This window comes from Panthera tigris, chromosome E3, assembly GCF_018350195.1.
Source record: "Panthera tigris isolate Pti1 chromosome E3, P.tigris_Pti1_mat1.1, whole genome shotgun sequence".
NCBI lineage: Eukaryota > Metazoa > Chordata > Mammalia > Carnivora > Felidae > Panthera > Panthera tigris.
In genome coordinates this window covers 907,146-1,044,037 of record NC_056675.1, presented here as the reverse complement: position 1 = coordinate 1,044,037, position 136,892 = coordinate 907,146, and the positions used below count along the sequence as shown (strand labels likewise).

The 136,892-nt window shown below is 60.5% G+C and overlaps 5 protein-coding genes and 1 long non-coding RNA gene across 14 annotated transcripts in view; 3 read left to right on the top strand and 3 right to left on the bottom strand.

Annotated features, from left to right (window-relative positions):
* The window catches only part of ZFAND2A (zinc finger AN1-type containing 2A), a 7,790-nt gene extending 463 nt beyond the window's left edge, over nt 1-7,327 (top strand). The window contains 3 exon segments of the mRNA XM_042971509.1: nt 1,642-1,735; nt 3,533-3,662; nt 6,832-7,327. Of these exon segments, the coding sequence (XP_042827443.1) occupies nt 1,642-1,735; nt 3,533-3,662; nt 6,832-6,984 (377 nt within the window). The 3' untranslated portion in view covers nt 6,985-7,327.
* Nucleotides 7,328-7,553: 226 nt separating this feature from the next.
* LOC107180317 lies at nt 7,554-9,777 on the top strand. Its single transcript, XR_001511090.2, has 3 exons — nt 7,554-7,939; nt 8,029-8,121; nt 8,475-9,777. It is a non-coding gene; the product is annotated as an uncharacterized LOC107180317 (long non-coding RNA).
* A 10,318-nt stretch (nt 9,778-20,095) lies between these two features.
* Nucleotides 20,096-129,349, top strand: CE3H7orf50 (chromosome E3 C7orf50 homolog). The gene is made up of 6 exons (XM_042972251.1): nt 20,096-20,203; nt 28,204-28,327; nt 117,866-118,062; nt 118,387-118,548; nt 123,510-123,591; nt 128,685-129,349. Exons 1-6 carry the CDS (start codon nt 20,121-20,123, stop codon nt 128,865-128,867), a joined length of 831 nt encoding a protein of 276 aa, XP_042828185.1. The 5' UTR covers nt 20,096-20,120; the 3' UTR covers nt 128,868-129,349.
* GPER1 (G protein-coupled estrogen receptor 1) lies at nt 57,165-59,148 on the bottom strand. Its single transcript, XM_007089794.2, has one exon. The coding sequence runs from the start codon at nt 58,653-58,655 to the stop codon at nt 57,576-57,578; it is 1,080 nt and encodes a 359-aa protein (XP_007089856.2). The 5' UTR covers nt 58,656-59,148; the 3' UTR covers nt 57,165-57,575.
* GPR146 (G protein-coupled receptor 146) lies at nt 83,282-102,348 on the bottom strand. Of its 9 annotated transcripts, XM_042972246.1 has the most exons (4): nt 100,386-100,455; nt 99,709-99,899; nt 99,046-99,161; nt 84,835-88,971 (listed from the first exon to the last, which is right to left on the bottom strand). In XM_042972246.1, exons 3-4 carry the CDS (start codon nt 99,055-99,057, stop codon nt 87,961-87,963), a joined length of 1,023 nt encoding a protein of 340 aa, XP_042828180.1. In that variant the 5' UTR covers nt 99,058-99,161; nt 99,709-99,899; nt 100,386-100,455; the 3' UTR covers nt 84,835-87,960. The 9 variants fall into 9 exon arrangements, 5 of the variants coding, with proteins under 5 accessions (XP_042828180.1, XP_042828183.1, XP_042828181.1 ...); XR_006212648.1 differs by lacking the exons at nt 99,709-99,899; nt 100,386-100,455 and adding an exon at nt 83,282-84,413 and having other exon boundaries at nt 86,453-88,971; XR_006212649.1 differs by lacking the exons at nt 99,709-99,899; nt 100,386-100,455 and adding an exon at nt 83,282-83,851 and having other exon boundaries at nt 86,453-88,971.
* A 6,243-nt stretch (nt 129,350-135,592) lies between the features above and the next one.
* LOC122234751 (cytochrome P450 2W1) overlaps nt 135,593-136,892 on the bottom strand; it is a 5,102-nt gene continuing 3,802 nt past the window's right edge. The window contains exons 6-9 of the mRNA XM_042972401.1: nt 136,647-136,785; nt 136,354-136,538; nt 136,063-136,204; nt 135,593-135,813 (exon numbers count right to left, since the gene is read on the bottom strand). Of these exons, the coding sequence (XP_042828335.1) occupies nt 135,593-135,813; nt 136,063-136,204; nt 136,354-136,538; nt 136,647-136,785 (687 nt within the window). The remainder of the gene's footprint in view (nt 135,814-136,062; nt 136,205-136,353; nt 136,539-136,646; nt 136,786-136,892) is intronic.

Here is a 136,892-nt window from a genome sequence, read left to right as displayed (position 1 = left end):
CTGCGCGCAGCCGGCTCTCGGCGACCGAGCGGGCGGGGGAAGCGGCCGGACTGTTCCAGAAGGGGGAGGAGGAGCGAGGAGTGGGCGGGCCGACGGGGCCCGGGCGGCGGGGGCGGGAGGGGCCGGCCGCTGACGTCATCGGGGCGCGCCGGGCGCTCCCCGGAGCCGCGGCGGCGGATGAATGGCGGGGCCGGGGGCGCTGGCGCCGCGAGACGCCTCGCTCTCCCGCGGGCCGGTCGGCTCCCTGCCGCGCCCCGGAGCCCCTTTTCCTCAGCCTCCCCTTTGGTCTCGTCCCCCGCGGCTGACTGTCGGAAGGGGGGAGCCGGCTTCCCGTCTGCGCCGCCTTCCGGTCGCCTCCGCGGCCGCCCGGGTCCCGATCGAGAGCCAGGTGCGGCGCCGGGCCGGGGGCATCCCCCGGGGAAGGGCTTCCCGGGCCGCCGTGCTGCCGGGAGTGGGCCCGCGCCGGCGCAGGGGCTGCAGCGTTCCCGCCCCGGGGGCGTGGGAAAGGGGACGGGCCCGCGCGGGCCAGGCACCGCGCGGCGGCCCCGCCCCGGCAGGGAGGGGGCCGACGGGGAGGTGCGGAAAAGCCCCTGGGGGACCCGGCTTCTGCGGCGGCCGGGCGGTGCAAGGGGCCTCGGGAGGCGCGGTGCGGACCGAAGTTTCCCCTCCGGGGCGGTAGCTTCGCTTGTCGGCCCGTTTTCCACCGGGGGTGAACGGCTTGTCCTCTTCCCTCATCACCCCCGGGTTGCTGTCGTCGGGGAGCCAGTCCTGAGTCAGCTCTCCGCGGGAGGGAGTTGAGGGGCTCAGCAGGGGCAGAGCTGAGTCTCTCCGGGGTAGCGGCGCGAGCTAATGGGGCTTAGCAACAAGTATACTCAGCGGGTGAAACTGTGCCCCAACTCGTTGCGGGCAGTTGTGGGAATTGAATATGGGAAACGCCTGTCGCTGCGAGTCCAAGTGGTTTAATGCACACCTGAATTCGGGGGGAGCTTTCTCGAGTAGGGATTTGAAGGACCAAGAAGCCATCGCTCTCACGACAGGGGTGATTCTGAATGAGCCAGTGCTTGTACCGAAACGCCTCGTGTCTCCGCAAGAATTTGTGACGCTTTAGTCCCCTGCAGGGGCCGGGGGGGTCACTTGCACACCGAAGGCTTCCTACAGAGCAAGTCTGTTCGTTTTCATCAGCTGGAAGTTAGGAACGCTGGTGACTGAAAATCTGGCCACACTCAACCGACTGAGCCACCCAGGCGCCCCTGGCCGTTTTTCTAATTAGCTCTTCAGTGTTGGGAGGTCGGCCTGAGGTCCAGGTTCTGGTCACCATCGCTAGGTAGCCTCTTCTGAAGGCCAGGAACCAGGGCCAAGGCCAGGTGGATACAGGTGTGCTGCTTAAATATTTGTGGGACTACATGGGATGGGGTTCTTTTGAAAAGACAGCTTCACAGGTTAGGTTCTTCAGAACCGCTGTCATTGTGAAAGTCATGGTCCCCAATTTTTTTCTCACCTGTGGTACTTCAAAGATGTATTCGATAGGTATAAAGAACTGACCGTACGTAAATACCTGTTTAACGTGATCTATAATTTTTTCATCCTAATCTTTAGAACACTTCATTGTTTTTTTGGTGTTTGTTTTTTGTTTGTTTTTAGATTTTCTTCCGTTACAATGCGATGCGTGTAAACAAGATTTCCATAAAGACCATTTTACTTGTGCTGCACATAAATGTCCATATACATTCGAGAAGGTAATTGATCGTATTTTATTTCAAAGATTCTAGCTTTTGTTGTCTAAAGCTATGCTGTCCGAATAGTAGACGTTTGCCACGTAGAACTAATAATCTCATTCGGATGAAGTAAGACTTAAAATCTGGTTTCGCCATCAGACTAGCCATATTCCAGGTGCTCGGCCACCACGTGTGGCCATGGGTGGTGCGGATACGGCATGTTTCCACCATCACAAGAATGTCTGGATGGCACAGCTCTAAAGCAAGAGATTTTATTTTCAGGGGCTCTTGAAGTCAAATTGTTGTATCCAAACCTTGAAAGTTTATTTCGCGTGTGAAAATATTCAGTTCCTTTGATTCATCATGCTAACGAAGAACTTAGTGGTGTCTTTGTGAAGTGCCAGAAATGGTTAATATTTGACAAAGAACCTAATCTGGAAGCCATTAAAAACGCTAGTTTATTTGGGTGACTTCACAGCCGCTGTTCAGTGGCAAATAGTACATTGTAGAAACAGGAAGACGGGGACTCTAAGAAGACCCACGTGCATGAGTCCGAAGGAGTGACACCTTGTTATTGGCTTTGCAGGTGGCTCTTGACCTGTATTCGTTTTGTTTCTGGTGGTTCTGAGGTTTTGTGTTTTTTTTTTAAGTTTATTTATTTTGAGAGAGCATGAGCAGGGGAAGGGCAGAGAGAGAGAGAGAGAAAGAGAGAATCCCAAGCATGCTCTACGTTGTTAGTGCAGAGCCCGGTGCGGAGCTCGAACCCATCAGGTGCCCCCGCTTGAGCCGCTCAGGTGCCCGATTCAGAGGTTATTTTAGTGAACTCTATAGCCCGAATGTTGCTTCCTTGAGGTGGCAGTTAGAAAGGTGAATGACTTATTAGCATTATTACATGCTTTCATTAGTGTTGGCTGGGGTCTGACCTTCCAGCGTTTTCTAGGTCATTGGGGGGCGGGGGAGGGTGACTCCTATTTACCAGGCCCCGATGACTAGGCCAAACTATCCAGTTGATTTGTTGGCTTGACCTCCCCACGTCCCTAGATAGGGAGAGGCTGGCTAGACATCAGTAGTAATGCCTTATTTGGCACAGAGTTGTCAACTGAGAGAGTGTTGCTGGCGACCCTGCGGCTTGACCCAGACGGCAGGCCTCCTCCCTCTGTGATGACACGTTTGGATGTCAGTTGTCACGTCCGTCCGTTTTCTTGCTGAGCTTAGTTTCCTTAGCTCCTGCCCTGGCTCTGAGGTTTTTAACTGCTGGGCGCTTGGTTCTTCCCTATAGAGCCCCTCCCCCGCCGTCTGCTTGGGTGGCTGTTAATGAACCTGAGAGCTCAGCCTAGCTGTGTGCTCTCCAGTCAGCCGCCTGCGTCTCCCTGCGGGTGAAAGCCACAAAAGGATCAGGCGGGCTGCTGGCAGTTGAAGGGAGCCGGAGGGTGTTCGCGGTAGTGTTCTCTCCCGTTCTCTCTGTTCCGGAGGTGTCCGGGCTGGCTCTCCACCTGCCGGGGCGGTGCTGGATGAACGGCCCTGCTGCCCTGAGACCAGATCCGTTTCACCAGCTTTTCTTTGGCTGCCTTTCACCGTCTCAGGGCCGTGTCCACAGCTGGTTAACAGTCTGTTAGGTTTAAATTCTACTGGATTCCGCTTCCTGTCCTGAATCTGTACGGAAGCCTTACTATTCATCCTCAGGGGTAACCACGCCGTCTTGTAATGAACAGTCGGAACATCCGTGCTTGTCCTCTATTTGATTTTCGATGCACTATACCTTTTCCTTTTGTGAGTTTTGTCTGAATCTGGAATATGATTTTATATCATTATTTTGGGGACGTTCGGGTCCCGGTGTGCCCACTTTGTAACAAACCAGTACCGGTAAAAAAGGGAGAGATCCCAGATGTGGTGGTTGGTGAGCACATTGATTGAGAGTGTAGCTGCCATCCTCGGAAGAAAGAGAAGGTGAGGACAATTCTGTCCACTCTGTGAATGGGGATTTTTTTCCGTAGGGGGGAAAGGTCCATTATCTAACTATGATCCGCAGTCCTAATCGTCTGCTTACAGATGAAACCTTAGTGACGTCAGTGCTTCCCCGAGTAGTGGACGGCATGGGCTTTTACAGATACGGGGACGTATTTTCTAAATATGAGAGTCTCTGCTAGGATCTGCTGCTTCTATAGGAATTTCATACTTTTTCTCCCAAAGTGAAGAGCTAATGTGGTTTCTAGAACCGTTTGGTTAAGGTGTGCTTTTATTAGCTGCTCCTAGTGAAACGTAAAAGGATATATACAATTTGACCTTGCAGCGTTCTTCGTGAGAGTTGTACGTTTGTTCACTTGGAGTAAATTATGCGAGCGAAAATAGCAGGCCCCATTCTCCTCACCGGTCTTGGTCGCTTGGGGTCCGTCCTTTCCTCCAGGTGTGTGCGCTGTTGTGTCTTGGGTTTGTCTTATTCCCTCGTAGTCGTGGGTATCGTTAGCTGGTTCGGCACGGTGTAGGCTGAGCATGGGCTACCGGCCCCGTTGCTACGCTGCCACCTGTCTGGCTGCCCGCCCCCGCCCCGCCCCGCCCTGGAGACGAGTGGGGTCCCTGCACAGGCCTTCCGGGGCTCGGCTCTCTGAGGACACAACTGAGCGATTCTGTCTGTATTTCTCTCAAGGCTAGATCCAAGTTTCCCTACTTTCTGTGTCTCGTGTTTTTTTTCTTAGTTTTTCCCTGATGTGTGGGGAGGCGCATGCCCCCGCTGCTCCCCCGGAAGGACTGTGGAAGATAGATAAATGGAGGCCGTGTACCTCGACGGATCTTCATTCTTGGTTTCCTCTGGCTTAGCTGCATGAGGTAGCAGCCAGGCTCCGAATTCTTCATTTGGGTACTTACCCTGTTCATTTCCTCACTTACGCTGTTGCTGTAGACAGTTCTGTGTAGTTGTTCTACTGCGGTCCTTTGTGGGGCCGGTTTTGCTTCTGGCAGTTGGAGGATGTCCCCCTCGTCCCAGAGTTTGGAAGCTTCGCGTCGAGTGTTCCTGGTGTAGATCCCTCTTCATCTGTCACACTAGGCAGGCAGTGGGCCCTTCCAAACCGGAAATGCCAGCGCTTCCGACTGGAGTTTGGATTCTTTGATATTCTCTAGCCTTCTGTTCCTTAGGCGCTGCACTTTCTGGATCGGTCTCCTTTTTTGCCCCCTGAGGTTTTCTTTCCCTGTGAAATCTGCGTCCAGGGTATTTCCTGTGCGTCACAGTAGATGTCCTCCTCCGTGCCCGATCTGCTGGCTGCTCACTCGCACGGTTGGTGCAGTGTGAACTCTGGCCTTGGCTCTGGGGCATCTGCCCGGCCCACTTTCTCGGGAAACCCTGGAGCCCTAGGACTTCGGGGTCTTTCTCTTAGGCTGATCAGGTTCCCTGGAGAAGGTGGGGTTCTGTTCTGTTCCCTGCCTGGGGAGAGCACACTCTGGCTTCCGGAATCATGGAGCCAGGTGGACAGAGCACTCGCCTCTCCCCTTCGTGGAGCACAAGCTCCTTGCTGCCTTCTGCGTGCCCCTCCCATGTTTGTGGGGGTCCTCCTGCCCGTCGCTCCCCAGGCCAGAGCCTCTGTGAGACCCTCTGCGGAGCATCCGTCTTGTGCCAGCGTTGGGTGGAGGTCTGATTCTCGCCTTCTCCCATTGTGGTCCCGCGTCACCCTCACCTGCCGGCACTGCTGACGTCTGAGCCTTTGAGGGTTTTGTTTCATGAAGAGGGGTGCTTCTTGACTTTCCCCACCAGCTCACAATTTGGCTTTCTCACTTTGCCAAGTTCATTGTTGTCGGGTGCTTTTTTCTCTAAAGTCTCGTAACTCTATTTTCTCTCAATCTTGTGGATTTATCCCTTTCCAAAAAATCTGTTTCCTGTCGTTTCAAGGAGACTCAAACTGACCTTGCCTTCAGTAGAAGACACGTGTCTACGTGCCCTTTCCTCTTGGACCGCACTTTCTCAGAGCCTCTCGGGCCTTCCGGGGGCCGGTCTGGGCCAGCTCCGCAGCTCGCCCTTCCCGAAGGCCCTCCCAGGTTACTCGGGTTGTGTTTCTGAGACGCCCTGCTTATGCTCCGTACGCAGTGATTGCAGGAAGTAAGCAGAAAGCCTATTAACCCCTTGCTGCTTTCAGCCTCCAACGCGAGAGAGTAGCCCAGCACACAGAACCCTTTCTTGACCAGCCGACCCCAGTCTCCCCACAACCCCGTTTTGTTCACGCTGCTCTGGCCATATAGTGGTGTGCTTTTCCCTTCAGGCCCTCTGGGAGCTCTACTAACACCTCCCTGCGTCTATACAAGACCACAGCTCCCCTCGCTCTGCTTTCCCCCCGCACTGACAAGGCCCTCCTCTTTCTTGGCTCACCGCAGATTCATGACCCAAGCCCACCCCAGGGCGGGCATGCCCTCCTTTGCTCCCCTGAAGCAGGCCCTCTGCTCCCTGCACTGGCTGCGCATGCTCAGGTAACTTGGGGCGGTCCACAGCTGCCCGTCCTTGCCGGAAGGCTGCCCTTGGGCCACTAAGTGAGCATCTCTTGACTGCCGTCCTTAGCTCACAGCGTCAGCAGTGCCTGGGAGTTTATACCACTCCCTCCCGTTAAAAGAAAACAAAAAAACCCATCAGTAACTGACGGGAATAGGGGCTATAGATCTTCAGCTCCCTGGAATGTCCCCAGAGCCTCCCGAGTCAGCTCCCCTCGGTGGGACTGTGCGCCATGCCACGGGCTTGGCCTCCTTCCCTCCGTCCCCACTCCGAACTCTCCTAGGTCTGAAGGGTTTTTGCTGAGGACACGTCCAGGTGCCTCATGTGAAGACCAACTTAACGCACTGCTTTCTATTACTTGCCAAAACCTTTTAGTTAGTATCTGCGTTTGCCCGACAGTAAGATGTTTGTGTAAAGTCTTGGCATTTTTATTTCTTGTAGCTGAGAACTGATTCTAGTTTAAATGCTGGCAGTCTTATTGGGTGTTTGTTAAATAACTGCTTATGGGAAGCAATTGAAATGCCCAGTTGGTTCCATCGGTGGGACATGTGACTCTTGACAGCAGGGTTATGAGTTCAAGCCCATGTTGGGTGGAAAGATTACTTAAAACAATAAAAAGAAACGTTAAAGCAACCCTTGCTTTCTCAGATTTTTATATGCCGGCGCTCAAAAGAGGGGTGCAAGAAGGAGATGCTGCAGGTGATTTGTGACCAGTGCCACGGCAGTTTCCGTATTCAGCGTAGACACCCTCTGGATCACAGCTGCCCACGCGGGAACCTTGCCGTCAGTGTAGCCGGGTGAGCAGAGCGGCTGAGCTGGGACGTGCTGGCCCACGTACACGGACCCGGAACCCTCACGGTGGGGATAGGGTACCTTTGAGCGTTGCACTGAACTAAGTTGTTGACGTGAAATATTTGTTGTAGAGACTTGGATAAATATAATCTAAATTAAAGTTGGATTCTAGTTGTGTTGTTTTCTTGTGGCCGCCAGAGCAAAGTACCACGGCCTGGGCTGCTTATGCCACCGAAGTTCATCGTCTCCCTGCTCTGGAGGCTGGAGTCCAAGATGGGGGTGTGGCGGGTTCCTCCCCGAGGTTCTGGGGAGATGCCACTCCGGGCCGCTCCCCCCACTCTGGGTGGTTTGCAGGCTGCCTCTCCCCAACGTCTCTGTCTGTCACACGGGTTTTCCTTATGTGTCGCTGTCCAGGCATTGTCTTTTTTTTTTTTCTAAAAATTTTTTTTAATATTTGTTTATTTTTGACAGAGAGAGCGTGAGCGGGGGAGGGGCAGAGAGAGAGGGAGACACAGAATCCGAAGCAGGCTCCAGGATCCGAGCTGTCAGCACAGAGCCCGACGCGGGGCTCGAACTCACAGACCGTGAGATCATGACCTGAGCCAAAGTCGGCCGCTCAACCGACTGAGCCACCCAGGCGCCCCGGGGGGGTCTTCTTTTGATGAGGACACAGTCATATTGGATTAGGACCCCACCCTTTTCCACTCTGAGCGCATCTCCGCTGATTACATCTCCGATGGCCTTACTTCCAAACATCACGTTCTGAGGTCCCGTTTAAGACGCGTCGGCCTATCTTTCTGTGAGGACACGATTCGACCCACTCGCTGGTAGTGTAACCGAGAGCACCTTCCTCAAGTCAGTAGAAACATCTGCCTAAACCTGCTGTGGAAGGAAAGCGGAAGGGTAACCGTCTTTTAGTTTCTGCTTATTTCCCGCGTTGTCTGTGCCCGAGCCGGGTCGACGGGTGAGTGCCCTGGCTCCCTAACCGAGCACGTGGCTCTCCGGGTAAGCCGACGGAGGGGTCGTGACTGCTGGTCCATCCTTTCTGTGTAGGTGTGCAGCTGCCAGAGCCTCTGATTCCGAGCCAGCCAAGCCGTCGGGAGCCCTGAATACGTCGTCTTCCAGTTGGCTAGCTCAGCGACCCAGGTACTGGTCCGAACGGTGTGCACAGATACACTTGCCTTGTCCTGGGCGTGGCGGTTCTTGTCGGGTGAGCACAGAAAAGTCGGTGCAGTACAGGTACTAACTGAGCGGTTCAAATTCTGTCCTCCGAGTTACGTACTCCTGGCACACGGCTTAGACTAGGCAGGGTGATCGAGGGTCTGGATTGGAGCTTTCTTGAGCTCCGGATTATCAGTGCAATTTATTCCAGCACAGAGCGGATCACACGGTTGGCGTTTTGTAGCCGTTTCTGAAATACACATCTCTCATATGATCAACTGCTCCGGGTTAGTCAAGATGGACCTAAAAAAATAAGCTGTTGTTTTGTTCTCTTTCAGATGGAAACTGAAGAGATGATGTGACTCCGTCCACATGGAGACATTAGCTTGTGTTGCGTATTTTAACTTCACAGACCGTGTTTGTGCTGTAGTGCCTTTACGCTTCTCATGGCAAACAGTCTGGAATGTCATTAAAACTTTTCCAGTAGAATGTGCAAATTTTGGCAAAACAAACAGAAGGGTATCGATATTCTGAGCTTGGCTAAACCGCGCCAGCCCCTGCTTCCTCCACCCTGCCCCCAAATGAAGTGACGTGGAGAGCAAAGGGTCTGAGTATTACCCGGCCTGAGTCCCGCAAGAACCTGGCACTGTGGAGGCCTCCGTCCCTTACATACCCGCACAGCTGATGGCACTCTGTCTTTATCAGTGGCTTCCATGGTGACCGCCCCTGGAGCCCAGAAGAAGGGGGAGGCCTCGGGCCTACTTGGCTAAGGGCCCGTGTTCAAAGGCGGCCCCCACTCTGAGAGAGCAGCCTTGTGGCCATATGGCCTATAAATGCTGGGCTCCTACTGATGGCCTCATTCCAGGAGAGAGCCCTGTGCCCGGTGACCCTGGGCGCTGGGAACCAGTGAAGCAAAATGTCCTTGTAGCCGGGTCCCGATCTTAACCCACTGGTCGTCCACCTGCGCACCCCTTTTTCCTGGATTAACAAAATCCAAGCAATTACTCACAGCTTCAACACACGATGGGGGGAAGGGCTCCTGTTCGGTTTCCATTCCGCAAATAGGTGATCAAAACTTCTGCGAGTTGTCTTGGTGGCATTTGTTCCGGACCACTGGTTCTCACTTGGGCGTGCTCAGAGTCGCCTAGAGGGCTTGTTCGAACAGTGCCGGGCCCCACCCCTGCAGTTTCTGGTTCTAGGGGTCTGAGTGGGCCTTGGGATTTGCACTTCCAGCAAGTTCCCAGCTGATGGTGATGCTGTGGGTCTGAGGAGCCCACTCGGATCAATCACTTGTCCTGTACCCCTGCCGTCCGATATGCAGTCGCTGGCCACAGATGGCCTGGAGCACGTGACATGCAGCAAGCCCGGCTGGAGGTTGGATTCTTAGTTTTATTTAACTTAAAGGCTGTTAACTTGATTTACTTTTTAGAAAAATCCTTCAGTATGTTAGGAACTTTGGTATGTGAATCTGGTTTTTCAGTTCTGGATTTTATTTATTTTTCATTTATTTATTTTTTTTGGTTCTGGATTTTAAATACAGGTCAGGCCTTTCTCATGAAAACTTAATGTCCAAATTGAGAATCGAAAACACACTTGAGCTTTGAAGACAAACCATAAAATACATCATTGTTGAAAAAATTATTCACGTGTTGAAATATTTTGGATATGATGGATTAGATAAAGCGATAATGTTATCTATTTTTCTTTTAACTGTGGCTACTAGAAACTTTAGAAACAGGTACGTGGCTTGCCTTACGTTTCTGTTAGACGGTGCTGTTCTTATCCGAACTGAAGGATGAACACCCACATTTAAGCCGGAAGGACGGTCAGCCTAGGAGTCTGCTGGTGCCTCTGTCTTTGGGTTTGACTTGGGATGGGACGGTGGCCCCCCTCAGCACAGCATTTGCCCCTGTGGGTGCCCGAGACCGCGGTCTGTGCCGGACCGTGTGCGTTGACTGTTCTCTCTTGTACACACATACCTGTGATAGAGCTTGAGCCATGAGTTAGGCTCAGCGAGAGGCGATCGACAGCAAAGAAAGCAGTCGCGATTACACAGGAACGAGACTTCATGCCTGCCGCGCCCGCTTCGTCGTGCAGTGTGTCTGTAACAAAAGTTAGGAGTATTCTCTCTCTCAAAATTCTTTTTTTTTTTAAATCGTTTTTGAGAAACAGCGTGAGCAGGGGAGGGGCAGAGAGAGAGGGAGACACAGAATCCGAAGCAGGCTCCAGGCTCTGAGCTGTCAGCACAGAGCCTGATGTGGGGCTCGAACCCACGAACCGTGAGATCATGACCTGAGCCGAAAGCGGATGCTTAACCGACTGAGCCACCCAGGCACCCCTCTCTCTCAAAATTCTTACTGTCCTGCACTCCCCGTTCTTGTGATGGTGTGAGATGATAAAATGCCTTCCTCATTAGATGGAGGAGGGAATGACCTAGGCCTGTGAGGAGCCTAGGTCTATTTTTGGCCTGCGGCTATGTCAGAAGGCCGATCATCAGCTTCTGGACCACTGCTAGGGCGGGAGCTGGAACCAGGGTGGGGGTGGGGTTGGGATGGCTGGGATCTTCCCTCCGGTCCTGTTAGTAGATGTTCAGATAGCTCCAAGGGTGTGAAAGGTTGGGAGGGCAGAGGCGTCCTGGCTCCTTGTCACACTCCTGGGCGCTGACTCCCTGCTCAGTGTCCCTTGCATCAGGCAGCTGTGTTGTCCACAGATACCAAGGTCCCAACCTGCCTCCCGCACCACCTGCCTCCTCCTGGGAGCCCAGCACACGTTCTCCAGCAGCTGCGCAGTCTGGCCGGTACCTGCCAGCTCTGGGCGGACTGCGAGGGGTTTCCTGGTGTTTGTCGCTGCGCCAAAGAGGATGTCCTTTTGGTAGAAGGTGCTAAGTTGTCTAAAATGTCATCCCAGCATCAGGAGTTTTCCATGCCCTCAGTACCTGCCTTTGGTTTAGTTTTTTCCTAACCCGATGAAGACACGGTGTCCCTTTACTCTAAAAGAACGTCCTGAATTAGCAAGGTTGCTCATCTTCTGAGAACCGTCCATGTGAAGAATTTAAGCTAAGGGAGTTCATTCGTGCAGGTGCCACTGAGCCTCTCACGACGGGGGAAGAATTCGAATGTGACTGTGTGCCAAGGGTTGGAGAAGCCACAAGTGTACAGGTTTTTGTGGAAAACACTGAGGTTACTATTAGCGTAGTGAATTTTTTTAGCGCTCAAAGTTTGTGTGCAGTTTTGAGAAAAACGTAACGCTGAGTTTTGTGCTCTGTGTTCATCTGTCGGGGGTAGGACGGGGCTCACTTTCCTTATCTGGAAATGTTGGAGAGACCCCGGTGGGTGTTGATTTGCTGTGTTTTCCTGAGATGCTATAAAGACTCGTGATCACGGTGGATCACGTAGAAGGTGCAGGGAGGAGGAGAGTATCCGGCTGTGCCTTTCACTAAATGTGTGAAGAGGCGGTTTGCAGTTTGCTTTTAAATGCTTTGCCCGAGCAGGTCCTCCTTCCTCCCTCTCATTAGGACATTAGGGGGAGCTCTACCCACACCCACGTTTGTAGCATTATTACCTCCACCCCTGTTCTCAGAATGCATCCCTAGCTAAGATTTTCTTGCAATAAATGCTACAGAAACAGCCTTTTAAAGTGGTTTGTAAAAAACGAAAACAAAACCCTATGCCGACAGGCAGAGCAGTGGGTTCATTTTACATTCTGGAGATATTCCGAACCAGAGTAAAGTGACATGTGTGGATGGCTTTGCTTTGCCTCCGTCCTAGTGCGGTGAGAAGTGTCTCCCTTCCTGCTTTCAGGGAACGTTCCCTGGAGAACGAGAGCAGTCAGAAGGGCTGCTGTTTCCGTAGTGCCAGGTAGAAAGCTCCTGGGATGCCAGAGACAAAGTCAGGTTCTCTCTGTTGAGCCCCCAGGTGTTGGCGCAGACATGGTGCCGAGACGTGAAATCGTGGCTGTCCTCTGGCTGGGCGTTCGTGACGTCCCTCTCCCACCGCAGTCTGGTCCCCGCGCTGCCCACCACAGAGCCCCGGCGGCAGGCCGACTCTTGGGTCTGTGGGGCCACGTCCCCTCCCACCCACCCCCCGCCGTCATACACCCCCATCTAACAGAGGGCAGTGAGCCTTGCACGGTTTGGCCAAAGCAGGGGTCCTCAAACTTGTTCCAGAGCCTGGAACCAGCCGTGGTGTGTGTGTGCGGGGAGCCCGCGGTAAGCTTCGTACGTGGACGGGATGAGCTATCCCGTCCTGGAATCCACCTATGCATCCAAGGGTCAAGGTGGAGTTTGTAGGAGGAACAAGTGGAGAAAACGGGATCCCCGTAATTTTTGCTAAATTAGGAAAAATTGTGTCAATTAGGAAAGCAGTTTTGTTGCATCTGAGGCCAGAGGCTAGTGGGGGGGGGGGGGAGGCGCTCAGGAGTGTTTTGCGGGAGTTGGGCTTGATCCGCGTGGTTCACGTTCCTGCCGAAACGGCTGGTGACGTGGCAGAATCGCCAGGTCTCCTTATGGTTATTTATTTGAACTATAAGCCTGGGGAAGGATCATTTGTGATTTGACTTTTTAAAAAATTTTTTTCTTTAGTGTTTATTTATTTTTGAGACAGAGAGAGTGAGACAGAGCCTGAGTGGGGAGGGCCAGAGAGAGGGAGACACAGAATCAGAAGCAAGCCCCAGGCTCTGAACTGTCAGCATAGAGCCCGACGCGGGGGCTCGAACCACGGACTGTGAGAACGTGACCTGAGCCAAAGTCGGACGCCCAACCGACTGAGCCACCCAGGCGCCCCTGTGATTTGACTTTTTTTAATTGATGAACTTATTTTTTAGGGCAGATTCAAGTTCACCACCAAATTGAGCAGAAAGCACTTGGCATTTCCATGCCATCCCACACGGCCTCCCCCACCATTAACACCCCTCGCTGGTGTGATGTGCTACGGGTGTCCAAAGAGTAGTGAAGCACGTTTAAATACATGTTAGCTTCTAAAAGCATAAACTCCAGGGGCGCCTGGGTGGCTCAGTCGGTTAAGCGTCCGACTCCGGCTCAGGTCACGATCTCGCGGTCCGTGAGTTTGAGCCCCGCGTCAGGCTCTGGGCTGGTGGCTCAGAGCCTGGATCCTGTTTCCGATTCTGTGTCTCCCTCTCTCTGACCCTCCCCCGTTCATGCTCTGTCTCTCTCTGTCTCAAAAATAAATAAACGTTAAAAAAAAAAAATTAAAAGCATAAACTCCTTGGGGCGCCTGGGTGGCTCAGTCGGTTAAGTGGCTGACTTCAGCTCAGGTCATGATCTCACGGTCCGTGAGTTCGAGCCCCGCGTCGGGCTCTGGGCTGACGGCTCAGAGCCTGGAGCCTGCTTCCGATTCTGTGTCTCCCTCTCTCTCTGCCCCTCCCCCATTCATGCTCTGTCTCTCTCTGTCTCAAAAATAAATAAAAAATAAATAAATAAAAATAAAAGCATAAACTCCAGGAGCACCTGGGTGGCTCAGTGGGTTGAGTGTCTGACTGTTGATTTTGACTCAGGTCATCATCTCACAGTTTGTAGGATAGAGCCCAGTGTCGGGCTCTGTGCTGACAGCGTGGAACCTGCTTGGGATTCTCGCCTCCCCGCCCCACAAATAAATAAACTTAAAAAAATATATATATAAATTCCATCAGGGTAAAGAATACCAGAGCTGTTATGTACTAAAACCACCTCTTAGTCAAAGAATGATTTTGCAGTAATAGAAATATAGCACACAGCAAAATTGCTGTGCTCCCTCCCCGGTTTTGAAATTGTTACTTCTATAGCTGCGTTATTACATGGCTTAGTTATGAGACAGGTATCAGGCTCCCGCCTGGCAAATGTAAAAGGAATCTATGAGGCTGTGGGTTGCTGAGGAAACCTTAGGGGAATTTTAAAATTACAAACATCGGGGGTATCTGGCCGGCTCAGTCAGTAGGGTGTGGGACTCTTGATCTTAGAGTGATGAGTTTGAGCCCCAAGTTGGACATAGAGATTACTTTTAAAAATTATGAAGATCTTACCCTCAAAATGGAAAATATAATCATTCGATCCATGTTCTAAAGTGATCTTTCTGGAGGTACCCGGGTGGCTCAGCCGGTTAAGCATCTGAGTCCTGATTTTGGTTCAAGTCATGATCTTGCAGTTGGTGGGATTGAGCCCTGCGTTGGGCTCTGTGCTGACAGCATGGAGCCTGCTTGGGATTCTCTCTCTTCCTCTCTTTCTACCCCCTCCCCCCCTCCCCCACTCATGTGCACTTTCTCTGTCTCACAAAATAGTAAATTAAAAAATTTTTTTAACGTTTATTTATTTTTGAGACAGAGAGAGACAGAGCATGAACGGGGGAGGGTCAGAGAGAGGGAGACACAGAATCAGAAACAGGCTCCAGGCTCTGAGCCGTCAGCACAGAGCCCGACGCGGGGCTCGAACTCACGGACCGCGAGATCATGACCTGAGCCGAAGTCGGCCGCCTAACCGACTGAGCCACCCAGGCGCCCCCAAAATAGTAAATTTTAAATGCCAACTGCTTAATGAGTTTTTTAAAAAATAGTGATCTTTCTGGCCTTTGTGAGGTGGTGAATGCATTAGGAGGGCAGAGCGGGTGCCCAGGTGCCAGGTTGTGGAGCCCTGGGCTAGACGGGGGCGGGGGACGTGGGAAGTGTGTTAACAAGATGTGTAGGTGACGGGCAGAGAGGAGTGGGGACGCTTTTCTCGGTGGCACTTGGGTTGGGGCAGTGGATGCTAAGCACGATGAGGAAGGGGACAGGTTTGGAAGGAAGAATCCCAAGCCTGGCTGTGAGCGTATTCTGTCGAGATACTTACTGACCTGCTGTGTAGAGAAACCGTTTAGGCAGGTGGGTAAGCAAGTCCAGGGGGCGAGGTCGAGACCAGAAACAGGATTTAGAGTCACTGGCATATGTTTGATCGGAAAGCCATGCCAGGGTGACACCGCAGAGTGGGAGAGAGGGGGAGGGAAGGAAGACTGAACACTGAACCCAGACTGAGCTCTAAGGGATAGAGATGTCGATGAGAAAGGAACGTGAGTATCTCAGTTCTCCGCGACAGACTGTTCAGTAAAGTAGGACATGAGAGACAACTTCCTTAAGATCATAAAATGTACGTAGCTCCTCCGATGAAAGAATTTCAAAAGGTAACAGGATATAAAACTGACAAACAGGAATCAGTGACCTTCATTGCCGTCACGATAATCCAAAGATACGACGGAAGAGACAAATCGCGTTTGCAGTGGCAGTAAAGATAAAATACTTAAGAAGAAACTTAAGATCTATGCAAGATCCATAGCGGACCAAACTTGAAAACACTCACAAAAGATACAAAAGCGGACACAACCCAGTAAGACAGCTCTTGTTCTTGGAAAGGAAGGCCACATCCGAAAGAGCTCCATTTTTCCTAGATGAATTTTAAATCTAAGAGGATCCCAATATAAATACCAGCAAGCCGCTTTTCTGGAGCTAGACGAGCTGACGCTCCGGTTCATATGGCAAAGTGCACACGAAAGAAGGACAAAGGAGATGGCGGAAGCCCTTCCCCGACCTCCCGGGCATCGTAAAGCCCCGGTGTGTGGAACAGTGCGTGGAGTAGCGTGCTGCAGGCTCAGCGCCGGATGGATCTGTGCACTGAAGTAGGAAACCGAGTGTGTGTGGAAACGTGCGTGTGATGGAAGGGAAGGTGCGTCTCAAGTCACGAGCCAGGAGGGGCTTTTTGAACAACAGTGTTGATTTAAGAAGATAGCCGTTTAGAGAAAGGTAGCATCGGGTCTGTCCTTACGTCACGCCTACGAGGACTCCTGTCAGAAATGTGAGCGGAAGGAATAGGGGCGCCTGGGCGGCTCAGTCGGCCGAGCGTCCGACTTTGGCTCAGGTCATGATCTCGAGGTTCATGGGTTCGAGCCCTACCTCGGGCTCTGGTGCTGATAGCTCGGAGCCTGGAGCCTGCTGTGTCCCTCTTTCTCTGTGCCCCACTCCTGCTTGTGCTCTGTCTCTGTCTTTCAAAAATGGATAAACGTAGGGGCGCCTGGGTGGCGCAGTCGGTTAAGCGTCCGACTTCAGCCAGGTCACGATCTCGCGGTCCGTGAGTTCGAGCCCCGCGTCAGGCTCTGGGCTGATGGCTCGGAGCCTGGAGCCTGTTTCCGATTCTGTGTCTCCCTCTCTCTCTGCCCCTCCCCCGTTCATGCTCTGTCTCTCTCTGTCCCAAAAATAAATAAAAAACGTTGAAAAAAAATTTTTTAAAAAATGGATAAACGTAAAAAAAAAAAAATTAAAGAAATGTGAATGGAAGGAATGAAGCCAAACAGGTCATGGGACGAAACCTTGGCCAGGCTTCTCCCAAACTGGGAATGGGAAGGGCTTTCTTAAGATGATCCAAAAGTAAGATGGGTGAAGGAAAGGGTTCACAGTGGCGAAGCACGGTTGCGTGGCAGAGAACGCCATACTCAGGACCAAAGCACAGGTGACAATCTAGGACAAAGTATCTGCAACACATGTCCCAGTAAAGATCGATGTCTCTAGTACACAAAACGTACACATTGAGGGGGAAAAGATCGGAGACCGGGTAGGAAGATGGGTGAAGGATGAAGCGACGCCCCAAGAGTGTAGAAGGATGACCCCAGGGTATACGAAGGGATGTTCCGCCTCACTTGAGTTAGGAGAGACGCAAATTAAGATTAGATGAGCGGAAATCCAAGCTTGAAAGCCTACTCTGTTGGCAAGGCTGTAGGCGAGAGAGACGTCCACACGTGGCTGGTGGGAATGCCAGACGTCAACCGTTACTGAGGAAAATCTGGCTGTACCCAGCCAAATTCGTCTATATTTGGCAGTCCCACCCCAGGAGCCTATCCTGAAGGTGTGCCACCCACAATAGTGAAACCAGTGTGCGCGACGGTTGAGCGCAGCTCGGTTTACAGCTGGAGACGGTTCCTGTGGATGGGTACTGACCACGTGAGCCACGGTAAGTCCACCTGCAGGGCCCCGAGAAGCTGTAGGAAAGGAGAGGGTGCCTGTAACTGACGGAAAATTTCCAGGGTTCGTTGTCGGCTGAAAGGAGCATGGTGCGGGAGAACGTGTGCTCTGCTGCCTTCTGTGTAGGGAACAGGGAGTAAGTGTCATAATATCCACGCATCTGCTTGTTTTTGCTAAAAGAAACACAGAAGGATAAACAAGAAACTGATGAAGCTGGCTACCTGGATGGGGTGGGTGACAACGAGGTAGGAGTGTTGGGAGGGGTCCAGTACTTTCTTGTGCCGTCTTAACTTTTAGACTCCTGTTACTGTTCTATGTATTCCGCAAAGTTCAGCCAAGATGGCTGGGCGGGGGCGGCGGCTGGAAATACACAGATGCGAAGGAACACAGCCATCTTCGACGTGAATAATAGCCACGTTTATGGAGGAACATGATGGTGGTAAGAAACACGAAACTCACCATTTTAAAACCATCTCCAAGTGAATAATTGAGCACCATTTAATACACTCCTAGTGTGCAGTCATCACCACCATCTAGTTCCAGAACATTCTCGTCCCGAAAGGAAACCTCGTGCCCACGAAGCACTCCCCATTCTCTCCACACCACCAGCCCCTGGTGACCACTAACCTATGGTCCCTGGACTTGCCTGTTCTGGACGTTTCGTATGAATAGAATCATCCAGTGTGTGGTTACAAAGAGCCTGTGCCTCCCCTCCCGTGTGCCCTCTTGCTCACTCGCCCCAGGGAAGCCAGCTGCTTGGTGAGCTGCCCTGTGCAGGAACCCATGTGACAAGGAGGTCAGGGAGGCCTTTTGCCGATGGCCAGCGAGAACCGAGGTCCCTCAGCCCAATCACCTGTGAGGAGTGAGTCCTTCCAGTAGCCACGTGTGGCTTGGAAATGGACTGTCCCCCAGACAAACCTGACAAAACCACAGCGCTGGCGGACGCTTCGTGGCTTTGTGAGGGACCTTCTCTCAGACAGGGCTCAGCCGCTCCGGCATTTCTGACCCCTCAGAGACTGTGAGTGAATCTGCTAAATTTACGGGCTTAAACTAGTAAGTTCTGTGTTAATTTGTAATGCAGACGTCGAAAACAAACACAATTTTCTGCCACAGAGAAGCGGAAAGTAGCCTTTTTGGATGTGTGAGGCAGCACGGACCAGAGTTTAACATGAGCACCACTCATTTATTGGGAAACTTGGAATCTGTTGGTTTTGAGCGGGGCGCGGAGCACTGGAAAATTCTGCAGACATCCAGTCCGTAGCCTCCGCTGTCCTGCGCTGAGGCCAAATAACTCGGAAGGTCCGCTGCAGCTGGAGCTACGCATCGTGTTTCTGAGGCCGTGTGGTCTCTGGCACCAAGCTGTGCCCTCCGCTGCGGAGAATCACACGGCATGCTGAGAAGCTCCTGATGTGCTCCCCGGCCTTAGACGTCATGTCAGCCTGTGACTGGAGCTGTCGATCAGGAACTGGACATTTTCAGACCCTTGAAGTTATAATGCTGGCTGAGAGTGTCCGCGATTCATTGTACAGTGAAAATGGTACCTCCCTTTTCTTGGTTTTCTATCATGTGTTGTCTTCTGTAAACAGCTGTTTTCTACTGAGTGCTGGACATAATATATGGACAATTGTAGTTTGGGGCACAGGATACTAGACTTTTCTCCTAGAACAGTTTTACCCTTTCTTCTTTGAGCAGGCTAGCGGCAGCAACGATAAACCCTGGATCACTTGCAGTTTCAGAAACTGAGATAATCTAATATGGATTTTATGAAGTCCCTGCAAGGCTGGTCTATTCTGTTCATATTCACTCCCCTGGTGTAGCCTTTCAGGGTCTCAGCTCAAAGATGGGACATTACAAGAACCCTCTCCCTTAGCGGCCCTAGCCCACCAAGCTATCAAAATCTCTGTTCAGGTTCTCCGCCTCTTCCAGAATGGACTGAGCTCTGAGTGGAAAGTGTTGCTGAACATCAAGTTTAGTGCTCTGGGTTTCCTTTGTATCCCCTGTTAGGGTATTTCACTATCCAATTAGCACACTGATGGCATAGAAACCAGTTATTTTTAAATGATTATATTTTGGCCAGCTATTTATGCTGTTCTCAATGGGAGGCTGATCTGAACGACCTATTCCTACAATATAAGAGCTCTGAAAAAAAGGGCAAAACTAAATACATTACACATTTATTTATATATTTTTACATTACATTATATACTATTTAAGCTTGTACGTGGATAAAAACTTTTCTGTATGTTGTCGGAAGGCCGGTCGGGTCAGTTTGAGAGCAGGACGGTTTCTCCCAAAGTCAGCAAGGCTGGACGTCCCCGCACCTGCGTGCTCAAAGGCGGCGTGTGACCGGAGCAGCACCTGCGCGCGTCCCGAGGTCGGCGAGGCTGCACGTGCCCGCACCTGCGCACGCGGGAGAGCGGCGTGTGACTCGAGCCGCGCTTTCCAGGTGCTGGCAGCAGGGGAGGGGCCGCAGAGCTGCACCTGCTCCCTCTGCGGCCCCGCGCTGCCTGCCCGGCGTGGCGCTCTGGTTCCCGGACCCCCAGATGCTCTGAGGCAGCCACAGTCCCCTCACTCGGGCACCTATCACCCAGGTGGGGTCGTCCGGGCAGGGGGCGCACGCCTTCACCGCGGGCCGGCCGCGAACCCTAGGCCGACGACCACATTGCCGGGGCTCCTCCTGTGCGGCGTCTGAAACCGGTGCACGGTTCTAACGTTACAGTGTCTTCAGTTCATACAAATGTGTATGTTTAATACAACTCCCAAGCGCCCAGACACACAAGTCGGGGTCCCGGCCCGGGGTCGCCTCGCCCCCGCGGCCGGAAACCGGGTGAGGCTCCCCAGTCTTGGCAGCCGGCAAGCGGGGGGGGGGGGGGGGGTTGCTAGGCAACCTGCGGCTCCCAGCAAGCGGCGGCGCCTAGAGATGACGATGCCAGTCCGCGCCTGCGCCTGAACCCGCCTACTCGCGGCTCCCGCGTGCCGTTGGCCGGCGGGCAGATGGGGGCGGGCCTCGGCCAATGGGCGACGCCGCTCCGGGAGGCGGGACCGTGTTACCTTGGCGGCGCGCCTGCCGGAAGCCCGCGTCGGCGGCCACGCGCAGGTAGGCGAGGACTGCAGGGTCGGGGGTCGCGGGGCGGCTCCCACGTGGGTGTGCGGGCCCGGATGGCGTCGGAGGGCACCCGCAGAGGCCCGCAGGGTGCGCGCGGGGTCGGAGCCGCCGGCTGCCCCAGGCCGTGCCCCTCGAGCCGGGCATCCCGTTCGCCACAAAGCGCTCGTTGACTGAAGCGTTCGGTGGGCTCCCGCGTGTCCGCACTGTCCCGGGCCCCAGGCGGCCGCCGGGCTCAGGGCGGAAACGACGCCGACCCGGGGCGCTTGCGTTCTGAGGACACAGAATTAATAAGGTGTGGGAGCCTGCAGGAAAATAAGGCGGAGCAGGGCACCGCGAGCGAGTCGCGTCGGTGCCGGCAGACGCCCCAGGTCGAGGGATCCCGGGCGCAGCAGCAGCCGCTGCAGCAGGAGTACGAGCCGGAGAGCGGGGAAGGAGGCGCGCGGGGCAGCCACCTGCGCCCGCAAGGCCTGGACGAGGACGCGGACTCCTCTCCGAGCGAAATGGGAAGGTGTCCCGCAGAGCCTGACCTGGACGTTCTACGAGTCATTGTGCATGCTGTGTTGGAAAGGGGCTGGAGGGACAAGGGCGGGGACCGTGAGTCATGCAGACGGGAGGGTAGTGACGGCACAGAGAGTGAAAGGTAGTCACTGTCTTCGGGATGTGTTTTGGAGGCAAGGCTGACAGGGTTAATGGCTGTGTCAGATGCAGCAGATGTGGGGCATCACAGTCTTCAGCCCGAGCAGAAGTCAGGCTTTCCTGATGGCCGTTCATGGAGAGGGCAGATGCCCCAGGAAGATCGGAAGTGTGGCTTTTGACGCCTTGCGCCTGAGATGATGTGTGTGGGTGTTGGTGATAGCTGAGTGCAATTCAGGGAGAAATTCCAGGTGGCTGGTAGATGGGAGGTGTTTAAAGCCGCGCAACTAGATGAGATCACTGAGGGAAGGAGTGCAGGCAGAGAGGAAAGTGGGCAGGAGGCACGGAGCTCTTCAGTGCCCAGGCTCAGGAGGTGAAGAGGGAGGAAGAAAAGCAGGAGGGTGTGGTGTCTTTTTCAGAAGCCGAGAGAAGGAAGCATCACCTGCCAAATGCTGCTGTTGGGTGGAATGAGGAGGGTACTGAGACTCGCCGTGAGATTACACGTCTGTGGCGAGCAAAGCGGCAAGGGTGGATTTTGATCAGTAGTAACTGTTGCGCTGGGACAAGATCGCGTGAACCGAATTCTCCTTATGTCTGTCCAGGGGCGAGTGGGTGTTTTAAAGGGAGATTGAGGGAATGGGGAGGGGAAAGGGGAGGCACTCAGTCGCCTTAGGAAGTGAAACATTACAAAAACCAGGAAGGGGGGGTTGGTCCATGTGAAACCCCCCCGGGGTTGCTGGTTAGCGCTTATCAAAGGTAGGCTGCTACCCTTCCATAGGGCTGTCGGGTGGGGTCTCCCCGTGTTGACTGCATTCTTTTGGCAGCCTTGAGTTTTCTCAGGCAGGCTCTCTTTAGGGGCGCCAGGGTCATTTCAGGGATAGGGCCTTGAGCTGTTAGACACTGCATTAGTGGGCCAGGTGTGAGGCCCTTTGGGAGAGAGGAGCCTGGGTGGAGTTTGGTCACACAGCGCGTCTTTGTCCCTATGGAGTCGTTGTGATCTTGAGAAGAGCAGTTCTGGTGGAGGGGTTGGAGAGAGGATGGGAGGGAAGGAGTTCCAGGCCGTGCAGGCGGCTCTACAGGGTTTTACTGCAGAAGGAGGCAGAAATAGGGAGAAGAGCATGTGGGATCGAGAGAGTTTTTATTATTGCCTCGTGGGAAGTTTTAGTTGAGTGAGTAGATGGGAAGCCGGAACCGAGAAGGAGGGGCGTTGCTCAGAGTGATGTCCCTGCGCAGGTGGGGCTGGAACCCAGCTCACCAGTGGAGGGTTTGGCCTTGGTCAGAACTTGGCCCGTTTCCATCAGAACAGGAGAGGAGGGCAGGTGGGTAGATGTAGGGAGCTTGCAGTTCCCTTCCCCTTGTTTTGTGATCAGGAATTAAGGTTCTCAGCCAGAAGGGAGGAGACAGTGGAGGTCTGAGAGAGGAGAGGGTCGGCCAGGCAGGTGGCAGAGGTGGGGAATGTGGTGGATCCCCTGGTGAGGCTGAAGGGTGAGTGGGCCCCGGGGTGCTGAGGGGGTTGAGCTGGAAAGATGGGAGGTGGGCTCGGTTGAGTGAGTAGTGACAGCACTTCGAGATTGGCCATTGGAGGGACAGGGAGGGGTGGGTTAGGTACCAAGAGAGCAGAACGTGGAGGCCGTTCGTCTAAGTGGGCAAGTCGGAACTCGGACTAGGCTTGGATCCAAAAGGACAGGAATGAGGTCCCAGGCCGGCCCAGGTGCTAGGATCCCGCTCCTGGACTCCTCGGACTGATTTCCTCGAGGGCTGTGGATTGTGAGGGCGCAGACCCTCCTCAGGGGGGCTTGGCCCTGTGAGTTGGAAGGTGTCCTTCCCTGTGGCCCCCAGGACATATCAGAGGTAACACGCGCTGGGTGAGAGGGGCCATTGGCTGCGGGTGGGATTTTCAGATTTTAAAAGAATTTTTTCCTGTAGGGTCAGTTATTTTTTTTAAGATCCTGTGGGGTTTCTTTTCAGCCCTGGGGACCCGGCAGCCTCAGCCGGTTGGCGCTGAAGCGTCCTGACCTGTGAGTGTCACCCCACCCAGACGGTTAGCCGCCCTGTGTGTGTCTGACCTGGGCCGTCAGCTTTCTGCTGGCGGAAGCATTTGCTCCACTGAACTGGAGCTGGTTATCTTAAAGCTTTTGTAGTAGAAATGACAAGAGTAGAAGGGGGAAAGCCATGCTTGTAATTCTCACTTCCTAAAATGTTAATATACTGATGTGTTTCCTTCTAGTTTTTCTCTTTGTGTGTGTGTGTGTGTGTGTGTGTGTGTGTACGATTTTCCTCACAAAACGAGGGTCACGGGGTACACACGTAGCTTTGTGCCCCATCTTTGCCCTTGGCGTTGCGCCATGAGCTCTTACTCCTGTGGCCGGGTGTTCTGCGCCGTCCTGCATAGGCCTGCCCCTTTGCACACGGGCATCGGTCGCTTTCCCAGTCCGCAGTCCGCTGTTGTGGGACGGTCACGGTGTTTTCCGCTCCTCGATGTCAGAGGCGTTAGCGGGCTTTATACGGTGCCGTTGTCCCCCTTGTGTATGAATCTCAGCCCGTGATTATTTTATCAGGAGAGGTTCCTGGAACTGGAAAGCACTTGATGAATTTTATAAAATTACCTTAAAGAAAGACTGCACCAATTTCTTGTCCTGTCGGCAGCCATGATCCCGGACAGCCTTTTCACCATCCTGTGGCTAACGCTGAATAATAGAATTTTTAAAAATGGCGTTTTTAACCTATCAAATTAGCTGGGTGATGTGTGCGTGCAGCTAAAAACCTCCAGCCGTAGCGGCCGAGGGACAGAAAGGATGCCATCAGCCTTCCCCCCTCCCCCGCCAGGCCCCATCCCTGGAGGCCGGCGGTGTCCTCCCTCAGCTCTTTGTGCCGGGATCGCTTGCACCCTTCCCCGTAGCGCGAGCTCAGTGCATGACTCGGGTGTGCCGACCGTAGGAGCCATCGGTTGGTGTGCCCCTCTGACAGGGATGCCCCGGTTTCCTCACCCGCGTGCTGCCCTCAACGGCCACACGACGGAACCGAGTTCGTGCGTGTCCTGCACTTAGAACAGGACCTGGTGCCTGGTCAGCTCTCAGTAAAGGGCAGTTTTCGGAATTGACTTTCCTAACTCCCTCCCCCCCCCCCCCCCCCAACACACACACAACGTGGCCTCCCTCTAGCCACCAAGTACAGGGCCACCTACCGAAGCTGGCAGAGCCTGGGGAGCCTGCTGTTTTGCAGAAAGGCCTGGGAGGAAAAAGAAACCTAAAGGAGGGGTCTTGACCCCCCTGAGGCCCCACCTTCCCCCGGGGCTGCTTTCCTCAACACCGCGCTCTCCCTTTGCTGGCTCGTCCGCTGTTCTGGCTGCACACCAGGAAGCTGATGCACACTCGTGGGCCCTGGGTGTGCCAGATGCCGTAGACACGCGCACGCCGTCCTCACAACCCTGTGAAATAGGGTTACCGCTAAGGGAAAAAAAGGAAGGAAAACCAATACAGGGGCATTGTGTTGTTAAATTTATTACAAATAATTGAGAGAGGTGTGAGGTTTTTTGTTTTGTGTTTTTTTTTTTTTTTAATCTTCCCATGTTTTAATGAATTCACAGCGTTGTGTGACCATCACCGCAACCTCGTGTCAGAACATTTTCCTTCTCCCAGGAGAGACCCCGGACCTATGAGCCCCTCCTGCCCCTTCCTCCACCAGCCCTGAGCACCCACGGAGCTGTGTTCCCGCTCTGTGCGGACTTGTCCTGGACACCGCGTGTAGGCGAGCTTGTACCGTGTGCGGTAACCCGCGCCTGGCCCCTGTCCCGCGGCAGGACGGTGCTGAGTCGCCCGGTCAGTGCCGTCCATCACGAGGGCGCCCCCACGTCTTGTTCCCTGTTCAGCAGTTGCTGGATGTGTAGGTTTTTTCACCTTTTGGATACTATGACGAATGCTGCTGTGAACGTCAGTGTTGGAATTTTTACGTGGACGTGTTCATTTTCTTTGGTAGGTATCTGCATGTGGAGCTGTTGGGACCCGTGGTAACGTGTTGAACTTTTTTTTTTTAAAGTAATCTCTACACCCAACGTCGGGCTTGAATTTCTAACCCTGAGGTCAACAGTCACATGCTCTACTGACTGCCAGCCAGGTGCCCCGACATATTTAACTTTTTGGGGAACTGCCAGGCTGTTGTACAGAGTGGCTGCACCATTTTATATCCCACCAGCGGTGCATAAGGGTTCCAAGTTTTCAGGCATCACCGGCATTTGTTACCGGAGCCAACCTAGGAATGTGAAGTGGGGTCATTTGATTTACATTTCCCTAACAATGAATGGTGCTGAGCATCTTTTCCTGTCCTCATTGGCCACTTGTGTGTTGTTTGGGGGGTAATCCGAATTCAAATCCTTTGTCCGTTTTTTCACCGACTTTGTCTTTTTTATTGGGTTGTAAGAATTCTTCACACGTGGTGGATACAAGGCTCTTGTCAGTTACGTGACCCGCAAGTATTTTTCCATTTCTTGATGTTGTCTTTGTACTTCTCTGTTGGAATTATTTGCGGTACAAAAATTTTTAATTTTGAGAGGTCCACCGTTCATTTTTTTTCTTTCGCTGTGTGGTTTTTTTTTGTTTTTTGTTTTGGTGTCCTGTGTAAGAAACTTGCCTAATCCAGGGTCATAAAGATGTACCCCTGTGTTTTAGCTCTTACACTTAAGTTTGTCATCCATTTTGAGTTAATTTTTGTGTTTGGTGTGAGGTAGGGCTCTCAGTTCATTGTTTTGCATGTGGAAGTTCAGGTGTCCCGGCACCTTTTGTTGAAAAGACTGTTCTTTTCCGTTAAATGGTTTAGGCGCCCTTGTTGAAAATCACTGACCGTAAATGTAAGGAAATGTCTTCTATACCAAGCATCCGTTGTCTCAAAGTCATGAGACATACCATCTCTCAGAACTATTAAAAGAAACCTTTTTATAATACAGAAAAGTCTTTCTCCCTTTTTAGCAAATAGACTTAGTGATTACACTTCTTAATGATAACTTACAGAAGGAATAAAGATTTAACTTAACTTTTGTGGTGACTGGTATGTAAATATTTGCTAAACTTTTCTTATTTCCCCAACAAGGTAATTGGCTGATGGAGTCCTTTGTCTTTTCAAAGCCCCTGTGTCAACAGTCTCTTGTTCTTTCACGATTTCTTATTATACTGCTAATTGAAATTTGTAGCCTCTGGCTTTGAATACTTTTTTTTAGATAAGGCTTAATTAAAGACTGTGGAGCTTGGAATTTTTCTGATTCCACAACAGTGATACTCTTTCAATATGCTATCGTTGATCATAGCCCCAACTGGGGCAGAAGGAGCCCTCCATGCTGGCTCTGTGTCCTCCGGAACGTGGCCCTATGTTCCTTGACTATCTCCTGCGTTTCAGCACAGCTTGATATCCCAGGTTCTCCTTGCACTTTCCTTGCTCTGCAAAGGTTCCCAGACCAGGAGTCTAAGGAGCTCCACTCCCCGCTTCCTTTTTCATAGAGGATGGTGTTGAGAACCCAAATCTGGGCTCTCCGCGTACTCTGTTTCTAGGCCTTTTCCACTGTGATCACCCTTTATGGTCACCTTTCCCGTAATGCTTTCCCTCTCTTTTGGTTGCAGGTTACAGTTAGTGATGTCTCACGTGTCCTGCGTTTGTGTCCCCCATAAGTTTGTCACCTGTGTGTGAATAAGTCTCTTGGACTGCGAGGTCTAGCCTGGAGCAGCTCCTAGCACATGGTCGGCACTCTGCAGGTGGTGACAGAGTGACTGGCAAGTGCTGATGTACGTGGGTGGATTGCTTGGTGGCGGGGTGTGCGTGTTTCATTCCACCAGCTGCCCCCTTGACGGAATTTTCCCCTTTTGTCCCCGTGAGAGCGGTTTTGCTTTGGGGGAAATTTACATCTCACTAGCGTGTTCCTGGGAAGCCCACGTTCTCAGAACACATCCAGCCTTTGCTCGCCTTCAGGGGGCCATCGCCCTCCATCTGCCCTCCCTGCCCGCAGGCCCTTTAGGGGGTCCGGAGGCCCGGCCTTTGCACCTTTGCACCTGCCGGACCTTCTTCATCGCACGCACCACTCCCCTCCCCCGCCTCCCCCTCCCCAGCCCTGCCCTTCACCGGCTTTCTCCCAGAGGCCTCCTGCCCGTGCGTCACCTGCGCTCGCTTCTGTTCTGCCTTCTCGGTAGCGTTCATCCCCACGTAAAAGTATTTTCTCACCTGCACGATAGATCTCTCTTGCCCACCACAAGGGAAGCTTCACGAGGTCAAGGCTCTTGGCGTGCCATGCGGTTCGCTCTGTGTTTGGCACCCCGCACAGTGGCTGGCACAGAGTTGGCGCTCACAAAGTATGTGTTGAACTTCTGTTGCTAGAGCTGGTGCTCAGAGAACGACATTGGGTTTCTGTCCCTTTTCCCGTATACACAGCCTTGAACCGCAGGTCTGAAGGTAAATTTTTAAAAAGACGGAGACATAAGTATACAATATGTACGTGTATAATTTACATGTGCCTGTAAGATCTGGAACATGGAGAATGTTAACTGGGAGTTAGCTGAGCATGAAAACACGAAATACATTTTCATAGTTTGTTAGAACGAAAGCTGATATTAGTAGACCTTGTAAATACAGTTTGAAAGAACTGGCGTTAAAAAGCACTCCGAGGTCTCCCCTCCCACATACCCCCTCGCAGGAGCCCCTTCGGAGGTCCCAGCAGCCACCGGCGGTGCCCCTCAGGGGAGGGCTCTCCACTGTGACCTGTCGGCCTTCAACCACTTCTGTTCCCTGGGGCACGATCCCACGAAGGACGTGGGTTTTAGGGTTCCCGGGCTTTTCCTGGAGCTCTGCACACCACTGTGCTGGAGAAAGCACACCTGTCAGACGCCTCTCACACCGTGTCGTGCCTTATATGCGGCCCGGGTGGTGCTGCTTCCACAAGTCGAGGGGCCCGGCCCGGGCCCATCACCGTGACCGAATGCCCTAGCCACGGCGGCGACGGTCGCCTGCAACATCCCCAGATCACGGGCGGTTTGCCTAGGGGATTTGACCTTTCCCCTAACTCGTGTAGATTTTCCATATTTTCTTTCTTTCTTTTAAATTCTGCTTATTTTGAGAGAGAGCAGAGGAGAGGGGCAGGGTTAGAGGGAGACAGAGAATCCCCAGCAGCCTCCGCACTGTCAGCCCAGAGCCTGAGTGGGGCTTGAACTCCCGAACCGCCAGATCATGACCTGAGCCAGATGCTCAACCCACTGAGCCCCCCCGGGCGCCCCTGCCTTTGTTTGGACTTTTATAGCGGGAGAGCGCTCTTCCCCTCGGTCACAAATGTGATGTGGCCCAGGACCTCTCGTCACGCACTTAGCAGTTTACCTTCTCTGCTGCAGGATGGCAAAACGGAAGAGAAAAATTACCGAAATGACAGAGAAAAAGAACAAAAAACTGAAGAAGGCGTCAGCGAAGGAGATGCCACCCGCGGCCACACCGGGCACCGGGGAAGCGCACGCCGAGGTGGGCGCACGCGGGGTCCCAGTCCAGAGGGAGGGCGCAGCGAGGGCGGGATGGGTTACAAGCCTTCGCGCTGCGGGGCTTCTGGGAGCGGCTGTAAGACAAGTAAGAGGGTGGGTGAACTTCGGGTTCGACCGCCGCGACCGCCTTTCCTCGGGCACAGCGTCCACCGACCGCCGTTGGGGTGCCGTGCTGTCGGGGGCACTTGTGTCTGAGACGGGAGGCGGCGGGACAGCACGGGCTGCGCTCTCGGGAATGGGTGGCGTGCCGTGCACGCAGTGACGCGTGCAGCGTGGCCGGGAGTCTGTCCTGAGGAATTCAGATCTTGGGGCGTCTGGGGGGCTCAGTCACTTGAGTGTCTGACTTTGGCTCCGGTCACGATCTCACAGTTTGGGAGTTCAAGCTCCACGTCAGGCTCGGCTGACAGTGCAAAGCCTGCTTGGGATTTTCTCTGTCCCTCTGTCTCTGCTCCACCGCGCCCACAGCTCCCCCCCCCCCCCCACCTTGCACACGCATGCTCGCTCACCCTCTCTCTCAAAAATAAGTAAAAATAAACTTTAAAAGAGAGTTCAGATCACAACATACAAATGCTCGTATTGAATGGGACAGAAGTCTGTTATAAAAATACGTGCACTTAAATTTGGTTCCTGGTCTGAGCGTTAACGTTTTTCTTGATTGAGCTGTCTTTACAATTCCTAGGATGCGGTTGATGGAAACAGTGTAGGGTGTCACAAATTCTCCCAGATTGCACATGAAGTAGAACGTGATTAGGCGCGTATCCCGTGGTGACGCGTGCATCTGTGGGCGGGCGCTGCTGTCTTCGGAGGGGACGGGATTTCCTGTGGGTCCACGCCTGCCTGGAAGCACCGAGAAGCTCGTTCACACCGGTGAACGTGGGTGGAAGCGTCGTCTGGGCAGTGTCGCTTAATTCCTTAGAGTCGGAGACTGTTCCTGTGATTTGGGGGCACGTTTGGTCCCAATCTGTTGTTAGACATCGGCCATTAGATGACAACTTGACTAGGTCCTTCTTCAGTCCTTGTGGAGGAAGAACTGGAAACCGTCTGACTCGGTCGGGGATGCGTCTCTGGCCAGTTGCTGTTGTTTGTGGCACCCGTGATTCAGACCGTGCCTCCACTTACGAGAGCCCTGTGGGCTCTTCTGCCCTCAGAAGCGTCCCCGGCAGGTTTCAGGGTGACAGTTGGCTTTTCTCTCATAAGATGGGGAAAGGGCCGTGGTGCAGGGGGAGGAAGAGAGGAGGGCCCTCATGACAACGCCAACTCCTGACCGCAGGCCATTCTGGCCTTTCCTCTGAGCAGTTTCGGCGCGAGTACACATGGAGCACACGTGGCGTCAGGGCCCTGGGAGCGCGCCCCTGAGACCACCCGTGCTGTAGACGCCTGGGCGAGTCTGTGTCCCTCAGGGGGTGTGCACCCAGTTCGGTGACTCACTGGTCCGGGTCACTTGAGGCCTCCATCCACCGAGGCATCTCTGTGCTTTTGCCAGCTGGCTCCCAGGCCCCCGCCTCGTCCCTGGCGATTTATTTTTGATAGAGATAGAGCACAGGTAGGGGAGGGGCAGAGAGAGAAGGAGACACAGAATCCGAAGCAGGCTCCAGGCTCCCAGCTGTCGGGACAGAGCCCGACGCGGGGCTCGAACTCACAGACCGCGAGATCATGACCTGAGCCACCCAGGTGCCCCTCCTCCGTTTTTTTTAAACTCCATCCTATCACCTTGGTGATTTTAAGTTTTGTTTAAAACTCGCAGCTTTCCTTTCGGAGTGGCCTGCTTGCCGGCTGCTAGCCCGGGGCAGGCCCCGCAGAACAGGGCGGGTTGACAGTAGCCGTGTGCACAGGTTGGGATTTCTGCCTCACCTCAGGGGGACCTTCTTTCTGCTGAGTTCAGGTCATTTTTAAAAAAGTGTGTGATTGTTTTTTGTTATGAAAGCACACGTCGGGTAAAGTAGATTTGGAAGACGGAAGAGAAGCTCCTGGTTTCTCTTTCGAGGCCGACAGTTTTGTCGGGGTCTGTGGTGTAGTGGACAGAGTTGCTGCTGGAGTCCCGTGCACTTGCGCTTGGTTTTCGGTCCCCGGGGTGTTGACCTGGTGGCAGGCTGGCCCGGCTGAGGAGCAGGAAGCGGTGCGTGGGAACGCGGGCCCGGCCACCAGGGGTCGCCGCCCCTCCGCCTGCAGGCGGCCCGCGGTCCTCTCCCGGGAGGAGCTCCAGCCCAGCGCGGTTACGGGGCGGGAGCACTCTAGGGGGAGGTCTCTGAGGTGCGGCGGCGCTTGTGGGCTTGTGTCCCAAAGACCCCTTCGCACATTGCCGGGGCCGGTCTCCCAGGGAGGGGCTCATCCAGGCGGACACACCTTGGGCTGCGCTAATGAGAGGATTTCTTCACTCTGCTTTTCATGGGAAATTATGGAAAAGCCACGTCAGGCTCGTTTTTAAGGAAAGCACATGGAACACTGCACCTAATTTTGAGGCGGGCGGGTGGACCAGGCCTGGAGAGCACATCCCATTCCCCTGGGAGCTCGTGGAAAAGTACTGTGTTGTCCTCCCCCGCCCCCCCCCTCCCCGCCCTGCCCTGGCTGCAGGATCAAGCCCCAGAATCCATCCGCATGAGGAACAGAGAAGCCTCTGTCCCCACTTGGACCAGTGTGCCGTCCTCCCGGGACCGGCCGTCTGGATAGGCCCGTGGGAGCCCGTGTGGCCACTTCCCACAGCACAAGCGCCCTGAGCCAGTGCCAGGAGGGCCAAAGTTTCCCCAGGGCTGGCCCTCCGTGGCCCCGGGGCAGCTTCCTCAGAGCCGCGCTTCCTGCTGGGAGGGGAGCCTTGGCACACCCAGCGGACTCATCTCTGGCCCTCTTTTGTGCGCTCCGGAACGTAGGAAGCCCTTTGTGCGGCCCCGGGCGCTCAGAACCTCCCTTCTTTGCGCATCTCACCAGCCCGTTAACCTGCCGAGGCCCTCGCCGCCCGAGGCCGGGAGAGGGTGTCTGTGACGCCCCCGGCACGGGCCGAGCCCTGCTAGTGCCTCCCTCAGCGCCCTGGATATGGTTCTGGCCGGCCGGCCGGCCGCAGGCCTCACTGGAGACCTGCCGCCCACACCACGCCCTCTCCTGCCGTCCTGCTGCGTGAGGGACGCGGGAAGTCGGGGTCCATGGGCCCGTCCTCTGCACCAGGGAGTCTCTGCCCGCTTCACGGCTTCTTGAAACCCTCCCGCGAGCCTGGGCGTCGGGCCGTACAGGCCCACCTTCAAGCTGCTGGGCCCCTTCCTTTGAGAGGGTGGCAAGGGTTAAATCTTAGACAGCAGGCGTGTCCCGAGAGGTTGCCGGCCCGTCATCAGTCATCAGTTGGGAGTGGAAGGGGCAGAAGCCCAGGGGTTGCTCCCGAGGGTCTCCCCTCCACCGCCGAGGAGATAGTCCACCGTTCGGTTTTGTCCCAGACAGCGAGCCCCACGACAGGGAGACATCACGCGGCTGCCCCGCTCACGGGCCAGTCAGGCCCCTGCACGCCTCGGTGGGCACCTGGCAGGGGCGCTGCGGTGCCCAGGCCCTTGGTTGCCTGGAGGCGGAGGCGTGGCTGGCAGTGAGCAGGGCCCTCCTCCCTTGTCTCTTGGGTGAGAACCCCTGCGTTTGCACGAGACCGTCCTGATCACAGCGGAGTCCTCAGGCCCAGCGGCCCCGGGTGCCCGGCCCGGGTGTGGCCCGTCCTGGTCTCACACACGAGTTGACCGGAGAGGCGGCCGCTTGCCTGGTCGCTCAGCTGGCTGGGACAGAGGAGGGACTCCCACTTGGGCCTCCTGTGTCTGCTTCCCTTTCGGAGCACCCAAGGAAGACAGGGACCCACGGGGTGCCTGGCCTGACTCCTTAGTGTAACTGGGCTGAGGGCTGCCGGCCAGCGGGCGGCTCAGGCGTGTGCGGGGACGGCGAGGCCCAGCACCGTCTAAGGAATAATGCGGCTCCTGTGGGGCACCCATTTCTGCACTGCTGTCAACGCGGGTGTTGTGTCAGGAGAAGGACCCCGGATTTGTCCGGCAGACCACCCCACGCTGGGAGTGAATGCGTTCCTGGAGCCTAGAGGGCACGGTGGCAATAGCAAGCACTTTTCTTCTTGCAGAATGTGACGTGCCGTGCATAAGCTGGGTGGCTCCCCAGTTCCCGGTGCCACCCCGAGTGCTCCGTGTGTTTTCACGGGCCCGACTGGAGCGTGGCCGGTGACAGCGGGGCTGAGAGAAGATGGGCCCCGCACTGCCACACCCTCAGCGGCCGTGGAGTGGAGTGTCGCCTGTCTGGAAGGGAGACACCTGCTCCGTACGGGACCACCCTCGTCTCTTCGTTTGTGATCTCGAAATCGGGATAGGAATTACGTGGGTGTCAAGCCGGCGAACGCTTCCGAAAACCATCACGCGAGGTGTGAACTTCGCGGCCTTGAGAATTTGCTCAGAACCAAAGTACTTTTTCCTAATGGTGTTTTGCCTCAAGAAATACACGGGTCTGGCAGTGGAGTTTTGGTTGTGAAAGTAGCAGCTGAGGGGTTGCCAGTCTTTACAGGCAGCTCCCCGGGAGCCTGAATTCCCCTGTTGCGTTGTCTTTGTTTTCTCCTTTGTGACTACTGAATGCTGACTTGTCAGCCAGTTAGTTATAAAGTGATGGCCGTGCAGGGCTGGGGGAGTTGGAGAAAAGGGACCCAGAGAAATTCCCTGATAGCCCCGAGGCTCCCGGTGAGGTGTAGGGGACCGAAGTCCCCCTCGTCCTGTCGCGGTGACCTCTGCTGCCTCCTGAGGGCTTTCCTTTTCACTGCCCAGTAATGTCCCACCCACCGCACGTCCCACGTGTTTGTTTCTCCGTTCCCTGGTCTTTGGACTTTTCGCTCGTTTCCACTTTGGGGCTGTGGGGAGTATGCTGTGACTGTATGCGAGGTTTTCTGTTTTCATTTCTCTTGGGTAAATTCTCAGGACTCAGATGGACCACAGTGTAAGTGTATGTTTACTTTTTTATTTTTTTTTTACTAGAGCGTGAGTGGGGGGAGGGGCAGAGAGAACGGGAGAGAGAATCTTAAGCAGGCGCCACGCTCAGCCCTGAGCCCCGCACAGGTCTCGATCTCACCACCCCGATGGCCTGACTGGTGCCAAAATCAAGAGTCGGTCGCTCAGCCACCTGAGCCACCAGGCACCCCGTGTGTTTACGTGTGCGAGGAGCTGCCAGGCCGCCTTCCATGCCGGCACGCGGGGGCGCTGGTGCTCTGTGTGTTTGTCAGCACTTGGTGTTGTCGGTATTTTTCGTTTTGGTCGCTCTCGGGAACGTGGTTGTGCCTTCCTCTGCGTGGTCTTCACAAGCAGCTGCTTGAGGCGTAACTGACGTGGGGGAAACCACCCGCATTGAAATAATTTCTCGTAGTTTCTGCCCCGGTCGCTGACAGGCGTGAGCATCTAGCAAGCCTTGTTTCTGTGCGTAAGGTCCCGTGGGTGAAGTGCTCGCACAGCTCTCTTCCCGCTCTTAGTGGCGGGTTTTCTTACGGTGGAGCGTTGAGAGTTTGTTACCTGTTTAGGACGTAGGTGTTTTATCCGATTTCCGTTTGGAAGCGCATTCTCTCCTGATCCGTGGGGCCCCTTCTCATCTGCCAGCAGTGTGGCTTTTGAAGAGCAGTTCTGACTTCTGATAAAGTCTAACTTACCTGTTTTTCTTGTACGGTCGTACTTTGGTTGTACTTTCTGGTAACTCGTCAGGGGCGTGTCCGGAGATGCTTCCAAGTCCGCAAGTGTGGATCTTCGTGGATCTTCCGCAGTGTTCGGATTTCCCCGGGTGGGGCGGTGGCATGTCTCACGGCCGCCCTCTTAACGGTCAGTTAACCTCGTTTCCCACGTGGATGCGCCTGCCCGGCACCAGAGTGCCGTTGTGCACGTGTGCGACCTTTTCTCTGGGCTCCCAGGGGCCGGAGCGGCGGCGGGACGGCGTGTGGCCAGTGCCAGGGGAGAGACGTCCGGGCCCGAGGCCGGCGCTGGCGTCTGCCTCCCCTGTGTGCCCTTCTGCAGCCCGTTTTATTGGTGTTGTCCTGGTCAGCAGTGGGACTGAGACGGTTTTCAGTCACCTATGGAGCGTCTTTGTCCTGTGAGTGTCCTCACCACATCTTTCTCCTCTTTTCCTGGTGCTTTGGTTGCCTTTTTGTGCACGTTTTACACATGCTTTGTCCCAGTTTGACTTTGATGACGACATTCTCCGTGCGTGCAGGCAGATGTCAGTCCTCATCCCAGAGATAAAGGCCGCCTTCTCCCTCCCACCGTCACTTACGAGCGTTTTCTCTTCTGTATTTTCCTCTCAGCCGGGCTGCACAGCAGTCCATAAATGTGTTGTACTGTGATATATTTAACTTGCTTGTCACCGCGCTGCTCCCTTCTTCAGGTTTTATAGGTGTGTTTTAATATTGAGTAGAGTAAGTACCTCCAGTTGTCATGTGGACACTGTTTTTGGATGTTTTCACCTAGTTTCTTATTTGCACGAGGTTTGGAATCAGCTTGCACGTTTCATGAAAAGTCTTTTGGGGCGCCTGGGTGGCTCAGTCGGTTAAGCGTCCGACTTCGGCTCAGGTCATGATCTCGCGGTCCGTGAGTTCGAGCCCCGCGTCGGGCTCTGTGCTGACAGCTCAGAGTCTGGAGCCTGCTTCAGATTCTGTGTCTCCCTCTCTCTCTACCCTTCCCCCACTCACACTCTGTCTCTCTCTATCAAAAAAATGAATAAACGTTAAAATATTAAAAAAAAAAAAAAAAAAGAAAAGTCTTTTGTGTTTTTTTGAGGTTGTTTTTATGTCATTCAGACGATCATGCTTCTCTCCTAGGAGATTTGCGTGTCTGGCCAGGAGCAAGTGACCTGGGCAGGGTCCCTGTGGCAAGCACAGGGCAGATCCCATCGGTCTGTCTTTCCCTGTCACACGATATCAAAATACACAAACTACAACTCAGGAATGGAGTCTGGGCCCCCGCAGCGGACACTCCCCGGGCCTCCTGGGCCCGCTCTGACCGTCTCCGCCCGGCCACGCGGTATGCCCTCTTCTCCGTCCGGGCAGAGGCTGTCTGTCCCACCTTCCTTTCAGAAATTGACCTTTCTGGCCTTGCCAAGCTTTTCGTTTTCTTCTACCCACTATGTCCTCACACTCTGCATGGTGAGCCTTCACCTAACTGTCCTGTAACCAGTCAAACCCAGCAGCAGCTCATGGGGATCAACTGGGACATGAACTTGTTGAGCAAGTAGGTATTAAAAACTGGTTTTTGTGTTGCTATGGGAAGAAGTTTTATTTTAACGTTGAATTAACCTAGGTGTTTTCATATATAGTAGGTTATAGGAGCATTCATGGTTATGTATTTTTTTCAACCAATTCTAATAATTTGTGGCAAGAATTCTTCAGTTTTATAAAGGAAGGTGAATCAGGCAAGATGATTTTTTCTTTTTTTTTATTATCGGGGTTGGGGTAGAGTTTAGACAGGTTTAGGATGATGGCCTCCTCTTTGTAGTTACCTGCACTGGGCTTTTTTCACATATAACTTGTAGTAAAACAACAGCAGGTGTGTCAGATTGTACGTGTTTGAGACAGAGCCATGGTTAAGTCACCGTGTCGCTTAGCGTCTGGGTTTACAGCCAGCAGTAGCTGTGGGGGTGGAAAAATCACACAGAACGTGAGAAAACCCAATGATGGACGAGTTGTGACCTTGGAAGTAGGGAGTGTCTCTCACCGATTTCCTCCCATTTGCATTAAGAGGCGAACGGTGATTGGATTGGCACCAGAGGGCAACCTGGCACAGGCCGGATCTCGGCTTGGGTGTTTCCATAAAAACAGAAAGGACCTGTGTCTGTGGCTGTTTTCATCTCAGTACATGCGTGCAGAGCGCTGGGTGAAATTTAACATCTGTACATGATTAAAAACAATCTCTCAGAGGCGCCTGGGTGGCCTAGTCGGTTGAGCATCCGACTTTGGCTTAGGTCATGATCTCACGGTTGTTGAGTTTGAGCCCCACATTGGGCTCGCTGCTGTCGGTCAGAGCCCGCTTCAGATCCTCTCTCTCTCTCTCTCTGCCCCTCCCCCACTTGTGCTGTCTCTCAAAAAAAAAACCCAAAAAACAATCTCATTCCCCCTGCCCCCCCAGAAGTAGACTCTCCCCCTTAAGAAAACAATAAAGGTCTATTATAAAACCAGACACATCTTTTTAGCTCTTACTTCTCTCAAAAGGTGAGAATGTCTCAAGAAACCAGAGACTTTAGGAGCACCCGGCTGGCCCAGAGTGTGCGACTCTTGACCTCAGTCAGGGTCCTGAGTTCAGGTGCACGTTGGGCGTGGAACCTGCTTCATTAAAAAAAAAAACAAAAAACAAAACAGACTTGGAAGTTCTTCACCGGAATCTTAGCTTTCACGCTCCGTGGCTGGTGGAGGAAGCCATTTTATACGTTCACACGCACAGAGCACACTCGTGCGTGCAGACCACTTACAGAGCACACTCGTGGAGCACACTCGCGCATCGCAGACTCACAGCACTCACGCAGAGCGCACTCCCACGCGCCGAGCACACGAGGCCCGCGCGGAGGCCGTGCGGGGCTCTCCGGCAGAAGGGCGCTCCGGAACGGTGGAGAGGCTGAGGATGCCCGGACGGCTCCCTGCCGCTGGGCTCTCCACCTCGCCGGGGGGGGGGGGGGGGGGGGGGGGGGGGGGAGGGCCCTGGCCTCCGAGCCCGTCCCCTCAGCCCGGGAGGCGGCCAGAGCCCAAGCCCCTGACTTCTGGGCACCGGCGGGTGGCCTCGGGACAGAGCGGCCCCCGTGTCCTGCGATGTCTCTGGGGACTAGCTTCCGGGTACCGCTCGGTTTGGGTCTGCAGATGCCCTGTTTCGTCAGTTCTTTGATGCTTTATGAAAGTGGTCGTTTTTTGGTCTCTCGGTCAGTGTTTTTGGTCGCCATGCTTCCCCCACCTGGTCAGAGAGTGGGTCTGAGGCAGATCGGGGCTTGGCAGATCTCTCCTTTCGGGCCAGCGCTGTGGGCCGTGTGGTCTCTGTCGCTGCTTGGGCTGCCCGTGTGGGGCAGAAGCACACAGACGGCACGTAAAGAAACGGCCACGTGCAAATGCGGCGTATTTACCCCGATAGGCGGGCACAGGGGACTCGGCCCAGAGCGCGCATCCCCCTGCTGCGAGGCGTCCGGCCCGCCGGCGCTGGCCTCTGGAGCAGTGCTTCCTGACGGGGGTCTTCCTGCCCCAAGTTCCTGGGTCTCCACGGTATGAAAGGAAGCCCGGGGATTGTACCTTGGGTAAAGGATGGCCCGTATGTGGGGCCCTGGGAGGCTTGGCAGGCCTCTGGGTTTGTCCCGGGGACCGATGACGGCCCTGTGTCATTGCTGCGGGGGAAAGGTCGCCGTGGACACCGCCACACGGAGGGCTAATTAGGAAAACAATACGGCATCTGTGACCGGCAGGAGGACGTTCGGTTTGAAATATAAAATTAGTATCTATGTGGGCGGGAAGTTGGACCACCGAGAGAGTGGTCCTAACGTGCCACTTCCTGAGCGCGGGCACTCGTGTTCTCTTCTGGACGCGAGCCCCGACGGTCTAGGGTGCAAGCGTGGGGCCCTTTGGCCACCTGAGTGGCTCCTCTGTCCTGTGCGGATGTGGAGGCCGCTGCCTGAGCTGGCTGCAGCTTGCTGGAGAAGCGGATACACATCCGCGGAGCACGGAAGCCGTGACTGGAAACCGCACGAGGAAGCTCGCCGGAGGGTTCCAGAGGCTGCGGGTGACACAGAGGACAAAACCTTCTGCGGGCGTGCTAGGGGGCATCTGGGTTCTCCCCTGCTCAGCCGCCACCGGACGGTGGGGGGGTCCGGGGGCCTGAGACCCGTTTTAAGGAGGTGACCTCAGGGTGGTGCGGCTCGTTGTGCGGCGAGTCCCCGACGCTGCCTGTAAGCGCTGGAGGGGCTTTCCAGTGTCACAGCGGGCTGTGTACCGTGCACGCACGCTCCGTCCTGCTCTCTGTCACACCCGGGAACAGGGGCCGAAAGCACAGGGAGGTAGATGTTGGCCTCGATGGGGCGGTCCCTGAGAAGGTCAGCCATCTGTCCTTGGGCAAGTCCAGCCGACACAGGGTGGACGTTTAGGGGTCACGCTGGGAGGCTTCCTCCAGGAGAGGGCTGGAAGTGGTGCCCTGTGAGGCCCTTCTAGTGCTCTGGTCCCCTGGAGGCAGGCGGTCCCTTAGCAACTTCTGATGATACCACGGGACCTTCCTTCTCCACGCGACGGGACGGGCCTTCTCCCAGCCACTGCCGAGCGTCCGTGCTCGTGCTTGCGGGTGCGCTCCTGTGTGTGCATTCCTGCGTGTGCTCGACTGCTGGCGTGTGTGTGTGTGTGTGCGTGCACCCGTGCGTGTGCCTGCGTCTGAGTGCAGTTCTGTCACAGCTTGGATCGCTGTAGCCGCCAGCGCGGTCAAGGCTTAGAAGTGCTCTGTCGCTGCACGGCTCCCTTGGGCCCTACCGTTCTAACCACTCACCCACTGAGTGAAGGACATTTGGGTCGTTTCCAGATCGTGGCTTTTAGGGGTGAAGCTTCTGTGAACACCCACGAGCAGCAGCGCTCGCTTCTCTGGGGAGACGCCCGGAGCATGGCCGCGGGCCGGGCCGGCTGGTGAGGCACGTTTTTTGAGGCCCCGCCAGGCGTCCCGAACGCGCGGCTCTCCTCCCTTCCGCTCCCGCCGTCACCGTGCGCGAGGTGAGCTCCTCAGCACGCTCACCAGCGTTCGGTGTTTCTGTTCGTTATTTCAGTCGTTCTGATGTCTGTGCTCACATTTCAAAGAGGACAAGCTCCCTGGGAATTAACTTGCCGCTCGGGGATTGGCGACATGTGCTCCTGGCTTGGAAACCGCCGTGGGCTGGTATTGGCGTATTGCCCCGGCCTCGTGGTGGCGCCGCCCTGGCGGGCCCAGCTGTGATGTGCCCTTGTCTGCCCTGCCCGCGTGCGACATCCTTTTTCTCTAGGGGCTTTTCGAGAGGGGTGGTCTTCACTGGGCAGCGCTCAGAGTTGGCTGGCACGGGTCCGCGGTCTGTTAGGCCGGCCTCGTTGTTCCCCATGGTCTCCACGGTGGAGACACGGTTTCTCCAGTCACTTGTCGCATCTGGAGAATTGCAGAAAACCTAGAATCTGATCAGCTTCCCTGCTGCCGTGGAGACCTGGCAATTGTCATTCTGGGCCAGAGAAAACAGGCTCCCCGCCCCCGCCAGCCCCGCCCCCGCCAGCCCCGCCGTCCACCGGCCATAGCTAATGCCCTCACTGCTGCGGCCGTCAGCCCGGGAGATGTTTGTAACTTTGCCTCCTTGTGCTCAGCAGAGAGCAACTCGGCAAAGTGGAATTTTAAAAAAGCAACGTTTGTTGTTTTTCCTGAGTTATACGTGGCCGATGTGAAAAAGAAAGAAGGAGAAACTAGAGAAAAGCACACGGAAGGAATCAGGCTGATAACCTCGCGGTGAACGTCGCGGACATGTTCTCCATGTTTTCGCGGTGGGTGTACTCTATTTAACATATATGAGAATACCCGCATCGGCTCTGGTCCTAGGGTTTCCGTGTTTTCTGGTACGACCAAGAAGAGGGTAGCTCGCGGTTGCTTTCATTGCAGCTTCTTTGATCACGACCGCAAACGGTCATTCTCCACGTACCTGTTGGTCATTTGCTTTTGCAGCTTCTAGATTTTTTACCAGGTCTGTTTGCAAAGCTGACCTTCTCTGTATTGATTTGAAAACACTGCTCGTGCTAAGGGTTCTTCATCTTTTTTTTTTTTTTAAGAAAGAGAGGCAGGGAGAGAGGGCGATCGAGAATCCCAAGCAGGCTGCACACTGACAGCACAGAGCCCGCCATGGGGCTCATCTCACAAACCATGAGATCATGATCCGAGCCGAAATCGAGTCAGATGCTTAACCAACTGAGGCACCCAGGATCCCCCTTTCATCTTTCTTTTACGTGTCAGATAGTTTTCCAGTCAAGTCACTCTTGTTTATGGCTTTTGCCCTAAGCAGACAACCCCTCCGCCTCTCCCAGCCTGCAGGAGCTTCCTGCCGCCTCGGCCCTGCACCGGCCTCCCCGGCGAAGGCCTCGCTGCCTCCCCACGCCCCGTCTTGTCCCGTGCCCCCTCGGGGTTCCGTTTCTCCAGCCGTTAGAGAAAGACGAGGGTCGAGCAGCGAGGCATCGCCGGCTGCCTCAGAAAGCCGGGGGCCTCCCGTTCGAGGGCTGGCTTCTCAGCCTCTGCCATACTTGGACCGGCTCTGCCCCCTTGGCTGGGGGAGGCCCTGGGTGTTGACGGCCGGGTTTAGCTTTCACTGGTGACGTGGGTCCTTCTACGTCTAGTGTCTCCAAAGGCAGATCCCAGGGAAGCTGAAAGCGGTTGCCCGGGGGTTATCAGCACGCGCCCCCATGGGTGAAGTCCCCCCCCAGACCAAGTACTTGGCCCCACTGAGCCTGTCTCCTGTTGTCTAGGAGCGCCTGGCAGCCCTCTGGCCCTGGCTGGGCCACGCCGTGTTGTTGCCCGCCTACAGTCCGTCAGCCCCGCGGGATGGGCTCGGGTGTGGCTCCCGCACCATGTGGTGCCGGGGCCTGAGTCATTCTCTGTGGGGAGTGGGTGCATGTGGTCGGGTCCCCTCAGACGAAGGTGAGGAGGGAAGAGGTTGCCTGGTGGACAGAAGGGAGTCTTTGCCGGCTGTGCACCCGGTTAAGTGCCGGACCCTGAGACGTCGCTACAGACGGGAGCCCAGAAGCCAGAGCCAAGTTAGGGCCGGGTTGGGGGAAAGGCCGTGGCCCTCAGCCCTGGTCCAGGCTCTGACACCGCCCCCAGAACCACCGTGGCACGTTAGTTAACTGCTGCCGGTTGTCATGCCCGAGAGCTCACTGTGCTCGAGGGAGGCCGTCGGCTGCATGGTGACCTGGGGGTCAGGTGGCATGGGGGCCGTGACCCCTAGGAGAGTGAGCTTGGCTCGGTAGCCGTGTGGGAGGCACCAGAAAAGGGCTCTGTGCCATAGGTGACCCGGAGCCCGTCAGGTTGTCAGCCTGTCGTGAAATTTTAGGTAACGCACGTGCGTAGAGCCCTTGCCAGTCTGGTGGACTGGCGGACGTGAGAAACACCCTGTCCCGCTTCAGACGCGTGAGCGTGTGGAAGAAGCGTGACGGCAGAACCATATGGCGTGGCTGAAAGCGAGCCACGAGTGAGAGATACAGAAGCTCGAGGCCAGACTGGCGAGCGAAACTGGAGCCGGTGGGCCCAGAGTCATCGGAACCGGGCTCGTGTTCTAACAGTGGCACGGCCACGCGAGGTGGCCCGCCCCCTCACGTGCAGTGGTGGAGCCGGACTCCGGCCCCGAAGCCAAGAGCCATAAATTGGAAAATCCTACCCATTGGGCAGATAGAGCAGGCAGGCAGGGTGGACGAAGAAAGAGCCCGTGATGGAGAATCAGAATCCCAAACCCACGGCGTGCGTGGGGGCCAGACCCAAAATTTCAGTGACCCGCGACCTGGGAGCCCCCAGCCAAGAAGTTCACCGGGAGACTTGTTCGGACCTCCGGCAGAGATCAGTGCAGAACCGGCCCCCGGGGCCTCCCACGGAGAACGGCCCTCCTGAAGACTTCCACGGCGGAACAGCCCGGTCCACGGGAGGAGGGAACCGTGGGGACGGTCCGCCGGCAGGACGGGGGACGGAATTCACAAGAAACACGAGGCAGGGCACCTGGGCGAGGCTAAATGGGTTTGCGGTTTTGGGGGGATGAAGGGAGGGAGAGTCGGCATTCTGTCCCGTCTCCCCCAGCCTGGGAACAAACGGGAAGCTGAAGCGGAATCTGACCGAGACAGCAAAGGCAGAGGCGTCGGCGTGGAACCCAACAGCGGGCTCAGCGGGCCGAGCGGGCCGAGAGAGGCGAGCCCTGACCGGGTGTGCAGAGTGCGGGGCGGCGGGGGCCCTGCGGGGTCCCTGTGGCGCTGCTCCTCGGGAGTGCGGAGGGAGGGGAGGGACGGCGGCCAAGGGCAGGGTTTGAAGGTGACCTGGCATGTGTGTTGCAGGGGCACGTCTGGTCCCTAACTCCCGCTGGTGCCCAGCACGGCAGCCCGGGAGGGGGGTGGGGGTGGGGGGCGACAGGCAGGGCGGGGCTGGCTGGCGGGAAGGAGCGGGGTCCCGGGCCCAGACGGCCGCTTCCCAGGCTGTCGCCCCAAGTCCTGGCAAATGGGAGGCCTGAGGTCATGGCCTGAAGCTGACGTGGGAGGTGTGCTTCACCGGGAGCGACGTCGGATGGCAGGAGTGGTTTCTGGGAGTTTTCCGGTGTCTACAGATCGTGAACCAGCAGTGCTCTTTCAGGGGAGAGCTTGGCCGGGGAGAAAGATGAACAATGAGTCAAATCTTGGGAACTTTTCCCCACGAGACGCTGCCGCGCAGCCTGGGGTCCCACCGGGGACACCGTCCAGCGGACTGCCGGGCGCACACGTTTCTTGACCTGGCTCCTTTCTCGGGCCTTCGTCCTGTTCGTGGTCTGGATTGTCCACGGCGCCCAGGCACACCCGGGAGGCGGGGGAGGAACCCGCTCGCCTGTCTTTGCCGAGAGCGATTCGGGGGCGCCCGCATCTGTGTGTGAGCAGCCTGCTGCGTGCGCCGTGTGGCCACGCATCGTGCCGGGGGGCCTGCGGACCTTCGCCGTCCCGGCACAAGGCGGTCGTGCCGACCGGCGTCCAAGAACACCGACAGATGAGAAAAGAGCTGCCTTCGGATAAGTCGCGCATGCTGGGTGCCCTGGAAATGCTTCGCCTGTTGACTAAAGTGGCCTGCAAACAACGAAAAAAGAAAGTTAACGGAGGAGGCCCCCTCCGGCTGCTGACGTCAGTGCGTTCCGTTTTGCGTGGCCTTTCGGTTCCTGGGATGCCGGTCTGGGCATGCGTCTCTCGCACGTGAGCTCTTCGTGTGTCGCTCGACTTACGCCTCCAGGAGCGTTCTTGTGTTTGAAGACAGAGCCCCCACCCCACGCCAGGCGTGTAGAGCACAGCCATGGTGAGAAGTGCAGAAGACGTGGAAACGCCGAGAGAAATGTCTGGTGCGTGACCACGTCTGTATTTTTACAGACATGCTTAGCTTTCAGGCAGGCGGGCACACTTCACTTCATCACGCGAGTCTGTGAACCGAGCCAGGATCCGACCGTCACTGCCATTTTGGAGACTGAACCGCCCTCCACCGGGCCCCCCCCCGCACCTCGCCCCGTTCCCGGGTTTGGGTGGCTCCACTCCATCCCCTGCTCTCCTTCCTGCCCGGCGTCGTCACCCCCTGTTCCACCGCAGCCCTGGGAGCCCCAGCCCAGACTCTCCCCCCTCCTGCCTCGGAAAGCAGAGCCTGCCCGGAACCTGGCCTCCCGAGTGAGTCTCTGCTTCGGTGGCTTGTTTTTTTGTTTTTCTTCCCTCTTCGCTTTAGAGGGGGTGTCCTGTGGTCTCGAGAGCTCTTGGCCCTGGCGCGCGTGGGTGTTTTAAAGCTACTGGGAAATTCTGCCCCAGAGGTGCCAGGAGCCGACTGGTGACGTGTGTGCGCGCCTTCCCAGGTGGTTTTGCCCAGGGCTGCCAGGCCGCTTCCTTCACCAGAACCACTCTTCTGTAAGGTCACGCATCGTAATAAAACAACATGCTTCCTGCCTTGCCCTCCTCCTGCTGGAATTATCGCCACTTCCTGGCTGTTCAGAGGAAGCCACTAAATTTGTTGTTTTCAGTCGAGTGGACACCACATTTATTTAAGGAAAGCTTATTTCATTATAACATTCGCTAACGTTTATAAGGAATATTAATCGCTGGCTAATCAGACAATGTGCGCAAGAGAGCTCTCCCATTTCGGGTCTGAAATACCAGAATGGGCAGATTAGCCTGAATATTTGTTCAATCTTTTCAAAATTATTTTTGTAATGGTATGAAAAGATTTCCCAGGATGGAGTATTCACAGCTGGGAAAACAGTCGCCGCTTTGAAGATGGTTTTCCCAGGCGCAGAGCTCACGTCTCCTGCTGCGAGGAGCGTAAACAGTGTAACAGTGCCTAGTGAGACTTGCCGTTCTCTTGGTGAGTTTTCGTGGCATACGATGGCCTTCTTCCGGCCAGGCTGCACGGTCCCCTGTCGGGAATGTGCGTTTGCAAACCTGGAGGAGACCGAGCGGCAGTCGGCCCCAACAGGCCAGGGAAGCAGGCGCGGGTGTCGGACTCCCCGGCTGCCGAGTAGCTCACTTTGTGCTCATAGGTCGTATCTTTCAAGGTTGAGAATGAAAGCGGAGGTCGAAGTCTGGGCTCTCACCGACCCATCAGGTTGGTCTGCACGATGCCGTCCGTACTTCCCCCAAGCCTCTGTTGGCCCCAGGGCCCCACACGTTCTCTTGGACTCCACACAGCCGCCACCCGAAGCCCCCCGGCCTGGGTACCAGGTCGTGGTTCGGCGGCAGGTCGGAAGCGTGTGGCTGCTGGACATCAGGCTGGGATGACTGTCCAGGGGCCGCCACCGGGAATACCGCAGGCGGGGCACGGGGCTCGGCGTGCAAGATGGGCTGGCGACTGTGTTGGAAAGGAACCAAAAAGTAGGATCTAAGGAAGTGTGAGGTTTACACACCTGTAGCAGGGTATAGGCCAACGCCCGAAGCACAGAGAGCCCGAGATCTGGTACCTTAAGTAGACTAGAAGTTTATTCCACAGGCCAGGGGTGAGTAGCCGGGAACCCGGGCCCCCTTTGCCTTACTGCTCTGCCTCCCCCTGGGGTGCTGTCCCTGCTGTGGGCTCAGCGGTGGCTCACTCTGCACCAGTGTTTTAGTTCCGGGGCAGGGGACGGTCAGAGCGAGGGTCAGTGGCTTCATCTTCACAGAGATGGCTGGGACGCTGCGTGCCTTCCGCTCACGCCCTGCTGGCCCCACCCGGGTCATCTGGCTGCAGGCGAGGCATTGACCGTCACCCCCGCCTGGGCAGCCGGGAACCCGGTCAAAACCGGGGGCTGTGTTCCCAACGGCAGGGAGGGAAACGTGGGCACTGGGGGAGTCTGTCACGGGCGGGACCGCCTCGTCGTCAAGTTCCGAGGGGAGGCCTGCGGGCAGCGCTTAGTGCCGCGGACTTGTTGGGTGACCTGGGTTTCGGCAGGGCAGCGGCACGCGGCGTGACCTCGGCACCCGGCTTCTCCCTGATGGTACGTCCAATGGGGATCGCACGCGGGTAGCGCACAGGCAGCCACAAGGGTGCGTGAGGTAACAGATCGAATGGCTGACGCGGTTCCTGCCACGGGTAAGTGCTTAAGAAGTGGCCGTTGCTCCTGTGCTCGTTGGAACGAGTGACACTGTGGTCACACGCATCCCTTTGGGATGCGTGGGGTTGATGTTTGCCTAGGTGGCCCAGAAGCGGATTTGAGTAAACCTCCGCGTTTGCCGAGGGCAGTTTGGTGACTTAGCGTTCTGTTCACATTGTCGCTATAAAACCCGGTAAGTAGAGTCTGGCTGCGGCATCAGAACCCGCAGAAGCCTCCCACTTCCCTTCCCCTTGACCTGACTCCTCTGATGCTCCAGCATCAAATCTGAGAAGTCAGGGTGGCCGCAGACCCGGCTCGTGGCAGGCAGGGGACCTGAGACCGCGCACGGGAGACGTGTGGCACGGCCCTGGGCTGTGGTCGGCACTCAGTACGTGCCGCTGTGACTTGTTCTTTTAATCAAGTAATGTGTGAAAATGGGGTCGGGATCTCTTCCGTCTCGATCTCCTACCAGGAGGTCGGGCCTCGTGAGCTGGCGTCTGACGGTATGGCTGAACTTTGGGAACACAAAGGGCGCCGTGTGCCGTTATGTGACGACGGCCTTCTCGGCCGCAGGCATTCCACGGCGGCCACGTTCGTGTGAGAAAATGTCATCCTAGTGAGTATCAATAGCACCTGGCGGCTGGTCTTCTGTCCTCGTGTGTTGGGGTGCAGATGGGGGGTGTCTCACTGGAGGGCGACGTGTTCCTCCTGGCCCAGTGGGATGTTGTCATTGCCCTGAGCGGCCGACTGGCGGTCGCTTGTGGAGTACAGACTCGGTCGCGTGGCCCCTCTGTGACCGTAAGCCGTTTTGAATGAGGTTAGCAGAGTGCCATTCCTGAGGACCAGAGAGGCCACTTGAGTGCCTCTCCCAGCGGCCTGTGGCCTCTGCCGCCCTTTTCAGGATGGAGGCGTCTCACCGCCTGGTGGATTGGGTGGAGCGCTCCCAGAGGGCGGGCCCGGGGGACCCAGGTCAGCCAAGACGTGGGTGATGCACGGGCAGTGTGTCCGAGCACATGAGTGAGTGTGCGCGCGAGTTGTGTGAGGGTGCGTGTGTGTGCGTGAGGCTCTATCGTCCTAGAGCGCCCTGGCACTTTGCGGCCACTCCGAAGCGCGAGTGTGGGTCCCGTGCCACCTCGGCTGAGCGGTGCTCCCGGCCAGAGAGCCTGGGGCTGCGCCTCCTGTGCCCCAGCCTCGAGGGCGGCCCGCGTTCTCCGTTCTCCGAGCTGCAGCCCGTCCCGGCCCCGTGGGGAAAGCAGGTGTCTCGAGGCAGCTCTGCGCCCCCTGGGCGTCAGCTGGGCCCAGACGCCGGCCCTGGACGCATGGTTGCCTCCAGCCCGTCTGACACGGGTCATGAATTTGTAACTCGGAGTGCGGGGTGGAGATGTTCCCGAGCACGTAAACCGAGTTTCCCTGTCGTATGTGTTTTGTAAGAAAGGAATTCAAACCTGTGGTATTTTCTGTCTTTCCTGTGGCCCCCACATCCTCCTCAAAACAAACACCCTCAACCCCCACGTTGGCAGTTTGTGCAAACAAGCGATCCGAAAATTAGAACTGCCCTGGGTTCACACACCCTCACGGAACTTTGGTTTTAAAAAGAAAACAGAACTTTCTTCAAGAAAAACAAGCAAAGCAAGGGGAATTGTACTCTCAGAATGCAGACCTGAAGTCCCCATGTCCGAGCAGGGCATTCGCCTGACTAGTATGTGGCTTACCTTGACCCAGGAGCCCCGCGAGTGCATGGGGTCTGGGGACAGACGCGCTCAGGGTGCCCGTCCTGGAGCGGGCCCGCTGCCACCCCAGCCTCTGGGCCAGGGAGAAGGGAATGGAGCTCTCTCCGGCAGGCAGGTCCTTTCCTCGGGATAAATTATTTGTGGCAAATACAGTCGTAACTTTTTTCTCAGTGTTTGTGTTCATTACCGGCAGACTCAACTGTACCGAAGAGGTTTCAGGGCGCAGCTGTGCACCTGGGGGGCTGCCCGTGAGCACGAAGCCAGAAACGTTGTAGGCGTCTGTGGGGGGACGAACTGATGTAAGCTTGATGGGGTGGCTGTTGGAGGACAGGCCGGACCCTTGCACGTCCTGGGGATTGTGGGGGCAGCGCCCGGTGACCCCGGCGGGGAGCCAGGAAATACAGGGAAGCGGTAATATCAGGGCGCAGACGGAGGCGGTGTGTTTCTCCCTCTCCTCCCGGCTCCCCCCAGCCCGTTCCGCCCTGCCCACCCCCGCGCACGTACACCTCCTCTCCCTTCTCAGGTCTGCCCTTTAGGGGAGACGTCTTTCCTCCCGACTAAAGTTTCCAGTTCTGTGATTTGTGTTATCCACGTCCGGTGTGAGCTGAGTCTTGACTTTTAAAAACCGGTGCCTGGACCGTGGGGCGGGGTTTGCGAGACTCCTTTGCTTGAAGAAGGAGGACCGTGTTAATCTGGGAAATGGGAGGACCGTTGGTACTAAGTTCTCGCTCGAGCCTCTGGTTTGAAGCGGGGCAGCTGGGCATTTTATTTCCGCCTGCAGACAGCCAGAGCTCTGGTGGGCCTCCGTCCCTCCCGTTCCTCCTCCCCCTTCCCTTCTTGTTGTAAAACCTGACAGAGAAAAGTGCTACGGCTTAGCGGAAGCCACACCCAGCTCCAGAAATCGCCACCTTAGGCCCTTACCGTCATCACCTCCTTGCTTTTCCCCAGAGCTGTGCTTCTCGGGTGTGCAGCCTGTTACACAGTTTGGTTTTGCTCGTATTCGAGCTGTGTGTGGGTGCAGTTGTATGACGCGAGTTTTTGGTATTTTACTTTTTCAGCCAAACTTTATTTGTATGCATTATCTGTGCAGCAGCGTATGGCTCTAGACCGTTTATTTTTCTCTGTGTGTGGATATACCATGGTTTGCTCATTATTCCAATTTTGGCTGTTGCAGACAACGCTGTGATGAATTCTTTGACCTGTGTCCCGTCCCGGGCGTGTACACGTTTCTCAGGGGCCGTGGACCTACTCGTGGAGTTGCAGGGTCTCGGGGTCCGTGGCTCTTCATCTCCACTAGATAAACCTCTACGTTATTGTCTGTTACCGCGTAACAAATTACGACACTTAATGGCTTAAAATAACTAGGTGTGTGTGGACGTGGGTCTGGGCGGAGCTCACGTGGGTCTTCAGACTCGACTCTCTCAGGCCGCAGGTGGGGTGTGGTCTCACCCGAAGGCCCAAAGGGAGGCGGGAATCTGCATCCTGCCTCCCTCCGCAGCTGTTGAAGGATTCGTCCTCGCTGGCGGGTGCACTGAGGGCGTCACTTCCTTGCCGGCTGTTGGCCTAGCGCCTTGCCGTGGGGGCCTCTCCGTGGGGAGCTCACAGGATGGCACCTGGCTCTGTCACAGGGAGAGAGAAAGGGAGGGCACGAGAGGGGACGTCATCATCTTTTGCGGCCGGTCTCGGAGGCGGTTTCCCCTCGCTTTTGTTATGTTCTCTTTGTTAGAAGCTTGTCACGAGGTCCGGCCCCCACACGTGGGTGTGGATGTTGGGAGGCGGGGACCGTGGGGACCATTTTAGAAGCAGCCTGCTGCAGCCCCACTGTCTTCTCAAAAGTGCGGCCCACGGACATTCGCACAGCAGCGGGTGAGAGCTCACGATGAGCCCTTTTTCGGCAGTGCCTAGTCTTGTCAGGCTTGTAGTAATATTCTTCGTGTGATGAGCATCTCACTGTGGGCTTTTAATATTTTGATGACTTTGTACTCAGAGGGAAAATAGACTCAGAATAAAAGGCGAAGACCGTAGGGACCCAGGTTCGAGGCCTTTCGGTAAGCGCACGCCCCTCTGTGCTGGAAGGCCCGGGGCCTGCCGTTTGGCCGTCCGCCGCCCGCACTCTGTCCGCGCTGGCCTCCTGGACGCAGGTGCCACTGCTCTGGAAGGGGCCTCCCACGCAGACCGCGCGGGCCTCAGATCCCTTCACCCTCCTGTCCCGCTTGAGTTTCGGACTCTCCCAGAGCCGTTCGCTCGGCCTTCTCCCGGTGGGCAGTGGTAACACCGCTGCTCCGGCCGCTCAGGCGCGATGCTTGTATTTATTCCTTCTTATTGTGGTAAAATACACATAACGTAGAATTGGCCATCTTAGCCACTTTTCAGTGCGCGCTTCGGGGTTACTGAGCACGTTCACGCAGCTGTGCAGCCGTCCGCACCGTCCGTCTCCAGAACGTTCCATCTCCCCACACTGAGACTCTGTCCCCGTTACACACAGACCCCTCCCGTGGCCCATCGTCTACTCTCTGTCTCTGCGAGTTGGACTCCGGCTCCTCACCAGGGGAACCCACGGCGTGCGTCCCTTCATGCTTGTGCTTGTCTGTTGGTGCTGCTCTGTCTCCCGGCCCATCCGCGAGTCCCAGCGACTTGGGAATGTAGGCTGAGCCTGGCCACATCCTGGCTCAGGGCCTTCACCCTTCCTGCTCTGCCTCGTGGCCTCCCTTGGGGCTGTTCCGAGCGCCGCTGTCGGTTGGTAATTTCGGACGGAGGCCACACCCAGGTCCGGACCTGTGTGTCCAGCTTACCTCTGCCGTCTTCCACACTGAGTAGATGTTCGGTACCAAGTTGAGGAAACTCTCCCCTATTCCTGCTTTTCTCCAGTTTTTATCATGATCGGATGTTGGATTTCGTCAGGTGCTTTTTCTGCACCAGCTGTTACGATCACTTGATTTTTCCTTGTTAGCCTGTTGAATACAGTATATGACCCTGACTGACACTTGAATGTCGAAGCAGCCTTGCATCCCTGGGACGAGCCCTCCCCCCGCGGTCACGGTAGATAGTCATGTTTACATGGTGCTGAATCCTGTTGCCGATATCTCAAGGACACGTGTATCTAGGTTCACGAGGAACACTGATCTATAGGGTTTTTTGTACAGTCTTTGCCTGGTTTTGAATCAGGGTATTTCGTGTCAGCTCTTCTTTAATGTTGGTCAAGTTCTGTAGTGGAACCCTCTGGGCCTGGAGAGTTCCGTTTCAGGGGCTTTTAAACTGTGGATTTGGTTTCCTTAATAAGCTGCAGTGCTACTCAGAGTAGCTCTTGCTTATGACTCGTTGGTGGGGCAGTTTGTGCTTTTGGAGGATTCACTCCACTTCCTGTTTCTTTTTATAGGTTTATGCAGGTATTTTCAAGTGCGACGTGTGCGTCTTGAAACGCGGTAAGCAGGTGTGTCGGGAGCGGCCTTGGGTGTTCCGGTGCGAAGTCCGCGCCGGCTCCTGCGTCTGGCGCGTCTCTCGTTGTTACATTTGCGTAGCTGCCGCTGTCACTGCTGTTGACAAACCATCAACGGGTGTTTCTGATGCCTGGGAGGGCCGTGTCCTCCCGGAAGCCTCCCTGGCTCCCGCGGGGTGTCTGGGGTGCCTCTGCCCGAGGCTGGCTCGCCGGGCCCCAGGCTCAGACGGGTCCCTCCGTCCCCCTGTGGCAGGGAGCGTGGCGCTCCTCAGTACCCAGGGCGCCTGTTCACTACCTGCTGTCGGCATAGTGTGCGCTCGCGTGTGTGTGTGTGTCTGTGCACGCGCATGCATGTGCGTGCACTCGGGGGGGTGGGTGAAGGTGATGCGGGGGCGCAGGGCGCCGGCGTGTCGGGGGGGATTACTAGCGCAGCCCTTTGGGGCCTTGGCTCACTGCAGGACGAGGGGGCGCCCTCAGAGGGCAGGACAGGTGCCCTCAGGACATTGGTGACTTTTGCGTGCCATCGTCCCCCTCCCGTTTCCTGCTTTCTTCCGGAAACCGGTCTGGGCGTCCTCCGCACCTTCAGGTTTCCTGTGTTTTCAAGGTACAGGACACTACGTGTGTCACCAGGTCTAGCCACGTCCACGTTGTCAGGGGCAGGTTGGTGCGGGCGTTGCCCTGGGACCAGGTTCTCGAGCCCCGGGGGACTTATGGCAGGCACTCTGGGGCAGTTCTGTCCGGTGACCTCGAGGGCAAGAGCCTTCGGCCCTGTGGCTCCTCAGAGGAGCTGGGGCTCTGCAGCGGCCTGCTCTGATTTTCTTCCTTTTGGGGTGATTTACATGTGTTAGTCAACAAAGGAAAAGGCTACTTCGTTTGCTGAAGACAGGTGTCCTGGACGGGGCTGTGTCTCCCACAAGTGATGTGTACCCCCCTTCCTGTCGGCCGCCAGGGTTCTCTGTGTCTCCTGGGGGGCCGAGGACCCTCCTGTGCCCCAGGTGGCAGCTCAGCCATGCTCAGGCCTTGAGAGCCGCCCTCAGTCTTCCCTCCACATAGCAAGTGCTGCCTGCAGAGCCCAGTCGTAGGGGCCGTGGGGTCTCACACGACCCCTTCCTTCTGGAGTGGGGCCAGGGGTAGTAGCCGTCCGGGCAGGGGCAGGAGGAGGGGGAAGTATCCAGGGTGCTGCCCGCCATTGTGCTGTCCTTCAAGGGACCTGCTGTCAGTGGGTGTTCGTGCTGGGCAGGACCAGCCCCTGGGAGAGACTGGGGGACGTTGCCTTTTCTGAGAATAACTGGCGTCTTTCCAGGACTCCCTACAGCTGATTTCTTGTGATAAGTTTTAGATTGATTCCACCCTGGGAGAAAGGCCTGGAATCACAGTCAGATCTGCTGCACTTTTGTTTTGTGTTCCTTTGGCTTTGAAAACCCTTGTTCCCACATGAGAGCCCCCACCCCCTGGACAATGGCAAGACCCAGATTGAGTCGCCCACAGCCAGCCTGTGTGCCGCCACCGAGGTGGGGGTGGGGGTGGAAGCCCGTGTTGTGTGCGTCTGTGAGGCCTGGGCGGGTGCCCCCGCCGCTGTCCTGCTGTCCCAGACGGGGCCACCCCCCTCACCTGGGAGTCAGGGAGAGGCTGGGCCCGTGGCTCCAGAGGGCTTGCTGGCAGCGTGGGCCGTGGGTCGTCCGGGAGGGGGTGGAGGGGGGGTGTCGGTCACCGGGAGTCAGGCAGAGGCCGGGACCTGGCGGGCGTCTTACCGATGACACCGCCCGCCCTCCTCCCTGCCTCCCTTCCAGTTCGGGGCGTTCACTGGGCTGACTGACCTCCCCCATCCTCGCCACCACCCCTGCCAGAAGCCGGGAGGCGGAGTGCTCACGGGCTCCGCGGCCGGGCCTCAGTGATGGGCTCTGGAAAGGCGGTCCGCCGATCCGTCGTGTGAGGAAGCACAGCCTCTCTTCCCGGCTCGGGTGACGAGCGGGGTGCGGAGGGGAGCGGGGTCCTGGGCGCTCAGACTCGTCACCCGACTCCGAGCCTCGGTGTCACAAACAGGACGTACGTGTTTCAGACGTGGGTAAGGACAGCCCGTTTGCTAGGGACCGGGGACCCGAGCCCCTCGCCCCGTGAAGGTGCCCCAGCGCGGTACGCGGCGGAAGAGATGGCCGTCGGCCTGAGAGTCCGCCCTGGAGACTGACGCCCGGCCTGGGCAGCGTCCCCTGGCGCCTAAATCGGGCTTTACTTTTTACTACAGTTCTGTTCCTCTCTTTCTAACTTGCCGCGTACCGAGAGGTACGCCAGATAACGCGTTTCCCACCGCGGCGAGGCGGTGTGAGAGGACGGGTCCCGGCAGAAGGCAGCTTCCGGGACCCCGGGCGGCTCCACCGTTCCCATTCGCAGGTGTCCGTGACGCTCGCGAAGCGTGCCCCTCTGTCCCTGGCCTGACATTTGGGATGGATGCCCCGGTCCCGTTTAGGGTCTTGTTTGCTCCTGACCGCATCGAGGTCACGGTGCCAGCTGAGGACACGGAGACGTCGTGCCCCGCTCAGAGTCCGCATCTGGACTCCCCTGCTCCTGTGGGCTCCTCGTCGACGCTCAGGTGAGGGCCGTCCCGCCTCTGCCGTGTGGTGCCCCTGCCCCCACACGAAAGCGGCCGGATGTCCTGCTCCCGTTGGGTGTCCTGGGTTTGGCCCGCCGCACGGCTTCTCACGAGGCACGGCTTCGCCGGGACGGTCAGCAGCCTGCAGGCGCCCTCCGCTCACTCGCCCGCCCCCGTGTGCGCCCGCGCCAGGTTTATCCCGTGCTCATCTTACGTACAGTGCGTGCACTCGGGCCCGTTGCCGCAGCGGGCGCACGGGTCCTTGTCTTTCGGTAGTTTATAATCGTCTTGGTGCTCACGGTGTGCCGGATCCGGCCAGTGAGAACCGTCCGGGTAGGTCCCCGTGGCCTTTTGCTGTGACTTTGCTGTTTTCTTGAAGCTTTTCTTCCTTCTGGCAGGAAACCACGTGGCAAAGCTTACTCCGTACCTCCCTGTTCCGGCCGGGTCGGCTGTTTACCTGGGGAGCCCGGCTTCTCCTGGGGGGCGGGCTTGGGTGTCGGTGGGCCCCCAGCCGCTCAGGCCCTTTCTGGCCCCTTTGAGCAGGTGGAGCCGGGGTGCGTGTGACATGCCCGCCCACGCGCCCACGCGGTCCCGTGTGCCCTCCTGCACGTGTTCTCAGTTCAGAGATCTCGGGGTTCGCTGGCCTCCCGCGGTTCCATCACCCTCAGGCCCTTCTTGCTGCCCCTTCTCCCTTCCGCGTTGCACCTCCCACTGCCCACCCGAGAACCACTCTGGGTTCACTGGCGAACATGCGCGACCCATAATACGTGTGAAAGTTTCAGGATCGCTTCGGCCACACCGCATCGGAAGACGAGGGGACACACGCCGGTGACGCTGTAATGGTGCCTCCACCCCTCCAAGGGGATGCGGGGTCTGGGAAGCGTCACGGTCATGATCAAGGGTCAGCTATTAAGCACCAAGAGAAGTAGGAAATCGCACTCGGTGCCAGCGCGGGCTCCCAGCTCGGCCCTTGCGAGCTCTCTCTGGGGTTGCAGGGCCTGAGTAGCCGGGAGAGCTGGGTTACCAGGAAACAACAAAGCAATCCCACGCCTTGATTTTATCTTGCGGCGTTCCTGACAAAATAATTAAATCAGCCTCTGCTCCCGGGCAAATGCTTTTCAAAGGGGCTGTGCTCGAAGGGGCTGGGTAGCCTGCGCACAGAGCCTGCCTGGCTTTGCCGTCTCTGCACTGTGTCCCTGGCACCGGCTCAAAAGAGGCTCCAGAGGCCGCCTGCCCGGCCTCCGGCGCAGTAAGCGTTCCTTCTTGTGAAGTCGGGACCTCTACCTTGCAGTTCTGCTTCCAGTGACTATCCAGTGGACCCTCAGTTCTGCTGCCAGCTTCCACATCTGGACACAGCTTCCAGAGGTTAGAGGTAGGAGCTGTGTCTGACCCCGTTGGACCTGTGCCTCGGTCAAGCGCCAGCGCAGAAGGCCTGTTGAGGGGCCATTCGGGAGCAAGAGTTGGCTTCCGGGCGCAGGGCCAGCCTCTCCCAACTTTCACGGGGTGTCTGCCACGAGGACGGAGGCCCTCACGGAGGCCCCTCTGACCGATGCTTCGGGGCTTTGCTCAGACACGGTTCCTGCCCAGAGGTCTTTGGAAGGGATCTCCCTTCTGCTCCTTCCTGCCCAGAACATCCCGTCTGGACAGGGTCGAGCCTGTGACTTTGACTGACCTCTTGATCCTCGGGTGCCGTAGAGGAAGGGATGTGGGTTTTGGAGACCGGGGCTGGGCGTCGGTTCCTGGCTACGTCGTTACCCTTGAAGATTTTGAGCGGTTCAGGACTCTGGGTAACGGGGGCAGTGTGTACCTCGTGGGTTTTTTGGCAGGATCGGAGACGAGGCCTGGCCTTATTCCCCAGTGTGTCGTCCATCTCCCCACCCGTCCTCGAGAACCACGGCCAGACAGCATGGGTCTCCCAGCCCTGCACTCCGTCAAGCACCTGTCCCTCACCGCTCGTCACGCTGGGAACGGGGCACATTTGATGAGCCCCTTGCACGTCTCAGACGCTCCAGGCTAGGGCACCCGTCTGTGCCTTGGCTCTGCAACTGGGAGTCGTCAGCACTGGGGCCAAAGGGGGGACTTCGTGACGAGCAGGGAATGAAGGCCAGGGGCTTGGGCAGTGCCTTCAGCCCCAGCTGGGCCCTGGGCGGGGGCAAAGCGCCCCCGAGAAGCTGTTCACAGAGAGCTCTGAGGACGCGGGAGGGAAGGCATCTTAGACCCCCTCCCGGCTCTTAGAGGACGAGGTGCGTCAACGGCATGTCTGTGCCCTTTGCGGACTTGTGGCTTTTGCGGGTTCTGGGGAGGCGGAGGGCGGAGGGCGGACTCTTCCCTGGAAGTTACTCCGGCATCTAGATCACCGGCTCACCCTCACCGTGGCTGGAGGGTGGGTGTCCTGGGACAGCGCCGCGGGCCGGCTCATGCGGCATCCCCACGGTGGTGTTCCACACGCCTGACCTGCTAGTTCGTGGGAACCGTCCCCAGCTGTCGGTCGGTCTTCCTGTCCTGCATTTGGGATGTTTATTTAGAAAGTGAGTCTTAAGTGGGACTTCGGTGCTGGAGACGGCATTTCTGCGAGGTCACGGTTGGTCACTGAAAATATTTACTTGGGACGGATACTCTCTCTCTTGGTGATTTGCACCCATAAGAGCCATTTAAACTACAGATGGCTCATTTTCCTGTTACCTAAACACTGTCTCACCTCTCCTTCGGGAAGCCTTGCCTGTGTGAAGGTCCTTGAGGGCCCCACTTTTCTGGGGAGGCGGTCCCCTGAGTGGAGTATGTGGGGCGGGAGGAGTAGGGTTCACTTTGATCCTGGCTTAGCCCTCACTGGAGGCCGGGGGTCCCCAGACATAGCCCGCATTGGAGGCCACGGCTCTCCAGGCAGCATGAATGGACGGGGCCCTCTGGCCTCAGCCACGTCGGAAGGCAGGGGCCGTAGCTTGTGCGCATTAGAGGATGGGGTCCCCAGGCTGGCCCGTGTCAGAGGACGGGAAGCCACCCCCACCGAGCCGCCTCAGGAGCACCCTGAGCTACTACAGACTCCACGCCTGATGCGGACAGTACAGAACCTTCTGGAAGAGCCAGGGCATGTGGTCCGTCTGCAGTGAAGCTCACTTTGGCCCCTGGAGGTTGTGCGGCAGCGTCTGACATCTTAGAGACACCGGGTGCGTGCGGGTGACCAGACGTTGATGCCGACCTCGTGAGGGAGGATGGGCGGTGAGCCCCGGGTGTGTGTTTTCCTCGTGAGGAAAGACCGACTGCGCTGCCGGGGCCCCAGCCCACCCCCGCCCCCCATCCACGGGGAACAACCCGGAGCCCTGAGAATCAGCATTGGACTGTGTTTTATTGACAAAGCCTCACCGTTCCTGGCGGTCACGAGGTTTTCTCTTCTACATTTTAGGGCGAACGGTTTACGCTGCCTTCATCTTCGCCCCCGCCATGGTTCCCAGAGGCCAGCTTTGTACCGCGCACGCTGGCTCCACCCCCCCCTCCCCCCGACCTGCCCCTCGCGGTCTCGGTCCATGGTGGCGTGGGTGCAGGTAACACCGTAAACGGGCAGCGGTGGGCCGGCGACCCGGACGGCAGCGGCGGCTCTGGTTGGAGAAGAACCTTCCGGCAGAGGCAGCTCGGGTGCTCAGGGTCACTTAGCCGGTGACGGCGGGCGGCTGTTCTGAGCGGGCTGCCGGGAGAAGGGCTTCTCCCTTCCTGTCTCGCCCGAGCACACTTGTCCGTACCACAAGGAAGCCACGTGCCACAGACGTGGAGAACGGACCACAGCGTCCAAGTCAGATCTGCTCAGTGTGTTCTGTCCAGACTTCATTTTTCCCGAGGATGGCAGAATTATGGCGGCTCGACCTCAAAACTGAGGGATTTCCTCCAGAGCGTCGCCTCCTCTCTGCTTCCATTGGCCGGCGCGAGACGCGTCTTCTGCTACGGGACACAGTGGGCGTGGAGTGGAGCGTGAGCCCACGCTGGTCCCCGTGCCCAGCCGCCGGCGCCCCGAGCTGCCGCCGTGAGCGGGGGTGGGGAGCCCCGGTGCTGTGCGCACGGCCCGGGGTCAAGATGGCTGGCGGTGAGGGCTCCTCAGAGCCTAGGTGCGCCCGCAGCTGGGGCACGGACGGTCCGGCACGTTCCGACCGGGCTCGGGCCGTGGCGTGCGGCCCAGCCCTTCCTCCGCCTTGCCGCGGGGCCGACCCGGCGTTCGGGCTCCGCCGGCCCGGCTCCGCCGGCCCTACACCGCGCTGCTGAACTTCACGTCTGACTGTTCGGTGCTGTCCGGGATGACCGCCTTCAGGGCGGCGTGGCAGAAGCGGTTCAGGGCCGACACGCCGGTTTTCTGCTCGATGTACAGCCTCAGTTTGTCCCTGAAGGTCTCCCCCAGGAAGCTGTAGATGAGGGGGTTCAGGCAGCTGTTGGAGAAAGCCGCGAGGTTGACGATGTGGCCGGTCAGGGGGTAGGCGTGCCGGAAAGACTGCTGGCAGGGAGCGGCTCCGGGCGGCGTGCGCCGCAGCAGGTGAACGCTGATGAACACGTTCTCGGGCAGCCAGCAGATGAAGAAGACGAGGACCACGGCGAAGATCATGCGGAGCGCCTTCTGCCTCCGGGGGCGCAGGCCTCGGTGCTTGTGAGCCTTGACGAGGACCCGGACGATGAGCGAGTAGCACAGGCCGATGATGGCGAAGGGGATGACGAAGCCCAGGGTGACCTCGAGCCACTGGATCTCCTTGACGTCCGCGAAGCAGAAGCAGACCTCCTCCGTGTGCTGCAGGTGCACCGCGGTGAAGGGCACCAGCGTGGCGGACACGGAGGCCATCCAGATGAGGCCGCAGCTCAGCCGGGCGTGGTGCTTGGTGCGGAACGGGCCGGAGCGCACGGCCCTGGCCAGGGCGAGGTAGCGGTCGAAGCTCATCCACGTGAGGAAGAAGATGCTGCTGTACATGTTGATCTGCAGGAAGAGGGACATGAAGGTACACAGCACGGCGATGTCGTAGTACTGCTCGTCCAGGTTGAACACCTCGATCAGGGAGTCGGCCACCAGGATGAGGTCGGCCGCCGCCAGGTTGATGAAGTACAAGTCGGGGATGGTCATCTTCTCCCGGAAGCTGATGTTCACCACCAGTATCAGGATGTTCCCCACGAAGCCGATGGGGAAGAGGAAGATGGTGTACAGGCAGGACAGGAAAAGCCCGATCACGTACTGCTGGTGCTCGGAGAGCTCGCCCGTCCGGTTGGCCAGGACGCTGCCGGGGAGCGTGCGGGACAGGTTGAGCTCCGGGGAGGTGCCGTTGTGAGCGGCCGCGTGCGTCTCCATGCCGGAGACGGGCGCCGGGGGCGTCTCGTCCGTGTCCCCGGGGGCACAGCTGTCCAGGTCTGCCGCACGGCTCACAGAAGCCCGACGCGAACAGTCAGTCCGTCTCCGGAAAGACAGGCGATGCTCTGTGAAGGGAGCCAGGCGTTTGCAAGATCCGAACTCCTCCCGGGCAGCGCTGGGGGCGGCGCGGGTCTGTCCCGCGGGCAGCCGGGCAGCCGGAAAAGGCCCTCCATGTCCACACCACGGGCGGCGCCCGGCCTGGGCCCCTGGGGGGCGGCGGCCGCTGCGGTCAGGCCCGCCGGGTGGCGCTCACCACCCGCACACCTGAGAGGGAGAGACGGAAGACCAGTGAGTCTGTGACTCGAGTCTTTCACGGCTCCCCGCCAGGACGGACGCCGTGGCGGCGGGTGGCCCGGGGGGACGGGTGGGGCGGGACGTGAGGTCCCGGCGTCTCGGAGATGTGGTTGTCACTGAGCCGAGGGAGGGGAGTTAAGTGCAGAAAGTGCCCCGTTTTCTGTCCCCAGGGCTCCCGGGCCGCTCAGTCCGAACCGGAGCCTGGGCGGTGAGTCATGCTACCGCGCGGTGGGCGCCTTTCTTAAAAATAGCCGAACAGCAGGCTCATGAAGGAACGCGGCCGTTGGGTCTGGAACTCTCAGGAAAAGTACTATCTGCCAGCAGAGGAAATCAAATTTATTTCGGCAGCTGTTGGGAAGAGGACCAAGATGGGAAGGGAAAAACCCAGCGTCTGTGAAGACGGCCGACCCGGGGTGCTCGATGGAAACTGGAGCAGAGCCTCTCACGGTGCGACAGAAAACAGATCTAGGTTTTCCTGCTCCCCACGCTCGGGTGCCCCCACACGGAACTTTCTTCGTGATATGACCTGAAGTACCGAAAACAGTCCTTGGCTTAGGAAATAGTGTTCGCTCAGCATTTTGATAAACTATCTGAAACAGCGAGTACGTTTCTGCAGTGATGTCTGTAACCTAGAAACTGCGTTAAAAAAGCCTCAGCCGCCGACAGGTCTCGTGTCCGAGGCCGCCCACCGCGACCCGGCTCGGCCCGAGAGTCGGGGGGAAGGGAGGGGAGTGCTGTCGGCGGCCGTGTGTGGGCCGCCACCGCTGGGGGTGCTCCCGGCCTCCCGGGGCCGGGGGCCCCCACGGAGGCCGAGGAAGCCGGCCCTGGCGCGTTAAAACGGCCTTGAGTTGTGTTTCTTCCGAGGGTTTTTGTTTGACCCTGTGAGACGGTCGGGGATCACTTTTGAAGTGTTGCCCAACCAGACCAGACACTCACCGAACCCTTGCTCAGGAGTCTTGCTCCAAAGGAAACCCCGAAAAGCAGAGCAGAGAAAGACCAGTCTCAGCCTTCAGGTCACATAGTGACCGAGAAGCGTTCGGCAAGCTTTGCTCGGCGGGCGTGGAGACGTCTGTGCTCTGTGTTGTGTCGTGTGTAGCAGACAGCGCCAGCGGGGACCTCATGAATGTCTAGCGTTTAAAGCCTCTCTCGTTAACTTGTCTGTAAGGAGCACGCAGAGCAGAGCGCCTGTTTGGCTCTCTGAGCTCGGAAACCTGGGCCGCTTCCGACCGTCTTCGGAGGAAGACACAGCGAGGGGCCCTCGGCGCGCGCTTCCCGCCGTCGCCAGCATAGGCTGCGCGGGCAGTTTTAAAGTGAGTCCTCTGCTCCTTTCCCACGCACGTGAACCCGCTGATCCTGGACGGATACTCTTATTGTCACCGTGCTGTAATGACGGGACGCGGGAACTAGCATGGGCCTGCTACTGACACCGCCCTCACGAAGGTGGACCGTGGATGTGTAAAGGCGCGTGTCATTGTGGTCTCGTTTCGGTTCGGGTTTCCACTGCCTGTCCAGCTCTAGAAAACCAAAACCAGGGGCTCAGTCGGTTGGGTGTCCGACTTCGGCTCTGGGCACGATGTCACAGTTCGTGGGTTTGAGCCCCGCGTCGGGCTCTGGGCTGACAGCTCGGAGCCTGGAGGCTGCTTGGGATTCTGTGTCTCCCCGCCCCCCCCTCCCCCTTCTCAGCTCATGCTCCGTCTCAAAAATGAATAAACATTAAAAAAAATTAAAAAAAAAAGAAGGAAACTAAAACCACATTTTGTCAGGCCAGCTGGGTGTGTATCTTGGTGAAGGAACACCGGTCCACCCGGCTGTGTCGCCGGGCAAGCGTTTTCGTTGACTGGCTAACATCCTAACCGGAGGCAGGGCCTCGCTTGACCAACCTAACGACAGAGCGCCGGGGAGTCGGGGGACTGCTGCGCTGGGCACGCGTTACAGAAAGGACCTTTGCAGAAGCCTCTGCCCCGCAGCCCCGCTGGGGCTGAGCCAGGTGCGGGTTCGTGTGTGGAGTAGAGGCTTTGTAGCCTCGGTGCCTCTCTCACCGCAGGGTGACCTGTGTGCCCCCGTCCGCGTCCAGCTGTGACCACAGCGTGCCGCACCTGACGCGGGACCACTGAGCCGGGCCCGCCCGCGGTCTCCCCTCCCGTGACGGAAGAGGCTGCACGGCGGGTCCGCGGACTCCCACCGCGGCACCGACCCGAACGCAGAACCGGGAACCCGGGACCGAGACTCACCTGCGATGCAGCCGGCCACCCCAGCCCAGGCCGGCTCCGCGCAGGCCCTTCTCGTGTCCCTGGGAGGGCTTGTCGGCCGGCCTCGGCGGGTGCACTCCCGGCAGGCTGGAGGTGCGGCCGAGACTCTCCCTCGGGTGGCGGGAATTCTGGCCTCGCTTCCCCCCGTCGAAGAATGCCGGAGCGGTGGTCCTGCAAGGGGACGCCTGCCTGGGGCACGAGGCCGACCGGCCAGAACGCCCGTCATTGCTGCGGACTCGGAGGAGGCACCGCTGGCTTTATAGGCTTCCCAGGGCCGCCCATTGTGCTCTGCTGGACGGCCTCCCGAGGAGGCCGGCGTTAACCATTTTTTTGCCGGCTACTTTTCGCCCACGCCGTGGCGGTGAGCCCAGGCCCACCATGCATTTTTATGGAAGTTTCCAGACTTAACTGCTTTTCCTCACCCGCTGATACGACTTTCTTAAGTTTGAAAGCATCGTTAAGTAGGTTTTGTATACCTTTTAGGTGATGACCCATCGTCACCTACTGGAACTTAAGTACTCTTGCTTGTTTTTGAAACTAAACAGTAAATTTCCTGAACCTAGAGAATAGTGTGCAAATTATACAGAGAATTTAACCTAGGAATTTCACAAAGGCGTTTGCAGAAAGAAATTTAAACCTAAGAAATAGCAGGTATTTGGGGCAAGCACGTTAGGAAGCAGAGTGGTTTCTCTGCCGTGGGGATGAATCGTGTCTCCTCTGTCTCCTTCCCTTTACTCTGGAAACCGCCGGAGTGCACCTGCCCTGCAGGCTCTGTGACCAGCCACGGCCACAGCCCTTGTGCAGGGGGGGATGGCCCCGGTCCCCAGTCCCAGGGCCTGACCGCCCCGCGAGTAGCTGCTGTCTCCCGGCACCCCGGCGGCCTGGAGAGAGGCTGGCAGGGCCGCCCCGGCCCCAGGCGCGTTCCCAGGCGCGCGCGTCAGGTCTGGAGGGCCTCTAGGACCTGCGGGCCCTGGCTGCTTGCGCCAGCTAATGCGGTTGTCAGGGACATCACGTTTTCGTTGACCTCGTACCTCCCTCTTGGTGGCTTTTCTCTTTTTAAGTCCTTTTGAAGTTGTGAGATTGAAAACTGAGGGCCATCTTTCGTATTTCTGAGCGTGAATGAGCCAGATGGCAGCAGCTGGCACCGTGGAGGCTGCCGTGTGCTCCTCCCGGAGGGGAGAGAGGCTGGTTTCAGGCTGGAGACGGAGGCGTCTGGCGGCCCGCGGGTCGTCGGCACTGGGCGCCCCTCCGGTCACCTGCACGGTGGCCGCTAGCGTGGCCCCCCTTCACGGTCTGTTTTCACAGAGCCTGTTTCAAACGAGCTGGAAGGTGTTTTGAATGATCATAGCTTCACATCTTTCAGATATTTGTTTTGGGAAATATACACGTTTATCAACAGAGAATGCTGTGTTAAATTTCCTTTGGATAAATCTTTAACACCCGGCGTTCTTTCCGACTTAGGATTGAGCCATGATCCTCATCTGTTAGCTTCTTACAGTGTTGAATGACATCGTGACACCGCGGATGCCATTGTGCGCTGAGACCTACTTCAGCCGGCCGCTCCCTCCGCACGATGGCGACGCTGCAAGTGCCCAAGGACACGATTTTGAAAGAAATGAGTCATGAGAAAGTTAAAACTTCTTCTTGAGTTAAAAGTAAATAAATAAAATAAAAACCTAAGCCTTGAAATAGCCAAGACATGTCACGTAAACACAGCCGCGGACTGCTCGCCCCAGCCCGTGGCCTGCTGGCCCGCGGCCCCACTGGGCCCCGGGGCCGGGGAGGACCTCCCGGTAGCTCCGGGGGTCCCCTCTGCGCGCCCTGCTGAGTTCACGGCGAGCTGGAGGGCCCTGAGGCCGGCGCGCTGACGTGGACGAGCCTGGGGCTGCCAGGTCTCAGGGCACCAGAGGTGGTCACCTGTCGGCCCTCGCGACTAGTTAGCATAAGGGACAGAACCCTGCTTTTAGGGTTTCAGTCCACTGAACCCGAGCTGGCGTTTGCGTGGCCAGGGACGAGAGCATCTCGCGGACGTCTTGCAATGCGTGGAGACTTCCTGTGAATTTAAAAATCTCCAGAGCGTTCACGTGAGGCTTCATTTGCTAAGCGCTGAGTGTGTTGCATCCACTAGCCCACGTAACCCTCGCCGAGCACCCAGTGCTGCCCGCGTGAGAAGCCTGAGCTCAGGCACGGTGGCCCTAAGCCTCAGTCTGGCCACTCTGAGGCCCAGGGTCCTCACTGGCACACAGCGTGCTTCCCACGTGGCTGGTGCCCTGTAACAGGGTTGTCTCAGTGCTGAACTGGACTCGTTTGCAGGTTTTTCTGTCCGTCCCCAGGATGGGATGATAGGGAAACGTCAAAGGAAATCAAGTCTGGTCAGCTTTCATTTAGTTAAATTTGCAGATGCAGCTCGGTAACGGGCATGGCGCAGAGCACAGACATGTAGTAAAGCCAGGAGGCCTGCCTGGCTGAGGGGACCCCGGGAACCCTCACCCTCATTCCCAGGTGCTCCAGGTCCGGCGCTGTCTGCATGCGGCGGTCGACCTTCCCCACGTCCCCACCCCCGCCAGCCCTGCTCCTCTGTGACAAAGAATTGTGCCCCCACCCGCAGAGGGACCCCTGAGGTGCAACGCAGCGCCCCAGAGGGAGGACGCCCAGTCTCTGAATTGCCAGGCCCTGCTTTCTCCCTCTGCGGTCAGCTGCCCCATGACCCTGGGTAAAGTGGGGGTGCATGGGGGCGTGGTTGGAGCTGCGTGATGCTGGACACCCGCCGTCTGTCGTCCTTGTCCTCGGGTGGGGTCTGTCCTTCACCAGGCGGCCTGCCTCACCAGACGCCAACACGGTCCCGGACGGCTGGGCCCCCATTTCCCGTGGCTGCCACAGGGAGAGCGCGTGTCCATCCAAGGGGTTCGCAGGGCAGCCAGCGGAACTCGGCTCACGGTTGGGACCCCACGCGACGTGGCTGCCAAGCATCAGAGCCCGTCGTTGGCGGGAAGCACGGCCCAGCCGGTGCGCTGCTTGGGGGGGGGTTAGCGGGGGGGGGGGGGGGGCAGGCGGGCAACACTGCCCACACTGCCTTTCGTGCATTTTCTCTGCTTAGCTGAGCTGGGGGAAGCCGGGAGCCCCTGCCCATGCCTGGGCGGTAGGTTTCTTTGAGACGCTTACGAAGCCCTTCTGGGTCTCGTCCTCACGAGACCTAACCCTAAGCCTGAGCACTCAGGCAAGCACCACCTCTGTGAAGACCGAGGCCGGGCCTAGAGCGGCGGGGGCACGAGCGTGGCCAAGGATCGCTGTGCATGCTCCCCTCGGGGAAGCCGAGGGGCTCAGTCTGCCGCAGGCTGGCCGGGCGAGGAGTGGCCGGTTAGGAAACACTGCAGGCCCGCCTCGAGTCCGCAGACATCGGCCGGGGCCGAGTGTCGGAACCTGACATTCTGGACGAGCCGGGGGGCGGGGGGGTGCCCACCGGGCACCCCCTCCCGTTTGAGCTCCGCGCCCATGCCCGTGGGAGCCTGCGCGTCGGCACTGCCATCCGTGCGACTCCGGCGGCAGGCAGTCCTGGGCGTGTGCAAAGGTGTGTGTCCAGACCGGGGCGCGCCGAACGGACACCGTCTGCGCGGAGGCCGTTCGTTAGAGAAAAATCGACGGGAGTCCGCAGACCCGCCATGCGGCCTCTTCCGTCACGGGAAGGGATCGTAGGTGTCCAGGTGCCGGCCAGCCTCCGCGCAGCCTCGCTCCCCACTCACCCTCGGGCACTTTGTGACACCGAGAAGGCGCGGTCCCCATGGTTTCGCTGCTGTTGACTCTTTGGACAGCTGGGCCCCTCTCGGCCGTTGCCCGGAGCTCTCTGCACATTTCCTCTAGTCCTTTGAGAGCGAGGTGCCAGCGGCAGCCGGAGCGCAGCGCGTGAGGCTCGCACAGGCTAGGGATGGACAGCGCACACGCGGTTCCGCCTGGGGCCGTCCGCCAGTGGCACGTCCTAGGAGGTCTTGCTGGAGACCTGGGTCGACCTGGCTCGTCAGGGAGAGGCTCAGAGCCGGAGGAAGTGGTTTCTTCCTCCCCCTCCCCCCACCCCTCAGTTCTGACTCATCCTTGTGAAATCGAGCTCTCCTGTCAGCCTCCTGGGTGCACGTCTCACCCCACTGCTGGAAAGCCACGGTTCTGCACGCTGCCTTGCTTCTCTGTGGCTCCTGACCCTTCTCTTGGCTCTGTCCTTGAAAAGCTCCCGTGGTCAGTGTGTCCCATCTGTCCCCGGACGGGGGGTCAGCGGACAAGACCTGCATGGCACGTGCGACAGCCGCCCGTCCCCACGGGGCCTGCTGTTCCTGGGGCACCTTCATGTTCCAGAGGACCGGCTTCCCCACCTCCTCTCCGGTCAGAGCAGGACCTCCTGGTGTCTCAGACGTTGGGCCTCCTTATACGATTTGTTTAAAGAAACGATCCTGCCGCTCGAAAGAAAACGTTTGAGAACCACCGACTGACATTCCTGTGGCTGGGTTCTAAAACTATCCCTTTAGCCAGAATGCTGAGAAACTCCGTGGGATCAGATTCTCTAGGCCTGGTTTCCGTGTCTGCTGTCCCAGCCCCAGTCAGCTGTTTCTCTGAGGAGCGCTGAACACCCGTGAGCCTCACCCCTCCTTCGGGTTGCAAACTCACAGGCTGTCGGTGTCTGTTGCTATGTATTTGTACATTAATTTAGGTCCTTCCGCCTCTGGCCGTGAATGAGTAACATAAGGGGGCTTGCCATAAGCCATCAAAAGCTGGGTAAAATAAAAGAATGAGCTGTTTTGAGACGTTGGGACGGTAGGCAGTGCGGGACCGTGGCCTCTGAGGAGGAAGCGAGTGCAGTGAGCCCCTGTTCTCACCCGGGCACCCGTCCGGAGTCAGGAGGGGTTCCTAGCAGTGCAGGATGACCGGACCACGTTGAGGGGACGGGATTGGATTTCTGGAAGCCTGAGGGAGCTGGAATTGGCAGGAGACCGGGCTGGGGAGTGGGGAGCCACGCTGAGAAAGGGCCCCCGAGGTCTGGAGAGCTGACCAGCTCCCAGAGTGTGCATCACGCTGGTCCGTGTCCCAATTCGCTGGTCAGGATAGAGGTGTTTTTGAGCGTTTACGACAAAGAGGAGAGAAGGGGTGCTGGAGTATTTAGGCCCCCCCAGACCTCACTAACAAAGCTTAAACACAGCTCTCCAGAGAATCCCGCAGATCTACAAGGAACAAAGTGTCCTCCAGAGTGAACTTCAGTCCTTTTTAAAAGGCGAGCCTGAGTGTGAAGTTCAACACTCAACAAGGGACGTTCACAACGTCCGGCATCCAATCCAGTAAAAAATTATTATGTCGCACGGGAAGGGGCGGCCCTCACACGTCAGCCGGGATGCCCTTTGTCCTGCTTGAGCCTCCTGGAGGGAGGGAGCGTCTTCCCTTCCAGGGGCTCCCAACTTCCTTGTTCGCCCCCTGCCAGCCTCTCCGGACGTGCGGGCGTGGGACTCACACCTGCCTGCCGTCCCCGGCACAGGCCGCGTGGGTGTGCCAGCGCACCGAGGAGCAGAAACGGAAGGGGAGGGGTTGTTTAAGCATGAAGTGTTTTAATGGCATGTTACAGAAGCTCCTTAACCACAAGACCCAAATCCTGTTTTTGCAAAGAAGCGGCATCAGCATTGAAGACAGGCTTGCAGACGGCACGCACGCCTTGGCCGTTAGCTTGCAGAGGAACGCAAAATATCCCTAAGAGTGGAAGCCATCCAGACAAAGGAGTGTTACTCTGCCCCGGAAAGAAGGGAGCCGCGAAGCCAAGAACGACGCGGAGGCACCTTCGACCCAGGTTACTGCGTGAAGGAAGCCAGTCTGGAGAGGCCGCCCCCTGGGTCATCCCAGCCGAGTGGCCTTCTGGGAAAGGCAGGGCCAGGGAGCCGGTAGAGGACGGGTGGGTGCCGGGGGCGGGGGGGGCGGGGTGGTAGGGGTGGGGGAGGCAGGGGTGGATAGGCAGGGCACGGGGGGGGGTGTCTTAGGGCAGTGGGTGCTCTCTGTGATGCCTTAATGAAGGACATGTGTCAGTATAGGTCTGTCTACACCCCAGGAGTGAGCCCACATGGGAACTGGGACTCTGGGTGACGGTGACGTGTCGATGTAGGTCCATCCCATGCATGTTGTGACAAATGCTCCGTTTGTGGTGGGGGTGTCACTGCGGGGAGGGTGTGTGGGTATTCCCTCCATTCCCTCTCACTTCAGTTGCAAACCTAATAAAATTGCCCTAAACAGTAAAGTTTTGATAAAAAATCAAAGCTCTCAAAGGCATGGGTTTCCTACAACCAGAGAGACACCTTCCCTTTGCCCGTTTCCTTTCTCTGTTCCACCAAGAAAATCTTGGTTTTTGTTTTTGTTTTTTAATCTTTATTTTTGAGACAGAGTGCAAGCGGGGGCGGGGCAGAGAGAGAGAGGGAGACACAGAATCCCAAGCAGGCTCCAGGCTCTGAGCTGTCAGCACAGAGCCCGACACGGGGCTCGAACTCACGGACTGTGAGATCGTGACCCTGAACCGAAGTCGGACCTTAACCGATGGAGCCACCCGGGCACCCCAACCAGGAAGATCTTGATATAAATGTAGCAAGAATGGTAAATGTACATTTTGGATTAAGGTTAATCATTGAACCTCGTATTTTATGTTTCATATGTTACCAGCCTTTCCGCAAATAATGTCAAATGGCGTGGCGGAGGCTTTAGGCACAGAGCTTTTCGCGGGCCACCCAGAGCTCCTGGCGGTGGGCACCGGCTGCCTGCCAGGCCACAGCGGGGCAGGAAGCGTCTTGTGGTGCTTTATCAGCACGCGGGTGACACTCTCAGACTCCGCCGATGGTGGCAAATTTAGAAAGATCAAGGCAAACTTCTTTGCTCTCGGTGCTACTTGCGAGGGCCAAACTCTCAGTGTTAAAGGGTAACCAGGTAAGAGCCCTTCAGGGCCAGATTATAACGTGGCCATAAATTCTGTCGTTGTCGTCGTCTGACCGGGGTAGGGGTAGAGACCGGTGCCGGCCAGCGGACACGCCAACCGTGGAATCACCCATTAGAATTGAGGACCTGTCAGCCCAGTCAGATGTGTTCGGCCGGCTCCTGCCCGGACACTCACTGCACCCTGCATTCGCAGGGTTTCCTGTCGCTGCAAAGCCTTGGTTTGAGCCAAGCTCTGGAGCGTGTGCGTAGGTGGAGCCCGATGCCGGGAAGCTCGTTCTCCGCGCCTTCAGACGGTGCTGTTCCCTACCCGCCAGGCACGCCCCCTCATCGCCCGTCGTGCTCGTCTGCTGCATCGCCTCCCCCCCCCCTCCCCCCCCCACTCTCTTCAGGGACAAGCCGTCCCGGGCCTCTCCCTTCCGGCACCGCCGGGCGAGGCCTGGGTGAGGTGCTCCGGGATGCTGAGCGGGGCCTGTGGAGGAGGAGGCCGGCCAGGGAAGCCACACGGCTCTCCCCAAACGGGACCCGCTCCGCGGGGCTCGTGAGGAGCTCGTCCCCGGGCGAGCCCCCGTCCCTCTGCAGCGTTGGCCGGGCCTGCCACAGGAGTGCGGGTGGTACGCCGGCCGGCGGGCAGACGCGCTCGGGGCGGCGGCCGGAACCACGGGGGGAGCGGGGGCCGCGTCCCTCCGGGGAGGGGCCGCCCGCCGGGCCGGCCCGAAGCCCGGGCTGACCTTCACGACTTCATACTCGGGCCGGGCGGTCGGCGGGTCTCCCTGGCACAGAGTGGCTTCGTACGGCACCCCGGACGTGCCCGGCGGGGCCGCCGGCCCCGGGGAGCTGCAGGAGGCGCGGCCCGCCGCGGCAGCCGGGCTCGCCGCAGGCCCGCGGGCACCCTTGGCAGCCGGGCGCAGGCGGGGCGGAGAACCCCGCGGCGGGAACTTGAAGGGCATCGCCAGCCGCACGTACCGCGCGTCGAAGTAGCAGATGCGGGCGGGAAGGAGAGGACGGCACAGCCCGGGTTGCTGGCGGCGCCGAGCGAGAGCAGCGTCACCGGCCCCTTGGTGCGGCGGGGTCTGGCAGGAACGCGCGCAGGCCGCCCCGCCGGCCTCGGCCCTTTACGAGGGCGGTCAGGCCGAAGAGCCCGGCCGCCTAGCTCGCCGGGACACACGGGGCCCCGTAGACGCGCAGGCGCCTGGAGAGACGCTCTGTGCGGCGAAGACGTCTTCCACCGCCATGGAGACGCGGCTCGGGTGCCGGGTGGTTCCCGTGGGGTCACCGTGGGGTCCCGCCAAGGGGTCGGTCGGGGGCTGTGTCTGTAGGAGGGGCCCCCACCAAGGTGAGTGGGCACGGGGATTGGTGTGGCAGCCCCCTTCCCTACGCGGGGCGCCCTGGAGCAGGGGCCTGGGTGCCTGTGACACCGGGCAAGGGTGCGAGGACGTGCCCACCCCGCTTTCCAGACGGCCCCTCGGCCCCTCCTCCCCAACGTCAGCAGGACCCTTCTCGCATGAGAGAAACGCCTTCTCCGAATGAGGTTACGTCCAAGCCCCGCCCCGAAGCGTGTGCACCAGGGGCCTTGATCCCCCGACGCGGCTGGAGGACCCGGTCCGGAGCCCCGCCAGCGAATCGCGCTCACTTCGGCCGGGGCTCTGCCTCGTGGCGGAACGGCCGCAGTCCACACGGTCGTGAACCACGTCGCCCGGCTTCTGGACCCAGAAAAATTCTGACGGACTCTGGCCTGAGGGGACCGTGCTCGCAGCGCCCCCCGTAGAGACTGAAACGCGGCGCGCCCTGGCCGCTGCCCCCAGGGCCCCGGGGGGGGGGCCCTTGCGCCCGAGGCCGGGAGCTGTCTTACTGCCTCCGGGCTGTGAAGTCCTGAGTCGGGGCTTTAAGTGACAGTGCCGTCAGGCTCGCGGCCTTCCCAGCCGGTCCTTTGTCACAGAAATAATTCCGTTTCTGTGGACGTGTGTGCTCCCCGTTAAACTTTAGCTAAATGAGGCTGCTCGTTCTTTGAAGGAAGGCGAAGGAATAAAACCGGGAAGCTGATGTTAATGGAAGGCTCCCGGGTGGGCCCGGCCCCACCGCCAGCTGTCGTTTTCTCTGCGCGGCGCCCCGAGGGCCCGGCTGGCAGAGCCACGCGGTGTGGCCACCCTCCGCCAGCACGTGATTCAGAAGTAGAGCGCGCAGGTGAACGGCCTTTCTTCCCGCCATCACACGAGGGCGCTCTGAATAACACCCCGTTCACTAGACCCGCAGGTGGCTCGCGCGGCGTCTTCGCGCACACGGACTCCTCGCGGGCTCTCCTTCTTGCCCCCTGACGCCCCCCGGCGCCTCACCTGTGTGACAGCTGTGGGGTGCACCGTCCGGGGACTGGGGGGGAACGCCTCGTGTGCTCGCTTGATCTGGCGCACGGACAGCTCTGCCCGCGGACTGACCCCGCTCTGACCGCTGCTCCGCACCCCGCCTCGGCGCCCCTCCTCCGCACCCCTGCTCCGCACCCCTGCTCCTCGCCCCACCTCTGCGCCCCTGCTCCGTGTCCCTGCTCCGCACCCCTCCCCTGCACCCCACCTCCGCACCCCACCTCCGCATCCCTGCTCTACACCCCTGCTCCGCACCCCACCCCGACGCGACGTGAGCGCACATGTTCCCCAGGCGCCCATCTGGCCGGCTTTGTCCGAGAGACACGGTAAATCATGATGTTGTCCATTGCTGCTGCTTATGGTGATGAGTGATTCCCGGGCCGCTGAGGGACCTCACAATTAAGAATAGTGGCCGGACTGAGAGGAAGTGATGCGGCATGTTAATCTTTAATTAAGGCAAATTGGAAAGAAGATCCTGTGAACATTGACCACAGGTCGGGAAACCGCATTAGGCTGTCCCCGTGTCCGATCCCCGCAGCTGGCCAGTGTTCCGGGCACTTCCTGGGGCGAAGGGTATCGTCTTTGCCGGTGGTTTGGGGGGCATTCGTTGTCGGAGGCCCCCTGGCTTGTGCCAGTGCACTCTGTCATCTGATTTGGTGGCCGGGCTCCGGGTCACCCAGCCAGGAGGACGGAGGCCTCGAGAGCTCGTCCCAGACTCGTCAGCCTGTCGACTGCTTCTCGCCTCGCCCTGTGCTTTTCTCCCGAAGCAGGGGGCCTTCCTTGGGGCCGAGGGGGCTCCAGCCTCACCGTGTCGTCCGCGTGGCGGGGCCGGGTGCCGGCCTCCACACTTGCTCGTGTCTGTAGACCACCCGCCTGCTCGCCAGGCTCCAGGACAGCCCCTTCCCAGGCAGGGGGACATTCAAGGAAAGGAAGGCCCCAGTGTGTCCCAGCAGCACACAAAGCAGGGTGCTGTCCCCCCCGCCCCCCCCACCCAAGCTCCATCTCCTGGGTTTAACTGAGGTTTGCCGGCTCTGGTCCTTGGGCCCCGAGGCTGCGTGGGCAAAGGGTGCGGTTCTGGCACCTCTTTGTGCCTTCGGAATTGGGCCCAGGGGTGAGGCGTCCCTGCAGGCGACAAGGCCGGCTGTTGGTGAGGCCAGCCTGGGCGGGGCTGCCGGGCTGTCTCAGGTTGGCTCCTTCTGGGCCCAGGAGCACGGGGCCCTCTCCGGGCGGTGCACCTGCTGCCCACGGCCCCGCCCGCCTTGTCTCTCCGCTGACAAGGAAGAGGCCGAGGGGCCGAGGCTGCCACCAGGGGCCGGGCTGCTTGCCTCCTCTCTCCTCGGGGCCACCTTTGGGTCGTGTCTGGAAAGAGAACACGGAAACGTGGAAGACGGGTTCTCGCGAGATGTCCGTGATTCCTGCTCTCCCGCTGCCCTCGCACTCGCGTCCCTGGCTCTCAGCTCTTCCCTACGGCTTCTCTTGGGCCCGGCAGTCCTCCTCCCGCCCCCTCCCCCCGCTTCCCGTTCACCCCAGAGGGGCGGAGGGCAGTGGGCAGAGAAGACACCGGGGTGGGCTCCCCAGAGTCAGGGCCTTCACTGGCGCCGTTGGGACGTCCCGAGTGTTTACCACCCTCCACACGCTGTTGGAAGCACTTACGACGATTTCCTCAAACTCGACAGTTTTCCACAGGAGGTAGGGACGCGCCAAATCCTACTTCACGGCACAGGTGACTAAGCCACAGAGCAACGGAGTCATCTCTTTGGTCACCCAGGAACTTAAAGCATCAAGGCCTGACCCTGGACTTTTCCAGAATCCTCGTGCCTCAGGCACTTTCTCCCTCGGCGTGATGCCGTGATGCCGTGGTGCCGGGTCAGAGGTCATTGCTGTTTGATGCTGGGCAGTTCCCCCGCTCAGAGAGGGGTGGCTTGTGCGTCCGCCACTCCAGGGACGTTTGGGTTAATTCCAGGATTTGGCTGTCACGGCTGCTTTACGGTTTTTATACACGCACGTACATTTTTACAGGCAAGCATAGTATTTTTTCCCCTTGGGTGGATACTTATAAGCGGGAACGCGAGGTTTTCTTGTTCGTTGTTAAATTTTCCGTTTGATAAATGTGACGTCACGCGTTGTAAAGACGAGGCGTATGGTGTGTTCCTGTGAGGAGAGTCCCGCCGTGGTGGTGTTGGCGAGGCCTCCCGTCATCCTGTCTGCGGTCGTCGGCTGTACGCTGGGTCTCTGTGCCTTTGTCGCCTTTGTCACCTCCCGTTCACGTGTGTGTCCTCACACGTCGTTCGTTTTACCCCCACCCCCACCCCCCTCCCTCCATAACCACCGTCTCCCTGGTTTTTTTCTTTAAGTTTATTTCAAAAGACGGAGAAGCGTGTGAGCAGGGGAGGGGCAGGAAGAGGGAGAGAGAATCCCGAGCAGGCTCCGCCCAACCCTGGGCTCCAGCACAAGCCCTGAGACCGCGACCTGAGCCCAAACCAACACTCTGAGCCGCCCAGGTCCCTGCCAGTTTTTACAGCGGGTTTAACCTCCTTAGCTTCCACGTGTGTGTGAGTCACGCGGGGCTTGTCCTCTGATTTGCCTCGCTGAGCGTGGCGCGTGGCCGGTCCGTGTGCCGGTCCACGTCACGGGTGGATGCTGTCCCACTGTGCGCGTGCCCCGTGTCTTCCCGCGCCGTGCACCTGTCGATGCGCTCGGACAGTTTCTAACCTGACGTGAGGCTGCCCGCGTCGGTCCGCGAGGCCGTGCTGTTTTGCTTCCCTGCCAGAACCTGCACTTACCCACCCCTGTGCTAAAGCCCAGATCTTACCTGAGACTCCGAATTCCCTGGAGACGAGCCGACCCTCCAGGACCGCCCGTGCTTTGTTCCAGTGCCAGTGTTGGGCTGAGAACCAGGGCTTCTGGGGCCCTTTTCTGAGCCACGAGGAAGGGCTGCCAAGGTCCAGCTCCAGGGTCCCCGGGGAGCCGGCCAAGGCCAGAGCTTTGAGAATTTTGTGTCCTTTACCGAAGCTCGTGGCTGTAGCTCCTCGGATGGTCTTCCAGGATGGGAGGAGGGTTGGTGCGCGGGGCTCCCTCGTCCTCCCGGAGCGGGGCTCTGGCCGGTGGCGCAGCCTGTGCTCCCCCGGGCCTTCCCCCTGCGGCCGCCTCCGCCCCCCTGGCTGCGTCGTTAGGGACCCGCGTGCCGTGGTTGAGTCTCCCTCCCGTCCCCGGGGGCTGTGCCGGGCGCACTCGGGTCCCCGCTTCTGCGTGGTCCTCGTCATCCCACCGGATGAGCAGTGGCTCCAGGGCTGTGACCCCGCTGCGGACCTCTGCCTGGTCTCTGGGTTTTCGCTCCCGTGTTTGTGTTTTGCTGGGTCCTTTCCAGTCCTGTGCCTGTCTCACAGGTGATCTGGGAAGGTCATAAGCTGCTTCTCTGTGTGGAAAGAGCATAAGCCTTTGAGGTCACATGGGGGTGTGCTGCATCTCCTGGGGGGAAGTGTGTGCACGTGTGTCCGTGTGTCCCCTGGAGGCAGCGCCCCGGGTGATTCCGCTGTGCTCTCGGCCCGTCTGGCCAGCGGGCACACACCACCCCCTCGATGCCCCGCGTCCCCGTGCCTGCAGCCCCGTGGGTCCCACATGTGAACCTTCGGGCACTTGTCACTCGGGGCGCCACCGTCTCCGGGCGCCGTGGCGTCTCTACCAGCTCGTGGCGTGGCAGGTGTGTGAGTGGTGGTGGCCGCGTTACACGCTCTGTGTCGATCTGGTGGCCGGGAGGTGGGCAGACGTTGAGCTACAGGATGGAGCACGTCGACGGCCTCTTGCCCCGCCCGGGCCCTCGGGAGGATTCCTTCCCGCGGTGTCCCGAGGCGCCAAGCCCTTCTCCCTCGCGGTCAGCTCCTCCCTCCCTGGCTCCCGCGCTCCCTCTGGCAGGACTTGGCTTCTTTAGCGCCTTCTGGTCTTGGCTGCATGAATGTTTCCATCCCAGTCTCCTGTGCTCCCTGCAGGCTGAGAGCCCCGGGGCCCGATGAGTCACCGTGCAGCCCATCCGTGGCCAGGCCCTGCGCCGTCCAGCCCGGCCCGCTTGACGGAGGCGCGGTGTGGAGGGCGTGAGCTTTCGTGGACCCGTGGGCTGGGACGGGAACACGAGGGGCAGTGTGGCTGCTTGCCCACACCCTTCTGTGGGGACCTGCTGCCGGGCAGCCCCCTCGTCCCCATCCTGGTCGCCTGAAGACGCGAATTCCCGAACTGTCCGGAATGTCGCCTGTGGCCTGTGGGGAAAATAACCTCCTTAAAAGGGTAAAGAGTGAAGGTTTCTTTCCGTTTTCCTCCATTTGAGTCTCCTGAGACCTTCTTCGTCTCTCCCGGACACACTTGATGTGCACACGTGCAGACACCTGCCCCCCGGGAGACACACGCGGGCACACACACCCCCCGCCCCCCAGGGCACGCCGCTCATGCCCCTCTGACCTGGAGGGAGCACCCGTTCTAACACAGTGGACGGACGCCCCGTCTCGCCTCTGTCCCCGCAGCCTTCGTGGGCACCTCTGTGTCCCTGCGTAGCTGGGAGGCCAGACCACACCTGTGGAAGGGCTTGCCCCTCCTGTGAGGGCAGGCCTGGCTCTGGGCGCTCCTGTGATCTCTCTCTGACCCTGGGCGCGCTTCCCCTGGGTTCCCTTGGCTCTGCAGCAGCGGGCTGGGAGAGGCACAGTGAGTGGAGGGCCCCATCCTGGAAAGGCCCATCCTTTCAGTCCCCTGTGAGAAGCTTCCCACCCCCACCCCCGGTCTGAATGGTGCTCAGGGCAGAGACGACGGGGATCTGCCAGCTTGGGGGCACTCGTTTGTGTCCACCGGAAGCCCCGGGGGCCCTGTGTTTGCCGGCACTTTCCATGTAGCGTGCTGAGGACAGCCTCTCCTTCCCAAAGCTGAGCCTGGGAGAGCTGGTTTTGCAAACCCACCCGTGGTTTGGAGATGCACCCTCCATCCACGTGGCCCTGGTGGCTGGTCCCCGTGGCCCTGCCCTCGTGGGCCATCAGGGCCGTAGCTCGAGAGAACCTGTAGCTGGAGCCCGGTTGGACAGGGCTGGTGGCCCCGTGAGTGAGACCGTGAGCCCCACAGAGCATCGCGGCAGAGGGCACCGCGCGGCCTGCTGTGGGGTCTGGGGCTGGGTGGGTGATCTGGAGGAGGGTGGGCGAGGGAGGAGGCGCCCGTTTTGACCAGATGGGAGGGTGTTGGTGTTCCGCGACCTTACGCTGTCTGCTTCCTGCCGGTCCCAGGACCACGTCCGATGCTGGCTCTCAGGGTGCGTGTCGCCCTGTTAGGGCCAGACTGGCCATCAGACTCTTATTTCTGTCCTCCCCCACGTGGCCACTGCAGTGTCCTGTGTCCTGGACTGTAGTGTGGGACCCTCGGCACCTCATAGCCAGCCAGCCGCCTGGTGACAGGGTGCTGGGGCCACTGTGCGGCCCTGCACACCTCTCCCCTACCGTCTCTGCTCTGCCGTCACTACCTTTCACGTCCGGCCTGGCCCTCTGCTGCCCTGACCCTCCTCGGGCTCCCGGCCGAGCCTGACTGGGAGCCGCCTGCCCCCTCAGGGTCCCACGCGGGACCCAGGCCTGTCCCCAGAGGTTGAAGGCTCGGCCCCTGGGCTTCCGTCATTGCCCTGTCCCAGCAGCAGGGGAACACTGGCGCTCTGTGGGCTGGGAGGCCCAGCTTTTCGCACCGTGGGTCTGTGATCTTGGACAAAGTGATCAGCCCGTGCGTGTACATCACCACTCAGCATCTTTATGAAGATTTTGTCAGATGGGGTTGTGTGTAGGAGCGCCCGGTTCCCTCCCACTTACGGAGAGGATTCAGCTGGTGGGGGGACCCTTTCCTTCCACACCACACTGAGCGTCACCTGAACACAAAGCCCGCCTTGTGCGGAAGCCTGGCCGCCCCTGCTCGCGTTGAAAACTCGAACCTTCCTTCCCAGGCCTCTGGGTAGAAACGCTGCCAGGTCTGGGCTCCCAGTTCCTCCCGACCGCAGTCGCGGAAAGAGCCCCCGCCCCCCGCCCCCCGCCCCCGATTCGTGCCCCATGAAACATACACGTCCCAGATGTGGCTGCTGGAAGGCATACACTGTGCTCTGCCAGACCGGACCTTCTCCGTGTTCGTGCCCCCGCGCTAGCCACGCCTCTGGCGGCTTCAGTCTGCATCCAGATGCGTGTGTTGCCCGTGGACAAGCCTTTCCGGTTCTGTCTTCAGGACACAGCGTTGGAGCCACTGATCATCTTTTTTGAACGAGGAAGCCCCGAGCGGTCCGTTCAGTCACTTCCAGGCTGAAAGTGTAGGAAAACGAACTCTGTTTTACTTTTTACCGGAGCCAGTCTACAGTATAAAGAAACCTGAGTTTTCAGAGTGAAGCGTCGCTCAGCCGTGAAATCGCCCGTCCCCCGGCCGGCGGCTGAGCGGGTGGTGGGGAAGCAGACGGAGGCAGGGAAAGAAAAGGAAGCCCAGAGGGTCGGCGGCTGACCTGTGCCGGGGCCTGTGAGCTGTGCAGGCGGCTCCTGTCCGCCTCCGGTCCTCCCCTCTCCGCGAGCTCCCTTGCGGGCAGCGGCCAGGCAGAGGCCTCCAGTTCTGTAAGGAGGACAGGAACTCAGTCTCAGGTCGTTCCAGCCACACAGGCCACACTGGGAACAGCATATGCTTTGGCCGCGTGACCCAGACAGGTTCAGGTCGGCCTGCGTACAGAGTCCCGGTGTGGCGGCCGGAGCAAGTAACGCGTGTGCCTCCCAGCGACTGTGGGCGCCCAGCGGTTTCCTGTGGATTCCACACGCTAAACGGTCCCTCCCAGAAAGCGGGCAGCGTCTGCAACTTGAAATAGGACCTAAAACCCCACCCGTGATACAGAAGAAGCCCTCACAACCTGTCTTGCCGAGGGAAAGTCCCCCGAAGCCTTCCCTTGAGAGCACTCGGCCCCAGGGCCCGCGTTGGCACCACCCAGGCCAGGATTGGGGCTCTGCCCTCTGCCCCCGGACAACGGGGTGTGGGCGTCAGGCAGCCGGAGTCCTGAACACAGAGGCGGAGTGATCCCTTATTGCCCTGCGGGCCTGTGCCTAGAGCCTCCCTCGGGGTCAGGCAGAGTCAGGGCGCTGTCGCCTGAAGGGCGCTGGTCACCCGTGGCCTGGCAAGGCTGGGCACGGGGCAGGTGCGAGTTTTGGAGGGAGGATGGGGTCAGCACGGAGAGTCAGGAAGTGGCCTGGGGGGTCCCCAAATTCCTGAAGGAAGGGGCCTGCCTCAAGGAAGTAAGAGCTGAGACACGGGTTTGGACGCGCGGCTTCCCTGAGCCAGCACCGGCGGGAGACGTGACGTGCGGAGCCCTCTGCGTGTCTCCCCCGCCAGGTGTCTGCATCCCTTATGCAGCTGGGGGACTTTTTCTGCAGCACCCTGCCCGCTGGGGTCACCGATGGCATCCAAGGGCCACGTGAGCTCCGTGCGAAACCCACAGAGGCTCCAGAGAGGCGAAGGACGCCCCCGGGAGCCCCGCACCAGCAAGGCTGGGGCTGGAGAGTGTTTTGTTTGAAGGTCTCTCACAACGTGTGGCCCCCACGGCAGTGTTGTTGCTGGCGAGGAGCTGACAAGGAACCGACAAGGAACCAGCCTGGGGCCTCTGTTCCCAGAGCCTGGGGTCGGAGGAGCTGCTTTGGAGTGGGGGAGCCTCCCAGAGGTTTGAGGACCACTGATAGGGGCTGACCTCCCCTAGCGATGGGAGACCTGGGGCCCGGGAGAGGGGGCTGGGCCACTGCCAGTCTCAGGCCTGAGTTCTCCTCTGGGCTCCCAGGGTGACGAGGTGCCTTGTCATTAGATCCCCGTGGCCACCAGCCCCCCGTCCCTGACGAGCGTGCGTGGCCTCTAGGGAAGAAAGGCCTCCAGCCCCCAGTGCACAGGCGAGCAGAGGAGCCCTGGGCTACGGCAGGGCCGGGTGTGCCTCCCTCGGCCCCCTGTGCGGGCGCTCGGGGGTCCGGAGCCCCTGTGTGCGACCCCAGCAGGGTCTCCAGGTTCCGAGTCCCCATGTGCAGCCCCAGGCCTCCCCCCACCCCCCCACCCCCCCACCCCCGCTTCCTGTCACGAGTAGGTTTACAGAGCTTCCCGCAGCTATTGGAAGGATGCCTGGGGATGACGCGGCCGGTGGGTGGGCACTGCCCCCAGAAAGGGCCCCTCCTGTGGACGGTGTCGTGGGGCGACGTTCTCGTCAGTGGAATCTGGGCCCCCCCTCCTTAGGCGAGAGTGAGCTCCCGGGGGGCAGTGCCCGTTTCTGTCGTACGCTTTGGGGGCATCCTGCCTCCCGCGCCCATGAGCTTGGGCCTTGGCGGTCTCTTCCTCCGAGAGCCCTGAGTTAGCAAGACAGCCTTCCCTGTGAACTCCCCCAGCCTCGCGGGGGAATTTCTGAGCTACTGGACGAGCGACAGGCCTGGCTGGCCACCCGCCCCCTCCCCGCCCCGACCTCCTGTCTTCCTTAAGCTGACAAAACCACGGTCCTCCCCAGCTGCTGCCACTGGGAGGGCCGGTGTGTGGTTTGGCTCCTGCCTGCGGTGCCCTCGGTGCGCTCGCTCTGTGCCGTGGCCCCCGCTGGCAGACAGGCAGCGTCCTCCTCCGGCCTGCATGGGCTGCTGCCTCCGCTCTCTGGGGTGCCTTCCCCACTCACCCTGGTCCTCTACCTGGCAGGCTTCAGCCGAGCCGGCCGTGGGCCGGTGGACGAAACACAGGACAAGCGTGGCTGCTAAAAGAACCACGGAGACTTACGTCCTGAGTCCCTGGTCCCGAGTGGAGGGGAGAGCCTGAAGCCTTGACATTGGGGGTGTCAGGCCGGCTGCTTAGCCCCCAGGACTCCGTCCCCTCCTGCAAATTGGCAGTAATTACAGCATTGCCCCTCGAGGTCTTGGAGGGCTAAATGAGCTAGCACACCTGGACGTGGGGGGCCCAGGACAGTCGGCAAAGCCAGGTTTCTGCCACGAGCCGGGACCCTCACAGAGACGAGGCCCCCGCGTGTGTCTGAGGTGGGCCGGCCTCTGCGGCCCAGCCTGGCCTGTCCCCCTGTCCAGCCCGCTGTCCGTCTACCGCTCGGGAGCCCCAGCACCCTCCTCCTGAGGGGTCTTGAGGACTCGGCCTGCCTTCTTGTCACATCCTGGCTCTGCGTGTCTGTGGACCCGCTTGGGATCCCCGCTTGGGATCGTCTGCGCCCCGAGGCCCCGGGCCCTGAATCAGGGTTGAGGCGCAGGAAGACACGGCTCCCCGGACGGGGCGCTGGGCCGCCTCACCCCCGGGCCTGCCGCCGCCTCGTGCGGCCACGTGCCCTCGGTGCCACGTGTGGGGCCAGGCGAAGGCGGTTTCCTGGCAGGCGCTGGCGAGGAGGTAAAAGTGTGTCCGAGCTCTGCATACACGAAGCGCACACGGGCCCGGGAGATGGGCGAGAGCGTGGAGGGGATGCCCTTGGCCCTACGCCCTCCCCTGCCCACGGGGCCGGCCCGTGGGTGGGTCGTCCCCCTGGAGCGGGAACTCACAGTGCAGGCTGCGGCCCAGCGGCCCTGTCCCCGATTCGCGGTGTGCGTCGCCGTCCCCGTGTTGGGAAGGCGGCAGCTCGTTCCGGGACCGGCGACTCTCTGTCACCCACCCCCGTCTCCCAGGGCGCACGGGTGGGTGTTGTCCTTGCGCGTGAGGACACGTTCTCTGCGGGAGGGACGTCTGTCCTCGGCTTTGCCCACGGCGGAGGTTGCGGACGTCACCGCGCCGTCCCGTGCGGCCTCCACAGGTGGCACACCCGTGTTCACGGCAGCCCCCCCCCCCCCCCCCCCGACAGCGGCCACAGGCGGAGGCAGCCCCGTGCGGGTCGATGTGTGTCGCACGAGGGGATGCGGTTACTCGGCCGTGAGGAGTGGTGTTCAGATACCGGCCCGAGGCCGGGGGGGGTGGGGGTGGGGGGGGTATAGACGTGGCACTCGGTGGGAGGAGCCACGTGCCGCGTGAGTCCACCGCCGTGCGTGTCGGGGGAGGGAAGCAGGTCCCTAGAGACGAAGATGAGTGGCTGCGGGGGAGTCACCTCTTCTGTCGCTTCCCGTAATACCAGCACTAACGACCCCTTGGTCTTGACTCTTGTCACTAAGACACCTTTCCGTGTTTGGGATTGGATGACTTGAGGCAAACGCCGCTGGCCTCCGCTGTTCTTAGGTGCGCGGAGCTTGCAGCCGCCCCCTCAGACGGCTTCCTCCTGCCTGACGGCAGCCGATCCCCGTTCCCCGGGCTCTGTCCCCCTTTGCTCTGTCGTCGTCCTGCTGCTGTCCAGACTACGGACTGACGCCTCCGTTCCAGCCCAGGCCGCGGCCTGGGAGCGAGCCCCGCAGACGTGGGGGCCGGCGTCTCGGGCTGGCCTGTCGCCAAGGCGGCTGGCCTGCCGGCTACTTCCTGATTTGTCTCCCGGCTCGCGTGGCCTCCGTCACCCGCGGAATCTCACAGCAGACCCGTAGCACTAAGTAACGGGGCTTTTTCAGACACTGGGGCATCTGGGCTTTGTGGACACATCTCTCAGAGGAAAACCGTATCTGGGTTATTGTGGCTCCGACCTGACTTCCCGTCGCAGTGCACGGCCCACTGGCCGTGTTTGCCCGGCTGTCCCCTTGCGGATGGGGCGCTGTGATGGAGTCTGGGAGACAGTTCGGGGATTGGAAGGCCACTGGGATCCAAGCTCAGGACGTCTGGACCCACCGGGAATTTGTGGTCTCCTTCCTTTGTGGGGAGCCGGCCCGTCTCTCCACGCCTCCGCCCAGCCGTCCAGCCCTCATCCCTGACTCCCCGCAGGACCACTCCACCCCGCACTGCCTCCCGCCCATCTTTCGGGTTCTGCCTCTGCTACTCACTTCTCCGTCTTGGGGCTGATGCTCCCTGGTGTGGCGTCCGGCCCCCCCGGGGCGCTGGCCAGCCTGTCCTTTGCCTGCCCGCAGGCCAGGCCTTGCCTTTCGGGCATTAGCCGTGGCCGCACAGCCTGACCCCACGGCCCCTCTCAGGGGCGCTGAGGCCCCTCCTGCCCCGGGTACAGGTGGGCATGTGCTTCTGGCAGGGCGACGGGCCTGGGCACCCTGCTCACAGGCCCCCCTCGCTGAGAAGTTGGCCGCGGGTGCTGCTTGGACCACACGGATGCTCCTGGCCGTCTTTGCCCACAGCCTCCCTGTGTGGTGCCCATCCTTCCATTCCTGAGGCTGAGACGCACTGGTTTTCTCCTTTGCTTCCTTTTCCCCTCTGCTTCCTGCCTTTTTGAGTGTCTCTGTGGACTTTTTTTCCCTTTTAATTCTTCACTTTTCGTTTGCTCAAGTTGTCCCAAACATGGCCAGGAGGAACCACTTCCAGCCGGGGCCCGGGTCCTGTCGGCACTGGTGGCGTGGCCGTGGTCATCTCCGTTTGTCCTCGCTTCCTAGGTCGAGGTGCCCCAGGCCCTGCTCCGTGGAGCCCTGTCCCTTTGTAGTGGCGCTCCGCAGGCTTCGAGACTATGCACGGGAGGGGCAGCCCCGCGGAGCAGAGGCCGGCCTGGTGGGGCCTTCCAGCTGGCCGTTCGCGGGCAGGCCCGGAGGCCGCGGGCCGGAGCACTTTCCCCTCCAGCCCCCTGCCACTCACCACCGCCTCTTTAGAGAGAGAGCCTTTTCAGCGTTTCTTTTTAAGTTTATTTATTTACTCGGTGCACACGCGTGAGCTGGGGAGGGGCTGAGAGAGGGAGAGAGAGGGTCCCAAGCAGGCTCCGTGGGGGCCGCACAGAGCCCGAGGTGGGGCTTGATCCCACCCGTGAGATTGTGACCTGAGCCGAAGTCTGGAGTTGGAGTCGGATGCTTCACCGACAGAGCCACCCAGGCGCCCCTGCAACGTCTTTTGAAAGCGTTTATAATCTTTGAACTGTCTCTTTCTCACCTATGCTCCCTGACACGGCTTCAGCTGGCGATCGGAAATCTCTGTGTGGGGTTGCCCTCCCTGGAAACATAGTGCGCCGAGCGGTAACCGTGCAGAAGTCTGGCGTCCTAGGCCGGACTTGGCTGCTGTCCCTGTCTGCGCCAGGTTCTGTTGGCTTTAGTGTGTGTGTGCACACGCGTGTGCACACGCGTGTGTGTGCGGAGCAGCGCCTGGGTGGTCCGAGTGCTCCTCTCCACTGCTGCTGACCGCATGTTTTTGGAAAAGCGCAATGTGCCCTGAATTCCCTGAGTCACGTGGCATCCGCAGGGCGGAGTTTCCCTCGTCCGATTGTTGGGGAGCGCGGGGCGGGGTGTCTGCCGTTCCGCGGCTGGTTTGGGGTGAAAGCCCCCAAGGTATAAATCACCGAGCGCGACCCGCCGACCCTGACCACATGGGCTGTAAACCCCGCGAGAAGCACCCTGTGCAGGCGCGGTCAGGGTTCTGTGGCCGGCGCCCAGCTGCCCTGCAGGGCGACGCTCTGCCGGCGGCCACTAGGTGGCGCCCCGCACACACGCCTGCGCTCCCAGCTGCAGAGCGGGTCGGAGTCCCGTGTTCCCTGCGGGAACGTAGAAACGTACCGCGCTGCGACTTCGCAGCATTTCGGACGGTAGCATCGTTTCCTCGGTTCGCGTGATGTTAGTGGCACACGGGCCCGCAAGAGCCTCCCGGGAAGCGGTTTTCAAATACCGGGAGGAGGGGCGATAATGTCATAGCCGCTCAACAAATGCTTTTTCCCCGGGACTTCTGTCTTACGTACGGAATGAAGCAAATCGTAAAATTCTTTGCACCTCGCGTTCTTTATTAACATAAGATGGGTAAATTCGGATTCTTTCATTCCCAGAGACTCACTGTTCGTTACTCAGATTTACTCGCCGTGTGCACGGCACGCTCCCCTCTTGCCCGGGGGGACGAGGCCCTCCCGCGGGGGGACAGGCGCTCCCACACGGAGCCGCTGGGGCCACTCAGTTCTGTCCTCGGCCCTCGGGACGCGTCAGCAGTTGTCAAACGTCTGTTCTCGGGAAAGAACGTTTGCCAGACTCGGGGGGCTGTCTTCACGGGGTGCGGGGTGCGCCCCGCCCTGCCCGAGGGAGCGTGCAGGTACACGCTGCTGCTGTGCCACTGCAGCAGAGGAGTAACGAAAAGTGGCGGGCCCCGTGTCACCAGGGGAAATAGGCTAAGTCCCGTGCCGGTTTCTGCTACACGTCATACACCCCTGGAAATACACATTTTGAGAATTCCGAAGGTGGGTGATTTGTGTCAAGTGACTTAAGTCTTCAAACGTGTGGGTTTTTCTTCAGCAGGATCTTCTTCGTGATTTACGTAGAACTCGAGGCAAACGGTACAACCTCTGGAAGAGACGCAACAGATGAGAAATGAAAAATTCCCCCAGTTTTCCAGCTGACTTTAAATCCAAGCACTTCACTTGTAATTTAGCTTCTTAATCATTTTCTCCAGGTTTATCCTTTATCACGTGCTTTCCATGAAGGCCTGGGGGTCTGTCTTACCGATGCATCTGCCACAATTAGCAGGAGATCTGGTTTCCCGTGATAAATTTTATAACCTTCGTGAAGCAAACCTAAAATTAAATTCACCTTCTGGAATCTTAAATAAGCACGACAAGGTAGATGAGTTGTTGTGATTAGCAAAATTAAGATTAACTTAAAAAGTATAATACGAGGGACTGATAACAAAATTAAGGGCCTTGGAACATAGACTTCCACTGGGAGACATCGAGATGGGTGAGTTAAAAAAATCCACGTGTAACACGTCGGATCACGTTCACAGTCTACTGGAGCCTTTCCCGACCGACTCCTCATTCTTCTCTCAGCTCAGAATTCTTTCCATGTCTTGGGCCACGTGGCAGGAGCGCTGGAGGCAGCGTCCAGTCGCCCCGGATCCAGCCCAGGTGCCTGTGGATGGACAAAAGCCATGTGGGAAGCACATGGGGCTGGTGGCGGAGGCGTCCCCAGTGGGGAGAAGAGCACAGAGGCCAGTCGAGCCGTGAGACCCGGGGATGCCGCGAAAGCAGCGGACGGGTCTCCGTGAGACGCCCAGCCTGCCACCCGTCCCCCGGGGGCCCTCTGTCACCGGCACGGGTGGGACCCGCTCAGGCCCCCGGAGGCCACCAGAAACAAGCCAGGTTGCAACCAAAGCCACTGGGAAAGTGAAAACAAGACCGTGATTTTCGGTCCCTTTTCTGTTCGGGGGAGCCCAGCTGGGGTGAGGGACTCCGGGGCTGTGGGCGGAGACCCACGTGGCTCTCGGCTCTGTGCCCTTGGGATCTCCCTCTTCTCCTAGGAGCTCTTTCCAGAGCAAAGAGCAGAACAGATGAGCGAGGAAAAGGGTCTTTTTATTTGAAATAGCACTGCCACCCCAAACCAGCCCACTCGCTGGGTCCCGTGTCCCCTAAGAACAGTGCTGGCTTCCTGACCCAAGAGCCTGCCCGTGTGTGGTGGACCTGGGACTGACCCTGGCCCCAGCCCCGCCCACCCGCCGTGAGAGGACGAGGACTGAGACTCCGTGGTAGCAGGTGCGTGTGAGGTCAGAGGCCCCACGGCTGCAGTGCCGGGCACGCTGCAACCCGCCGTTCGCTCGGCCAACACGAGAGTTCCCCAGTGGAGCCGGGGCCACGGGACCCCCCGCCGTGCAGCCCACAGCTTGAGGAGCGGAGGGGGTCGGGTCTGAGACTTTCAGGACTGGGGGAAACCCTGCAGCAGAGGGGCGCTGCGCCCTTCAGTAGAAATAGCACGTTCACGGACAGAGGCAACCCAGAAACTTCTCTAATTCTGCCCCTGATTTACTGGCCAGGAAGTAGATTAGGCCCCACCTGTCCAGAATTTCACAGCTACCAGGGGCGAGTAAGACCAGGACCCTGGTGTCCAGTGTATTTTCATGCTTCTGCACAGGCAGACTCTGAACTCAGTCATCGCATCATCCCGGAGGGGATATATTCTGCAGACAGAAACATAATGGCAACCAAGTCATGGGCTAAATCTCCCGAGAGACCAGGGCCAAATGGAGCGATTTCCCTGAATGGAATGTGGCAAAACGCAGAGCCACACTCTGCCATCCTCGGCTCAGATGGGTCAGAATTAAGTTTTCAGGTTCTCAAAAGTTAGTATGTTAATATCTCTGATAAGGGACTAATCTCCAAAATACATAAAGCACTCCCACAACCCAGTAGCAAAATAAAATGTGATCACAAAGGATGAGAACAGACATTTCTGCAAAGAACGCAGACGGCCAACGTGTATGTGAGAACGTGCTCAGCGGCACTCGTCAGAGGAGCGCGTCAGAACCCCAGTGGGTGCTCCTCACGCCTGCTAGGGTGCCGCCACCAAGAGGACACTGAGCGCTGGCGAGGGAGTACGGGAAAGGGGTCCTCGTGCACCGCTGGTGGGGATGCGCACTGCTGCAGCCACTGTGAAAACAGTACAGACGTGCCTCAGAAGTCAAAAGCGGGTCTACTTATCCAGTGATCGCACTTCTGGGTATCTACCCAAAGGAAACAAAAGCACTGAGTCAGAATGGTGTCTGCACCCCCACGCTCACTGCAGCGTTATTCACAACAGACCAGACACAGAAGCAGCTGAGTGTCCCTTGACGGACAAGTGGATGAAGAAGAAGGGGGGGGGGGGCGGGTACACGCACCGCGGAATATTAGCCATAAACAGAAATGAAATCTGGCCATTTGCGACAACACGGACGGACCTGGAGAGCACTGTGCTAAGTGAGATAAGTCAAAGAGGAGTAGAACATGATCTTAGTGGTACAGGGGATCTGTAAGAAAAACAACCAAGGCCACGGAAACAGCATGGATTGGTGGTTGCCGGGGCAGGGAGGAGAAACGGGTGAAGGGAGTCAGAAGGGAAAAATAAACAAATAAATAAATAAATACAGTGTATTGCTGAGCAGCGACAGAAAGCAACACATTTTTGGATGCACAAACCTAAACGCGGGTTGGAGTTCCCAAGCTGCCAGCCCCAGCCGCTCCCCGTCACCGTAACCCCGCAGGAAAGCGTAGGGTGACGTACGAATGAGATCTTACGGCGTGTGCATCCTTCCGGCTGCTTTTGGCAAACGACCTACGTCCACCTGTTCTCTGCGTTTGCGCGCACACGGTTAACATGCTGTGTGTGCTGCGTGTTACGGGGCCCTGTGGGGCCGGGCCAGTGCCCCGCAAATCACATTCACACTCGTCTTTCCTCAGAAAAGCGCTCTCCTACCCCTTCAGCTCAAGGTTTGCTACCAAGGGAATGTGCCGCAAACTTGACAAACAAATCTTCCTGTTTTTAGAGCTTTGTGGGTTTCAGAGGTGCAGTTAGGGGGCTGCAGGCCTGTGGTGCGTCGTGACGTCGGGGTGCAGGTGAGCGGATGGTGTCGAGGAGAGCAGGGGGCTTCTACTGCCACGGTTTTAGAGCAGGTGTTTACGGGACGCGGCGCGGAAGGATCCAGGCACGCGCCGCGTCTGGCGAAGCAGGCTGTTGTCGGGTGCAAGGTGGCAGTGGTGGCCCCACGCTCTGCCCCGGTGCCAGACCGGGCTCCGCCTTGCAGGCCTGTGTCTCCCCAGGCGGTCCCTCCCAGCTTCTGTGTTAGGTTGGAAATCCTCACCGTGCTTTCCTCTCTTCGGTTTACTACTAGCGTGGGGTTTTGTGCACACTTTGGGGAGCTGGCTTCTACTGAAGACGGTTAGCTGAGGCCACCTGGGAGGGCAGCAGGGGTACCAGTTAAGGGCCCTCCGCCTAAGACCAGCCACACTGCTGGCCCTGTCCCTCTGAAGCATTTGCACGCTGCCCGTGTGCGTGGCACGGCACGCGCCTCTCCCCGCCTCACCCCACCCAGCACGACCCTGCGGTAGCAGGAGCCAGCCCGTCCGTCCCACGGGAGCGCCCTTCGTGTTGCTTCCTTCGCTATCAGGCTTTGGTGACTTCTGTCGAATCTCTTTATAAGCGCAAGTAAAGAGACAGAATCGGGTATTTTGCCGGCACAGAATACAAACACTGGATTTGGATTCTCCTGACTTCGTTCAGAGACGCAGGGTGGAGGCGGCCAGGCTGAGGACGCTAATGCGGGTGTGGCCCCGCACGACCGAGCAGCGCGTCCGCCCGAAGCAGGTGGGCAGGCAGCTGTTTTTCACGCCAGGCCCCTCCCGCCTTGGACCGCGCGGCCTTGACCTAAGAGCGGCCTGTCTGGAAGCGGAAAACTTGGAGAGAACACGCCTCGTGCTGTTCTGGGTCCCGGCCTCAGTGACGTCCTGGGGAAGAGCGTGACAGAGCGGGCAGTGACAAAGTGCTGTGCATCCAGGTCAAGTGTCGGTCGCCTGTCTCCCAGGAGGGGGCCCGGACCGTGCCTCCGGGAAGTACGCTGTTGACTGCCCGTCCGATGACCCCACCCGGGGCACTGGTGGCGGCCCCAGGACCCGCGCTCAGCGAGCGACCGCGACCCCAGCCGCCGGCTCTACGCCATCACCTGCTGTACCCCTGCTTGGTCCGGGGAGCAGCTCTGGCGCCCGCAGTGCATTTTCTTTATCAGCCGCCGGAGTTTGCCGGGGAAGTTTCTGTTGATGTAGCGGTAAAGGAGCGGCACCACGGAGCTGCTGGAGAAGGCCAGGAATCTCGCCAGGTCCTTAGCGAAGAGCAGGATCCCCAGGTGGTGCCTGTCGACGGGCCTCCCCCGCAAGGCCAGCAGCGTGTGCCCCAGGAGGGTCAGGTAGTGAGGCGTCCAGAGCCCGAACTGCGTGCACACGGTGGCCACCAGGAGCCTGTGCACCGAGGGGTCCAGCCTCCCCGCGTCCTGGTCGAGCGGCGTGTCCTCCTTCCGGATCCTCGAGAGGAGCGCGAGCGCGTAGAGCACGGCCAGGGCGGGGACCACGTAGCCGATGAACACCATGATGGCGTCCGCGGCCTGCGCGTCCCGCATCTTGGAACACTCGACGATCCTGGCGGCCACGTGGCTGCAGACGTAGAAGAGCAGGGAGGAGAAGCTGGTGAGCAGGGCCCCGCCCCAGACGAAGCCGCACACGTGTCGCGTGTTGTAGACGCTGGACATGTAGGTGCGCGGCAGCGCCCGCTCGATGTAGCAGTCGAGGCTGAGCAGGGCCGTGGAGTACATGGTCACCAGGGAGGAGACGTTGAACAGCACCAGCAGCGTGACGTGGGCCTCGCTGCCGAAGCCCCACAGGGCCCACCCGGAGGCGGTGGGGCCCAGCAGGTGCACGGGCGCCAGGGCGCTGAGCACCAGGCCCGCCACGGCCATGTTGACGAAGTAGACGTCAGGCATGGTCATGCTGCTCTGGTCGTGCAGGTTGACCAGGACGAGCAGGGCGTTGTAGCCCAGGCCGACGGGGACGCCGGCCACCAGGTAGAGCAGGGAGAAGACGGACAGGACCAGATGCATGTGCTGGCACAGCGGCTGGTCCTCCACGCCGCCCGTGCCGTTGAGCGGGCCGCAGCTCCACATGACGGCGGGCTGCGGGAGAAAGCAGCGGAAGGTTAGCCAGAGCCCCGGGCCCCGCCAGCCCCTCAGAGATGCGGAGGTGGTGCCCGAAGGAAGCCTCGCCCCTTAAGCTAGCAGGGCAAGGGCTAGAGACTGCGGGCCCTTCCAGAAAAACTCTGTCCCGAGCGTGCGTGTTCTGGGAGAGCCAAGTCGCTGTCCGTGGCTGCCCTAGGTCCTGAGCTGGGCCCGCAAGGTCACGATGCTGCCGTGACCCTGACGGCCACGACGAGCCTCCCCGAGCCCGTTTCTAGAGAAATCTGAGCACTGGATGATGCGCCCGAGATCCCGCCGGGGAAGCCGCTTCAGGCAGCCTTCACGCTGCCTCCCGTCCTGGCTTCTCTCCACCATGCGGGGACACCCTGCAGGGCTCCCCACCCCCAGTCCTGGGCTCCTGTCCAGCCCCCCACCACCCAGTGGCTTTAAGCGAGCCCCGTGACCACCTCCTTTTCAGCCTCTTTACTGAAAGGGGTTTTAGAAGGACAGGTGCCCGTGGCGCGGCACGCAGGGCCGTGATGCATATGGGCCTTCCCACGACAGGGTGACCCTCCACAGCCTCCTGGGTGGGAACAGCAGGCCGCCACAGCCCTGCCCGGACCCTTCCCGGCGTGTGTGGGAATTGTGCGTCCGCCCGCCCTCCACACCTGTGTCTGCGGTCTGGTGGCCAGAGACCCGCCCCGTCTCTCCTGCCACCTGGGCTGCACCAGCACGCTGCGCCTCTGTCCCCGAGAGCGGGTGTGGGTGCACACGTGGGAGCAGGTCGCGGGCAGCTGCACAGGCTGGCAGGTGACAGGTGCGCCCTGAACGCAGCTGGGAGAGCAGGAGGCGCTAAGCCAGGCGGTGGGAGCCCCACCTGAGGAGGAGTGCGGAAGTGGGGGTGGCCACCGTGGGTGAGAGGCTCACGCCTTGGTGTCCACTGGGCCACCACGGGGCCCCGGTGATGGGGTTCCCTCGGAGGGAACCTTGTGCTGCGCCCCCCCGCCCCCCTCCCCGCCGGAGTGCAAACCAGTGGCCCGTGGTCTAGCACACGGGAGGCGTGGGTGTGCGGCTGGCCGGGAGCACCCACACGTGAGGAAAGAGCACACTCTTCACGCGTCACGGTCCTTTGGAGGAACACCTTCCGTGCAAAATGAATTTCGGCCCATCCTGATCTCCTGCTCTCAGAATAAGAAATCCTCTCGGGCGAACGCATGCAGAGTGCACGTTTGTTTCCTGGGCGTAGGGGCCGAGGGTTCTGCCAGCCCTGTTGCTGTTGGTGCCGGACCCCAGCCCCTGAAGGGGCTCGGGGGCCAGGCCCTGCCCACACCTGCCGCTTCACTGCAGGCTGGAGCCTGGCGTGGGGGTCGGGTGGGGATCAGGCGGTGAACACAGACATCTACCTGCTGATTTCCCCCGAGGCAGTGAGCCAGTGGGGCGTCAGGGGGTTAACCAGGAAGTAAAGGGAGGTTGGGGGTCCCCACAACAGGAGTGCGCCTGCATCGGCTATGATGGGCAGGTGGGCAGTCGGTGCGTGAGCTCCCGTTCAGGGACATCGAGTCGGTGGGAGTGTTTTGTAATTCTCGTGAATGCCGCCCAGCAGCCCGTCAGACCGGAGTGATGCTCGGGGTCGGGCCATTGCCGGGCGCCGGGCTGGCCGGATTCTGCCCACACGTGCTGATTACATCACTTTTAGAAGTGTTCGCTGTAATCCACAGCATGGGTTGGGTCCCTAAATCTAGACCGCGCTCCTCAGCTTCTGGCCCTGGTGGGCACCCTGCACCCCAGGAACCGGATCCTGGGGTGCAGCGGGAGCACTGGGCTGCTGGCATGTTCCTGGAACACCTGTGGTTCCTCAGGAAGCTTTGGTCTCCCAAAGCTGGGTGGTGGGGGGTCCTTTTTGTGTCATCTTTTAGCTGATTACACGGCTGGTTTCCACTCTCCTTCCTGAACTCATCCGGAGCTGGCTGTGGATGTTTAAGTGCGGTCTCCTCTCTGTTCTGGGCTCCTGCACGCCGAACCATGGCTCTGACCATAACCGGGGGACAGCGGACGGGGGCCCGTGGCTGTGGAGAGCTTCTCCACCGGACTTCACAGGCCTCGAGTCCCCAGGAAACACCGCGCGTTCTTGTGGCCACTAGACGTTTCACATCCCAGTGCATCCGTCTCAGCCGTGGTCAGCCCACAGGCAGACCCCCTCTGGTCTGGCCCTGCCTGGCTCACCTCCTCCCCCAGGGCCCGTGGGGTCTGCCCGAGGTGTCGCACCTACTCTCGTGTACCGGCCTTCCTCCTCGTAAGGAGACCGAGATGTGGAGCCGCAGCCCCACAAAAGGAAGGGCCTTCCGCCATCTTTAAGACCGGCGTTGAACTCACACGGGGTAGTTGCTAGCGAGAAAGGCGGGCTCGCGCTCGGCGCCCAGGCCGGGACCCCAGGATTCGCGCTCGTGGTGTGACGAGCCCGTCCTTCCCTCCCGGTTCAGGTGTGGTGGGGGGGGGGGGGTGGGGGACACTCGGCACTCCCCATTCAGGGCGTCCCCCCCGGCCCAGCCCCTCCCGGCCGCCTGTCCCCGGTGCAGCCACAGCGGAGCCTTCGGCGCAGGCTGCTTACCTTTATCCCGAGCCCCACGTTTCTGTGCGCCTGGACCGCAGACCCCGTCCGTGAGCAGCCAAGGACGCCGAGAGGATCCTGTTTCTCTGCCCCCCACCCCCACCCCACCCCACCCCCGGGAGCTTATCAGCCGCAGCCGTGCAGCGCTGGCTTCCTGCGCGGGCGCGTGTGTGCGCTCGGTGCCCAGTGTGGACGCACACTTGTTTTCCTCCAGTAAATCACTCGGTCTCTGCCTCCCTTGGCAGGCACGGCGGCCCCTCCCCAGCTCTGTTTACAGCCGGTTTCACGGAATGAGGGTTGTGCCTGGAAGGGCCGGCACCGTCGGATCAGGCTCCTGCCCTGCCGCTCCGGTTTCGGGAGCGCCCGCGTCCTCCCCCCTCTGCGCCCCCGGCCCGCACCGGGTGGCGGGGCCGGTGCGATGAGGCTCGTCTGGAGCCCACGTGGCCGCCCCGGACACTCGGGGTGCTGGGCGTGTGCACGGACGAGTTCCTTTTTTCCCTCTGCGAGGAAGCTGGGCGGCCACTAAGGGCGGAACGCGGGCCTCCCTGAGAGTTACCCAGTCACCATGGAGAGGGGCCGTGGCCGCCTGCCCCGGGGCGTGGCCCCGAGAGCTCTCCGAAGCGGGCAGCGGTGGCTGAGGGCCAGGCTCGGGACCGGCAGGAAGAAGGACGGGTGTCTTCTCGACGTCGCCGTGGAACACAGCCGGCCTGGAGCCTCCCGGCCGCGGGGTCAGAGCCGCGGCCCTGACTGCCCACGGCTGCCCCCGTGGGGCCGCAGGAAGGGCCGCTGGCGGGCCGCCGCGCCGGGCTGAGGACGGCTCCGTTCTTGGGAAAGCCTCAGCCGGAACGCGGTCTGTCGAGAGCCTCCTTCCTAGTTCACGTGCTCGTGTGGCCCCAGCTCGCTTGTCGGAGGGGGCGCTGCGCGTGCATGGTTCCCACGTGGGTCAAGTACACGGGCGGCCGTGATCTGGATGCAGACGGTTCGCTTTCTCTAGGCCTGACGAGAGGCCTCGTCCTTTCGTTCCGGCAATCCTCCGGGGAGGCCAGCGGTGAGGAGCCGCCTTGTGTCACAAACGGGGCCGTCTGTCTGGCCTTTGCCGAAGCTCGTCCCTGTCTTTGGGGGGGAGTGGGGGAGGCGGAGGGTGCCACCGTCACGGAGGCTCCCGGACGGCCAAGCGCCTGCCTCGAGATGGGCTCGCCCGCGCCCTGTGCAGACAGAACGTGGGTCCCGGGGAGCACGGCTGGCAGAGCCAGCCGAGCCCGGGGTGTGGGCACGTGGCACGGTGGACGCGCTCAGGAGGCCAGAACTGCCGCGTGTCGTGGGCGGTGAGAACGAGCAGGACGGGCCAGTGAGAGAAACACGCTCAGGTCTTGGAGCCGGTGGCGCTCGTCACAGCGTAGACGTTGTGGAGACCGTGGTGGGGCGGGGGGGGGGGTGCCGCCCGGTCAGGGCCCGGCCCCGGTGCCGTTCCTCGGGGCCGCTGCCCGCCGCTCCGCACCTGGGAGCCCGCGGACGCCCCCACGCCCGACCCCTTCCCGGCCCTGCCTTCCTCTGGTCCCCGGTTCCTTGCGGTGACCCCACTTCCCTTTTGTGCACTCTGGTTTTGCAAGTCCAGGAACCCGGGAACAGAGACTTCCCCTCAGGCTGCCCGGGAAGCAGGCCAACCTGGGAACAATGGTTTGGCTCCCGCCCTCCCGCGCAGCCCTCAGACCACCTTTCCAGCTCGCCCGTTCTCGGTTCACTTCCTTCGGCGAAAGAGGAACTTGGGGCACAGCCGGCGGGGAGGCGGCCTCTCCAGGGCCGAGCGGGCCTGCGCTCCACTCTCCACCCGTTTTCATTTGGAAACCTGCCACGTTCTCCCCAAACGGCAGGATTGACAATCCCAACTTCCAGGCCCTGCCACCTGCCGCAGCCCCTCAGCCGACGGTGTCAGGGTCAGCGGGGACCCCAGTGGGCCTCTCATCCAGGCTGGCTCTCCAAACAGGCCGGTCCTGTCACCACACCTCCCCACTAGGACCCCTGGGCCCTTTCTTGCCGGAGCTCCCCGCTGCCTCCCTGGCCCCTTGTGCCTGCCCTCCTTTTCCACACGCTTTAGAGCCCTTTCCGGAAGGGTCCATTGGCAGAGACGCCTGGCCTGCTGTGTCCTTCCCGCCCCCACTCCCTCGGTGCCACTCTGCCTCTGCTGGCCCTGCCTCTAGCCTCCCAAAGCCTCTTCCAAGATTCCTTCAGGACTGACACCCCATCATGTCCATCCAGGTGCCCTGTCTGCACCCACGGCGATGGCTGTGCCCACGGACCGGCACCCAGGGCCCCCCGTGAGCCACCGCTCCTGCCAGCCCACCGTTTCACCGCAGCTGAGCGCTGGGTCCGTCCCCGAACCTCTCCCCTCCTCCCAGGGTGGGTGTTCCAGGTCGGAGCCCCTTCCCGACCTCACGCCACCGGAGCCGAGAAGCACACGAAAAGCTGCGAACATCTTCCGAGAGCCCCCCCCCCCCCCATCCCACCCCAGATCTCCACGCATCTTCAAGACCCCCGCCGAGATGGGTCTGCGCTTCTCTGCGGCGTCGTGAGCCCAGACCGCCAGCCGGCCTGGGTGCACAAAGCCAGGCCGCCCCCGGCACGTTGGCAGGAATGGGCACAGCAGGACCGCCGGGCCCCCACCCTCTGCTGGTCCGGAAGCGGGCCTCGGTGGTGACAGGCCAGCGCAGGGCGGGGGCTGCAGGAGTGCTGTGCGCCAGTATCTGGGCCGGGCGGCAAAAGGGAGGCGCTCTCCAGGCCAGCGACCTGCTCGCGGCTGTCCAAGACCAGGTTATGAGTTCATTCTGGCTTTTCCTGTAAAGGTGACTCACATACCCTCTCTCTCTCCGAGAGCTTTCTGCGTGTTTCGTTCTCTAATCACACTCAGAAGAAAGCCTCCGCACCATAAGGACCGGGCTGGCCTCTCCAGTGGCCACTCCCCTTCCCAGGCCTCTTCAAAGGGCTTCGGGGCAGCACGGATCCAGGCCTGTGGGGCCAGTCGACAGGTGACCGAGGCGGGGGAGGGCGGAGGAAGCTGCCTGGTGGAAGCAGGTGCCGGGACTGGCCTGAGAGATGGCTGCACGAAGCCCCCCGCCCGGGGTGAGCCCTCAGCCGACTTGGACCATTACCGCGAACCCTTCGGCGGCTTGGCTGCGCATCCCAGAGGGGCGAGAGGTCACAAATGGCCTGTTCGTCCAGAAAAACCTGAGAGGACCCGGAGGCTGAGGGGGCACCCCTGCACGAGGCTGGCTGTGCGGCGGGAACCCTTCGGAGGGAACAAGGCTGTGCTCGACGCTCCAGCGTGGAGGGGTCGCCTCTGGGACCCATAGAGGAGAGCGAGGCCGAGGTCCACAAGGGCAAGGTTTCTTGGTCAAAGCTGGCATTCCATTTGTGGACTTGGTGCCACGGCTTTGCCATCCGGGCCTCTCTGCGGGCTCACGGGGTGACCTCGGGCCAGCCTCTCAGAGTAATACGGTAGCCACCCCTGGCAGGGCAGGGGAGGCCTGACTAGCGCTTGTGGAGGATGGAGTGAGAGGCCACCGGGCGTGCAGGTCTCTGAGCGTTTCTAGGGACTTAGTTTCCGGAGCCCTCTGTCTCCCTGCATCCCCTACAGAGGCCTGTGTGTCCTCAGCTGGGTGACAGTCATTTACTACAAATGCTCTCAGGTAGAAAAGAAGCGCCATTTACTTCCAAGACCACCTCTGGGCTTCAATAATTATTTTTCACGAAGGTGCTTTCCTGGACTTGCCATTTCCAGGCCCAGGAGGTGTCCCGGCTGCTCCTGGTCACGTGGGGGGGTCGCCCTCGAGCCGAGGGCCCCCCTGTGCTGGGTCGGGAGGTTCTTTGGCTGGACTGCCAGCTCAGCACATGAGTGTCCAAGGGCTGTCTGTCCCCCACCTGGGGCACGAGCAGCTGGACAAGGCCAAGCGACTCACAGACCTGGAGGCCCTGACGGGGGGGATGGGGGTCTGGCGCTGGCGCTGGCGGCCCGTAGGCCCTGAACATGCCGCCTCTGCAGGGGTCCCTCTGCAGACAACCGCGAGGCCCTGCTGCGAGAGCAGGTGCAGCCCCTGTGGCAGTGGTGGCCTAGCGTCCAGAGCAGCAGGGGTGGTGGCCGGGCCTGGGTGACGGAGGGGGACAGACGGGGACAGCACGGCGGGGCTGCAGGTAGGGTGCCTGAGGCAGGAGAGCACCGGTCCTCAATGCCTCTGCTTTCAGTCACTGCCCTGGCCAACTCCCGTCCCGCACGGGAGACTTTGCAGCGGGACCTCCACGGTACAGGAGGCCACTTACGCAGAGACTTGCGCCTTGCAGAGGGGGCTCAGTTAGTGCCCGTGACCTGGCTCAGCGAGCTCTCAGGACAGCCCTGTGGAGCCTCCGGGGTGAGGCTCTGCTCACCCACCGTGTGGTGCCCGTTACACGGGTTCTGTGCTGCCTCAGTTTCCCCAGATTAGGAGCTCAGGTACGTGGAGCGAGACCGGGTGGGCCAGGGTGAGTCCCCAGTGTGGGGACGAGGAGGATCTGAGCCCGCACCCTCCTCCCCAGGCGCGCTGGGTGCCCAGAACGCTAGTGCGTGAACCTGTGCTCCGAATCGGTCACCTGAGACACGGCGAGAGGAAACCCACCGGGAGGGAGGTGTGAGCACGTGACCACCAGTCGCAGGCCCAGCGGGGCTGTCGGGGGACAGGAGCGAGTTCACAGGCTCTGCGGCTGGGTTAGGGCTTTGGTGACACACGGCGATTTTCCTGGTGTTGCGCTCACATTCAACTGGGGCATAAGTAAGCGTGTGCTTCCCTCGCGTGCGCTCACGGCGTGCAGACAAGCTGGGACGCAGGACGGCTCTGGTCCGTTCTTTTCCAGCCCTCCCTTAGGACGACGCCGGAGAGGCCTCTCCGCAGCGACTGGCCCTCCTCTTCACTGCTGGCAAGGCCCACCCGCCGGTCAGGCGGCCTGTTAGAAGCATTTTGAGGCAAGACATGGGCGGCTTGCTTTCTGTGCCTTTTCAAAGACCGCATGATGGTATAAACCAGCCCGTCAAAACAGCACGTCTGTAAGCAATGGGAATGCGCTTGGCTGAGGCGCACAGTGATCTCCGTGCAGACCGGGGCCAGGAGTGGGTCCAGGCAGCATGGGTGGGGGGTGGCTGGGCTGCTGCAGGGATGGGCAGGGGTCACGCCTGCTGGGAACCCTGCCTGCACGCGCACAGACCCGGCAGACGTGAAAAACCAGCAAAGAGGAGTCACGCCGTTGAAAGGTAGCTGAGCCGGTCTCTCTAAAACCTTACCTGGTTTCCTTGCTTTGTTATCAGGAAATCCTGTCCTCTGGTGTGGGGCCCATCTGGGCCGGGCACCTGCCCCCCCACCCCCTGCCGGGGCCGGGCGGGGGTGAACACAGCTTCCCTCGTCCCTTGTCCACTGCTGTATGCACACACTGGTCCCTTGCCTAGACTGCCTTTCCTCGATTCTCCGTTCCTTTGTGAAGTGCTAACTCACTCCTGAAGTTTTATTTTGGCATCAACGCCCCGGGGAGCCCTCCCTGACTGCTGTCCCCACCCCCCAGCCAGTCCTGCTGAGAGCTCTCTGAGCTCTCTAAGCTCTCTGAACGGCAGGGGGGAGGGTGATTTGTGCCAGAAGTCTGGCTGGCTGGCTGGCTGGCTGGGGAGGAGGACCGTTAGGTCACAGGCTCCTCCCCAAGGTGAGCACCAGAACCCCATGTAGGAGAAGGGACAGCAGACAGTGGGAGAGCTTCTTGAGGGGGGCACAGGGCTGCGAGGCCCGGGCAGTGCACCCTGCTTGGGCGGACAGCCCGGCCGGGCTGATGGTCCTGTGGGTTGTTTCTATTTGACATAGACCCGCTGTGCACCGTGAGACTCAACTTCAGATGAATGTTCTAGAACAATCAGAATGCTTTGAAAATGACTCCTGAATGTTTATTTCCTTTTGTAATAACGGGCAGAGGCTTCAGCTACAATTAACATCCAGCTGGCAGGAGCCAGACACTCCGGAAAGGCTGATGTTTTCATAGGTTTTCAATGCAGAGGGCTTGTACATACTGATTCCTATCGCAAACGCTGCGCCTTCCTGGGGTGTGATAAGAAGCTGTTCTTATACAGATGGGTTGTTTTGAATTTTATAGCTTTTTGCTTTTTACTGTTCTCAATTGCAGAGCAGTGAGTGGGCCAGGCAACCTGGCTGAGACGCATAAACAAAGAGCCGCCTCCCTCTCCCTGGAAGAGAGCAGGCTTGTCTGCCAGCTCAGGAAGGGCTGTGGGGGGCTGAGACCAGGCCGCCCGGTCCGGGCCAGCGGGGCGCCTGTACAGGCCACAGGCTTCCTTTCCCTGGAAGGAGATGGGACACACACTCTTTTGTCTATGGGAGCACTAGTTACCTGGGCTGTTTTGTTCCCTGACTTGGTTTGTGGCTCATGCTCCTTCCAGGTACCCCAGGCCAGGGGGAAACACAGAGACTCGCTCAGAAATTCAAAGGCCTGAGAACAGACCAAGTCTCCCATTTCAGACTCTGGGCAGGCCTGGCACCCCATCTGGGTTCCCGACCTCCCCTAGCTATTAACTAGGTGTGCTCTTACCTGGGGGGGGGGGGGGGGGGTTGCTCAGAGCCCCTCATCTGATCACCGCCTGCAGTCATTTCCGAGGGAGCAACCAGCTGGCTGTCTGTTCTCAGAGTTGCTTCCTGGTGTGCTGGGTTCTAATTAAAACTGGGAAGCCCTTGGGCACGCCCCCCCCTCCCCCGGCATGTATGGGAGGAAGGGGACCAGGCCAGGCCTGCTGGGGGACACACAGGACACCTGGCCCATTTCACCCTGTCCTGCTACTCCAGGACGTTGTGCTTGCACATGGGGCCCCCAGGGGACAGGACTCTGCTCCCCAGTGGTGCTTGGCATCTCCAGTTAGAGGGAAAACCAGCCTTTTTTCTTATCTAGACTGAGTCCTCTCCGCTCTTTGATGCCCAGGTGGTAATTTGGGTCCTAGGCCTGAGACCCCCGTGGGCACACGCGGCCTGACGCTGCCCACTTATACAAGTGGCTTTAGGCTTTGAGCCAGCAGCAGGCAAGAGGAAATAACCAGGAAACACCGTTTAAGGAAGAAGGAGCACGGTTTTGTCACGCGCACTAACGTGGAGGGGCTCACCCCCCACCCGCCTGCTAGCAGCCCCCAAGACGTGGCCCTGCTACGTGGTTGGCTCCTTAAAGGCCAGGTGGCGGCTGTTTTCTCAGGATTCCAAATGACATCCCAGGGCCGTGGACGGGTGCGGCAGCCCCAGGACCCCCCCTCCCCCGGCCCCCGGAGGCAGCACAGCCCTCTTCCCACCTGTAAATCAAACAAGCGGATTTCCCAACAGCGATCTCGGCAAGGATGTCACTCTCTCGTTATGTAATAGGCACAGTCTTCACAGCCCACAGCCCACGTGACCCACATCAGGTGGACGTACCTTGGCTTCCATCAACCTACCACGCGCTCTGACTTGCGGGAACGCCAGGTCAACGCTGACAGTTACGTCCTGGCCTCGAGCCGCGTCCCTCTATCCCCTGGGTGTTTCCATCCTGACTGGAGAGGCAGGACACCGCATGGTCAGAGAGCGGCGTGTGGCCCCGGGCCACGGGCTTTCTGCTCTGGCCCAGCTTCCTGCGTCGAGGGGCCCGGTAAGCACTCCCCAAATACGAGCTCCAGGTTTTAGAAGCTAGGTATCGAGAGGCCTGCTTCGTTCGGGGAGATGGCAGAGGTTCTGGTCTGGAGAGCCGGGCCCCACAGCAGTTCCTTTAGGAGCTCTGCCGCGGGCCACGGACGGGGGCTGTACGCTGTGCGCAATCATTAATAGTGCCTCTGTTCGCTCCCAGCCGTGCCCCAGGTAGGCCCGGTGGGGACAGTGGAGGATCTGGTCACCGTGCACGAGCAGCCTGGGAACGGGGTCGGAGCCATTTTAGTCCTACTCTCGTGTTTGCAGAGGTCTGTGAAACCGGCTTCCAGCCTCCCGCTCCGCCGGCTGCTCGGCTTAAAGCTGGGAGATCTCGGAGGGGGGCCCCTCCGGTCAGGGGACATCAAACGCGCAGGCTCCCTCAGGCCCCCCCCAAGAGACGAGGCCCAGCCTCGAGACCAGAGCTGAGGTGTCCGTGGCGGCTCTTGCTGCCCGCAGAGCAGGTGGGTGTTCAAAGGCTGGGGGCCACTGCCTTCCTAGGAAGTTTTGCGGGAGCCTTTCCATACCCAGGGGAGTCACGTTTTCAGCAAGTGTCCGAGACAGTCAGCAACAGACTTGATAACTGCACTCAGACGTAGTTCCAGAACTTACTAAAAAATTGTGTAATCACAAAGAGGGGGGAAGCTATAAGCACGGTCAGCCGTCAGCCTCCTTTCCCTCTCACCCCCTCCCCCCTCCCCCTCCCCGCAGGACACAGGAGGAACCCTCCACAGGTTAATGACCGCAGGGCGGCTGCCCGGTTAGCTCAGCGGGAGGGCTGCCCCAGGCTGGGGACAGCGCCCCCACCCCGCCCGCAAGTGGACCGGTGCCCCCAAACCTCTGGGGAACAACGCCTCCACCCCACAAGGGGACGGTGCCCCCAAACCCCTGGGAGACGGCGCCCCCAGCCCCCCCAGAGGACGGCAACCCCCCCCCCCCCCGCCCCAAGAGGACAGCGCCAGGGCGGGGCCGAGGCACCCGAAAGTCCCAGCGGAGCACCGGCCGTGCGGGGCCGCCACAGCCCGGGGCTCGCTGTCCGCGCGGGCCGCGCCCCCGAGCGTGCCCGCCGCTCGACCCCGCGTTGGGCGCCCACTCACCGGCTCGCTGGGCCGCGGGGCGGGCAGCTCCGGGCTCCGAGGCGGCGGGGCTCAAGGCGCGCACGCCGCGCGGGCCTGTGTACACACGTGACCGCCGCCCGCCCCGCCCCCGGCCGGCCCCGCCCCGCCCCCCGGGCTCGCGCCGCACTCCCGCCGCGCGGGGCGGGGGCGGGGGCGGGGCGGAGCGCGTCCTGTGACCCGAGGTCAGCCGGGTGCGGGACGCGAACCCCGGGCGCTGCCGTGCGCTCCCCCAAAGCGCTGGTGCTGGTCGTACCGCCGAGTCAGAACGCGCTCTAATCTGCAGGGGACAGCGCCCCCCCTCCCTCCGAAGGCTGTAATCTGGTCCTTCCAGGCGCACCTGCACCTCCCCAAAGCGCGCCTGCTGTCTCCAAATTCACCCCTTGCTTCTGGTCGTCGGAATTTGCCAACCGAGCCGGCCACGGGAAGACACGGTGTACCGTCTGCAGCCGCATTAATTTCGTAGCTGTGGTCACGATTAAAAGTCGGGAGAGTTTAAAGAACAAGGAGGTTTACTTTGCTGTAATTAGTACCTCAGCGCCTTCTAATTTAATGAAGATCCGTGGTGTGACCGGGGGTTGAACGGGAGAGCGGTAGAGGCAGCATCCCAGTGCCGCCTGCTTGCTCAGGGCTCCACCCCGGGCCCGCCCGCCCCACAGCTCAGCTTCCTGACCACGGATTAGAGACGGAAGTTGGGGTCAGCTGGGGGACCAGACTCCCTGTGGTAAAAGGGCAGAGCAGAGTCCAGGTCACTTGTGGACCCCACCGCCCGCTTGGCCCTGTCGTCATTGCCTCACCTTGCTTCTCCGCCCCACGCCAGAAGTGGGTTTCTAGCAGAGAGCCGCCTGACAGCGGGCCACGCGTCCCCCAACGCCTAGACCAGCCACGGTCGTCCAGCACTCAGCTCAGACAGCTGGAGAGACCCCTCTTTGCCAGCTCCTGCCCTAGGCCCTCAGAACAGCCTTGGAAGGTTTTTACTTCCACGTTTTATCAGCTCTTAAGACATCATTAGTGCTACCCGTGCCGTTGTCTTATGAACCACTAAAAAGAAAACAACTTGCCACAATTAAGTTCTGACACTGCCGGTTATAAGCAGCATCCTGTTTTTAAAGGTGTTGAAATGAGAGAGAAAATGTGTTTTAGCAGCAGTGCAATGCAGGATTCCCATTTTAAGTGGCACTGAGGCTCAGAAAACTTAAGGAACCTGCCCAAGGTCACACAGCCCCTGGTGGGGTCAGGATGTGAACCCAGATGAGTTCTCTTACCAATGCACCCAAGTAAACGTTATCGCCCTCGTATGAGTGGCCTTGGCAGAATTCCTGGTCACAGTCCCCGGGACGCCAGGTATAACGCAGTCTGCCCACAGGACAGGATGTTCTGCAGCTGTTGGCAACTGGGGAGAGCTGACATGTAGTGCCACCTAAGCCACTTAGCGTCAGGTCACCCACACTGCCTTCTCTGCGAAGAAGGCCTCTGCCAGGAATGCCAGCGGGGCCAGGAAGGACAGCACAGTGTCCGTGCATGTGTCAGGGCCACGCACCTGCAGCTGAGCCAAGGTCTGCACCTTCTAGCACTCTCTAGCTGGCTCACGTAAATCTCCCTCCGAGGGCGATAGCTTTGTGCCTTGTTGGCAGCTGCTCCCTGACTGTTCTGGCCGATTGCTGTGCCAGAGCCGGATGTCTGTGGGGACAGCACCACCGTCCTGGGCGGACGGAGTTGGTGTGCGAGCGTGACCTGATTCCTCCTGGGTTCCTGACCGTCTCACGCTCAGGCGTCCGTTTTCGAAAACCACACGGAGTTAGCCGTCCCCCGACTGCCGGTGTGGGTTCCTGAGGAGCAGGGGCTGTGTGCCCCCGGGGCCCCAGGGCTGTGCTTCTGCAGCCGCTCTCCCTGTGGTCACAAGGCCGGTGCCCTAATTGTGCACGGCGCTCTGCAGCGAAGAGGGAGGCCGCAGCCCAGTGTTTTGCTGAGGTCACGGGGCCGCCTCTCCACGGATTATAGAAACATCACAATGGCCCTTTGCTCACCACATTCTGGAGACTTGGCGAGTATTCCTGGTGACTGGAGTGGCAGCAGACAAGATGGGCTGGGCTGCATTCCACACTGAGGGGACTCTGCTACCCAGAGTTTGTTTGCATGTGGTCATTCTGTGGGGGGGGCGGGGGGGGTGGCTGGAGACGATGATGTGGAGGGTTACAGCTGCCTTGGCTGAAAAGGCAGGGCCAGCTTCCTTTTGGAGATGCCCCTTCTCTCATAATTATGTGCTTACACTGGATATTTGGTCCTAGGTGACGTGTCGATCAGGGACAAGGAATGTTCGGAGTAACTTGCTAGTTCTTGTGAGTCCGGTTTAGAGAAAGGTTCTATATCTGGACTTCTTCGTGGCTCTGTTAACGGAGTTAATGTTCTTCAGGGCTCCCTCGAACTGTGGACTCTGATAAGGAGCGTGGAGGGCGTGGTGAGAGAGACCCAGCCTGGAAAGGCCAGTGGTGTAGGCGGGAGGCGTGCGGCCGGCGCAGAGCCCGGGACGGCGGTTTGTGTGTCCTCCCCACAGGCTCACGTGCCCCCAGAGTCAGAGCCCAACTTGGCGTTTCATCTGATCAAACGTTCCTGCCACAATTTTAGCAGAAGAGCTCACGATTCAGCTTCCACATAATGGGGTTAGTAAAGACACTCTGTTTTCTCAGAAGAAGCTGTTCTGTGTCGTTCTGCATGTGTTCTTTCTATGATTTTTTGCGTATCTTACACTGAACACACACACGTGTGACATTAGCCCTAAAAACAGAACCGCCCGTTATCTTACCAGATATCTTCGTTCTGTATTCCAGAATGGCAAAGGAATCGCACTTACCACGGGCAAACCGTGGTGACCCCCAAGTGCGTCTGAGAATAGAAGGGGGGGGGGCGCTGCTCAGGACGAGAGCCCCTCGGAGGAGGCCAGAGGGCGGCTTCTCACTGGCTGGGCTGCTGCCGAGAGAAACCTCCTTCCTCCTGCCTCCAGGCAGGTGCCCAGCCTGGGGCTCCTCTCCTCAGTGGCCTGGGGCACGATGGAGCTCTGTGCTGAGGGGTCAGAAGTACACGCTGAGGCTGGATGGGACGCCCGGGCTTTGCTTGGGGCGAGGCAGGGGCCCGAGGCGAGGGCAGGAGGGGGAGGCGCGAGGATTCAGTGTACGGTCTTCTGTGCGTGTTCGAATCTCCTGTAAAATTTCCGAAAGAGGGGGCCAGACAAAGAATGTGCCGCTGCCCGTGGGCCGGGCCTGGGCGCAGCTCCGCGGGCTCGCAGGTCCCCGCAGGGCTCCCCGGGACCCCGGGACGGCCCCCCACCCCCCACGTCCCAGCCTCGGCCCGGGAAGGGGCCTGGTGGGTGTGCAGACTGTGGGCGCTGAGCCCCTGAGGGGGTCGGTGGGTGCACGGAGGAATCTTGATGCCGTTTGCCTTTTCCCCTCCCAAGCCTTTCACCAGTGTTAAAAATAGTGCGTATGGAAGCACTTCCTGCACAGAACAGGAGTGGGCGCACTTTGAACAGCACCCCTGGGTGTCAGCTCCACCCCCGCCCCCGCCCCCGCCCACCTGCCCGTTAGGCCCCGCCTGCTGTCTGCTGAAGCCAGAGGGCTGCTGTTTGCACAACAGCAAAGGACCCCAGCCCCCGGATCCGTCCAGCGACGTGCCAGTGTCCTGCCAGCCCTGGGGCTTCCGAAAAGACCGGGTGACTGTCCTGCTTGCTTCCCCCGGCGCGGCCTGTCCAAGCCCGTCCGTTCCCCCTCGTGACAGAGGGGCCGGGGGCTTGGCCGCGGGGCCTCTGTCCAGGCCTGGAGCTGGGCGAGCACTGAGCCAGGCAGGGTCCCCTCACTCCTGGCTTGGGCTGTACGAGCTCCTGTGGGGCCGCCTGGTCCAAGCCACACCCAGTCCCTCCAGACTAGAGGCACAGACGTTGCTGTTTTAGGTTCGGTTTCTGTTCTGGAGTGCACTCTCTCCCTTTTGGCTTTTTATTTTTAAATAATTACAGATTCCCAGGAAGTTGCAAAAATAGCAGGGAGCGGTCGCTTGCACCTTTCACCCACTTGCTATGTTTTACACGACTCTACACAAAACATTGCGTGTCCCACCTACACCGCCTAATCCAGACACCGAGCGCCCCCCCCACCCCTGCTGCCCCGTCACACCACCCCTCCCTCTTCCTGGCAACCGCGGATCTGCTCTGTTATCATGTCCTTTTGAGGATGTTATATACTCGGAGCCACTCAGTGTGTGTCTTTTGGGGACTGGCTCTTTTCCTGATCCTAACGTCCTGAGATTCAAGCTGGTGTTGTCCATCAACGGACGTCCCTTTTACTTCCACGCGGCAGTCCGCGGTCCAGAGCTTGTGCCCCGTCGTTCAGTCGGAGGCCAGTTTGGCACTATTCCAGGTAAAGCTGCTGAGCGGTTGTGACAGGATTTTGTGTGGAAGTAAGTTTTCAGGTCCCAGTTGCTGGGTCACGTGCTATGTGCATGTGCGGTTTAAGAACCTGCCAAGGGGCGCCTGGGCGGCTTCGTGGGTCAACCGTCCGACTTTGGCTCAGGTCATGATCTCACGGTCCTTGGGTTCGAGCCCCATGTCGGGCTTTGTGCTGACAGCTCGGAGCTGGAGCCTCCTTGGGATTCTGCGTCTCCCTCTCTCTGTCCCTCCCCTGCTCGTGCTGTGTGTGTCAAAAATACCCATGAAAAAAAAAGAACCAACCAAACTGTTTTCCAGGGCGGCTGTAGCAGTTGTGCGTTCCTCCCAGCCGTGTGTGAGGTCCACGCGGGGCGCTGTCGCTGCTGGTCTGAGCTGCCCTCCTCGCCGGTGGGAGTGGAGTGGCCTCCTCCTGCTCTGATGCCTTGTCTGCCCTGATGCCTGGTGACGGCACGCACCGCGTCCCGTGCTTTGCCACCCATAGCCCTCTGGTGGCACGTCCCCGAGTTCTTCCCCATTTTCTAACTGGGTTGTTTGTCTGCTTACGTCGAGGACGGGTGTCCACCGTTCCAGCGTCCTACAGAGTAGTCTCCCTGCTGGAAAATTCCTCCGTGGCCTGCCCGTTCATCCCTGGCCTCCGCCCACATAACCCCCAGCGCCCACCGGTCTGTTACCGTCTCCACAGTTTTGTCTTTTCCAGAACATCCTAGAGTTGGAGTCATCAGCACGAAACCTTTTCAGACTGGCTTCCTTCACTCAGTAACACGCACTGAAGGCTACTCCCTGCCTCTTCATGGCTCGACGGCTCGGTTTTCAGTGCCGAACGACACTCCTTTGCCTGGACGGTGCACGGTCTGTTTACGCACTCGCCTGCTGAAGAACATGGTTGTTTCCAAACGTGGGCGGTTGTGAACAAAGCTGCCGTAAACGTCTGGGTGCAGGTTTTGGTGTGCATGTAACTTCTCAGTTCCTTTCGGTAAGTAGCAAGGAGCAGGATGACTGGATGGCAGGGTGAGAGAAGGCGCATTTTGTCAGAAACGGCCAAACCGGCTTGCAAAGTGGCTGCACCGGGTCGCGTTGCCACGGGCGGGGCAGGAGATTCCCGCTGCTCCGTGTCCACGCTGGCGGCCACGACGTCGTGGACCCTTCTGACAGGCGCGTGTGAGATAGGACGCCGAGTGCCTGCCACCTGTTCATCCTCTGTGGTTCGAGGTTTGTTTTTTGCCTATGACCGTCCAGGACCGTTCGTTGAAGAGACTCTTTCCTCCAATGAAGTACCTGTACACCTTTGCCAAAACTCAAAGTGCTGATGAGGTGGTTTGGGGCTCTCTGTTCTCTTCCGTTCACTCGTGCGCCTGTCCCTCCGTCGGCGCCACACGGTCTTAATGGTGGCAGCTCTGTGATAATTGTGGAAATCGGATAGAGGGACTCTTCTACTGTATTTCCCTTTTCCAAAATTGCTCTAAATATTCTTTTTCTAAATATCCCTTTTCTTTTCCGTGGAAATTTTAGGGTCATCTCGTATACCTGCACGGAAAGTCTTGCTGGGGGTTTTGCATTGAACCAGCGTCTCGTCTCGTGGAGAACAGACCTCCTCACTGGGCTGTGTTCGGTCCGTGAACACAGTAGGTCTCCATTTATTTAGACGTTCTCTGATTTCTTTTCGTCTGATTTCCTTTCCCGTGTTCAGCGCACAGATCCTGTACGCGTGTCATTGGGTTTACAACCCCGTGGGTTTTTTGGAAGCGGTTGTAGGTGGTACTGGATTTTAAGTTTGAGTTTCTGTGTGTTGACTGCCAAGTCACGGAAACACAGAGGACACACGCACATTGCTCTCGTCCTGCAATCTTGCCGAATTCACGAGTTCTTGGAGTTGTCTTGTAGGCTCCTTGGGCTTTGTGTGTTGGTCACCGTGCCGTCTACAAATACAGACTGTTGTATTTCTTCTTTTGCAACCTGCGTGCCTTTGATTCCCTTTTCCTGCTTCATCGTGCGGGCTAGAACTCACTAGCAGCGGCCAGAGGATCTCTGTGCCCTTTCCCTGGTCTTGGGAAGGGAGGGACATGGACGTTATTTATCAAGCGGACAAGACTTCCCGCCACAGGTAGTTTCTTGAGGATTTAGATCACTACTGCCATTTGAATTTTGTCAGACGCTTTTTCTGTGTCGGTTGATATGCTTGTGTGATACTTTGTCTTTTGCCTGTCGATAGGGTGGCTTCTACGGATTGGGTCTTGAATGTTGAATCGGCCTCGCATCCCTCACTGAACAAGCCCCGCTCGGTTGTGAGGTACGATTCTTCTTATATGTTGCTGATTAGGGTCTTTGCACATATATTTGTGAGGGATCTGGGTCTGTAGTTTGCTGGTCCTGTACTGTTTTTGCCTGGTTTTGGTGTCAGGGCAGGGCTGGCTTTGTGGTCGCGCTGGGAAGTGATCCCTCCTCTCCCGTATCGTGGGAGGGACCGACCGCCTGGAGTTGGGTGACTCAGCGGTTAACAGAATTCCAGTGAAGCCCCACTCCCCTGGGCAGGAGACCCGGGGCTCCGCTTCGCAAGGCACTGCCGTGCCGGGGCGGGGTGGGGGGGCCAGGCCGCCCCGAAGGCCCTGGGCTGTACTTGGCTCGGCTGCCGCCCGATCGATCGCAGCTGACAGCAGACCCTCTTTACCTGGGGCTTTACCGCCCCCCCTCACCCCTCCGCCACACACAGTTTCCGTCCACACCGGGCCTGTCCCCGGAGGCTAAGTGGGACGGAGCTGCCGGCACGGGAGCTCTGTGGGCCGTGCCTGCCGGTGTCCGGGTTCCGGGAGGGCCACGTCCGGGCCATGTCCTCACGCCGTGAAAGGGGCGAGGGAGCTCTCTGGGTCTCTCTTGTGAAGGTACCGTTCCCATTCCCGAGGCTCTGCCCTCATGACCCGTGCACCTCCCCAGGGTCCCACCCCCAACTACCATCACGCCAGGGATTAGGTTTGAACATACGAATTTTGGGGAAACGCCAACACTCGGTCCGTGGCTGCAGGCATTTTCGTCTGTTTTGTGCCCACAGCATAGCCCGCGATCAGAGTCAGAGGAGGCTTCGGTGTGAAGACGTTGCCCGACGACCCCTCCTCCTAACCAGGAGCCAAGTTTCGGGGGTGGGGGGTGGGGGTGGAGTTCTGGGGTCTCTTGGGACGGGAGAGCTGGTGCCAGGCTCGCACGGCAGGCAGGGCTGCCGCTCCTTTCCCAGCTGGGCCGTCCGCAAGGGTTCTCTGGCTGCACCAGGTCCCGCGCAGAACCAGGCGCGAGGACAGCGGCCCTGTGCCTGCTGCTGCTGACGAGGCCCGGGACCAGACAGCCGCCGGGAGGCTTGGCCTGGCAGCACCTGCTTGGGGTAGAGCTTCCACGGGCCCAGCGTCCAGGCCCAGCGTGAGGCCCCCGCATGTGCCCCCGGGGGGCCAGAGCGCCTCACACAGGGCCTGGAAGGGACACTGTCGCGGGTAGGCAGCCCCCCCCCACCGAGCCCCAGGTTCCTCGCCTGTGAAGTGTGGGGACAGGGTGGCCGGGAGGGAGAGACGAGTGGAGGGCACGAAGGCACCCTCTCAGCCACGCGGCCCTGCGTGTGGTGCACCCAGCGGCAGTGCCCTCCCTGCTGCCAGACCGGCTCCCGCCCCTTCCCACTCAGGTCTCCCAGGGCTGCAGACTGGTGTCAAGAAAGCCATCAATCAGAGGGCCTGAAGGCTGAGTAGTGACACCGGAATGCACTAGCAAATCAGCACGTGGGTCCTCTGGGACCCAGAAGTCCCACAACGGCAGTCTTGGAAACTTTTTAAAAACCATTTCCGGGTTTCCTTACCTGTAAAGTGGGGGTGCTGATGCCTGCATCCCAGGGATGAAGCAAGACAGCACAGGTGGAAGACACCTGGCACAGTGGCTGAGGTCTCCGGAGGGCGGGGCTCCTCCCCGCCCTCCCCTCCCCTGCATCCGTCCAGCTGTGGCCCAGGCTCCTGCCATGCCCGTGTGCCTGCCCCCGTTGCCCCTGTGGAGCAGCCCGCGGCCGCGGTGACAGACAGGGAAAGCACAGAAAGATTCCAACTTGGCTCCCGAGCCCTGGGGGTCCCTATCGGGCTGGGAAGCTGGCACGCAGCGGGCCAGTGAAGGGTCCGCAGCCAGAGTAGAGTGTCCTGGGACGCCTGGCCCCCGACCTTTGCCAGACAGGTGGGCCAGAAGCCCTCCCCTCCCCCAGCAGCCCTGCCGCAGAGCCTCCTACAGGCCCTGGGGTAGACTGTGCTCTCAGCTGCCGCGTGCGGTTTCCTCTTGTACCCGAAGATTCACCTGCAGTCTCACTGGAGGGAGTGCAAGCTGGAGAAGAGACGTAGGGTGTTCACGTGGTGAAGGAAAGACTTTGTGACTCACTTGTTCAGCAGGCCTCGGCCGAACACTGGTGTGTTGCTGGGCAGTGTCCGTGGGGTGTGAGCAGACACAGCCCGACCCTCTTGGAGCTCACGGTGCTGGGGGGGCCGTGCTGTTGGGAGGGTGCTCAGTAGGTGAAGCAGAGGTTTCCCTGACTCTGAGGATGATGGGGGAGCTAGTTGAGAAGCTCCAGGCTGAGAGAAGAGCGTGTGCAAAGGCCCTGGGGAGGAGACAGCAGCCCCGGTACACAGAGCCCAAGGGTGGAAATGAGGCCAGCCCGGGGGTGGGGGGTGGGGTGGTAACCAGAGTCTGCCAGGGGGGCGTGGGTCCATGTGATGGGCAGAGAAACGGGGAGCACTTGGGGGCGCTGCAGCTGTGGTTTTCCTCCTCCCCTGTCCGGGAGGGGTAGGGCCTGTTAACAGGCAGGCCTCCGGGCGAGGGCCCTGTGGCTGCCACCTGGTGGTGCGGCGGGCACCGACAAGTCGTCCCGAGTCTCCATTCCCGCTCGCGACAACCTCCTTCCACCGGGAGCCTGCGTGGGCCTCGCCTCGCGTCTCCCGCCTGCTTCGCAGACCCGGCTGGGGCTGGGGTCCGCGCCCACGTGCAGGCCCCGGGGCCCCGCCCACACCCCCCGAGCGCCCCCGCGCCTGCGTCACCGCCCGGCCGGCTGGATCCGGTTCCAGCCGAGCCGGGCCGGCGTGACATGCGCAGTGCGCGGGCGCTGCGGCCGGGCTGCCCGGGGCCCGCTGGCGGCCCGAGACGCGGAGGTCAGTGTGCCGAGCCCGGAATCGGGGCCCGGGGAGGGGGTGGGGGGACCCGCCCTGCACGAGCGCGCCCGCGCGGAGGGCCGGGCGTGTCCCGGTGGGGGTGCTGCGGGGGCCCGGGGCCGGGAAGATCCCGGCCCGGTGAGACGGCTCACCCTGCGGGTGGGGCGCCCTTCCCCCTTGGGGTCGGGCGCGGGTGGGCCCACGCCGCCGCCGAGGTTACCTCGTCCGGGGGGGGGGGGGGGGGGCGGAGCGCCCTGCTTCCCAGCCTCGGCGTCCTGCACGGTGAGGATGGGGCCCGAGTTGGGTCCTGCACCGGGGGGGGGGGGGGGGGGGGGGGGGGGGCGTCGTGGGGGTTGGGCTCGAGCTATGTGCTGCACCAGGGGGAGGTCGTGGAGACTCTGAGCTGTGTCCTGCACCGGGAGGGGAGGTTATGGGGGCTTCCGAGCTCTGTCCCGCACCACGGGGAGGTCGGTGGGGGGGGGGGGGGGGCTCCGAACTGTGCCCTGTGCTAGAGGGGAGGGGCCCCGAGCTGTGTCCTGAACTAGGGAGGAGGGCTTGAGGGGGTCTCCAGCTGTGCGCCCTTAACAGCTCTTCCTTGCGGAAGGTCTCTGGGGCTCGCAGCCCCTCCGATTGCTGGTTCAGAACCCCGGATTCTAGTCTCATCCCCGGGCCATGTGACCACACGCGAGTTCCCTGCCTCTCCAGCCTGTTTCTCTGCAAAACCGGGGAGTGGACTAAACCTTGTCCCTGTTGTGCACCTGGGGACTGGTCTGTCCTTGCTTTCTCCACTCCTGGGACGGGTGTTGTCCTTTGCTTGGGACAGATAGCCCAAGACGACATTATCTAAAGAAGTCCCACCCACACGTGGCACATCATCATTGTTGGGGGAGTGGGGAGGGCCTGCAGGGGTATCACCATTTTGCCTGTGACGGTCTCTGGCTTTGACACATTATTTGGCAATGTGAATTTTCACGGTGCACGCTCGGGAATTCTGGCAAGGCGAGAAGAAGCTAACCCATGGTTTCCGTATGCTAGCTGTGGAATTATCTTGGAAATTATATTTAACAATGGATGGAGTTGATTCAATGATACGCTGTATTCATCCCGTGCAGCGTTTGTTTTGATTTTGCTGGTTCATTTTGGAGCCAATAAGGTGTTGGTGTCAGTTTCTCCCCTAGCTCAGACCGTTTGCAGATCTTGCACCGCCTACGGGGCCCGGAAGGCAAGGGATCCCCGAGCTGAGGCTATTCTCTACCCAAAGGCAAGGGCGTTTCCGCTTCCTCGGCACAAAAGCCCCTGAGGAAGAATGCAGCCCACAGACCGCGGCTGAAAAGGCAGGAAAACCTATTGGAAAATCTTGTGCGGAACCTGCGGCCTCTCTGCGGGCTTCGCACAGGAGAGCCTGTGTTCTGGGCCCGCTCCCAGCACCCTGGCCCGTGAACTCGGGTGGCACGGAGCTGTCTCTACAGTTTTCTCCTGGGCTTTTCTGTTAATGTGGCGAGTTCAGCACTGCCGGGTCAGGAACGAGCGTCTGCTGACTTCTTGGAAGTTGTGCAGAAGCATGTTTTTTGTGCGTTAAACGTTATTTTTAGACCCATTTACGATTCCTGTACTTCGTTTTCCTCCTGGCTCCGCCCGTTCTGGCCATCAACCTGCCGGGATGGCATTTCCAGGTTAAATTGAAAACGCACCCTTCAATTTCTGGCCAGTCACACGTTTCCGGAAACGAGAGGAAGGCAGATTCAGAGTTTACTAGGAAGGGGGTGGGCGTGGCTGGGGGGGCGGGCTCAGCGGCCTGCCGTGAACACAGGCGTGACTGTGCACGTGACCTTTGCCGTCAGATCTGGCGTCCGTGCCTGGAGGCCATAACTGTGACATTCCACGGTTGGGCTGTTGCCCGCACGGTGCAGCTGGATTCCACGCCTTGCTGGCCTGCTGGTAATGGAGGAAAAGTTTACTGAGTCTAGGTCGTTAGACCCCGCCGGTGGGCAGTCCTTCTCGGAAGTGACAGAGCTCGCACAGGGGGAGCCTGCCAGGGCCTGTGCCTTCCCCCCACCCCCGACTTAGGCAAAGTCACCCCAAGGCAGTGAGGGCTGCAGCAGGGACGTGGTGCCCTTGGGGTCTGCAGTCCAGGAAGACCCACCTGGGAGTTAGGAGACCCCGTAGGTCCCTACCTCTGGCGAGCAGGTAGCCGTTTCCTTTTCTAGCGGCGGAGGCTACGCCTTGGTGTGTGGCTGTGAGGTGCTGGGGGTGTGCCCCGCCCAGTAGCGCGGCCTGGGTCTGGCTGACGGAGGCCTCCAAAGGAGGGGCCCTCACAGCCTCTCTGGGGACCCCGCCTGCCCTCAAAGGCCTTCAGAGCTTGTGCGCCAGACCAGGTGAACCCCCTCGGCTCAGCAGGGCGTCTCCAGAAATGGAAACTAGAGCGCGGGGCTGCTTCCTAGCTCTGTTCTCGGTGGACTCAACGGTCTTCCTGTCCCCATGCGTCCTCTTGCCTGTGCCCTGTCATCTCAGATCTGAGACCTCAGGGCCCTGGACACTGTCTGTCCCCAAGCCTCTCCCGGCCTGTGCGGACACCCACGTTTGGCATCTGAGCGCGTGCCCTGTGAATTGTGCCAAAACCAAGTCCGCTCCTCCCCTGGCCTCCCCCGTCTGCCCCTGGAGCTGGCGTCCTCCTAGTCCCCGACCGCTTCTCCCACAGCCCTTGTCAGCTCAGCCTCCTCGCACCGCTCCTGTCTTCTGCCAGTGTCCGCGGGCTCGGGGCAGGGCCGCGGCCACAGCTCATCCTGTTCACACCTTGTTCCCTGTGCCCCTGGAGGTCCTCGAGAGCAGGGCTGCTCTTCACCTGTGTCCCCTGAGGCGCCTGCGCTCCGCCCTGGATGATGGTCCCAGATGGTGCCCATAGAGCCGGCGCTGAGCCTGACCGAGTTGTACCCCGAACCTCCCCCCACACCTGCCAGGGGGAAGGGGTCACCGATGTCTGCCAGGTAGCTGTCCCCATCAGTCACTCAGCCCCACGGGCGCCACCTGCACACGTCCCTCCGGGAAAGGACCCGGGGAGATTTCTCCACCCCCATCCCTCCCCCAAAAGTCTAGCCTGTATGCTCTTTCTGTCTGTCCCCGTGTCTACCTCCACTCAAGAGCGGGCCCTCCCAGGACACGGCTGGACGCGCTGATTTTGGGTGAACGGACAGGCCAGCCGTGAAAGGGTAAATGTGCCCTAAAAAAAAGTCCTCGCAGGGTCAGGGGACTTTGTCTCCAGAAAAATCTGGTCCTCGTCTCGGGGTTGGAGGTTCCCTGTGTCCCCAGGCAAAGGCACCAGCTGAACCCACAGAGCCCCGTGGGACACCCACAGTGTCGCATTGCAGGCAGGAGGCTGGGCCGTGTGACTCACCCTGGCTTTGCCAGTGTGGCGGGGGGTGCAAGGGGGGCTCCTCGCTGGCTCGAGACCACCCTGTCCCCAAAGGAGGTTGGTCCCCGCACAGCCCTGCGAGAGATGTGGCATCCTGACCCTGTCCCGGGCTGAAGCTGTGAGGGACCAATGAGAGGTTTTGTGGGGCTGGTCCTCTCCAGCCTTCCTGCAGCCCCCTGACGCTGCACCTGTATCGGCCTCTCACAGACTTCACATTCTGCCCACACTGCAAACTCCTGTTTGTGTCCTGGGGTTCGAAGAAGCAAGTGGGGGCGCCCAGGTGGCTCAGTCGGTTGGGCGTCCGACTTCGGCCCAGGTCATGATCTCACGGTTCGTGGGTTTGAGCCCCGCATCAGGGGGGTTCTGTGTCTCCCTCTCTCTCTGCCCCTCCCCTGCTCGGGCTGCGCCCATGTCTCTCTCTGTCTCTCCTTCTTTCTCTCTCTCTCTCCTCTCTTTCTCTCAGAAGTAAATATTAAAAAGAAAGCAGCAGCAAGAGTAAAAACCGAGTCTCCTAGTGCTGAAACGCAGGCTGGCCGCCCAGTGCTGTCCACCTCTGCCGGCGTCCTGGCTCTGGGGAGTCTGGTGCGCGGGGCCTGTGCTGGCAAGGGGGTTGGCGCCACGGCCCTGGAAGCCGGGACTGGGCGGCAGGTCCCACTGACAGCCCAGGCCATGGCTCTGAAGAACGCCCGTATGGGAGAGCCTCTGCGGAGCACTGGCCTGTCCTCCGAGGGCCACTGTCCCTGCCCACCTCCCACCTGTGACCGTCTGTGGACAAGACTTCACCCCTCCAGTTCCTCATTTCTGGCAACCAAGGAGGTCACCTCCACTGGGATCCTGGAGTCTGTTCCTTAACGTGTGTCCCTGGGTGTGTGTTTCTGGGAAGAGGGTCCGGCGGTTTTCATCACGTCCGTCCTCCAAGGCCAGGTGGGTTTAGGTGGCGAGAGCCGGGTGGGGAAGGAGCCTGGCTGTCCCCGCGGTCGTGGGGACCTGCAGGCCTGGGCAGGTGGGCTCAGGTTGCAGTTGTGTTTTTCACCCCGACTTACAGACCCAGAGAGTTTGAACCTGGATTAAGGAAACACTATTTGCATGGTCTCTCCTGACTTTCGGCACCCGCTGTGAATGTTGGCAGGCCACGGTGGCATTGGCGGGATGTGTGGAGGGCACGGGCACTTTCCTGGCACGTGACGGGTGGAGACCGCTCCCGGCGTCACCTGTACTCGGCTCCCCTGCCCGGTTGCACGACAGACCCGCACGGATGGGTTCGTGTGGTGTCGACGGTCTTTTGATGAAGGGTTCCGTTTGTGCCCCGCGTGTCCTGTGTGTTCCGTTTCCTGCATTTAAAAGCCTTCTGAGAGGGGTGTCCAGGCCCCGCTACGTTGTGCAGGACCCTGCACCCAGGAGCTGTGCCCCGCCAGGAGCCCTGCCGCCCTGAACAGCCGCTCTGACAGCCGCTCTCCCTGTCCTCCAGGAGCTCACTTACATCCGGCCGTGAGCTCCTCGAGGCCAGAGCCCGCGTCTGCCTCCACTCAGCGCCAGCCCGAGACTCCCGGAGGGCGTCGTGCCCACCACCACACGCACCTGGAGACTCGGCTGTGTTCCAGGAGCAGCTTCCAGAATTGTCCGCACACACCTCTTCTGAAATCGTTCTCACTTTAATCAGGACGCTGCGAGCAAGACGAAAGGGGAAATTGTTTCATTCTCGCGGGCGCGAGGGGGTAGCTGTCGCTCACGTGTTACTTTAGCCGGGGGTTTTGGGGTGGTGAGAGGGATTGGGGAGATTAGGCTTTGAAGGATCTAACAGTTCGTACCTGCACGTTCCGTATCCTTCACTGTCACTTGAATCTGCTGCTGTCGCTGTGGGTTTCCGACCGCTGAAAGGGTTCCAGGTCTGTCTGCAGACGGTGCCATGGAACGTGGACAGAGGCCATGTGGGGGTCGGCGATGCCTCTGATGACTGTACCCGCGTCTTGTTTCAGAATAAAACATTTCTTTAAAACGTTGTAGGAAACGCTCTTTTTTGTTCTTCGTGGTTAGATAAGCAAAATTGTGCTACCGTGTGATACCTGGTAGTAAGTCTGATTAAGGTGTCCTTTTGAACTAGAGCGAAATTTCTGAAGGTGCCACAGACAGAGGCATGGGCTTCCTGCCCACCTGTTTCCTAGGTTCAGAACCAGAAGGAAGTGGGGCCTTCCTGGTGGGGAGGCCTATGAGCCTGCTGCTGTTTTCTGGACCCGACTCTGGAGTCCCTTCTGTCCCCCAAGCTCCGGGCCACGAAGCAGTTGACGTCAGGGGGCCCGGACTCCAGGGGGGGGTCGGATCCCACCGTGACCCTGGGGAGCACCCAGCTGCGGGGAGCACTGGTTAGACTGTTGTGGACAGTTTACGGAGAGACTACTGTGGCTAAAGATCCTCGGCCCCGGGGGCCACACAGATGTGGCTCGGGCAGGGCTCTGTCCACATCCGTAAACCGAGGACCGAGCAGAGACTGTCCCTCCCCTGCCGGCCAGCCCTTCAGGGGCAACGCCGTGTGGGCGCTTAGGGCGCGTCCGTAGACGCCACGCACAAACTCCAGGCGGGGTTTTGTCGTCTGAGGTGCCCTGACCTCACGGCCCTGGGCCCTTTGCCACAGCGGCACCCTGCCGCCACCCGATAGCAGTTTCTACGTGAACGGATAACCGGACCGCAGACTGTCGCCTGACGCTTCTCTCGATGCTTCTTAAAACCGTCTGCCGTAGAACTGCTGCCACGATGAGCAGCCTTCTGGGAGGCATAAAGGTCTGGTTCTGTGGGGGGAGGGGCCTGCCCTCTCCCCGCCCCCAGCCCCTGCTCACGTGCTGCGACTCCCAGCTCTGGTCCCAGCTCTGCCTCCTTCGCCTTCGGGACGAGCGTCCAGACCCTGCAAGCGGCTTGGCTTTCCCTGAGCGCTCCTAGGGTGTCCTGACCTCTGCCGCCGCTCCCTGGAAGAGCAGGGCCCAGGTGGGCCGGTCTGCACCCCCGCTTCTCTTCAGAGGCCACCAGCAGGCCCCCTGGGACCCGGGATGAAACGGGCAGGAAGGGCGTCTTGCTCCCGCCCATCCTGCTTGGAGCACAGGCCGCACAGAAGTGGTCTCGAGAAACACTGGGTTTATTGCAGTTTTGGCCTCTTTCCTAGGCCGGCCCCGAGGCCACGTCTTCAGCCAAGGTGGAGACCCCAGGAGGGCACCGGGCCTGCCCTCCTGCCTCCCATCATGGTGTCACCACTGCTCCCCTGGATCTCAGGAAACCCTCAGAAATCCCGATGGCCTCGGGCAACTAGACTTGCAGGCAGGGGGCATGTGCCGCCCCAGGGCTGTGTCTGTCCAGAGACCCCCCCACTCTGGAAGCACCCCTGTGCTGGCGGCCTGTGAACCCCGTGTGAGAGGAGCCGTGCGTGTGTGTGCACATGCGTGTACATGGTGTCAGGGCTGCTGGAGCCTCCCTGGGGCAGCCTGGAGGCCCCACTGCTGGTTTCAAAGGAGGCAGAGGGGGGAGCTGGAGAGAGAGCGTCTCTTTTGTTTTAGAAGATTCCGGAAAGATCTGGCATTGAGTGGGAACACAAAGGTTGTCAAGGCACTGGCACTTTGTAAGCTGGCCTCTGGGGAGGCGAGAGGGGAGGGGAGGTGAGGGGAGGGGGAGGTCTGCAAACGCTGGATGTGCCTGGGGTAGCCTTTGCCCTTCCGGAGGCCTTGGGGCAGTGGCCTGGTCCCAGGCCAGAGGCGGAGTGACCAGTGCTCATGTGCCAGGTTTTCCAGGAAAGGGGACGTGTGTGCAGGTCCTGGGGTCATGATCCCCCGCCCCGTTGAAAGCCTGGTTTGGTTTGATATGGGGAGCGGGTTGGGGCTGTACTGCTGGGTGCAAGGTATCTGGGAAAATAGGGGTGTCAGGAGGCCGCGGCCCTATCAGGGGAGAGCGAGAGGCCAGCAGCCTGCGTCCACCAACTGCTTAGCTGCTGGGGGAGGCACCCAGGCCTTCCTTGGGAGGGGTTCCTAAGTGGAAAGGCCTCTGTGGGTACCCCATGCCCCAACCTTGAGCAGTATGCTCTCAGCCCTGCCTCAGTGCACCTGGTCTGCGGGCAGCCTGAGGGCAGCAGACAGTGGGGCAGCAGCAGGGCTGGGGGGCTGGGGAGAGGGAAAAGAGGAGGGGCAGGTCTCCTGCTAGGCTGTAGGGGGATGGGACTCTCCTCTCCGCCCAGAAATCCTTGTCCCCAGTGCGTGAGCACAGGTGCAGGGTTAGGAGAGAGGTCCGAGGTCAGTGAGCTTTGACACGTGCTGGGGTGAGATAGTCACACCCGGCCCTTCCCCGCAGGACTTGTCACCAGGCGCTGGGTCTCCTGGGTCCCTGGGAGGGCAAGACTTTGAGCAGCCCCTTCCCCAGGTACTGGGGGTGAGGGAGGGGGTCCAGGGAGCTGAGGGGCACCCTTCCAGGCTGGTTTTCCCTTGCCTTTCAGGGAGGAGCCGCCTGGGGCGCCGGACAGGACACGGCCCTCGAGCTGCCCGAGCTGACCCCAGAGGAGAAGAGGGTCCTGGAGAGGAAGCTGAAAAAGGAGCGGAGGAAAGAGGAGAGGAAGCAGCTTCGGAAGGCTGCAGTCCCGAGCGTGCCGGCCAAGCCCTCCGGGGCCCAGCTGGCCCTGGACTACCTCCGTGGGTAAGGCGACCCTCTCACGCAGGGCCTGGCCGGGTCCGGAGGGTCTCTGGTGTACCGGGAGGGACGGGGGGCTCGGGTGAGCTGCTCCAAATCTGGCTCCTGGGGCCAGTGGTGTCCCCGCAGCCTGGGACCTGCCCTGGTGGGTGTCAACACAGAACCACCACCCCCAGTGCCCACTCGAGCCCTCGGGGTGCCTGGCAGACCCTGGTTTACCCTGTTCCCACGGCAGGCAGAGCCTGGCATCTGCCAGCAGCTCCGTGCAAGCCTCTCTAGGGGCTCCTGGAAAAGCCAGGCCCCAGTGAAATCGCTGGCTTCTGTTGGCAGAGGAACCTGCGGGGAAGTAAAGTCACGGGTTCCGGCAGCCTCCCCCCGCCCCCGCCGCCCACAACGATTTTCCTCCTCCGGAAGTGGGGTCCGTCCAGCGGCATCAGCGGCCAGCGCCAAGACGGTCTTCCCTGGGGAGACCCAGCTCGGACACACTCACCTGTGCGTTGATCGCGGGGAGCGGTGTATGCGCAACCGCCCCGGCCGCCGCCGAACTCCTTTGACTCCAGCAGCAGCCCCTGCCCCCGGCACTCGCTCCCCATTCCCCTCAGACCGCCCCGCCCGGCTCCACCCAAGCCCTCGTCCCCCCCACCGTGTCTCTGTGGGCGTGTCGATTCCGGACGATTGTGCACGTGGGAGTCACGCACGGCGTGGCCTTTTGCGAAGCAACGTTTGAGGCCCACCCACGTTGCAGCACGTGTCAGGCGTCCCTTTCTCTTTACGGCCACATACCACGCACTGCACGCATACGCCACGTTTCGTTCAGCCGCTCGCCCGCTCGCGGGCATTCGGGTTGTTTCGGGCGCGGGGCCGTTGTGGCTGATGCTGTGGTGCGTGTCCGCGTACGGGATCTTGTGGGGACGTGACTTCCTCGGTCGCGGGCACAGCCTCGGAGCGGGATTGCCAGGGACCCCGTTTTTGCAGGAGCTGCAGACCTGCCCGCGGCGGCTGCGCCACGTTAACAGCCCCACCGGCAAGGGCCCCGACTTCCGCCCGTCCGCGCCCGCCCTCCCCGCCCTCGCTGATGACAGCCACGCGGCTGGGTGTGGGGCGGTGTCTCGCTGTGTTCCTCGTTTGCATCCTGTACGCGTTAAACCAGAGATGCCGATAACCCAGGGGGCTGCCGAGCGGCGCCCTCTTGGCTCCTCCCCGGAGGGGTCCCTGGAAGGGCTCAGCCAGGAAGGCGAGTGTCCCCCGGTCCCAGCTCTGTGACTCCACCTGCTGGCCCCGGGCGTGGCTGCGTTGGGGGCAGGAATCCAGCACACCAGCTGGCTGGCCGCCTCAGGGCAGAGAACTGAGGGTCCAGTAGCCTGGCCCGGGTGAGGAGGACCCTGTCTGCTGGTCCCCGTCCCCAGCCTCAGGGATGTGTAATTCTGAGCGACGTGGGACCTTGGGGCTTCTGCACTCTTGGCTGCTGGGCATAGTGGACGGGGCTGGAACTAGCACCCCTTAAGGAGTCCAGCCCCCAGTGTTGGTGTCACCTGGGCACATGCTCCCACAGGTCCCAGTGAAGAGAGAGCTGGGTCTGGGGTCTGGGGTGCGGCTGGGGAATCTGCATGTGCTGGGACCAGGTCTCTGGCTCAGCCCTCCCGGCCTCCCTCCCTAAACTCAGCAGGGGTGCAGGGGCATCGCCAGCCCCCGTAGCCCTGGCAGAGGCTGGATTGGCCCTGCTGCATGTCATGGGTCTAGAGGGGTGAGCCCTGCAGGGACCACACACAGCAGCAGCTCGAGAATGCCGAGGGCTGCCTGGTGCAGGGGCTCAGCACCGTCCGTGCAGCCCTGTTCTCTGAGGTCAGAGCTGAAGGCCGTCCCCGGTTGGTGGCCAGAGAGGGCAGGAGCGCGTGGGTGGGGGCCCGCTGGGACTTGAGGACAGATGCCTGCTGCTCCCTCCGCTGGCGTGCGGGTGTGGGGTCCCCGGCTCAGTTGGGCTGTCAGCATGGCGTGGGGCACCAGCCTTGGGGATGGCAGGGCCTGGGCTGGAGCCAGCCTGCTGCTTGTCAGTGTGGGTCCTTGAGCGAGAGAGTCGTCCTCTGTGGTCTCGGCTGTCAGCCTGGGAGCCCACGCGTGTTTCTGTGAGCGCGCACGGGTCACGGCTGGACACAGGAGGCCCCGGGGCCGGGGCTGGACAGAGGAGCAGGGGGACAGGCCAGCCACAGAGTGGACCTCAGGCTGTGCCACGGGCGCAGAGCCCGCCTGGGGTGGGCGGGGGTGAGGACAGGCTAGAGGCCTGCGGGCGCTCTTCGCGTAGACCCCGTGTGGACGGCAAGAGGCCGGGCTGCGGACCCGGTCTTCACTCCCGAGGCCACGCCTCCCGCCGCGGCGTGGACTGCCCAGCTCCCTGGCGTTCACCCACCGGGGGGCCTGTCCTGTCCAGACTGCCCCATTACCTAGAGGCCGGCCCGGGGACGCCATCCATGTTGTGGTAGGCCGCCTGCCCTCTGCCGTCTGGGCCTCGCTTGCGGCCTCGCCTCCAGCCCGCGCGGGCTCCTGTGGCCGCCCGGCGTCCCCGTGCCTGGCAGCTGTAGGTCTTGTGTGGCGGGAGCTGCACCCCATGCGTGTGCTTGGAATGTAGCGGTGGTCTCTGGGCCCGCGGGAGCCCCGAGGGAGCCCCGAGGGCAACCTGGCCCCTGTGGGATGTCAGACCCAGGGCTGAGGCGGCCAGCATGCTCTCCCCGGAGACCCCACACCAACCCCTCGCCGGGCTGGGGGCAGGGAGGCGGACTCCGGCTGTTTCTTCCCTCTTCCACCAGGGCCCCTCCTGCCGACTGAGCCAGACATGGCAGCTCCTCCCTCACGGGGTGTCCTGTCCCGCTGGGCGCCCAGCCCCCAGCCCCATCCCCAGCGCAGGCCGGGACGCGATCAGGTGCTGCGTAAGCGGGGGTCAGCGGGGCGCGCGGCCTCAGCGACTCAGGGCCTGCCTTCCGGGGACGAGAGGCTGCCGGGCCCCATCACGGCTGGAGGACCCTCGTCTACCCCCGGGGCCTGGGCCGGCCAGCCGATTCCAGCTTCCCCTGATCTGACAGATTTCTGCGGTGCAGACCGGGCCGTACGAAATCCACGAGTTGTCTGATTGCCGCGAGAGCACGGGCTGCTCTAGGCCGCGATGGCACTGCCGGCTGGAACGTGGGGGTTGGCACGTGTGAGGCCTGGGGCCGGGTTCTTAGGGTTTCCCTGAAGACCGCGGCCTTGGGGACAGGTTGGTGGAGATAGAGACACATTCACCGGCTCAGGGGCTCCAGAACCTGCCTGATGTTGGGGCTCAGGCGGGGCCCGTGGGGGACACGTGTCTCTGGGTGGCCGCGGGCCGGGGGCCGGTACAGCAGCTGCACGTGCTTCTGCCCGTCTGGGTGTTGAAGCGTCCTTCACCCATGACCTCACGGAGCCACGTTCTCTGGGAGCCACTGACGACTCCGTACCCCCTCGAGAGGGTGGGGCTCAGCCCTTACCACCAGGGAGCCCACCCGGCGCGGGGTCCCCGCTCCCTCCCTGTGGACCCTGGTCTCTCATTCTCTATCCCCACGGGTCCTGCCTCTCAGGGAGGCGTCTCTGAGACGGAGCAGGAGCCTGGAGAGGCAGGCCGGCTTGTCCATGTCCGTCATCCCCAACTTCACTCCTGTGTCCTCGTCGTCCTGGTCTGGGGGCCTCCTCTCTGCCTGTCGTGGCCTAGGGGCTTGGGGCTCCCAGCCAGTGCCCCTTGCTTCCTTTGGACCCACACGGCAGATCTGAAGCCACCGTAACGCTGTCTGGGGGTTCAGGTGACCACAAGGGGAGTTGAGCCTGAGCTAGACCAGAGCCCTGGCTCGGGTCAGGCACACAGCCCGTCCGTGTTGCCGATGCCGTGGCCATGGCAGCCAGGTCCGTGGAGCCCCAGGTCCCAGGCAGTGCAGCTCGGCACCGCCACACTCTCCGTCAGCCCAGGATGGACCCCACAGACCCTGGGGGAGGTCGTGTGCCATCTTCCAGGGCAGGGGAATTGGCCAGCGTGCAGGTGGTCAGTGGAACCAAATGGTAATTTGAACAGAGCGAGTTTATTGTAAAGAATGAGTAAGCACAGCAAAGGGCTTGCTAGTACGTCGAAACCCAAGACCCGGGAGGAGCAGACCCCAAGACAGCCACTCCTCAGGGCCGGACGAGCCCAGGGCCTACACCTTTGGGGGAGGAGTCACAGGAGCTGTGGCCACGGGACTTGCTGGGAAGGCTGCTCACGGGAGGCCTGGCCAGGGCTTCGTGGACCGTCGGCTCCAGGGGGTTGCTTGCTGCAACCAGAGTGCATCAGCCTCCGTGTCCTGTTTTTATGGCTCTGCAGCTCCTTCTACTTAACGTCATGCCATCTGGCAAACCCATTTTTTGAAGACCCCCCCCTCCCCCCAGCAGACTGGGCGATGGACGGTGTGAGCCAGCGCAGTCACTTGATAACCAGCACGGGGCAGGGGCCCCTCGGGTTAACCCGCAGGGATCAGCCAGGGACAGCGCCCGGCCTGGCGGCTCTTGGGCTCTTCCTCCGGGCCTCGTCTGATGACCACGGCCCGATTTCTGCCGCACACTCGTTCCAGGCACAGGCCGAGTGCCACATCTGCGGGTGCGGGAGTCCGGGTCGTGGTGCCCTGAAGGCACACCGCTTTGTAGGGGCGCCGGTCAGTCTCCAGGGCCAGATCCAAGATGCGAATCCACGGGTCCCCAGCGGGATGGGAGCAGGGACACCCGGTCTGGCTCAGGTCCTGCTCTGTGGCTGCCACGCAAAGTGCCCGTGGTCCCCGGCAGACGTGGGGCGGGGCTCAGGCGGGTCTGCTGTCACGTGACCGTGTGTGTGAAGTCCAGTAAGAGGGACTCCACCTCGGCCCCCGCGAGCTACTGTCCCTCCAGTCGAGGCTGCAGCTGGGGCACGTGGCACACCCTGGGGGCTCACCCCCCGCTCTCCTGCCCACACCCCTCGGTGCCCCCGAGTCCCAGACACGCCGCCCTTCTCTTCCTCCTGCTTGTCAGCAGGCTGGCCCCGTGGCCGCGGGTTGGGTGGGGGCTGGGGTGGGGGGGTCACATGGCCTCAGGTGGCCCACACCAGCACGACCCTCGGGGTCAGGGTTCCTGGCTCCCCCCGGGCTGCTCTCCCTCACCCTCCACACACAGCTCTCAGTTGGAAGGCCGTCCCCGCTCTGGCGGGCACACGGTGACGGCTGACGCGGGAGCGGCTGGTTTCAGGAGCCTCCGGGTGCCCGTGCCGCCTGGCGCGGATGTGGAGGCAGGCGCTCGGGGGTGAGGCGTCCTCTCAGCGCCAGGCTCCTGAGCCCCCTCCGCGGCTCCTCGTCTGCCGCCCTCCGGCTGGGGAGGGGCCTCCACCCACCTGGTGCACAGACCCGTCTGTCGGTTCCCGCCAGCACCTGACGTGTCCTGTCCTTGCTTCCCAGCTGGGCCCAGAAGCACGAGAACTGGAAGTTCCAGAAGACGAGGCAGACCTGGCTGCTACTGCACATGTATGACAACGACCAGGTACGTGCACCGGGGGGGGTGGGTAACAGGGTGTACACGCTGCGGGTGGTTTGGACAGGGGTATGCACACGGGGCGGGGATGGTTAGGGCAGGTGTGTGCACGCTGGGAGGGCTTTAGGGCAGGGGTGTGCATGCTGGGGGGAGGTGAGGGCAGGGGTGTGCACACCCGGTGGGGGTGGTTAGAGCAGGTGTGTGCATGCTGGGAGGGTGTTAGGGCAGGGGTGTGCACCAGGGAGCAGGGGTGTGTATTGGGGGGGGCGGGGGGGTGTAGGGCAGGGGTGTGCACACCCGGTGGGGGTGGTTAGAGCAGGTGTGTGCATGCTGGGAGGGCGTTAGGGCAGGGGTGTGCACCAGGGAGCAGGGGTGTGTATTGGGGGGGGCGGGGGGGGTGTAGGGCAGGGGTGTGCATGGGGTGGGGAGCAGGAGTGTGCACACTGGGGGGGCGTGTAGGGCAGGTGTGTGCACCCTGAGAGGGCATTAGGGCAGGGGTGTGTACCGGGGAGCAGGGGTGTGCATGGGGGGGTGTAGGGCAGGGGTGTGCACACCGGGAGGGCGTTAGGGCAGGGGCAGAGGTGTGCGTGGGGCGGGGAGCAGGAGTGTGCACACGGGGGGGTGTGTAGAGCAGGTGTGTGCACCCTGGGAGGGTGTTGGGGGAGGGCAGGGGCAGGTGTGTGCACAGGAGGGTGTCGGGCAGGGGTGTGCATGCTGGGAGGGCGTTAGTGCAGGGGCAGGGGTGTGCACGCTGGGGGGGGTGTGTAGGGCGGGTGTGTGCATGCTGGGAGGGTGTTAGGACCGGGGTGTGCACACGGGGGGGTGTAGGGCAGGGGAGGGCAGGTGTGCGCACACGTCCGACAGCAGTCGTGTGTGCACGCTGGGGGAGGGGAAGCACGCGCGGATGTAGGACGGCGACTGCCATGTGCGTGGTGAGTGAGCGGAGGGAGGTGGAGCGTGCGTCCCCCGTGGGGGAGGAGGAGAGCTGTGTGCACCTGGCGGGGTGGGGGGTGCGTCTGGGAGAAGCCGGTTATCAGACACAGGTGGGGCACGGGGGTGCCCTCCCAACGCACCTGGCGCAGGATGGTCCATGCCGACCTCCCTCGGTCACGTGATTCAGGGGGCACCTGGGTTAGAGTGTGCGGTAATCGGCCACGTCCGTGGACCTGCTTCGGGATTCTAGAAACGCCCCGATGGTCACCACACCGTTGGCAGCTCTCGTCCTGGCCAGTGGTCTCCCTGGTGCTTGCCACGTGGAGCTCCTTGGTCCACCCTCGTCTGCCTTGGTCGGCTGGCTTTCCGCCCTTGGGCAGAGCCTGGCCGCCTGCCCCCTCCCCCGCCCCACCAGAGCCACATCCACGTCTGCGAGGGTCTCCTCCCAGGCTGCGTAACCCCCTGCTACCGCCATTTGTTGTGACAAGTATAGCTTTCGTCACAAGCGTGACGGCCCTGCTACAGGGAGGTCTAGGGTGCCTGTGTGCCCGTGGCCGGGGAAGGACACGCCTGAGAGCCAGACTCTGAAATCAGGGTGGGGGGACAGCTTTGCGAACAGGCGCCAGGGCTGGGCCAGCCTGTACTGCGGCAGGAGTCACGGGCCGGCCTTTTGACCCACCGCAGAGCCCGCACTGAGGCGTGACACCCCACCCTTCCTTCCCCGTGACCCCCCCTGTCCCACGCCGATCCGTGGCCGCTCCCCACTCGCCATCGCTCAGGGCACACACCCCCTCCCCATCACCAGACTCACCCCCTCCCCATCACCCAGGGCACACACCCCCCAGCACATCACCAGACTTCGGTGCCCAGGAGCCCGGGCCCCATGGACACACCGTCCCTGGAACTCTCTGGAGCAGGTGTCACACACACGGAGCCAGCGGGCAGCTGCGGGCAGAGACCTGTGTCCTGACCACCCTGCCCGCCCCCTTCCCCCCCCCCCAGGGCCTCAAGGTGCCGGCAGGTGATGGTGGCCTGACAGCCACTCGCAGCCTGTGTGGACTCGCCGTGCCCTGAGGAGGGGCCCAGGCGCCTCGGGAACCGAGGCCTTGCTTCCTGAGGCCCCTGGAGACCACCTGGTCGCTGCCCGCCGGGAGGTGGGCTGGGGACGTGTCATAATTTTGACGAAGCCTGATGTTTGTCTTTTTTCTTCTGTCACTTGTGCGTCTGGCGTCATAACTAAGAAATCACGGTCTCACCCAAGGTCAGCAGAATTACCCCAGTGTTTCCTTGTGAGGGTTTTGTAGTTTCTGTTCTTACCTTTAGGCCTTTGATCTCTTTGGGGTTAACTCTGTGTGTGTGTCAATTAGGTTTCTGTGAGTAGACTGTCCCCCAGCGGACGGACTTGGCACCTTCCCGGTGTGCCGTCATTCACTTAGCCGTCTGCCCCGCTGGGACGTGAACTGGAAGGACAATTAGCCGTCTGCCCCGTCTGCCCCACTGGGACGTGAACCCGGAAGGACAAGGCTCGTCGGCTTTCACGGACCCCCACATCTCTGAGCCTAACGCCCCGGAGCTGCCTGGGCTCCCCGGGAAACCGGGGCACGTGCACCTGACCCCGCTGGGGGAAGGGCTGGCGTCCGGGGCCTTTCTGGAGGGGCGCAGTAACGGGTGGGCGGATGGACCGATGGATTCATTGGTCCCTGGTGAGCCCCCTGAGGTCAGGGTCAGGGTTCACTTGGGGTCCAGCACAGGCAGTGGGATAGAAGAAAGCCCTGGAAGTCAGCGGATGACTGTGGCCGAGGCGCCTGGGGGGGGGGGAGGGGGTGGGCGGGTAGGAGGGGAGGCGCGGAGGCGGGGAAGGGGGAAGGGCCCCCGGGAACGGTGTGCCCGGCCCTTGGTTCCGCAGATGCTCCCGGGCCTGCGTGACTCAACAGGCTGGTGACAGGAACAGGAGGGGACCCCGGGGCCAAAGCTGGGGGTCCTGGTTACTCTGGCCCCAGACGCTAGATGGTGCTGCCTCCTGGCCCCACACCGAGCCCCGCTTCCCTTTGTGGGCGTCCTGCCGTCCCACCCACGTGCCCCGCCGGCTGTGTTTGGCCCCGGAGCAGAGTGCCGGCCCCTCCTTGGCTGGACCGTGGCAGCAGTGGCGCCCCGGTGCTGCCCGCGAGAACAGCAGAGGCCGTGACGTGAGCCGAAACTGTTCTGTGGTCCCACGCGTGCCCTGTCTTCCTGGTGCGCCTACTTGAAGAACCCCCGCCCCCACCCCAGCCTCACTTCGAGCCCCTGAGGTGAACGGGCCTGACCTCCTGGCCGCCACGTGTCTGCGTGTGGGTGTGTGCACACGTGGGTGCGTGTGTGCGTGGGTGTGCATGAGCACTTCCTGTCGGGAGCAGGATATGAGATTCAGTTTCACGGATGAGACAGAAGCCACATCCGACCCCCGTGGGGGTGGACTGGCAAGGGAGGGGAATAGAAAGCCCGGAAGGGAACGAGTACGCTCAGGGTCCACAGAGGCGGAGGGAGCCACCACCATTCGATGGGGAAAGAATGGCCTCCTCCGCGAGCGGAGTTTTGCCAGCTGGATTTGCACGTGTCGAGGAAGGAAGGTGACCCCGCCTGACCTCTGTCAGCAGCCCTCAAAGTGGATCGAGGCCCCGGATGTCGGGGCTGAAACTAAAGCTCCCAGAAGCGAATGTGGGGCACCTGTTGTGGCCTCAGGTCGGGCACAGGCGCCGACTGCCCCAGCACAGTGACCACAGACTCAGACTGGCGGGCGGGGAGATGGCCACCCACCCACCCACAGGAGGGAGGAGGTGGGCGCAGACCCCGATCTCACGGACTGTGGGAGCTTTTCTCAGTCGACAGAAGGGCAGCCCAACTCTAAAACGGACAAAGGGTGTGCGTCGACCTTTGTCCAGAGCAGACGATGCAGGTGGCCTTTGAGCGAGTGCCGAGGAGCTCAGTGTCACGGGCGTTGGGGAGGGGCCGGTCAGAGCAGGATGGCCCCGTGACCAAAGACAGACTGACCCGTGTCGCTGAAGACGCAGCCGTTCTCGGCGGTGTTCTTCTCTCGTGTTCTCAGTGGATCGTGTTTCCTTACTTCTCGAGGATGTCAGTAACACCACTTTGAAGTCCCCTTCTCTCCGCACGACGTTTATCTTGTTCAGGTCGCTTTTGGTTTGTTTGCTTGGCCTCTGACTTTGAGATCAGACACTTTGTTCTGACGTGATGCCCTGTGGGGTCAGGAGCGGCCTGGAAACCTGGCCAGGGTTGCGTGCACCCCAGGGGCCCCGTGTCCTGAGCTGAGACCCAGATCCTGAGCTGATGGGCTGGGCTCAGGATCTGGGTTTTCTCTCCTGTGTCCTCAAATTTCACGGTAGAATCTTCTAGTCTTGCTGCAGGACACAGGCTTGGCCACCAACACCGGGGGAGCCTGTGCAGGGAGGGGGGGGGGGGACAACAAGGGGTGGGAGAGGGTCCGTATGTGGGGGGAGTGATGTGGGGGCCCCCTTCCCCATCGAATGGTCTGGGCGCCCTTGTCGAGAGCCGGCTGACCGTGGGTGGAGGGGGTCTTGCCTGGGCCCGGCTCTGTCCCCTTGCCCCGCGTGCCTGTCTCTGCCTCCGCCTCCACTGCTGAAGCTTTGGAGTTGAGGCCTGTAAGTCACTACCTGCTTTCTGAGCGGACCCGGCTGCCCCTTCACTCTCCCCTCGGGACGGGACCTGCCAGGCCCGGGGTCGGGGAGCCAGAACTCGGTTTTATCGGCGGGGGCTCTACCCTCAGACCCCCGGGGTGTGTGTGTGTGTGTGTGTGTGTCTCAGAAGATTTCTCTCCTCACAAACACGCCTGTTAACTGTCGACTGGGTGGCCTTTCGGGAGGGGGCGACATCCGATGGCTGTAGGGCCCCGAGCCCTCGAAAAAGACCGGGAGACTGGCCTGCCCTCCCCGCCTCCCCCAGCCCCGTGGTCCCACAGCAGCGGCACGGGGTGGGAACAGGGGTGCGGCACACGGGGCCCCGCACCGTCGGCGTGCCCAGGGCCGAGATGACGCCGAGCTCTGCTGCCTGGAGGAGGGGGCGGTGAGCCGCCTGACGCCCGGGCCCGCTCAGTGTCCACACTTGCCACGTCACCCCGCCCGGCCCCTGACGCTCTGGTCCTCTTCCCCCACCAGGTTCCCGACGAGCTCTTCTCCACCCTGCTGGCCTACCTGGAGGGGCTGAGGGGCCGGGCCCGAGAGCTGACGGTGCAGAAGGCCGAGGCCCTGATGCAGAAGTCAGACGAGGCCAGGGGCGCGGACACCCTCCCGCTGGGGACGATCCAGCGCGTCCGGCAGGTGCTACAGCTGCTGTCCTAGGGCTGCCGGCAGGCCGGGTCACTGCCGCAGCCCCAGGCGGTCCCGGGCCTCTCGGTGAGGGCGACCGCGTCCTCCCGGCAGTGGGGCCCCAGCGAGGGGCAAGCGGGGTCAGCAGCAGGGCAGCGGCCAGTGGGCCCGGGGACTTCCGGGGGCCGGGCCCCTGGCCCTCGGGAGGACTGACTCCACGATGACAGGTTTTCATGCCTTCACAACCGAACGGGAGCACTTGGGGGGTAACCTAGAGACACTGGCCTGGTCTCTCCGTGGCCTCAGAGCCCACAAGGAAGCCGAGGGAAAGGCCTGTTTTCTACTGGAATGACTCAGAAATCCACCAGAGCCAGCCCTTCCCGCCAGCAGTGGTCCGTCCCTGTTGGGGGCTGAGGGCGGTCCCTCCGGTGGCGCCCAGGGCTGCCCGGTCACCTGCCTGCGTTCACCAACCTTTTCCACTCCCGTTTGCAGTAAAACCATCCTGTGTCGGCCGTGGCTCTCGTTCTGTGTGGTTCGTTCTCATTTGTGCGGGGACGCGGGTCAGCCTCCAGCATGGGGTGAGGCACGGGTGGAGCCGTGCGGCTCTGAGGCCAGGACAGGAGGCGGAGGCAGCCGGCGCCCTCTGGACGTGTGCCCTTGGGACTTGGCGGCCTTCACGTGGGAAGCCCCTGCCGAATGGGGAGGCTGCGTGGGGATCCACCTGGGTGATGGCAGGCCCTCCGGCGGCTTCCACCCCAGGTGACACCGTGCGAAGCAGAGGTGAGCTGTCACCACCGAGTCCTCACCTTGCAGGTTTGTAAACCCTGTTGCTGGGGCGCGTGCAGTAGACGACCAGGACAGCACGAAGGTGTGTAAGGTGAACTGGTTGTGTCCTGTCACGGTGCCGACCGTGAGTCACAGGCTCCTGGCCTGCGCGTAGACTCCTTATTCCAGAAGAAGGCCTGGGGCCTCGCCGTGGTCGCACCTGGCCAGGCCTTTCCAGCCACGTTCCCCCGAGGCGTCCCCTCCCAGCAGTGTCCCCAGCCTCGGTTTCTGCTTTCACTTGAGCTTCGGGTACCGTGAACCCCCCGTGCCGAGGGACGCTTCTCCTTGATGGGGTCAGGCCTCAAGGTGAGGGTTCCCCAGGCCAGGAGGGGCCCAGGCGTCCAGAGGGCCCTGGGCTGGTCCTTGGGACCTCCCCTCTCTCACCTGCAACCCACACCCCTAGGTTCTGAGGGTCACGCGGCCCCACCTCCCACCCAACACCCATGCCTCCCCCGCGCCCCCCCCAGGGGCAGGGGTGATACTCCGCCACTCCCCGGGGGCATCTGGCTCCACCCCTCCCACTGGTGCAGCTGAAACCCCGCCACGTGCGCACACACACCCACCTCCGGGCCAGAGCACCTGCCCCCTCTTTGGCTTTTAGAGACAGAGGGGAGGTCCCGACCCTCCAGGCATCAGTGAGATCCCGAACAGGAGGCACTTTGGAACCCCGAGTTGGCGCAGGCCTGTGAGTGCATCACCAATCCGATGCGTTGGCATCACGGCTCCACAGATAATCTGGGGGCGTCAGGCAATCGGGGTGCCAGCCTCACAGTGCCTAAGCTTTGAGGAGGCACCCAAAAAACACACTAAGGGCACCTGGGGGGCTCGGTCCGTTGAGCATCTGACTTCGGATCAGGTCATGAGCTTGCAGTTTGTGGGTTTGAGCCCCACATCAGGCTCTGTGCTGACAGCTCGGAGCCTGGAGCCTGCTTGGGATTCTGTGTCTCCCCCTCTCTCTCCCCCTCCCCTGCTTGTGCTCTGTCTCTGTCTCTCAAAAGTAAACATTAAAAAATACATTGAAAAGTAGACACGCAAAGGAAGATCCATAAGATAGAAAAGGCTTTTTTTTTTTTTTTTCTTTTTTAAGGAATCAGGGTTGATTGATCAAGAACCATAGCTCTGGGTTTCCTGGCAGCCAAGTTGAAAAGGGGAATGCGATGGGTCCCAAGTCCTCATCCTCTGTTAATGGAAACAGTCGGGAGACCAGGGCACTCCCTTCACTTGAGCACAAACGCTCCCCGATACCAGATGGGAGAGGGCTCTTTCCTCCCTAAGGGCTCCTTCCAGGGCATAAAGTGCTGTCTACTGCAAGGTTCCCCCTGGCAGAGTGAGGTGACACAGACATGTCACCTGGGCGCACCGGGACCAACGTCACTTGCCGGCGGTGTCTGTCAGAGACGGCATGGATGAGGCCCCCGGGGCAGTGACTTGGGAGAGTCTGAGCCCCGGGGCCAGGCCACGGCGTGGGGTGGGGGCCGTGCGTGCTGAAGGACGGTCTGTGAGTCCCTGACTCACCAAGGTCTCTGTGGGGCCCCTGGGCCAAGAAGCTGAACTGTGGCCGCTGTTTGCCCGTCGGCACCCCCAAGCCGGAAACAACCCAGACGTCCAGCAGCAGGTGACCGGGACACCAAGGCAAACAGCACTCAGCAGTACAAGGACAGAAACGCTGACACAGGTCACAGTGTTGCACTGGGCAGGGGACCTCGGACCACAAGGGGGACCTCAGACCACTGTTCCACTGACACGAGATTCTGGGAACGGTGAGCTTGCTCACCTGCGGTGACGGAGCACCCAGGGGCAGGGGCGCCTTCGGGGACTGCGACCACACAGCGTGTGCAGGTGTCAGACCCGTTCCAGGGAGCAGAGACAGAGCCTCGCGGGGCAGAGCTCACTCCAAAGAGCAAAGCACTTTGGAAGGAAAATGGTAAAGAAGTTCGTTGTCACCTTAATGTCTGTTCTCACCAAAGTTCCCCGTGTCCCTCCTGGAGACCGTCTCAAGCGCTCCATCGAGAATAGGTGAGGGAGCGACCAGACGTCCTGGCCGTCAGTGCCGAAGCCATCACCCTGCCCCACCCTCCAAGGAAGCGCCCTTCCTGGGACTCGTGTGCGAGAAACGTTCAGGCAGGTGTTTCTGTTGACCTCCTGCAGTGACCAATGGCCCCCCGCCAAGCTTCCCCTTCCGGTGCCCCCCTGGAGAGCTGTCCTTGTTTAGTGAAATCAGTGCTTATCCAGCAGGAATGTCCCTGACAGGTGCTTCAGGACATTAGGTGGCCATGAGCCAGGACCCCTGCCCTGGGAACGGACCTTCAGCCTCTCGTGTGTCTGTCCTGAGGGTGGGTGTCCCAGCCGCCCTGGGAGCTTGCTTCTGGTTTGGGGGCCAGTGGTATGACGGGACCAAGAGCCACCCGCCGGCCCCCAGGGGCTCCTTCCCTCACAACCAAGAGGAGGGGCGCTGTGGCCATGGGAACCCACGTTCAGGGGCCCAGCTGCCCCCTCCTCACCCACAACATCTGGGGACCCTTGATGGACGTCTGCAGAGGCTCCTCCCGAAAGCCGTGTAGGCTGGAGGCTGAGCTCGTTGGAGATGCAGCCGGCAAGAAACGGGGCCCCAAACTTGGAAGTGTCCACCATGGATGAATGGACAACACAACACGCGCCATCCACCCACGAAATACTATTCGGCCTTAAAAGGGAAGGAAGTTCTGGCACCTGCTCCAACATGGGCGGACCCTACAGACACCATGGTGAGTGACACAAGGCAGACACAGGAGGACATGCACTAGGACCCACTCCCACGAGGCCCTGGGTCGTCAGACTCACGGACACGGGAGGACACGCACTGGGACGCACTCCCACGAGGCCCCGGGGTCGTCTGGCTCACGGACACGGGAGGACACGCACTGGGACCCACTCCCACGAGGCCCCGGGGTCGTCAGAGTTAGGGACACGGGAGGACGCGCACTGGGACCCACTCCCACGAGGCCCCGGGTCGTCAGACTCAGGGACACGGGAGGACATGCACTGGGACCCATTCCCAAGAGGTCCCGGGGTCGTCAGACTCAGGGACACGGGAGGACATGCACTGGGACCCACTCCCATGAGGCCCCGGGGTCATCAGACTCATGGACATGGGAGGACACGCACATGGGGACAGATATTCCCCAGATGGCCCCGGCTCTCCTGGGCCCCAGCCAGTCCTCCGCAGGGGTGAGGGGAGCCTGAGAATAGGGGGCCCAGAGGTCCCCTGCAGGGGTGACGGGGGTGCCAGAGCCTTCCGCGCCCTGGACCGGGGTGGCTGAGGATCCTCTCACGCCAGCCCTCCGCCCGGCCCACCTCAGATCTGCACCAGCCCACAGGCCTGAGGAGCCGAGCCGCGGGCGCCTGGGGTCGCCGTGGGGATCTCCTGCCTAATGTCCCGCCAGAGCTCCCGGGGTCCCCCACAGGGACCCGTTCCCACCAGAACCGCCAGCCCTGATGTAGCCACGGGGCGAGCATCGTGTTTGTAAAGCGTTTTCCGCCAGGATCTACACCTTCCAAGCCCAGCACAAAGGCTTCTCAAATTTATTCTTGGCAAATCAAAGCAATTACCCCAAAGCAGCAACGACCCTATCGGATTCTGAGGAGAAAAGTTAAGTCACCTTGGAAAGTGGTTCGTTTTGACGCCTGTTCCTGTGAGTTAGGAAATAGCGGTTCAGTGTGTGCGTCCCGCCTCCCGGCTGACGCGGGACCGTCCCGGACGGGGGGCGTGGCTCCTGGAAACGGGGTCCAGGCCGCCCTGCGTTCACCACAAAGAAAGGAGACCCCCGGAACCGCTGCCTTCCCTTCTAATGCTCACCTTTTCCCTTTTGGGGCTGCCCAACCACTCCCGCCCCGAGCAGCACAGTCTCTTCAGCCAAGAGCTGCTTGAAAGGGGTTCCACAGCCGTTCCGGAATGTTCTGCCTCGCTCTGAAGGATGCTGTCAGTTGATTGGCCGGGATGAACTCGGATGAGATCCACGCTCCTTGTAGTGACCCCGCTAGACTAAAGCGGCCCCGACCCCTCCACCCAGTGTCAGACGTTTGAGACAGAAGCAGTCCGGCGACAGAGAAAATCCTCGCCGCCCCCCAGCACCCAGCTCTTTCCAGAAATAAAAGATACCCGGTCCATACCCCTTCCCCCGCAGGGGCCCACCATGTGAACAGCACATCCAGAAGCACGCGTGGCCACGGCCCTGCCCCCGATTATGAAAGACTCCCCCCCCCCCCCCCCCCCACCGCCCACCCCGGTGTCTGAGATTTGCGCGCTGATCTGTGGTCCTGGGCCGCCTCGTTAACCTCGGACACCGCTGCACGGTAGGGACCCTTGTCCTCCTCTTTCTTCCGTGGGGAGCACACTGCCTGCGCCGGGCGCCGGGCCCCCCCTTCTGCGGCTGTGCCCGGTCTTGTCCCGTTGGCCGGCCCACGCTCCCTGGACAGCTTCCGCACGAGGCCGCCACACTCAGCATGGTCAGACGTTTCCGTGCTCCTCTGACGCCCCCCCTCAACCCCCGGTCTTCACGGTGATGTGTGCGTCCTTCCCCAGGAAGGGCCTCCGGCCCCCTGCCCCGTGCCTCCCTCCAGTCCAGAGGGGAGCTCCACGGCGGCGGGAGCCACGCTCGTGTGCTGCCAAGCCCGGCGCCCGCCACGGAGAAGGCGGCGGTGTCACGCTCCGTACTCCTGCACCGCTGGCTTCTGCCGCGTCCTCGGCCCAGCCCTCCGCCCGCCAGACCGCCGTGGGCTCCGCCTCGGGATTCCTCCACACCGACACACGAGCTTCTGAACTTCAAAAGGCTTCAGTCTTGGGAGGGGGTCGAGGGGCAGACGAGGGATGCGGAAGCAGAGTGGGGACCAGCAGGGACCGGAGAGAGGGCCCCGGGGGGCGCGGCCCCTGAGGGAGAGGCTGCCTGACCTCTGCCAGCCCCCTGCACCCCCCACCCAGGGCTTGGGACGGGGGAGGGCGGCCAGGGTGGCTGGAGTCCAGACCCCATCCCGCCAGGCTCCCGGGCCGCCGGTGGGTTGCCAGATACGTACGTGACCGCACATCACTGAATTTCGGCTGTGTGGGAAGTGTGTCCCGTGGACGCAGGCTGGAGAGCCCCCCACTCGGCCCCCTGACCTGGTGTCCCCGGTCAGCAACAGATCCCTGCCCTAGGAGCTACCGTACATCTTGGGCGGGGAGCTGGGCTTCGGGTATGAGGCTGACTGGCTCGGGGGGGCCCCCGTGTCCTCCCTGCTCCCCTTGCCGCCCAAGCCTCTGGTAGCAGCTGACCCTCGATTGGCCCATGTCCCAGGGCTCAGGGTCCTGGCTCCAAGGGCAGAGCGCCTCCTGGATACGGCCCCCCAGGAGCCCCAAGAACAGGGTGGGGGTCTGCAGGAGACCCAGCGGGGCCCCGCACAGCACAGAGCACGCTGGGAACGCGGGTCTGAGGCCGGCCTCTAGGTGGGTGTCACCCTGCCACCTGCCGCCTCCCCGCACCCCAAGAGCAAGTGGCCCCGAGGGGAGCCTGATGGGGGCAGCGTGGAGGGTAGGTGGGTGGGGAGAGGAGGCATCGGGAGCCCGGGAGGCGTGGGGTGCGGGAAGGGGGCACTTCTCCACTGGGGAACGGGAGGCACCCTGAGGTTTGGGGGGGACCTGAGTGCAGACCGAGACAGCGCTGCCGCCCAAGGGGTCTGGGGGCGGAGGGTGGGGAGGGGGCCCGGCTGCCCCGGGGAGACGGGAGGAGGAGGGGTAGAGATGTCCCGGGGCAAGGGAGCTTGGCAGGGGGCTGGGCCCCCGAAAGAGCACGATCGGGCCCAGGTGGGGTTCCGGGGGCCACAGCAAAGAGCCCGGCAAGGGGCACAGTGAGGGCTGTCCACCCGTTTGTCCGGCCTCCATCATCCACAACGCACCCCAAGCTGGGACCTGGGAGAGTGACTCAGACCCTCCCCGGGTCTGCTTGGGCAGAGCCCCCGTGTCTGGGCACCGCGCAGAGGGCCTGTGCTGGCGGCCGCATGGTGAAGGCCGGGGCGGGCGTGGTGTCCAGGGCGCCAGGGCTGAGGCCCGGTGGGGGCAGCAGGCGGTACCTGTGGAGGAGGCCGGCGAACAGCAGAAACAGCTCCGACCTGGCCAGGCTCTCCCCCACGCAGACGCGGCGGCCTGCGAGGGAAACCGAGGCACAGGGCTACCAGCCTGCCCTTGGCAGGGCTGTGCCAGGGGGGCTGGCCGGTTCCCTGGAGAGGTGGGGACCCGAGAGCAAGGTGCGGGCCAGCTCCGAGGGGAAGGGATGGGGTGCTGGAGGCCGTGGGCGGTGGGAGGCCTGGGGGCCTGAGCTTCCGAGGTCCCTGGTGAGCAGGCTCCTTGGGGGTGAGGGACCCCGTGCCGCCCCTGCCCGCGAGCTGGGGGTACCTGCAGAGAAGGGCAGGAAGGCTGCCCGCTTCACAAAGCGCCCGTCGGCGTCCAGGAAGTGACCCGGGTTGAACTGGCGAGGGGTCTCCCACTGCGTCTTGTCCAGGAGCACCGAGCTCAGCAGAGGGATCACGGGTGTGCCCTGTGGGTGGGGCGGCAGGTGGGCTGGGCCCGGCGCCCCCTCCCCCCGGGGGCGTGCCCCGCGAGACCCAGCTGGGCCCAGCCTGACCGAGAGCAGAAAGGGGGAGGGGAGCCCTGCCCGTCCCGTCGGGGGCCAGGAGGGGGGCCCACCTTGGGGAGCAGGTAGCCGCCCAGCTGGGTGTCAGCCGCCATGCACCGCGGCACGTGGGGCAGGAGAGTAATGGAGCGCTGGACCTCGTGCAGCACGGCGCTGGTGTAGGGCAGTGACCGCTGGTCCTCCAGCCGGGGGGGGCGCCCGGGCCCCAGCACCCGGTCCAACTCCTCCTGCACCCGGCCTGCGGGCGAGACGGTGGGTGCCCGCGTCCCTGCGAGCCCCGGCCCCCCCCGGGCCCTGGGGGACCCCGCCCACCGACGCGTGCTGGAAAGGGAGGCTGGGGGCTCACCTTGCACACTCGGGTGCCTGCTCATCAGGAGGGCGGCCCACTGCAGCGTGGCGGAGGTGGTCTCTGTGCCGGCCATGACCATGTCGAGAACACAGGCCACCATGTCGGCCTCGGCAAACAGGCCGTGGGGGTCTTTCCCCTGCAGGGTGGGTTGGAGAGGACTCGGCCGGAGGCTGGGCGCCACGGACCCACCCCCCACTCCCGCCGCCCCTCCAGCTCCGGGCTCCAGAAAGGGATGGGAGGAAG

Excerpts from the sequence above, each read along its gene's own strand:
- CE3H7orf50 (XM_042972251.1), top strand. The coding sequence starts at position 20,121 with ATGGGCGACGCCGCTCCGGGAGGCGGGACCGTGTTACCTTGGCGGCGC. Across the intron at positions 28,328-117,865 it reads CCGGGGAAGCGCACGCCGAG|GGAGGAGCCGCCTGGGGCGC; the intron begins GTGGGCGCACGC and ends CTTGCCTTTCAG. Across the intron at positions 118,549-123,509 it reads CAGCTCGGACACACTCACCT|CTGGGCCCAGAAGCACGAGA; the intron begins GTGCGTTGATCG and ends CTTGCTTCCCAG.
- GPER1 (XM_007089794.2), bottom strand. The coding sequence starts at position 58,655 with ATGGAGACGCACGCGGCCGCTCACAACGGCACCTCCCCGGAGCTCAAC.